At 44.4% G+C, this 119,857-nt stretch overlaps 1 protein-coding gene across 1 annotated transcript; it reads right to left on the bottom strand.

Moving 5' to 3' along the window:
• Window positions 1–323: 323 nt before the first annotated feature.
• On the bottom strand, window positions 324–88,311 carry MAP6 (microtubule associated protein 6). Its single transcript, XM_007194069.2, has 4 exons — window positions 86,712–88,311; window positions 28,966–29,179; window positions 26,675–26,871; window positions 324–1,443 (listed from the first exon to the last, which is right to left on the bottom strand). The coding sequence occupies exons 1-4, from the start codon at window positions 87,614–87,616 to the stop codon at window positions 462–464; spliced, it is 2,298 nt and encodes a 765-aa protein (XP_007194131.2). The 5' UTR covers window positions 87,617–88,311; the 3' UTR covers window positions 324–461.
• Between the last annotated feature and the right edge of the window lie 31,546 nt (window positions 88,312–119,857).

A 119,857-nucleotide genomic window follows, 5' to 3' on the forward strand; every position in this document is an offset into this window, starting at 1 on the left:
TGCGGGACCTCCTCCACCCCCGCCCCGCCACCACCACCTCGGGTGTCAGAAGTGAAATGTGGTCACAGTGTGAGAGTAAAAGGGAAACACACGGTGTCCCGCCCACACCCTCACGATGGGGTCCTGTCGTTAATCTCCAAGCAACTGCCACCCACTCCCATCTCATGCTGACAACTCACAGGAGCTGGGAATTTCTCAGATGGCCCGGAAGGATGAATGCAGAGCCCTGCATGCCCACCCTCAAATGTGCATGGCGCGCACACACACACACACACGCACACACACTCAAATGAAGCCAGACAGGGAGAGAGAGACACTGCTGAGACAGAGGGACAAGTTTTATTAGATTCCAGCAAGACTATACAATACGTGTTTCATGCAGATTAAATAAGTGTCTTCGCTGCCCCGAGAGGGAGCACTTTCATTGCCAGCTCCTTCTTTGGCATGTCAAGGGGTGAGTGTCAAGGAGAACTCTCAACATATTCTGCATAGGGGACAGTTGGGATCATGACTGGGGGTGGAGGTGATACAGTGGGCAGCTGAGGGCTCCTGAGACCTTGAATCTTCAGAGGCTCAGGGACCACAGGACCTTGGTCCTTTGCTGGTGGTGGCACCAGAGGACCTTGATCTTTCAGAGGCACTGGGGGTATAGGAACTTGATTCTTCACAGGCTCATGGACCACAGGACCTTGATTCTTAGGAGGCTCTGGGACCACGGGGCCTTGATCCTTGACTAGTTCTGGACCTTGATTCTTTACAGGTGCTGCAATTACAGAATCGTGATCCTTTAGAAGCTCTGGGGCCCCTCCACCTTGATCTTTGACTGGCTCTGGGACCACTAAACCTTGATTCTTTACAGACTCAGAGAGCACAGAACTTTCACTCTTCACAGGTGCTATGACCATGGCACTTTGATCCTGCGGTTGCTCTGGGACCATAGGACCTTGATCCTTGACAAGTGCTGGGACCATGGGGCCTTTATCCACAGGTTCAGGGACCATGGGGCCTTGATCCTTGACAGGTGCTGGGGCCATGGGGCCTTGATCCTTCAGAAGCTCTGGTACCACGGGACCTTGATCTTTAACTCTTGCTGGAACCATAGGACTTTGATTCTCTAGAGGCACTGGGGCCAAGCAATCTTGGTCCTTGACTGGTGCTGAGATCACAGAACCTTCATTCTTTAAAGGCTCAGGGACCACGTGATCTTGATCCTTAACTGATGCAGGGACTATGGGATCTAGATCCTTCAGAGACCCTGGGACCACAGAAGCTTGATCCTTCAGAGGCTCTGGGACTGTGGGGTCTTCACCCTTTGAAGGCTTTTGGATCACAGGACCTTGATCTTTCAGAGGCCCAGGGCCCACGGGACCTTGATCTTTGTCTGGCTCTGTGGTTACAGGACATTGACTCTTACGTGAATCACTGGTGGGTTCGACCTGGTTCCTGCAGAGGAGAGAGAGGTGGTCACTGTGAGGGCCAGCGCTCAGGCCAGGGACAGGGCAGAGCACAGATTGCCTGATAAGTCTTGGCCTAGTGGGGCCTGGGCAGGGCAGCTCTTGCTGGAGAGTCAGGAGGAGAACCTGATCTCCACGTCCTTAGTACAGAATGTGGGGTGGGGTGAGGAGCGGGCTTGGGAACTGGTCATTCAATGTGCTTGCCAATTGATTATAACCTGCGCGTGGCACGGAGGGCAGCCCCCAGGTGGCAGGACTGTAGCGGGACTCAGAGTCCTCCAGTGAGCGTCCGAGCAGCCTGTCCACCCCACACTCCACCCAGGCCACGCTGCCTTCCTCCAGAATATCTGGGCCCATTCTGGGGGCCCATCTTAGCTATCCTCTCAGAGGACCCTACAGGCTAGGGTGCTCCTGTTCTCAGGGCCTTCCCAGGCTCCTTCCCTCCCCAACCCCCTAGTTAGGTGCTGAGTGGGGAGGGGCAAAGGGTCCAAGGCATGCATGAAAGAAAGAGGGAATTTTCCTCTTCCCCACCTCCCTTAAAAGGGAAAACGTAAAAACGTATTTTATCACTGACATTGTTTACAACAGCCAGCTGGCCGGGGTGACGATAAAAAGCAGAACAGCTTTTAATTGGTTTTATTATTGCTTTTAAATTCTCTATAAACAATGCTCCCCATTGTTGCCTGTATCACATTTGGTAGGTGACTGGCTGGGACTCCCCATTCAGGCAGTGAAGAGGCCCTGCTCCCCTCGCTCCGTCCCCACTCTGGCTCTCTCTACTCTCCCTGGGCCCTTGCCCTCACTTACTCTGAGGCTCTGGGGCTGATTTCCCGGCAACCAAGAGTCCAGGCCTCTCATCAGAACCCTCACAGTTTTCTCCACCTGCCTCACCGTGGACACCCGCCCCACCTCTCGGCCCACCCACATCGTGGAGAGCAAGTGACATCACTGACACCAAGGGCAAACGTTGCCACACTCAGACCACCCCAGTCAAGATGAGAGTGCACCCTCCTGCCCTGCAGGCTGGGCTCAGCCAGTGTCACAAGCCTACGCACACTTAACAGCACATTCTACTTTCCAAATCACTTCTTTCCAAAGCTCATTTCAGCAACCCAGCAATCCTGTGAAGCTCGACGGGAGGATTTATTACCCTTACTTGTATGATATACAGATGAAGAAACTGAGGTCGAGTGGGCAAGTGACATGGGAAGTGAGGGGACCTGCATGGACTGTAAAGTCTGGGTCTTTCCACTGCTGGGGCCTGTGCTCCTTCCCTTATAGCACCTGCCACATAGTAGGTGCTCAATATTGGTTGCTATTATTACCCTTTTACACATTGCAATCAAGTCTTTGTGCTTAAAATCACTTCAGGATTTTAACAGTTCCTATAATTTAAAGCTGGTCCAGTAAGACTTCTACTTGGTAACACTTTCTTAGCTCATTATGGTTTCGTCTCTCTGGGCCCCAAGTGTGTCATCTATTTCATTGGGTAAAATGATACTTACTCAGAAATTTATGATGATTAGAAATTATGTACATAGAGCACCTTGTACCATATTACTATGTAATATTATAATTATTTTTCTATTTACTTAGAATTAAGTTACACACATCTGGACTATTTTTATTCTGACATGTCATCCTGATCCAGAAGCTTTTTACTATATTTAGCATCTTGAGCCCCGAGGAACTGGCATCTCTCAGCAGAGCACACGGTGCCACAGGCAGCCTGTCCGTCCAGTCCCTCTTGATGTCTCTGAGCATCACAGTGGACAGAGAGGGGCCAGGGTGGCTCCCTGGTTCAGCACAACACAGAGCACAGCTGCCCTGGCCACAGGAACCCAGCTGGCTGCCATCAGTAGGACCTTAGTGTTTGTGGAGGGAGCCAGGCAAGGCCACGAAAAACATGCAGAATCCAAGGATGGCATTAAAATACCTCTAATACCTGGTGGTTGGCCAGAAAGGAAAAATAAAAACCTAATTCAGAATAGAATCCAGCAGGACACTGATTAGATGAATCCTATCTGGGAGTGAACAACTTGGGTAGAGTCATCCTGAAAGGGGTGATGAAGCTGAGACAGGAGACAAAAGAGATGACCAGGGCTTAACTCGATCTCAGGAGCTTGGGTTGCAAAACCTATCCCATTGGCAGAACATGGACTCAGTGTCCCATTGGCAGGACAGGGACTCAGTGTCCCATTGGCAGGACAGGGACTCAGTGTCCCCTGCTGGCATGGAGATATAAAAGAGGGCCAGACCCACAGCATGGGGTGCAAAGTATATTTTCCCGGGTGTTTGTGGCACTGGCTCCCATGCCCTGCCTCATTTTTCTGCTTAATGAACATTCTCAGCCAGCTGTGAACTAACCTTAAATTTGCTCAGATATACACCCCTATGTTGCTCTGGTTAGTAAACTTGCTTCCTTAGTTAGTAAGTGTCTTTAATCATGCAAAGTTTTAGAAAAAAGATTAGAAATGATAAATTAAATCAAATCTATATATTACCTTTTTTGGGTATTAAATTTAGGAAAAATCTGTGTAGATTTAGTTTGAAAGTATTTGTAATGTTTAAAATAATTTGGCATATTATATCTAACAGATTAGCTTTGTGATTCCAATATAAAAGGTGTAATTTAATAATTAATTTAGACTTGATTTTAAGTTGAAAGATATAAGTTAACTGTCCTGAAGCTCTCATACTGTAAAGAAGCCAGTCTGGACTTTTGGAAAAGCCACTTGGAAAGGCCATGTGGAGAGAGCAAGAGGTACCCAGCCAGCTCCCAGCTGCTCTAACCCCCAGCCGTTCAACTCACCCCAGTTGATACACTGGAAATTTTAGGCAAGGCCGTGTGGCTGACAGGGTCTTGGTGCTCCAGCCGGGTGTCAGGCCTGTGCCTCTGAGGTGGGGGAGCTGAGTTCAGGACATTGGTCCACCAGAGACCTCCCAGCTCCATGTAACATCAAATGGCAAAAGCTCTCCCAGAGATTTCCATCTCAACGCTGAGACCCAGCTCCACTCAATGACCAGCAAGCTACAGTGCTGGACACCCTATGCCAAACAACTAGCAAGACAGGAACACAACCCCACCCATTAGCAGAGAGGCTGCCTAAAATCAGAATAAGGTCACAGACACCCCAAAACACACCACCGGACATAGTCCTGCTCACCAGAAAGATCCAGCCTCAGCCACCAGAACACAGGCACCAGTCCCCTCCACCAGGAAGCCTACACAACCCACTGAACAAACCTTAGCCGCTGGGGGCAGACACCAAAAATAAACGGGAACTATGAACCTGAAGCCTGCGAAAAGACCCCAAACACACTAAGTTACGCAAAATGAGAAGACAGAGAAACACACAGCAGAGGAAGGAGCAAGGTAAAAACCCAACAGACCAAACAAATGAAGAGGAAATAGGCAGTCTACCTGAAAAAGAATTCAGAGTAATGATAGTAAAGATGATCCAAAATCTTGGAAATAGAATGGAGAAAATATAAGAAACATTTAACAAGGACCTAGAAGAACTAAAGAGCAAACAAACAATGATGAACACACAATAAATGAAATTAAAAATTCTCTAGAAGGAATCAATAGCAGAATAACTGAGGCAGAAGAACGGATAAGTGACCTGGAAGATAAAACAGTGGAAATAACTACTGCAGAGCAGAATAAAAAAGAATGAAAAGAATTGAGGAGAGTCTCAGAGATTTCTGGGACAACATTAAACTCACTGACATTTGAATTATAGGGGTCCCAGAAGAAGAGAATAGAAAAGGACTGAGAAAATATTTGAAGAGATTATAGTTGAAAACTTCCATAATATGGGAAAGGAAATAGTTAATCAAGTCCAGGAAGTGCAGAGAGTCCCATACAGGATAAATCCAAGGGGAAACACGCCAAGACACAAATTAATCACAACAACTAAATACAAAGAAAAAATATTAAAAGCAGCAAGGGAAAAACAACAAATAACATACAAGGGAATCCCCATAAGGTTAACAGCTGATCTTTTAGCAGAAACTCTGTAAGCCAGAAGGGATTGGCAGGACATATTTAAACTGATGAAAGGGAAAAACCTACAACAAATATTACTCTACCCAGCAAAGATCTCATTCAGATTCAACAGAGAAATTAAAACTTTACAGACAAGCAAAAGCTAAGAGAATTCAGCACCACCAAACCAGCTTTACAACAAATGCTAAAGGAACTTCTCTAGGCAGGAAACACAAGAAAAGGAAAAGACCTACAATAACAAACCCAAAACAATTAAGAAAATGGTAATAGGAACATACATATAGATAATTACCTTAAATGTAAATGGATTAAATGCTCCCATCAAAAGACATAGACTGGCTGAATGGATACAAAAACAAGACCTATATATACGCTGTCTACAAGAGACCCACGTCAGACCTAGGGACACATACAGACTGAAAGTGGGGGGAAAAAGGTATTCCATGTAAATGGAAATCCAAAGAAAGCTGGCATAGCAAGTCTTATATCAGACAAAGTAGACTTTAAAATAAAGACTAGGGGCTTCCCTGGTGGTGCAGTGGTTGAGAGTCTGCCTGTCAATGCAGGGGACGCGGGTTCGAGCCCTGGTCTGGGAAGATCCCACATGCCGCGGAGCAACTAGGCCCGTGAGCCACAATTGCTGAGCCTGCGCGTCTGGAGCCTGTGCTCCGCAACAAGAGAGGCCGCAATAGTGAGAGGCCCGCGCACCGCGATGAAGAGTGGCCCCCACTTGCCGCAACTAGAGAAAGCCCTCGCACAGAAGCAAAGACCCAACACAGCCAGAAATAAATAAATAAATAAATAAAATTTAAAAAAAATAAATAAATAAAGACTATTACAAGAGACAAAGAAGGACACTACATAATGATCAAGGGATCAATCGAAGAAGAAGATATAACAATTGTAAATATTTATTCACCCAACATAGGAGCACCTCAATACATAAGGCAAATGCTAAGAGCTGTAAAAGGAGAAATCGACAGTAACACAATCATAGTAGGGGACTTTAACACCCCACTTTCACCAATGGACAGATCATCTAAAATGAAAATAAATAAGGAAACACAAGCTTTAAATGATACATTAAACAAGATGGACTTAATTGATATTTATAGGACATTCCATCCAAAAACAGCAGAATACACTTTCTTAAATGCTCATGGAACATTCTCCAGGATAGATCATATCTTGGGTCACATATCAAGCCTTGGTAAATTTAAGAAAATTGAAATTGTATCAAGTATCTTTTCTGACCACAACGCTATGAGACTAGATATCAATTACAGGAAAAAAACTGTAAAAAAGACAAACACATGGAGGCTACACAGTACACTACTAAATAACCAAGAGATCACTGAAGAAATCAAAGTGGAAATCAAAAAATACCTAGAAACAAATGACAATGAAAACACGACCACCCAAACCTATGGGATGCAGCAAAAGCAGTTCTAAGAGGGAAGTTTATAGCAATACAATCCTACCTCAAGAAATAAGAAACATCTCAAATAAACAGCCTAACCTTACACTTAAAGCAATTAGAGAAAGAAGAACAAAAAAACTCCAAAGTTAGCAGAAGGAAAGAAATCATAAAGATCAGATCAGAAATGAATGAAAAAGAAACGAAGGAAACAATAGCAAAGGTCAATAAAACTAAAAGCTGGTTCTTTGAGAAGATAAACAAAATTGATACACCATTAGCCAGACTCATCAAGTAAAAAAGGGAGAAGACTCAAATCAATAGAATTAGAAATGAAAAAGGAGAAGTAACAACTGACACTGCAGAAATACAAAGGATCATGAGAGAAGACTACAAGCAATTCTATGCCAATAAAATGGACAACCTGGAAGAAATGGCCAAATTCTTAGAAAAGCACAACCTTCTGAGACTGAGCCAGGGAGAAATAGAAAATATAAACAGACCAATCACAAGCGTTGAAATTGAGACTGTGATTAAAAATCTTCCAACAAACAAAAGTCCAGGACCAGATGGCTTCACAGGCGAATTCTATCAAACATTTAGAGAAGAGCTAACAGCTATCCTTCTCAAACTCTTCCAAAATATAGCAGAGGGAGGAACACTCCCAAACTCATTCTACGAGGTCACCATCACCCTGATACCAAAACCAGACAAAGATGTCACAAAGAAAGAAAACTACAGGCCAATATCACTGATGAACATAGATGCAAAAATCCTCAACAAAATGCGAGCAAACAGAATCCAACAGCACATTAAAAGGATCATACACCATGATCAAGTGGGATTTATCCCAGGAATGCAATGATTCTTCAGTATACACAAATCAATCAACGTGATAAACCATAGTAACAAATTGAAGAATAAAAACCATATGATCATCTCAATAGATGCAGAAAAAGCTTTTGACAAAATTCAACACCCATTTATGAGAAAAAAAAGCTCTCCAGAAAATAAGCATAGAGGGAACTTACCTGAAAATAATAAAGGCCATATATGACAAACCCACAGCCAACATCATCCTCAGTGGTGAAAAACTGAAACCATTTCTACTAAGATCGGGAACAAGACAAGGTTGTCCACTCTCACCACTATTTTTTTTTAAAATTTATTTATTTATGGCTGTGTTGGGTCTTCGTTTCTGTGCAAGGGCTTTCTCTAGTTGTGGCAAGCGGGGGCCACTCTTCATCGCGGTGGGCAGGCCTCTCACTATTGTGGCCTCTCTTGTTGCGGAGCACAGGCTCCAGACGCGCAGGCTCAGTAATTGTGGCTCACGGGCCCAGTTGCTCCGCGGCATGTGGGATCTTCCCAGACCAGGGCTCAAACCCGTGTCCCCTGCATTGGCAGGCAGATTCTCAAACACTGCACCACCAGGGAAGCCCTCACCACTATTATTCAACATAGTTTTGGAAGCTTTAGCTTTAGCAATCAGAGAAGAAAAAGAAATAAAAGGAATCCAAATCGGAAAAGAAGAAGTAAAGCTGTCACTGTTTGCAGATGACATGATACTATACATAGAGAATCCTAAAGATGCTACCAGAAAACTACTAGAGCTAATCAATGAATTTGGAAAAGTAGCAGGATACAAAATCAATGCACAGAAATCTCTTGCATTCCTATACACTAATGATGAAAAATCTGAAAGAGAAATTAAGGAAACACTCCCATTTACCATTGCAACACAAAGAATAAAATACCTAGGAATAAACCTACTTAAGGAGATGAAAGACCTGTATGTAGAAAACTATAAGACCCTGATGAAAGAAATTAAAGATGATACAAACAGATGGAGAGATATACCATGTTCTTGGATTGGAAGAATCAACATTGTGAAAATGACTATACTACCAAAAGCAATCTACAGATTCAATGCAATCCCTATCAAACTACCACTGGCATTTTTCACAGAACTAGAACAAAAAATTTCACAATTTGTATGGAAACACAAAAGACCCCGAATTGCCAAAGCAATCTTGAGAAAGAAAAATGGAGATGGAGGAGTCAGGCTCCCTGACTTCAGACTATACTACAAAGCTACAGTAATCAAGACAGTATGGTACTGGCACAAAAACAGAAATATAGATCAATGGAACAGGATAGAAAGCCCAGAGATAAACCCACGCACATATGGTCACCTTATTTTTGATAAAGGAGGCAAGACTATACAATGGAGAAATGACAGCCTCTTCAATAAGTGGTGCTTGGGCAAAGTGGACAGCTACATGTAAAAGAATGAAATTAGAACACTCCCTAACACCATACACAAAAATAAACTCAAAATGGATCAAAGACCTAAATGTAAGGCCAGACACTATAAAATTCTAAGAGGAAAACATAGGCATTAACACTCTATGACATAAATCACAGCAAGATCCTTTTTGACCCACCTCCTAGAGAAATGGAAATAAAAACAAAAAATAAACAAATGGGACCTAATGAAACTTGAAAGCTTTTGCACAGCAAAGGAAACCATAAACAAGGCGAAAAGGCTACCCTCAGAATGGGAGAAAATATTTGCAAATGAAGCAACTGACAAAGGATTAATCTCCAAAATTTACAAGCCGCTCATGCAGCTCAATATCAAAAAAACAAACAACCCAATCCAAACATGGGCAGAAGACCTAAATAGACATTTCCCCAAAGAAGATATACAGATTGCCAACAAACACATGAAAGGATGCTCAACATCACTAATCATTAGAGAAATGCAAATCAAAACTACAATGAGGTATCACCTCCCACCAGTCAGAATGGCCATGTCAAAAAATTTACAAACAATAAATGCTGGAGAGGGTGTGGAGAAAAGGGAATCCTCTTGCACCGTTGGTGGGAATGTAAATTGATACAGCCACTACGGAGAACAGTATGGAGGTTCCTTTAAAAACTAAAAATAGAACTACCATACGACCCAGCAATCCCACTACTGGGCAAATACCCTGAGAAAACCATAATTCAAAAAGAGTCATGTACCACAATGTTCATTGCAGCTCTATTTACAATAGCCAGGACATGGAATCAACCTAAGTGTCCATCGACAGATGAATGGATAAAGAAGATGTGGCACATATATAGTCTGTAAAATGTCCCACCACTCACAGTGCCATCTGTGTGAATGAGACAGAGCCACTCCCCCAGGGTGGAAGCTGATGCGCGGTGGGTGAGTGGAGATGGGCTGGGTTCAGCCCCACTCAGCCCACAGCTTCCCAGGGGCCCAGCCCAACCTGCACAACTGAGTCTGAGTCTGGTGCCTTGAGCCAGCTGCAGATCTTCTCAAGACAGCGTACGAGACAGGCTCCTTTCACCTCCCAGCCTGTGTGCCCTCTCAGAAACTAGAACGACCTGCTGGCTTTATCTTGGTTTCTGTGCTAATTGCCTGCCAGGCCTTGGGCAATTACTCAACCACAATAGACCTCAGTTTCCTCGTCTGTAAAATGGGGATAGCAATACAAATGTCAGGGACAATTATGACAGAGGATCAGATGATCCTTTTGGGCAGGGATCTGAAATGATAATTTGTGACATTTGTAGAGTGCTTTTGTACCTTACGTGAATAAGTCCATAACCATAATAACTGTAAGAGTTTATCAGATGATCACGCGCTCATTACTTTAGCTCACTGGAGCCTCCTGGCAGCCCTGGAAGAAGGCAGGGAAGGTGGTGGACAGCCCTGCAGCCTCACCCTCCTGCACTGTCCTCTGGCCACCCCATGCTGCTGTTTTGTTTCTTTTTGTTTCTGCTGCCTGGATTGCCCTCTTTAACCCACTTTTCCTGTCTGTCCCTGATGGCTTGGCTCAGATCCCACCTTCTTACAAGATCTTCCTGGATGCACCTCTCCAAATTAGTTTTGTCTGTATCTCCCTTGCAGCACCATTCTACAGTCTCTCCCCACATTCATAGATACCCTAATCGCATGTCAGTTTCCCCCCCATTCGACTATGAACTCCCTGAAGGCAGGGGCCATCCACCTGGCCTGCAGCCCCAATGCTCAGCACAGTACCTGGCACAAAGAACGTCAAACAGAAAAATTTACAAATTATTGTTGCTGAAACCTGGTTCATCATCTATCCCACGGCCCCAGCCAGAAACTCAAGAGTCATGCTAGATACTTTCGACTCCCTCAAAGCCTTCACCCAATCCATCAGGAACCATCTGTTCCGGCTCCTAACACTTATTTCCAGAATAGTCACATTTCTTCCCCTCCCTCCCTTCCCCCACCAGCTGTGCCATCATCTCTGTGGACCACGGTCACAGTCCCCTAACTGGTATCCCTGGCCCCTCCTCCAGTCCATTCTTCACACAGAAATCAGGATGACCTTTCAAAAAAGCAAATCCTTCCCCTGCTGAGGACGCTTCAAGGTTTCTCCTTGCGCTGAGAATAAAGAGGTTTTACCCTGTTCCATGGCCTCACCTCGCTGACCAGCCTGCTCCCACTGTCTTCCAGCTCTCTATGCCCCAGCCTCCCATGCCCTGCTCCTTTCCATTTACAGCTTTTGCACATGCTTTTGTCTCCTCCTGGGACCTTCTCTTGCTCCGTCTTCTCCTGTTAATACTACTCATCCTCCATCTCTCAGCTCACCTTCCCAGGGAAGCAGATGTGACCAGGCCCCTGCTACAGGCTCTCCTAGTCCCTGACACTTTCTTTCATATCCCTTATCACAGCTAAATACTTGCATTCTTTTCCATTAATGTTTCTCCTACTAGACTGAAGCTTCAAAGGGCAGGACCATGTCAATTTTGTAAATCATTGTACCTAAAACAGTACCCGACCCAGGGAAAGCCCTGACTAAATACTTGTCGAATGAATGAATAAATGAGAGACTTCTCTGTGTCAGGCTCTGTCCTATTTGCAAAATGTAGCGTTCCAAGGTTACATGAGACAACCAAAGTCTTAGGAACTTAATTTTCTTCCCTCCTTCCTGTTTCCATGGTGACAGGCAATGCCTCCTGGGTACACACACGCTGACCCTGGATCCAAGCTTTATTAGAGTCTGTAAGCAGGATTACCAAGCACTGCCCGAGACTATCTGCAGAAAGGCTGATTCTTGCCATTGCACACAATTCTAATCCTATAATCCACCTGGTTTTTTTTCTTCTCAGACTCTCCTGATGCACCATCACAGCAGCCCGGAGCTGGGGCAGTGCTCCTGGTGTAGGGACCTGTTCAGAAATCGGGGACCTATAGACCCTGTCCTTGAACCCCCTGCTTCCACAGCTTAGAAAAGCCCTGAGAAAGAAAGAAACTCATATTTCCTGAGCAATAACCATGTGCCAGGCTCGGTGCTGGGAATTTTAACCTAGGTCATTTCTTGGACGGTAGAGAGCAGGCTGCTGGAGGAGAAAGTGCACTGACGGGGCTCGAGGCCAGAAGGACTGGGTTCGAAGGCTGACTCAACCCCATCCTAGCCATGGGTGCCATCATGGGCATCCAGGCTGCAACGGGTCAGCTTCCTTAATCTATAAAATGGGGATTACAGTGCCCACCTTCCAGGGAGGGTTCATTTATGGAGACACTCATGGCATGACCCCTGGAATACAGGTGATATTTAGTATTAACTAAATGTTAGTCCCAGAAAGGGACTCGGTGATCTGGTCCAGTGTCTCACTCTACAGATGGGAAACTAGGCCCAGAGTGGGCAAGCAGCTCTCCCAAAGCCACACAGCTAGAAATAGCAGGTCCAGGACTAAATAGAGGCCTCTCAAAATCTCACTGGGTGGGTAGAAGGGATGGAGCAAACTCACTTGAAACAAAGATGGGCAGGAGGGGCTGAGAGGGGCCAGGCCGCTTGTGCCTCAGGGGCCCTGCAGGAGGAGGGGGGACAGTGGGCCGGGCGATTTCACGGCTTTGTCTCCTCCTGTCTGCCTCCAAGGGTCCTGGATAGGCGCCCACGTTTCCTAGACACAGACAAAGCTCCCAACACATTATAAGAGATGCAGTTACCCGAGGGGGGGTGTCAAGGAAACCGTCTTTGAAAGGCTTGTTATTCTTATGAAGAATTGCAGGAGACAAGGCCTTCTCAAAACAAGAACTCTCGCCCCGCCCCTTTCCCACACGGGACTCTGTGGCCTCTATTTTAGCAATTATCACGGTGTTTGGTAATTACCTGCCTCTCCCCCTAGCTCGTGGGCTGTGTTTTGTTCATCTCTGCATCGTGAGTACCTAGTGTCTGGCTCATAGTACCTGGCAGCTATTTGTGGGAGTACTGGGTGGCTGGCATACAGCTTTTTCTCTTTATTCTATTTGATGTTTTTCTCCTTTATCCATTCATTGGACAAAGTCTGCTGAGCCTGCGCTCTGGGTTAGGCCCTCTGCTGGGGGAACAGGCGGGAATGAGCCCGGGGCCCTGACTTGCAGAGCCCCCCGTGTGGGGTGCACACCACGAACACTGTAAAGTTAACAGTGCACCAGGACCACCAGCCCTGGCCCCAAGCCCTCACCTGCCTGAGTTTCTCCAACCGGAGAGGCCTGAAAGTCCCTTCAGTGCTAAGACGTCACTTTGCTCGAGAAGTCCTTTCTCTCTGGTCCCTGAAAGCACAACTCCGCAGAGCCACTTCAAAGGCGCCCAGGCTGAAAGGACAGACCTGGGGGTCATCGGGTCTCCTGAACTTGTGCTGCTGTCTCCCGCTGGCTGGCCCCAGCCTCTGCCCGCGCTGCCCCGGCGGGGGGGTCAGGGCCACACAGCCGGGTGAGGCAGCCCACCCTCTGTAGCCCGGACCCTGAGCAGAGCCTGTATTTCTGTCAGCTCCACTCCCTGTATCCCTGCCCTGATCCGGAGTCTGTGCTCTGGGGCCACCCTTGTAGAGAATGCCATGCTGCCTGACCCAGGACTGATATCTGAAGATATTCCTGGCTTCTCTGGGCAACGCATGTCCCCCAACAGCTCAGAGCCCTCACCGTCCCGACTGCTCTCCTCACTGCACATCTCCGTTGGCTTCCATCTCTTGGAAAGTGTGCCCCCAGCACTGAAAGGGATGTCGCAGTTACAGTCTCCAAGAAGCAGCACCCGCCACCTCTGCCCTGGCACCTCTACTGATATGGCCCTCGGCTGCTCTCTCTAAGGCTGCTGCCCAGCACCACCGCCCGTCTGCCTAGTAACGCCCTCAGCAAGTAAAGGTTCAGGTCCGGGGTTACTCCCTCAGGGAGATCACCCTGACCCTCCACCCTCCAGGGGTCGAGCACTCCTTCTCCTGTGTCCCCGCAGCCCCCCTCTGTCCCCATCCCCTCACCCCATCACAGCAGCCTCCATCAGATGAGCTGCCAACCGTTCTGTAGCTGCCTCTCCAGACTGGGGCTCTTTAGGGCAGAGACCATGTCTGCTTCATTCTCTTTCCTCTCTCTTTCCCTCCCTCCCTCTCTCCTTCCCCACCCTGCGCCCTCCCCTCCTCTTTACTCCCTCCATCTTTCCACAAACATTTAATAAATGCCTACTCAGTGCCAGGCTACTGACGAGAGTGGGGAGCCAGAGCGCCCTGGCATAGGGCTGGCACATACAGGAGGCCTCCACCCCAAATGGGAAGCTTAAAAAAAAAAACTCACACAAGATCAAATTCTAACAACTGCATTTACAAGACACACAAATGCTTTCCTATTCTTAACTGCCTTAGCACCTTTTTTGTCCTCCCAAACTGGAACCTCTCTTTATGGTTTTCTAAGAGGACTTTACATTCAATGTGGCACATTGTATTCCCACAGCAACCCGTCACCCAGGCAGACAGGGGTCACTCGTGCCCCCATTTTCCAGAGGTGGAAGCGGGCCTCCGAAGGGTCACATAGTGAGTCGGTGGCAATGTCAAGACCTTAACTGAGGATGACAGACTTTTGGTCAAGCTCTTTCCTTTCTACAACTGTATCCCTCAGGGGTGTGACTTCAACCATAGAGATTCCAAATTTGTCTGCAGAGGTCTGAACTGGGTCTGGCTTGACATGACTCTGACTGGTTCTGCCTGGTCCAGGAGGCTGGAGCCGTTGACCTCTGCAGGTCCCCAGCTCCGAGCTCCGAACTGTTTCTCCTGAGAGTTGCCCCTCTGGGACTCCAACAACCAGTGCCCCTTTGCCTCAGCCCTTCCCGCATCTACTACACAACGACCTCCCTGGTTTACCTCCTGGTGTTCAGCAGACCCTGGCAAAGAAGACTGTCTCAGAAAACAGGGGCCTCCTGGTCTAAGAGTGCCCATCTGCACCCACACCTGTAAACCCTACCTGTATGGCTGCCAGTCAGTGTACCAGCCCGGGGCTACACAGGGAGTCCACCCAGATGTGGCTCATCCGCACAGGAAGAGCAGCTAGGACCATGGCTAGAAAAATGGCTGCCACCACAAGCCTTAAATCTGGGTGGGGTGGGTAGGAGGTAGTAACTGTGCTGATCAAACTCAGCATCTGTGACCTTCATCTGACTCACTTTCCAAAGATGATGAGAATACTTAGGGTCATTGAAGGTTTTGGAGCAAGGAAGAGAGAGGATGAAGAGACTGCCTTTTCAGGAATTCTTTACAGTAGGAATCCTAGAGATGGTCCCAAGTACTGGACGAGGAATGGGTTTCAGTCACCCAAACCAGGCTCCAAATCCTGGCTCACCACTTACAAGTTGTGTGACTTTGTTATTTAATCACCTAGGCTTGACTTCTTTATCTGTGAATGGGGATGATGCCTACAACAGACTCTCTAGCCCTATTGTGAGGATTAAATGGGAACAAGTGTGTAAAGGTCAAATAAATGCTCCCTCCCTTCCCCTAGGTTGTGCCACCTCTGCATTTTACAAAAGTGGCACCAGACAGCTGGGGCAGATTCCTAGTTTGGATTTTTCTCCACCACTCCAGGTTCCCTGTGGGAAGATGTGTTCTCCTAAGTACAGGGAGATGGTTGCAGTACGTAGCTAGATAGTTTTGTTTTCTGCCCTGTGTTGTTGTTGCCTTTTCTTTCTTTCTTTAAAAATTTTAAACTTTATTTATTTATTTTTTGGCCATGCCATGCGTGGCATGTGGGATCTTAGTTCCCTGACCAGGGATCGAACCCATGCCCCATGCAGTGGAAGCACGGAGTCTTAACAACTGGACCACCAGGGAAGTCCCTGCTTTTTCCTTTTTCATTTTTGCTGGTAAACACCTTTTCTAGATATAATCTGCTAAGAACTAAATAAATTCCCATTTGTATAATAAATATTTTAAAAGCTTCCTTGGTTGTTTTAATACCAAGAAGGCAAAGTCAGGGGCATAGTTGACTGTCTCGATGAGCTGCCATGAATCTGATAATCCTGCTAATGATGCTTTTAAAAATGTGAAGTGCTGCATTAAAAGGATCATACACCATGATCAAGTGGGGTTTATCCCAGGAATGCAAGGATTCTTCAATATACACAAACCAATCAATGTGATACACCATATTAACAAATTGAAGGAGAAAAACCATATGATCATCTCAATAGATGCAGAAAAAGCTTTCGACAAAATTCACCACCCATTTATGATGAAAAACCCTCCAGAAAGTAGGCATAGAGGGAACTTACCTCAACATAATAAAGGTCATATATGACAAATCCACAGCCAACATCATTTGCAATGGTGAAAAACTGAAATCATTTCCTCTAAGATCAGGAACAAGACAAGGTTGTCCACTCTCACCACTATTATTCAACATAGTTTTGGAAGCTTTAGCCACAGCAATCGGAGAAGAAAAAGAAATAAAAGGAATCCAAATCGGAAAAGAAGAAGTAAAGCTGTCACTGTTTGCAGATGACATGTTACTATACATAGACAATCCTAAAGATGCTACCAGAAAACTACTAGAGCTAATCAATGAATTTGGTAAAGTAGTAGGATACAAAATTAATGCACAGAAATCTCTTGCATTCCTATACACTAATGATGAAAAATCTGAAAGAGAAATTAAGGGAACACTCCCATTTACCACTGCAACAAAAAGAATAAAATACCTAGGAATAAACCTACTTAAGGAGACAAAAGACCTGTATGCAGAAAACTATAAGACACTGATGAAAGAAATTAAAGATGATGCAAACAGATGGAGAGATATACCATGCCCTTGGATTGGAAGAATCAACATTGTGAAAATGACTATACTACCCAAAGCAATCTACAGATTCAATGCAATCCCTATCAAACTACCACTGGCATTTTTCACAGAACTAGAACAAAAAATATCACAATTTGTATGGAAACACAAAAGACCCCAAATAGCCAAAGCAATCTTGAGAAAGAAAAATGGAGCTGGAGGAATCAGACTCCTGGACTTCAGACTATACTACAATGCTATAGTAATCAAGACAGTATGGTACTGACACAAAAACAGAAATATGATCAATGGAACAGGATAGAAAGCCCAGAGATAAACCCATGCACATATGGTCACCTTATTTTTGATAAAGGAGGCAAGAATATACAATGGAGAAATGACAGCCTCTTCAATAAGTGGTGCTTGGGAAAACTGGACAGCTACATGTAAAAGAATGAAATTAGAACACTCCCTAACACCATAGACAAAAATAAACTCAAAATGCATCAAAGACCTAAATGTAAGGCCAGACACTATAAAACTCTAAGAGGAAAACATAGGCATAACACTCTATGACATAAATCAAAGCAAGATGTTTTTTGACCCACCTCCTAGAGAAATGAAAATAAAAACAAAAATAAACAAATGGGACCTAATGAAACTTAAAAGCTTTTGCACAGCAAAGGAAACCATAAACAAGACGAAAAGACAACCCTTAGAATGGGAGAAAATATTTGCAAATGAAGCAACTGACAAAGGATTAATCTCCAAAATTTACAAGCAGCTCATGCAGCTCAATATCAAAAAAACAAATAACCCAATCCAAACATGGGCAGAAGACCTAAATAGACATTTCTCCAAAGAAGATATACAGATTGCCAACAAACACATAAAAGGATGCTCAACATCACTAATCATTAGAGAAATGCAAATCAAAACTACAATGAGGTATCACCTCACACCAGTCAGAATGGCCATCGTCAAAAAATCTAGAAACAATAAATGCAGGAGAGGGTGTGGAGAAAAGGGAACCCTCTTGCACTGTTGGTGGGAATGTAAATTGATACAGCCACTATGGCGAACAGTATGGAGGTTCCTTAAAAAACTAAAAATAGAACTACCATACGACCCAGCAATCCCACTACTGGGCATATACCCTGAGAAAACCATAATTCAAAGAGTCATGTACCACAATGTTCATTGCAGCTCTATTTACAATAGCCAGGACATGGAAGCAACCTAAGTGTCCATCGACAGATGAATGGATAAAGAAGATGTGGCACATATATACAATGGAATATTACTCAGCCATAAAAAGAAACGAAATTGAGTTATTCATAGTGAGGTGGATGGACCTAGAGTTTGTCATACAGAGTGAAGTAAGTCAGAAAGAGAAAACAAATGCCATATGCTAACACATATATATGGAATATAAAAAAAAACAAAAATGGTCATGAAGAACCTAGGGGCAGGACGGGAATAAAGATGCAGACCTACTAGAGAATGGACTTGAGAACATGGGGAGGGGTAAGGGTAAGCTGGGACAAAGTCAGAGAGTGTCATGGACATATATACACTACCAAACGTAAAACCGATAGCTAGTGGGAAGCAGCCGCATAGCACAGGGAGATCAGCTCGGTGCTTTGTGACCACCTAGAGGGGTGGGATAGGGAGGGTGGGAGGGAGGGAGATGCAAGAGGGAGGAGAAATGGGGATATATATATATGTATAGCTGATTCACTTTGTTATAAAGCAGAAACATACCATTGTAAAGCAATTATACTCTAATAAAGATGTTAAAAAAAAAAAAGTGAAGTGCTGGACTAAGGCCGCCAGACAGTAATGGCTCAGTTCTTGTCTACCTGGGAACTTGCAAATCATTCTTTGTCCTTCCCCCCACCCCATCTAAAGCAAAGGATGGGATCTTGAGCCATTAATCAGAAATTGGTTTGTTGTGTCCAAAGGGGATCAATGAAAATGACCGTGTAACTGCAGAAATGGAATCTGCACCAGGAGGTTGATTGATAAGGTGCTCAGGGAGGAGGGACTGCGGAAGGGTTGGGAAGGCGAGGGGGCAGCAAGAGCCAGTACTAGAGGGGCATCATCTCAAGCTGTTGCGTGGCTGAGAGAGTGGCTTTGCCATGTGTAGCTCCAGCCACCACCACTCCGTTGGGACTAAGGGTAGTAAGTAACTGGGAAGTGGTGGTCAGCAAACTACCCATAAAATGAACTGTGACAAGGGCGTTCCACTTACAGTTCACAGAGGCCTTCGTATGCACCCTCACGGGGCCCTCATAATAGTCCTCTGAATCACAAACAGGATTTTCAGTGATCAGACCTCTTACCACCTGCTACCCACACGCTGGAACCAAACAGATTCAGGTCACACTATATTCCTTGCTGACCAAACTCCTACCTTCTGAATTTGGGAGTCATATAGATCTGGGTAGTGGTTGATACTTGTATTCTTGTTATTTCTTTGAGGCTCAAAGAAAGTAAAAAACTCAGCCAAGCTTACACAGCTAGTAACTAGTAGACCTTGGATTTAGAACCAGGCCTGCTGGCTCTAATTCCCAGCCCTTGTTGCTAAGACATGCCCCTGGAGTTGCCTCTGCCATCATGGAGTTAGCAGCTCTGCACTGGGCAGGGGCTGGGCTCAGCCAGCCTCTTAAGATTTCCCTCTAACCACGAGTCTATGATTTTATGAAGTCAGGACTGTTTAGAAAAAGTAGCCACATGACGTACAGAGGAGGCTGGCCATTATAAAAGCAGCAGTTGACTCCTCTGTGCTCAGCCGTTGCCATGACCTTTCTTGAAACCACCCCTGTCTTGTGAGCAGAGCCAGTTACTAGGCAGACTAAAGCCTTGCGGAGGCTCGGTGGTCTCTATGGAGGCAGATGATGAATATCATCATTCATTCATTCGCTCACTGTTCATTCAGCAAACACTTTAGAAGACATTATCTGTGGAAGACAATGGGCTGGAAGCTAGGGCTACAAAGATGAGCAGAAGGACAGGGTCCTCGCCCTGGGGGAGCATAGTCTAGTGGGGGACACACACACACACACATATGAGCAGATGACACAGTACGTGTGCTAAGTTCCACGATGAAGAACACACAGGGAGCATCTTACCCAGCCTGGGAGGTGCGGGAAAGGCTTCCTGGAGCTGTCCCCTGAGCGGAGTCTTGAAGGATGAGTTAGCCAGGTGGAGAAGCAGGAGAAGGGCAATCTGAGCAGGTGGGGCAGCGTGGGTAAAGCATGGAGGTGAGAAGCAGCATGGTGCGCTGAGCAGACATAAGCTTCTGCAGGCCGAGAGAGGAACCCATGGGTGGTTTAAAGCAGGGCGTGACATGGTTAGAGCTGCGTGTTCTAAAGATCCCTCTGGCAGCTTAAACCAGTACCAGTGGCAGTAATTTGTGTATCTCAGCATCTGAAGCTCCCTTGGCCCCAGGTAAGATGTCCGGGTTGAAATAGATATATACAATACCAAATTAACAAGCGACTGAGGGCCACTTATATGAGGACAAGGGACAGAGAGTTAAGCTCGGTTCCACTGTTTGAAATAAAATGCACAAGATGGCGGTCTCTGATCCAACACCTCCAGGGTCAGGTTTGGGCACCTGTTTTATCTTGGTATCTCTAGTACCAAGTATATTTCTTATGAATGAAAACAGTTGGATCATTCTGTGTTCAATAACCCAGTCAGTTAATTTAGCACCCAAAGGAGAAAACCTATATACTTGGCTGAGACAATCGGTCAATTCATTCAGGATGTTTGAGCCAGTTGCTTGTGAAAACCTGACCCAACTCTTACTTCCCCTCATTTGTATCTGGTTCCCAAGATTTAAAGGGGATCCTAGGTTAGCTTGCAGTTTGCCCAAGCAGACAGGGCACCTCCAGGTGAGGATATAGCTTAGGAGTCCAACTCGTCTGAAACCTGACTCCCTTCAGGCCGGCCCCCTCCTTTGGGTGAAGGGGAGAAGCAGCCCAGGTGGAGCTGGCAGACACCCTCCTCTCTGAGCTTCCCTCTCCTGTCTGTCACTTGGTGCAAACACCTGTTCCACTACATCAGGAGGGCTCAGTGGGACTGCACAGAAGGAAAGGCTTCATAAGCAATCGGTAGTTATAAATTCTTAGAATATTATTGCTTAGGTTTGTGGACTCAAGGTAATTCAGTAGCTGGGATTCTTTAAAAGTGTTCTTCTTGATCAGTGTTTGCCTCAGTCAGCTTCATATATTGTCAGAGTAACTATCAGAAAGACAGAGAACACAGACCTTTCAAGTACTGTACAGGGAAGGCAGAGGGGCCTGCAATGAGCTCTATTTAGTGTCCACTATGGGTTCCCTATAGCCATCAAGTCACTTCATCCTCACTCCTCTCATATGAGGTGGGTATTAGTGTCCCCATTTTCAGAGGAGGACAGTCTGTGTTTAGTGAAAGACACAGACTGGCATAGCTGCCACCGACTTCCATCCACGAACCTGGTAAAGGCCTAAGGGCACCACCACTGTTAACCCGTATTCACATGCTAAGGAAGAAAATATGTAAGGATGGCAGCTCTGTTATTAGAGCTATTCTAGGGTGGTCTAGGTGTCATGAGGGTCGATGCATCAGTGGCAGTGGGATGGAGAGCTTTGGATCACGTGCCGGGTTCTGCACGAGGGGAAGCCGAGGAGGGTTGTTTCTATTGGTTTGAAACAGCTGCCTCTCCTGTCTCGGCTCGGCTGTCCCTGCCCTGTTGGCCTCAGGTGGGGCTGCTGTAGGGTCTCCCCTTAACTGTAGATGGTCCACGGTCTACATCCTGAAAGAAACTTTTTATACCTGGGGTCCTGAAAATGTAAACTGCTCTAAGCATTTTAGCAGGGAGAGGGCCTTGAAACCATGACGACACCTAGAGGGAGTCCGCACACAGAGGGCGTGCACTTGACACTCCCTGAATCTATGGGAAGCAGGCCGTGCATTCTTAAACCCTAGTGGGAAAAAAAATGAGGGAAGAACTTCACTAAGAACACAAACTCTAAGGAAGGATTAAACTACGCTTATAACGAATGTAGCAGTGGGGACCTATCTTAAAACTAGAAGCTGGTTTTAACTTCGTTTGCTGTTTCAGGGACGTGATGATAGTAATGGGTGGATATTTGCCTCCTGGGCTTGGGCAGCATCAGGGAGCACAGCGGACACGAGGCTGAGGCTCCGGGTGAGCCTGACCACCGGGTGGTTCCCACCTTCCTGCTTCTCCGCTGCCCATTCTTGCCCTTCGATTCTGAGTGCGTCTCACCTTCTCCTGGGCTATTCTCAGTGTCTTCATACATGTGTGTTTTCTGTGTGTCTTCTCTCTTTGCCTCTCTTTCTACCTCTCCCGTCTTTTCATCTCTCTCAATCCCTAGTTTTGATCAAACAATTCTTAACTGATCAAAAGAGAGCTAAATAATATACTTTTATGTATGTTTTATTATTGGACAGTATTTTGCATTTTCTGCCTCATACAAAAGCAGGCAGGTGGGTGGAATGCTTTCTGTTCATCTGGAAAACAAATATATAGTGTTTTTTTCCACATACATGATCCTTGATTATTCCTACCATGGCTCCTACTCAAAGCCCAGATTTTGAGAACCAGCAACAGAATGAGTCCCAGCCTAGAGCTCCTAGCCTAGAGCGAGAGAGGACCTGTGGCTGGTGCCCGGCTTGAGGGTGAGGGTGAGAAGCACGATGGCAGGAGCATGCGCAGGTGGGGTACAGCTGGGGGTGTGAATGGAGACCCTGGTTAGTGACCCCCCCCACCGAAGGCACCAGGACGTCCACGGCACCCTGACCCTCCCAAGGACTGAGCTCACCCGGCATTGGGCTCCCACATCTCTGCTCCTGCAGCCCCTCTGCCTGGCATGACTGGCCGCTGCCCCCCGGCTCTGTTCACTTGGTCGCCACCTGCCCATCCACCGAGGTCCTCCCTGACCCACAGAATCTGCTAGAACAGACTCCTTCTTCATGTTTCACTGTGATTGGAGGTGGGGTCTCAGCCATCCTGGTTCTCTGCTCCAGGCACAATGCCTGGCACATGAGAGGTATTCAATCAACACGCACTGGCAAAAGGAAGCGGGATCCCAAAGTATAGAATCTTTTGTCTCCCATTCCAGCAGAAGGATATCAAAGTGGGCACCCTCGGCCCTGGCTCTGAGGTGCCCACCCTTCTGCTCTCCTGCCTGTAGGCCTGCCCCTGCATGCCCTGCATACCCACATGCCACCCATTCTCCAAGGTTCCCCCCATGAAGACTACAGATTCCCCACTCCTGGTGGGAAGAATCCTGTCCTCCATCTGAGCTCCCAGCTCCCTGGCCTGTCGTTACCTTGTTTGGACTCTCTTACGGCGGCTTCCACACCCCCGTGTTAGGCGCACGCCCGACTGTCACGCCATCACCCACACAGTGAGCCAGCCCCTGAGCGTGGAGCCTCCACAGTGACCAGATTAAATAAGTGAAGGCATCTCTGCCATCTCTTGGGAGGAGAAAAACCAGAACAGACAGTCCTGCGGGTTGACGGGAAGAGGGTGGAGGTCGGGGGCCGGCCTCCCGCTGAGGCGAGGTGGTGCTGGCCACTCACCCCCAGCAACATGGGATCAGATCGTTACACTACCTTGTTGGCCACTGGGTCTCCTGGTCCATCGTCGCCTTTCCCAACACTTAGCTCTGACTGCTTGCAATTAGTATCTGAGAGGCAAGTATCTAAAAGAGTCAAGCTGCGTTATGGAGAACCCCAGAGAAACTGCAGGGCGCAGCTCAGCTCGTGGAGAGCGGCTCAGATGGCAAAAGTTGGTTCCTTCACCTACTCAGCTGGGCCTTACCAAGGAAATAAGATCAAGAAAGTGGTGTTCGTCTTTAGCATTTATTTATAATTGGAAAAACTGTTTGTTTTTCTGAGCAAGCACAGACCACAAGCACGTCACAATCAATTGGCTATACATGAATATTTTTGTCATTTTCTTACTAACAGCAGGAATGAAATAGCACCAAGAGAGGTGTGCGCTAAACATACATAGACAATCTGTGGTACGCAACAAAACCCAGGCCACAAAATCGTAATTAGACGCTTCCGGTCTGCCTTGAGAGAGGCAAAGGCATAATGGGAGCACCAGCAGATAACAAAAAGCTTTAAGGACCCAACGCACAGCTTTAGGGATCATCTTTGCAGGTGAGTGAAGCAGAAGGTGAGAAAGCTTCAGTCCTAGCTCTTTTGTCAGGGGAGTTCAGGGAACCACAGGGAAGTGTACAAAAATGGGGCGAACAGGCATTTGAAGCTTGGCCACCTTCAGAAAGGCAACACTAAAACACTGCTTGTGAAACTGAAATCAGTTCCAGTCAGCGCGTTTGGGATGCAGAACGAGACCGGCTGAGTTTTATTTGTAAACAGTAGAAATCAAAGGAGGTTTCTTGCCAGTGAAGTGGCACATTCAAGAGTCAAAGCGAACTACCAGCAGGGTTTTCTCAGTTGGAGGCACTAAAAAGATGGGGAGACTAAAGGCCTGAAAAGACATCCTATAGGTCATCTAAAGCGTCAGGTGGGGCAGGGAAGAAACTCAGTGCCTGGGGCCACAAGGTGGGTGGGAAACTCTACAATTTGGGCAACACAAACTTGAATCAGACACAGGGGTGAAGTCCTACGTATCCTGGTTGTGCTGTGGTGGAGACATTTATACACACTACCCACCACGGCTGGCCCCGTGTCGGGCACACAGGCATCCGATAAGCGAATGTTGAGTGAATGGTCCCCTGTGCGTCGTAAAGTTTGATTTAGATGATCTGCAAAAAATAGATGACTATTCTACGGAGAAATCCAAATCGTGGCTAACATCAACATGTCTGACAAACGCCAGATCTCAAGAGAACGAACATACGTTGGCAGAGTCTCTGGACAAAGTTAAGGTCATGCTGACCGAGCTCTCAGCATGAGATTATTGTTAAGATCAGCTAGCAAATACCTGAATCAGTACCGAGATCTACTCTAGCCCTTTCCAGCTAGGCATCAAAATCTGTGATCCATAAACACTGAAACTCACTAACGTTTTCTACCTTCCTCGGTACTTCTTCCTCACAGTTCCTTCCCTGGGACAGAAAGGAAGATGGCAGAAAGGGCTGGCCAAGCACTTCATTTCTGCAGGTTCTGTCCTCTTAGGAAATAGGGCCTGCATAGCACAGGCTCAATTAATTTGCAAGAGACTTCTCAATCAGCCCAAAGGTGACAAAATAAAATGGTGTAAATGGGGATTTTGCTGCCTGAACGGTCAGAAGATGAGAGAGCTTGTGGAGGCTCTAGTTCCTCCAACCTGAAGGACCTAACGGGACTTTCGAGGTAGGGAACTGTGAGGACTTCACTCATTACCACTTTTATTACAAAAGAAAAGTACGCCTGAGCAGAGGCTGGTGTCACACAACAGCCCAGCGATTTCAGAATGCCGGCGACAGGAAGCACCCTGGGGACATGAGAAATAAAGAGTACTGAGCAACCTACACGCCACCACGGGGTTTGCAAACGTAATTTTTCTGGTAGGTACGTGGGGTCTTTCCACAACTCCCTGGCTAATGCCTACAACACAACTCTAGCACAACTAAGGTGGCACTGCTGCCACTGGCAGCTTTGGCCACACAGACACGAGACACACAATACAGGGAGAGCTGCTTTTATTCAGAAATGAGGTCAAAAATGCTTGCTAATCACACAGCAGGGAACTTTCCTCGTCTTAGGCTAAGTCATAGAAATTTCCCATAACCTGAAGTTCAGCATCTCCTGTCCTCTCCGAGGAACAGAGCAAGAAGAGTCCAGGCAGGAACAGTAAACATTGTCACAGTGGCCACTACATCTGCTCCCTGCTGTGTGTTTCTCAGAAGCCAGAAAGCCACATTCTAAATACACTATCCTTACACCTTGAACCTTCTTCCTGGTTCCTCTGTGACCAGTCACTTTGCAAAATCCGCAGCACTGGATAGGCGGAGAGTTAACAGGAAAACAATCTTCTCATTTTCGTCATCTTCCTACGATGTCTGGAGCGTACCTACAGCACCTGACCTTTTGCCCTGGCCTAGTTTTGGTCATCAGTGGCGCGTCGTTTACTCGGTATACAATCTAAAGCCCACTGATAGGAGACGAAATGCAGTCACGTGTTCCTAACAGAAGAGTCTATGAGAAAAATTACTTAAACTTAACAGACACAGCTCATTTTATTGACACGAAGGCCAGAATTTTTTTGTTTGCTTGTTAAGTATTTCCACAAATTTTGTCAATTGCCGAAGCCCAGGTCAAGCTTCTAGAGCGCGTGAATTTTGGAAAAGAACACTTTTACCTAAAGTTCAAAATTGATCACTGGCACAGACCCTGGGGAGGAACAGGAGGAGGACGCCCTACGTTCATGTCTAAGCACCGCCAGGACGGTTCCCCCGTCGTCCCCGGGCCTCCCTCGGCGGGTATATTCTCTCCCGCCAGGAGGCACCGCCCTGCACACAGGCTCTGGCTGGTCCAGGGGCCCGTGGTGCAGACCTGGTCTAGAACTGCACGGGAGGCAGGCCGCCCAGTCTCTGAAACAGGATCCGTCTGTTCAAAGAAACCAAAGAGCTCCTAGGACACTCAGGACCCAGGCAGATGGGAAGCCTCTAATCAATTTTGTGGCCTTTTTTGTTGGTTAGTGAAAAAGAAAAAAGAAAAAGGAGAGAAGAAGCAAGGGAAGTGCAGTGCATTACTCTTTAGCCTCAGCCAGCTTATTGTTCATCTCTGCGCTCTGCTCCTTGTCAGCAGGCAGGGCAGCGCTGGCGCCCTCCGCGCTCTTTTTCTTGGTGGCCCGGCCCAACACCACCTGCTTGTCTTTGGCCTTCCTCAGGGGCTTATGGCTCGCGGAGGTCTTTTTTGGTTTGGAACTCTGGAGACTAGGTTTCTCCACCTGCACGGAGAGACGGACGGACAGACGAACAGAAACACAGAAGGGGAGGGAGTAGGAGGGCGAATTTAGAGAGCAGACGTGATTAGTGAAAGGATAACAGTTAACAGCACAGGACTCTGAGGAGCATGGCATGTAAAGCCTCTTCAGTGACGCTAGGCCATCCGGCATCTCCCCTCTGAAGCCCCCGCTCAGCCGTTCCGGCCGCCCTCTCGCCGGCCACACTGGCCCCCACTGCCAGCCCTCGCCCCGGGCCACGCCAGGTGGGCTGTGTTTTGTGATGCGCTCCCTGCTGCCCCTCCCCGCAGGAGGGCTGTACCTCACCATCCTGCTCAACTCAGGCAGGCATGTGAGTGGCTTTAGGCAATGAAATGTGAGCAGAGGTGACGGGTCACCTCCAGACAGAAGATCAAGAGTCAGCCTGTGCTTCCCAATGTGCCCCTTTCCTCCGCCACAGAGAGGCTGCTCTTCACCCTGAGTTCCAGACGGAAGAGGTGCCAACGAAGAGCTGCAGCCCACCCATGGTGGACCCATACTGGTAAGAAATAAACCTCTGCTGAAGGAAGACACTGAGATTCTGGGCGGTTTACTACCACAGCAGGAGCCGGCCTTTCCTGCTTCTGAGCTCCTGTGGACAAACGTCCTCACTGAGAGGCTTGGGCGGGCAGTCTCGCCCAGTGAGGCCTTCAGCACTGTCCAGCCATCCCCTCCTCCCCTCTGGCTGGCTCCCCACACGGACTTCCCCAGAGCTGCCGTTCAAGCCCACTTCACTCTCCCCAAGCTACCTCCTGCTAGTTCTGCCCCCTCATTCCTGGAAGATGGTCTTTCCTTCTCTTTCTCAAGAACTCTGGGCCACTGGGTATGATCCCTCAATATGCCACCCTCCTCCCACCCACCTCTGGATTTACTTTCCCCAATCTTCCCTCCCTCCTCTACTTGAATCTTCTTTTGTCCAAAGTCAACCCCATGTCCTGGGTCCCACTTCATCTGTGGAAGGTGGGCAGAGATGATGTTGGGCCTCACAGGCTGGGTCATCCACTCAATGAAGTCTAGGGGTTTTCAGTCACCTCTGACCTGTAAATAAGGTAACCGATCGTCCTGGTTTGCCCAGGACTGAGGGCTTTCATGGAATATGGAATTTTCAATGCTTCATCTGGAGTAGTCCAGGCAAACTGGGTTGGGTAGTTGCCTTACCTGTAAACCAGTCCTGGGCCAAAGAGGAGACTCCACTTGACTGCAAGACTTTAAGGCAAAGCAGAGCAAAGGCTCTTAGGTTTTCAGACTTTTACTGCTATTATAGAGAGGAGAGCTGATATTTGCACAATTCCGTATGGCTTGACATCATAGAATAAGCTATGGCATGTATGATTCCTGCCCCAGCAGCGGAGTCTCCAACATGATTCTCCCTCTCATGAATGCATATTGCGATGCAAATAAGGCAAAGCTCTGTTGTCATTGGAAAATCCCTGAATCCATTGTAACTTACTTAGAAATGAAAATCATTCACAAACTGTTTATTATAGTACCAAATTACTTGGAACACATCTTGAAGCTGATGTGACAGGTGTATTGTGACAGACTGAGGATTGTTGCTGCCTGGAGGGAAAGGATAACAAAAGGCAGGTGATTTTTAGGGATTTGGGAGGTCAAGAAGTGTCCAGTGATTGGAGCTGAGGATGAGGCAGGGGCTGGGTGGGAAAGAAGTCAGGCAAGGAAACCTCCAAGGCTGGGTCAGCACTTCAGGGGCAAAAGCACAGTTATTTTAAGACAAGGGGATTTAGGGCTCATGTGAGATTTTCTGCCATTTTTGGGGGGGGGTTCTCAAAATCAGAAGCTAGCTCTCTGGAAACCTACCAGTCTTTAAGCTGTTTTCATTTTAGGTAATGTTCCTTTAAAAATTCACTTTGAATTTAGCAAAGGTCCCTGGTAAGAAGCCCCTCTGTCTCTGTGTGCTGTGAAGGAAAGGAGGGGCTTTAAAGAAGCCCTTGGGGGCGGGGCCAGAGTTGGCAGTACCCCCTTCCCCGCCCCCCAATCTCTGCTGCAGTTAACCCCTCCATGCCGGACAGTGCTGATGGGTCCCCAGAAGTTCAGTCTCACCTTTGGCGGTTCCTTGAAGGGCTCACTGTAGAGGCTGCGTATTCTTCTGCGATCAATGAACTTATTGTCAGCTGGGGTTGGCTTATTGGCCTCCCCTTTGAACTGGGAGCTGTAGCTGGTCTCATGAGCCATCTTATCATCTGGCGGCTTGTACTGGGGCTTGGCTTTTATGGGTTTCACAGGCTTGATGTCAGTCCATGCTCTGAATTCATTCCTGCAAATCAAAGAAAGCCTAAGTGATACAATACATCGTATATCCAGAAGCAGTGCTCTCGCACAGGGCGGCCAGCACAGCAGGTTCTCAGTTAGTGCTTGTCATGCTGACTGATGTGTGGCTGAAGAGTGAACTCACTCTCCTCCTGCGTAAGGGTAAGTGTTCCTTCCTGCCCGGTCAAGGCAGGTTGTGACAACAGCAGCAGTACTTCAGAGAAAGAGCGCGGGCTCCCAGCTCCTACTGTGTGACCATGGACAGGCAGTTCTCATCTTTAGGCCTCATTTTCACAATACCTAAAATGAGGCTGAAAAAACTCAACCCATTCAGTCATTTATGAGTTCAACACGTATGACCAAATGCTGCTGTGTGTGAAGTTAGAGAGCTGTGACTGTTAAATGAGACAATGTGTTGGACATTGTGCCTGGTACATTGTGGCCAAACGAAAAATGCCAGTTCTGACTGAGTTATTTGTAGTGAGGTGGATGGACCTAGAGACTGTCATACAGGGTGAAGTAAGTCAGAAAGAGAAAAACCAATACCGTACGCTAAAACATATATATGGAATCTAAAAAAAAAAAAAAAAAATGGTTCTGAAGAACCTAGGGGCAGGACAGGAATAAAGACACAGACTTAGAGAATGGACTTGAGGACACGGGGAGGGGGAAGGGTAAGCTGGGACGAAGTGAGAGAGTAGCACGGACATATATACACTACCAAATGTAAAATAGATAGCTAGTGGGAAGCAGCTGCATAGCACAGGGAGATCAACTCGGTGCTTTGTGACCACCTAGAGGGGTGGGATAGGGAGGGTGGGAGGGAGACGCAAGAGGGAGTAGATATGGGGATATATGTATATGTATAGCTGATTCACTTTGTTATACAGCAGAAACTAACACACCACTATAAAGCAAATATACTCCGATAAAGATGTTAAAAAAAAAAAAGAACTCTACAAAAATACACAACAACCATCAAAAAAAAAAAAAAATGCCAGTTCTGTTCCTTCCTTTGTCATGATGAAGATGCTTTGTAATCCTGAATCTTTAAAGTTAATACTTCTCTTCAATAGCAGAGGGCTTGCTTCTTGTGCTACCTGAACCTTAACAATCTCAATCACTTTAGATGAAAATCCTTATGAAATGTCTAAATGCCTGCAGATCATAAATAAGCAAAATGTACTGAACACAACCGGATGTCACCATGGGGACTTGTGTTGGGATACATGATGTGTAAGAGAGTCTTGGTGGGTTTGGTGTGAATGGCTATTGGTCCTTACCCTAAATGATCCCTATTTGGTGTTTTTTGAGTCAGTGTGTCAGTTTGCTTGTTCATAGCAATCTCTCTCCTGGTTTCTAATCAGCCATATCTGATCTGCTACAGGACTGGAGAGTAGATGGTGACAGTGTTCAAAACAGGGTAAAATAAATGTCGCTGCTGATGTAGGCCACAGGGTCCATCCTGTTTGTTGAGTGCAAGACATTCAATACATAAGCTTTGTGGCTCTGAGGTCTTTATCAGGTCTTCCCTCATTTGGGGCCATGAGAAGCTGTGTTGTGGGAAAGGAAGAGCCAGTGTACGAATATCTGTGGAGTTAGGCTCTCCAGCACTCTCTCTCATCCTCATGGTAACTCCCTCCTTCAGGGCTCAGACATGAGTACCACAAACAACAGGCCATAGGGGACGGTAGAGGAGCTCAGGCTGCCAAGGAGACACACGAATTCTAGCCCTAGCTCTGCCTCTAGGTAGATGCTGAACAGGTCTCTCCCCTCTCTGAGCCTTAGTTTCCTCATCTGTCAAAAAAAGAATTGACCAGACAATGTCCTTATAATGTCCTTCAGGCTCTGAGGGTCTCTGAGTTGATAAAGCTGGTTTGGTAACACTAAGCCATATCCTGGTCATTTGAGCTCCTGAGGGGCACTGGCTCACGTGTGAGCAGACTGACCACAGTTTCTTAAGAGATCCTCCCGAAGCTTTAGACTTGCCTTTCCAGTGCAGTTGGACCTCCTTCTAAATGCCCCACCAACTCAAACTCAGCATCCCTAGAACCAAATCATCTTGTCTCCCCTGCCAACTTGTCTTCTCTTCTTGGATTCCCTCACTGCTCCATTGCACTCATTCATTCATTCATTTATTCATTCGTTTATAAAACATTTACTGAGTGCTTAAGGTCTGCCTGGCAGGATGAACTCAAGGCGTGGGAGAGGGAGGGACTGGAGTTTACTCCAGGACAATAAGATAGGCTCCATGAAGGAGGAGGGAGTGGGGAGCACAGGGGAGGAGCTCCTGCACCAGCCCGGGAGTTGGGGGGTGGGTTCTGGAAGGAGTCACGGAGGTTGACAGGGAGCTGGCTGAATGTGGCAGGGCGGGTTTCCAGGCAGAATGGGGCCATACAAAGAGGCTCACGAGAGGCCCGGCCCCCCAGGAGGACTTGCGGGCAGCTCGGGCGGCTGGGTTGAAGCTTGGTGGGGAAGGACAGGAGAGGCTGGGCAGGTCATGCAGGTCCTGCCAGCCACGCCAAGGGGATGGTCTGGAGTGTAACAAGGAGTTGCCATGGATGCATGGGGCCAGATTCTTCCTGGGGAAGAGAACTTTGGTAGCAGTGTGAATGGGGACAGAGGGGGAGGGGTGGAGTGGGAGGCCAGAAGGGATGTGCAGTGAGCCGGGAGGAAAGCGGAGGCCTGAACCAGGATCGTGGCAGTGGGGACGGAACACGGCACTGAGTCGAGGGAAATGGGCGGGACTCGAACATGGCTGAGCTGAGGGAAGCCAGGCTTGGAGAGATATTTGGGTTTGTGGGTGGGGACACTACCCCCTGAACCGGGGAACCTGGGAAGAGAGGGGGTTTGGGAGGAGGGTTGAGACCCTCCTGATTCTGTTAATGGCAGCCACCCACTCGGCTTCAAGGCTGCTTTTTGATCCTCTCCTCCCCTCCTCACCCCCCACCCCTGCCCCCGGCTTCGCCTCTGTAGCCTCAACCAGTTACCATGACCCAACTTCTGAGCCATTTTTGCTCTACACACAGACCCAGTGCTGGCCTGGGTTGCCTCTGGGGCTCGGGCCCCATTACCTGCCTGAGGCGCCAGGACTCCCTTCCTTCCTCCCACCCTCGGGCCCTGATACTTGGCCTTCATCTCCCAGTAGCCAAAGCAGTAACAACCTGCCTCCCAAAATACGATGGCAGAAACCTGGATTCTCTGCTCCCACCCCTGCCTGCCTGCCTGCTTGCAGAATGAGGGCTGAGATAGGTATACACTGGCCCTAAGCACTGATTCTGGGTCATTTCTCCCAGGCCAGCTTCTGCAGCTTTCTCTCTCTCTCTGCAGCGGCCCCTGTGGGTTGGCAAGTGTCTCTCTGTGAGCATTATCCATGGGACGTGTCCTTGTGGGGACAGCTTGGTCACCCTGGTCTTGAACAACTTTGGTACATCATCTTCACGTGGGATGTGTTAACGAGTCCCATAATAAGTTCACTGTACTTATAACAGGCTGTTAGGTTTAAACCCAAATTCTATTACCTAGAACTTTCTTTGAACTCTCCACAAAACCTTCCCCAGCCACATGGAACAATTAATCATATGTCATAAAAAAATTATGTACCATTCATTAGTCACCTCTTATAAGCTGGAAGGTTGTTTTTGTTTTGTATATTCTCTATAATCCTTACAACAACTTTGAAAGGAAGCAGTATTATTTCCCTTTTATGAAAGAGGGTCACCAAGGCTCAGAGAGGTTAAGCGGCTTGCATAAGGCCACACAGCTGGCAAAGAGCAGAGCTGATTCTCAGCCCAGGTCAGTCGGGCTCCACAGCCCACATCCTTCCCACTGCACTCGGACAACGTGCTGGAGCTGCAGCGTGCTGGCGGCCCTCACCGGAGGTGCTTGTGCAAGCTCTGGCCTGCTGTCTGCAATGCTGTGGAGGGTTTATACGACACAGACTGGACAGAGAATACCTGAGCTCCCCAGCCCTGAGATGCTCCTCCCAGAGCAGTATGGACCACACTCTCAGGTCAGTCATGTCCAGTTCCTTTTGCCATGAGCTCATGGTCCCCTGTAACCATCAACTCCCCTTTCTATGCAATCAGATTTCAGCTTGATCATTCATTCATTCATTTGTTTGGCATTTGCCAAACTCCAGCCATGGCCATGGCATGTGGCCCACAGAGAGGAGGAAGCCAAGGTTGAGGTCTCTAAAGTTTAGTGAGTCAGGGTCTGTCCATGTGTGACCCTAAGAAAAGGCAGAATGAAGCAAATGGGACAGAGCTCAGAAGGATAGAGGGGAAAGGATGTTTTATTCTGAGGGGTGAAGTGGGGAAGGGGGCACTGAAGGATGCAGATAGAGAAGTGGGTGGGGGGAATCAGGCAGCGGTGAGGTATTTGGGGCAGGTTCACAGAGCAGCTGAACCGCTCAGGGAGCTGGAGGGTGGGGCTCTTGGAGGGATGGCAAGGTGACCGGGTGGGCAGGAGCTAGGAGCAGGCTGTACAGAGCCTGGAATGCCATGCCTGGATGCTAGTGGGAGGCCTGGGGAGCCGCTGAACACTTCTGAGCGAGGCAGCTCTATTCCTATTCCTCCACTGACGGTGTCCTCCTCCTCTCTGACTGTCCCAATTTTAGTTATTCTTCAAGGCCCAGCTCAGGGCTCTCCTCTTCCAGGAAGCCCTCCTGGATTACTCAGCCCAAAGTCTCCCAGTTCTTGGCTCCTGGACCCTCTACTGTACTGTCCAACTTTGTGGTTACCTAGCGGTTTCACATTCTTTAATTCTTTCATGAGTCCGTTTGTCTCTCTCGAGGGATAAGATATATAACAGAAAATTCATGACAGAACTCTCCTTCAAGTCCAATCTCATTTGCGTGGCTGCAGAGGGATATCCTTTAACTTACCCTGTGCCAGACTACAGGTTAGGGGCCTGGCTGGGCGAGGACCTCAGTCCCCACCTGCCCGCCAGGGCCCTTCCCTCCCCCTGGGCCATCATTCAGAGCCACACTCCATATCTTTCCTACATTCCTCTCAGGATTGAAGGGTTTGGCATTCAGTAGGCATTTACTAGAAACAGCTGTTATTTGATTTCCTTTCTGGTCAGCAACTGGCCCTCCTCCTGAGCCCTTCCTGCCTGCCCAGATGGGGCAGCGCTTGCTCCTTGGAGGCAAGAGAACATCTTATGCTTCTATCCGGTGCCCATCATGCTGAAATGATGATGGTCTCACAAACTTGTCTCCTGCCTTAGCCAGAGGCCCTTTTCACCAGGAACTGAGCTCTGTTTATCTGTGTTTCCCTGCTGCCCTGAATAGCATAGAGCAAAACATCCAAGAAACATTTGGAGAATCAAAGAAAATCAAGGGTTCTGTTCTACTACAGAGACTTGTGAAGGCTGCTCACACATGGAAGGTTGCTCACACGTGGAGCTTCTATTATTGCTTAAACCACCCCGCTAAAACCCATGAGCCGCAAGTCTGAAGTCCTTGTCGGGAAGAGTTACCCCTATGAAAGTAAACATGCCAAGTCACCCAAGCTTCCACAGAATCCATCCTCCCTAGATTGACAGGAGGCACCTAGCGCCCCTGCTGAGTGAAGCTGCCTCAGGTGGGAAAGGGGCTGGCTGGGGGCAGCGGGAGCACGGAGAATCAGGACAGGGAAGGAGAGGAAAACTTAACAAAAACTTGCCCAGCACCTACTTGTTAAAAGGCTGAGCCCTTTAAGAATCTAACCCTACTTTAGCCTTTGAACACCCTGTGTGGTCACTGTTATTCACCCCATGCTGTGTGTGAGGAACTGAGCACGGAGAAGTGAAGGGACACCAAGCCAAGCCAGTACAAGCCAGTACGTGGTGAGGCAGTTACTGGACCGCAGTCTGCCTGACTCAAAGGTCTTGTTCTGTCCGCTTCTCCACACTTGGGGGTGGGTGTGTAACCCACCTCAAGCTCATAGCGACTCTGGATCCTGGCAGCAAACACAAAAAAGCATCGCCCTTCAGCCTGTCTGGTCCACACCACAGTGAGGCTCTGGGCAAACTGGGAGGATCCACGTCTGCAGGCTGCTGCGCTGGCCTCCCAGAGATGTTCCTCATGCCAAGGCGTCTCCTGTATCGGGATGTAAGGAAGTCACGGGGATGGGATGATCCAACCACATTGCCAAGGCCCCACTGTCCCCTAGATGGACCCCATCACTTGAGGCTTAGGGCATCACTGATGTCCTAATAATCCCTGCAGGGGCAGAGGATGGGTTTGGGACTATGAGGTCCCTCTGTGGGTGAGTCAACTGCACAGAGAAGTGGCTCCGCTGCTGCGTTCAGGTCTGGGCATAAGGACTCCTTACAGGACTCCGCTGTCGGCCCCTGTGTGCTGGGGGAACCTATGCAGGGGAGCCTGGGCCGGCCCCCGGGCCCCAGCCGGGGATGGCGGAGCCAGGCCCGGTGTGAGCCGTCTCGGTGTGTGGGGACTTGGTGGACAAGATGTGCCTGGGCTGCTCCCTCGGGACCTTCAAATCACAGCATAGTCACGCTTAGAGCAGCTGCTGAAGTAGAGCTTTTGGATTGTGCTGACCAGGCAGAGTTTTTAAAGGAGTCAACAAATGCTCTACCTTCACCTCCTCCTGTCCAGCCCCTGTGCCCACCGCACCTGGGCCCTCAACACCTCCTCTCCCTGGACCATGGCATCAGGATCCTGGTCCCCATCTCCTCACTTGGACCCACCCAAGACATGCTGCAGGATAAATCTGCTCGGCTGTGAGCACACTCTCCCCTATGGGAACACCTTAGCAGTTCCCAGTGTCCTAAAGGACCAAGTCCCAGCGAAGGTCCCTTCTAGTTGCCACGTGTCACGATTCCTTAGGATGATAGGCAGAGCCCTGTGACTTGGCCCCAAGTGACCATTCCAGCCTCATTTCTCTGTCTTCATCAGTCATCCACATCATCACTGAGTGAGTGTTTTCTGCGTGCCAGGCTCTCTGACTGCGCTGTCTTATGCTGTCCTCACAACGACACTGTGCCACGGGTACCGTCACCGACTCTGCCCAGGAGGACTCCACGCTGCCCTTCCCCAGACACAGGCTGCACTTTCCTGCTGTGCTGTTCCCCTTCCTGGCACACTATTCCCTCCACGCCTCCAGTTGCTGAAGCATTACATGACCTTCCATGCCAGGATCCAGTGCTCTCCCCTCCAGCGAGTCCCCAGGCCCACTGCTGAATCAGGCCTTCCTCCTCTGACCTTCATCTCTTGGTAGCACTCACTGTCCTCCAGCTTGTCCTAGGCCACCTGTGTAGATACCTTGCTTCCCTCCCAGGCTGTGCCCTTGTCGAAGGTCAGGACTGGCTTTCTGCATCTGTGTACTCCTCACTGTGCCCTGGAGAGGGATTCAGAATGCAGCCTCCGCCTCACCCCTGTGAACAGCTAAACAGGAAGTCCCTGGGCTGCCCAGCCAGGGAGGGGGCATCAAGTTGCTACACGAGCATCTCATGGCATATATACCACTTCTCACAGTATGTCCACAAATTCCTTGACATTCTTCCCTTAGGTGGAGTTTAATTCCCCGCCCCTTGAATGTGATTGGACTCAGTGACTTGCTTCCAACAAACAGAATACGGTGGAAGTGATGGTATGTAGCTCCCGAGACTGCACCACAAAGCCATTGTAGCCTCCTCCTTGCTCTCCCTCTCTTAGATCACTCAGCCTGGGGACAGCATGCTGTCACGTCACGAGGACACTCAAATAGCCCCTATGGAGAGGTCCATGTGGCAAGGAACCGAGCCTCCTGCTAAAAGTCATATGAGTGAGCCGTCCTGGAAGTGGACCCTCAGCCCCAGGCAAGCGTTCAGGGGACCTCACGAGAGACCCTGAGCTAGAACTCCCCAGCTAAGCTGTTCCTGGATTTCTGACCCTCAGAAGCTGTCTGAGATCATTAACGTTTGTTGGCTTAAGCTGCTAAATTTTGGAGTAATCTGTTACATAGCAATAAATTCTAATACAGACCCCAATCAGAAATTATTCTTCCCATCAAAAGGAGTTTTAAAAACCCAGGGTTCAGGTCAGCAAGGCAGAGAGCACTGGTGTGAGCAGAGCCCAGGAGGTTCAAGTTCCCAGCAGAGCTGTGGCATCAAGTGAATGGAGACGGTCATCCTCGGGTTGTAAGGACCTGAGCGGGAACATTTTGCAGCCTTCGCTAGAGGTAGCAAAGCCTCCTATGCAGCAAAGCTGGTTAAGAAATACGTGCCTGGGGGCCTGGTCACAAGCAGAAACAAAGAAACTCAGGCCCTCACAGGAGAAAATGATGCCTCAGTGCACACAGCACATGCCAGGGCTCAGGGAAGCACAGGCCGAGGGCAGGGAGGTGGGAACAAGCATAGAACCTGGGCCAGAAGAGAGACAGTGGTTCCCTGGCAAGAACACAGGCTCTGGAATAAAATAAACCTGGGTGCCATCTTGTCTCTAACCCTCCAGTCAGTCCCTCACTTGCTCTGAACTTCAGTGAGCTCATTTGGAAAGGATTTGCTCAAGGCCTGTTTCACAGGATTGATGTGGGGCTAAATGAGAACGTATTAGTTGCAGAAGACCTGAACATCAGAATTACCAAGTCTATGGTGGATAACTGTATCATAATGTGTTTGGTTTTCATTACAGAGTCACGTGCTCAAGAAGAATGACTGAACGTCTTCTTCATTGCAGTCACGAAGCTGGAAATGCAGTGTGAAAGCCAGATGCTGCTCCAGCCTCACTGACCTTGCAGTTAGTGGGAAGGTCTAAACAATTACACAGACATCAAATATCTGTCCAGCTATTGTTTTTTCTGACCACTGCAGTCAACAGTTTGGTGCCCAATGTGGACAAAATTTGGACAGAAGCTTCCAGTGGCAGGTTCATTTCTGAATGCATTTCACGTTAGACTTGAACAAAGTAGTGTTCAATGAATGCCTGATTAATTGAATCCCCAATACTGAGGGCCCACTCTAAGCAGATGTTCACTCCTTAAGGCCTTGTCCCACTTAAGCACATTTTCTTGCAGTGACTCAAGGGGAGATATTGAAAGAGCAGTTACAGAGGGAGAGACTGAAGACAGGCGAGAGCTGGGTGATTGATGAAGCCAGGTCCCAGAAGAGGAAGGGGGGAGGCATCAGGAGAATGCAGAGAGGGTTTGGCCTTGGAGAGACGGTGTTGTAAAAGAAGAGAATAGAGGCTGGTCCTTCATTTCTCATTTGGAAAAGCCTGACATTTACAAGAAACAATGAAACAGAAGTATAGAAGGACAATTTTACTGCTGTGAAGAATATCTACATGTGTTAATTAGTACAAATCACCTCTTGACAGAAATGGAGTCTTAGAATAATAGATTATTGCCAACTACAATCATATGTAAATTCTACTTCTCTGCCCATAAGCCCCAGATATATTTATTATGTGTCTAAGTCCTTGGGAAAGATACTTCTTTCCCAATTCTCTTGACAACGAAATTTTCAACAACATTCCTCAACTGCTTTATGAAGGAAGAAAACCACACTTTTAAATCTTAATGGTTTAAAATCTTCCTGTAGATTTTCATCAGTAATTTATGTTGCCATGGAAACATTGTCTTTGTTCAAAAATCGTGTCCACACTTGTTATATTAAAGTGTTCTAGAAGAAGGGAAGCAGGCTCCTTCTTTAACTCAGGTGGAAGCAGTCAGGGAATGCTGTCGGTTGCCAAGCTATTGTCAGGAGTTGGTTAAAGGAAGTAGGATTTGTAGATTAAAAAGAAAAGAACATCCCTGAGCCTGGTGGGGTGCAGGGGGCTTAGAGAGGCTTCCCTCTCCTTCTAGGGGGAGTGGATGATTGCTTCTTCCCGCCAGAGATGACTGGGTCAAGAAAGGAGCTTTATGATCTATGCATGTGTATGTACTGCATGCATCTTTCAGCTTCTTTTGTGTGAAAGGGAATCTTATAGAGAATGCCAACATTCTAATCATTTAGGATTGCTCTTCTTATCCATTAAAACCCAATAAACACATGCACACCATGTGTGAGTTTTTTTTGAAATGAGGAAAGCACACAGTGGGCAAAAAAATTGTCAGTATATAAAGTTTGAAGCTTATCTAATGTGAACGGAGAATGAGAGGAAAAGAATCCTCCTTTCCCTTCCATGGAAAGATCTAGCATGGGCATCAGTTGGCAATGACAAGTGTCGGGACATGGGTTCCCCTCATTAGGTAAATGGCTCATTCTGCAGGTAACTGCTGTCTCAGTCTGTCACGGGCTGCATGGGGCTCACAGGCCCCCGTGCACCTGGGAAACAGTGCCTCACACAGAGAAAGCCATGTGCACGATATATATGAGTATGATATATATGAATTATGAGTACAGATAGTTAAAAATGAAAACTGCTCAAAGTAGGAGTCAGTTTGATTCTACACAAATTAATTTAGGTTTCAGTATCTAGCAGGCACTACGCTAGGAACTGTCGGGAAGAAAAAGGGTCCAAAATAAGAAACATACAGTTGGCAGAGGTGGAGGATAAGAGTGGGGGAACGTGGTAGTTAAAGTAAGTACACATACAAATACACCTCACGTAGAAACGAGTAAGAGCTAGATGAGAGGTTATAAGAAAATTACAGTTCCCCTTCCTTGCTTGCCAACCCCCACTTTCGCATTATTGTCTGTGTTTATTATTCGCAGGAATGCAGGGGTTGCTGCGCTACAAGGCCATAGTTATCTGGTTGAGGCTGATCTCTTCTGGATGGTTGGGTCCCCAAGGACCTGTGTCCATTACTTGCAGAAAGATGGTTCCTAAGACAGGAAATGGGAACCTTGAGAGTTGCCCTGAAAGGGGGGAAAGAGTGCTGCCTCCTTCTGGGTAAACCTAGAATTCTGGGAGGACACTCCTATGAGATGATCTATAAAAAGTGCCAAGGACATTGTATGATACATCCAGTGAAGTGCTCAATAAATCCAGGTTTCCTCATTCTTTGCTCTGTGTATAGGAGGGACTTGATAAATATTTTTTTAACAAATAAAGCTGGTGCTGAAGATAATATCATTTTATGACTTCTTGAGACCTATGCTAATTTACTCTTTAAAGTGTAGCTCCATTACAAGGAAATACTAGGAACAACTTCATGTCATTAAACTTGACAATATAGATGAAATGGACAAATTCTTAGAAAGATGCAAATCACAAAAGCTGACTCAAAAAAGAAATAGGAAATCTGAATAAATGTATATCAAGTAAAGAAACTGAATTAGTCATTTGAAATCTTTCCACAAAGAAAATCCAGTCCCTGGTGATCTTCTATCAAGCATTAGAATTAAAATTCACATTGTTGAATTCTATCAAACATTAAGGAAAAAATAAACACCCAGCCTAACAATCTCTTTTCAAAACAGAGGACGAGAGAACACTTCCTAACTCATTTTAAGATGGGTAAAATCACGTATTACCCTGATACCAAGCCAGTCAAACACATTTTAAGAAAACTACAGGCCAATATTATTCATGAATATAGATATTAAAACCCTTAACAAAAGATTAGCAAATCAAATCCAGCAACATATAAGAAGGTTTAACAAGTGATGTTTATCCTAGGAATGCAAGCTTGGTTTAAGATACAAAAAAAAAAAAAAAAAAATGAATGTAATATGCCATTTTCATAGAATAAAGTACAGAAACCATATGATCATCTTAATAGATACAGAAAAAATGTTGGACAAAATCTAACACCTTTTCATGATTAAAAAAACTCAGTAAACTACGAATAGAAGGGAACTTCCTCAACCTAATAGAGGACATCTACAAAAACCCTACAACTACTATCATACTCTATGGTGAAAGACTTAATGCTTTCCCCTTAAGATCAGGAATAAGGCAAGGATGTCCACTGTTATCACTTTTATTCAACATTGTAGTGGAGGCCATAGCCAGTATAATAAAGCAAGATAAATAAATTAAAGGCATACAGATTAGAAAAGGAGAGTAAAACTGTCATTATTTGCATATAACATGATCTTGCATTTAGAAAATCGTCAGGAATCTACAAAAAGTTCTAGAACAAATGAGTGAGTTTAGCAAGGTTACTGGATACACAATGAATATACAAAAATTAATTATATTTCTATAGACTAGTCTCAGACAACAAGAAAATAAAAAATTTAAAAATCCATTCACAACAGCATCAGAAAGAATAAAATGCTGTGGAATAAGTTTAACAAAAGAAGTGCAATGCCTGAACACTGAAAACTACATAATATTGCTGAGAGAAATTGAAGACCTAAACAAATGAAGTCATATACAATGTTCATAAATTGGAGGATTTAATATTGCTAAGATGGCAAATCTAGAAATTGATCTATAAATTTCAAAGCAAATATTATCAAGATCTCAGCAGGACTTTTTGTAGAAAATGACAAGCTGATTTTAAAATTTATATAGAAATACAGGAGATCTAGAATTGATACAAATTTTTTGAGAAAGAGAAACAAAGTCTGAGTATTTATATTTCCTTATTTCAAAACTTGTTATGAAGCTATAGTAATCAAGTATGTTACTGGCATAAAAGTAGACACATAGATCTATGAACAAAATAGAGAGTTCAGAAATTGATCTTTGTCTACAGTAGTGTGTTGAAGCTGGCCTATCCTGGCTTACAGAGCTGACTGTCAAATTTTCAGGAATTTGGTGAGCTGATTGTTAAACTATTGGTAGCTTGAAATGAGCCATGTAAGAGTATTCATACCAGGAAATTGGCCAACACTACAAATTAAGCCCCTTCTTTTTCCCAGAGAGTTAGTTGTTAAACATTTACCATCATACCATTGCTCACATATATGGTCAATTTATTTTTGACCAAGGTGCTAAGGTAATTCAATGGAGGAAAGGATAGTCTTTTCAACAAATGGTGCTGGGAAAACTGGATATCCATATGGAAGGAAAAGTAATCTCAACCATTACTTTACACTACACACAAAAATTAATTAGAAATGAACTATAGACCTAAACTAAATGTAAACCTGAAAATGATACAACTTCATAAAGAAGACATGGAAGAAAATCTTTGTGACCTTGGAGTAGGCCAAGATTTCTCAGATATGACACAGAAGGCAAAAACAATAAAATTTAAAAAATGATAAATTCAATTCATCAAAAATAACATTTTTAGTCTTCAAAAGATACCATTAAGGCAAGGAAAAGACAAATCATAGTCTAAAAGAAAATATTTGCAAAACATATATCTGATTAAAAATTTGTATCCAGAATATATAAAGATCTCTTAAAACTCAATAATAAAAGACAATCAACCCAATTTTAAAATGGGAAAACTACTGATAGACACTTTACTAAAGAAGATATACAAATGGCAAATAAGTACATGAAAAGATGGTCAACACCACATTTTAAAGGGAAATACAAATTAAAATCACAATGAAATACCACCAAACTCACTAAAATGGCTAAAATAAAGATCACTGACTACACTAAATGTTGGCAAGAACATGGAGCAACTGGATCTCTCATACATTGCTGATGGGAATGTAAAATGGTACAGCTACTTTGGAAAAAAAAATGTTTTTAAATTAACCATACACTTACAGCATGTCTCAGCAATTCTATTCCTAAGTACCAAGGAGAAATGAAAATATACATCTACAAACAATTGATACACAAATGTTAATAACAGTATTATTCATGGTAGCCAAAAAGCTAGAAACAACCCAAATATTCATCCACCAATAAATGAATAAAGAAAATGGTAAATCCACACAACGGAATAACACTCAGCAATAATAAGGAATGAACTAACATGGGTGAATCTCAAAAGTATCATGCTAAATGAAATAGCCAGACAGAAGATATGACATATATGATTTTGTTTATATGAAATTGATAGAAAAGGCAAATTATAGAAACAGAAAGATCAGTGGTTGCCTAGGCCTGGGAGTGGGAGGGAGGATTGATTGTAAATGAGCGGGACAGATGACAATATTCTAATACCATCTTTCAGGGATGGTTGCCCCGATGAATAAATGTACTAAATCTCATCAAACTGTACTTAAAAGGGGTTAATTTTATGTTATGTAAACTATACCTCAATAAAGCTGTTAAAACATCCAGCTGTCTTGTCTTCTTTCCTGACATCCGTCTCCTTGCAGGGAGCTGATCCCTGCCTCCTTTAGTGCCCTGGGACTTCCCTGTACCAGCTTCTTTGTCTGGTTGCTCACACTGCATTCTTGGTTGTTTCCAAGCCCACCTGGGAGGCCCGGGAGGACAGCCAGGGCTTCCAAGCCCTCTCTGTGTCCCAGGTGCCTGGTTTGGAGGCTGGAACGTTTGATCATTCGCCCAGTCAGTGTTGCTGAACGCGTAGATAAACACTCTTGTCTTTACTTTTTTAATTGTAAAAGTAACACGTAGCAGTTACAATTAGTTGTCTACTATTCTTTTTCCTATTAATTGGTATGAATCTCTATAAGTATTAGAGATACAAATAAGACATAATATTTCTTTGCCACTGTGTTTCCCAGCTTGTCTTTTGCCTACCTCTCTATGGCTCTATCTATGTCTATGCAAATCCCGGTTTACATAACAGTGACCTACCATGGCCCCTGTTTGGACTAGAGCCCTGCTGCTCGGGGCCTCAGGGTGTTTGGACAAGTGCATGATGAGAGACCCCAGTGTTCCACAGCAGTCTCCTGAGAATCACTGGAAAGCTGTGTACATAAGGCCTGAGGAGGGACAAGAGTCAGCGTGACTTCCTCACTTGTGGCTACGTCCATATATAAGCTTTAAATGTGCACATGGCCTATTCTAGCAATCTTTTCCTTTATCCTTTTACTCTTGAGGTTAAAAACCTTTAAAAACCCTTCTCTATGCCATAATCATATAAATATTTACCTATAGTTTCTTTATGTATTTATTTTTTACCTTTAAATCTTAAGCCATTGGGAATATATTACTATTTTCATGTAGACTGCCAAAACAGAGAAAGAATCACAGTACCCACTATTGTCAAGGATGTGGGGAAAGTGTAGCCTGGCCCAGTGCAGCGGGGCACTACAGGAACTGCAGGGCCCAGCAGAGGGTCTGGAACATCATAAGTATTTGTTGAATTTGTGAATTAGTGAATGAGGCCTTTAAAATTGCTATCCTTTGATCTAGCAATTCCATTTCTAGGAACTTGCCATAAAGAGACAACTGGACAAGAAAGTATTTTTTTCAAGTATCACAAACTCTGGATTATCATATGTGAAGGCTGCAAATCACTCCTCTGTTTGGAAATACGAAGGCATTCCAAGTCTGACAGTGCTGGAGCACAGCTAAATCTCAGAAATTATTAAATAATATTTAGCCTAACAATATTAAATAAGTGATCTCCATGATGTCATTTTTCGTGCATTTAATGTCAATGTGTTTCTTGTTGCTAATGATTCGTTGGAAGCGGTACCCCTTAAATTCTGCCTTTGACTGCCTACGCTCCATCTTGTCTGAGGTCAGGGGAACTCTGGGATGCATTAAGGAAAGAGCAGCCTGGCAGGAAAGGGGTGGGCAGTCGGGTGACTGAATTAAGGACTTCATTTACCCAGGCAGACTAAACTTTATGGCTTCAATATCATTCTTTCTTTTTACACGGTAAATTTACTTGCAGGAGTCTTTCAGCAACCTGCTAGGTCCGAGGAAGCAAGAGACATCTCAGAGGCATCAGAGTCTGAGAAAACGTGAGCCTGTTTCAGGCCACACAATCTGGAGGGGCTTCCTCAACACTGGGGTCGAGAATTGCTTCATGAAGCTGCAGCGTAGAACTCAAGTCTTGTTTGTCGCTTGCCTGGGTCAGGGACCAGCGTGACAGTGATTTGGTGTGGCAGGCGCCTTCAGAGGCTGGTTGCTAAGGGGCCAGAGAAGGGCTAGGGCTGCATTACATCCTTCTTCCTCTCTGTTCCAGGGGCAGGAGGAATTTACACGTTCGCTCTTCAACCATCAGTGCAGCCCTTAAGGCTGGAGGTTCCCTGAGTCTCAGGTTGGGGCAACAATTTACTTGGGGTGTGTGTGTCAGTCAGGGCCAGATTTGAGCCCAGGTCTGTTCAGCTCCACATTTCAACTCCATAAGCTGCCCCGTGAAACCTGAAACACTCCCATTACTCTGTGTGTTGCGCAGGCCTGTCCTTACCTGGAATATTTTTCTTCCCCCTTTTGACTGGGGAAACCGCTGTGTCAAGATGCAACTCAAATACAGGCCCCAAAAGAGGTCAGGAAAAGGTCTGCATTCCTGAGACGGGCACGTGTTGGGCTGGGACTAGATCCTGCCTGACCCCTGGCCACATCCCGGTCAGCAAACGTGATTGAACCCGGCACCTCGCACACAGCAGGCCCCAAAACAATATTTCAAGTCCTGTTTCATGCCTCTGAGCCTCTGCTAGCTCTCTGTTCAATAGGCACGTGTGAAGCATCCCTGAGTAAGGTGAAGTATGAACTTGCCTTTCAGGAACTTTCTGCCCCATGGGGCAGAAGCCCCACCAACACAAGAAAGCAAAGGTGAATGGCAGGGCCTGAGGAGGGCAAGTGCTCTGGAGCTGAAGGTCCCACAGAGGAATCTGAGGGGGTTCAGAAGGTGAGTAGGGGTTTTCAGAGAAGGGGAGGCACTGACATTCCTGGAAGAAGCATTGAAATTCCTGCAATCCTTTCCCCCTCTGAGCTTTCCAGGGCTGTTGATAGGAAGGAGATCCCGTCCATAAACTCATGAACATTGTCTATGCACAGAGCCGTCTTAGCAGCACCCTCCCCCAGCAGCCTGGAAGGGTAGGTTCTAGCTGGTAAGGTCACGAGCTTCCAGCTGGGCAAGCAAAGCCCTTCAGAACACCTAGTCTTTGGGGGAAGCAATTAATATTTCATAGGCAGCCTCCTTCAGATCAGTGCCCTGCCTTCTCTATCTGACACACTGAGCAGGCCGGCGACTGAGGGGGAGAGAAGAGAAGGGATGTGTCAGGCCCACAGTGAGCCACGTGCTTCACAAAAACACGCTCTCACCTAAATCCCCAGGCAGGCAGAGGACTCCCACCCCAGCCCCACAGCACATCCTCTCTGCTGCCTTCGTCTCTCTACAAGCCTGCATCCTCCTCTAACTGGAGGTTCTTGAGGGAAGGAGCTGCGTCCCCAGAGCTGAGGCCAGGGCCAGGCACAGAGCAGACACTCAGAAAAGGCTTGTTGGGTGAACACAACTGCATGAGAATCACAGAGCAGCAGAGCCAGACAGGCACCTAGAGACTCTCACCTTATTTTACAGCAGAGGATTACATGAGGGGCAGTGGAGGCAAAGAAGGGGGAGAGGTGAGGTGGGAACGCGCACTGGACTTGGACTTGACTCTGGAGGCAGCAGGAGTCACTAGAGACTTGGGAGCCAGGGAGTGATGTGATGATGTGGCCTGGGAGGTACTTTGGTGGGGTGACTCGGGCCACCTGGGGACAATGAGGGGTTGGGGATATGGAGGGACTGAAGCTGCAGATTCAGGTACGTTTTAGTTAACGATGGCAGCATTACAAACTTAGTGTCAACTCTGCTAACAAATTATTGAATTCCCCACTTAGTGCCTACAGCAGTTATAAGGTGGTTTTCCTCTGTTGAGGGCCTGCAGTGTGCCAGATGCCTTGCACTCATTTAATCCTCAGAACTACCTTTTCAGAAGGACGTGATTACCTTCCATTTTAAGGGTGAGGACAGGACGCTCAGAGAGGTGAAGTGAGTGTCTAAGGCCTCAGAGAGCCTGGGGGCCAGGCACCGTGTCAGCCCCTGGGGAGAGAGAATAAGGCGCTCCCCGTCGAGTGAGGGGAGGAGAAAGATAAGCAGCCTTGAGACCTGTGGTGTGAGAGGTGCTGTAACCAAGAGACACAGGGGCTGGGAGGCCACAGCAGGGCTCTAAACACTCTTAGGGGGTGACGGATGAAGTCTTATTGTGACGGGTGACAGGAGAAATGCATCACAAGTTGGAAACAGGCCATCATCCTATTAGTGCTTTTCTTTTTTTTGGAGCAAAACCAGGCTATGCAAAACCTAAAAAGAAATAACTAAAAGCAGAAGGAAAAGTATGCAGAGCATCACTGCATGAGGTTCAAAAATCATCTTCACGCTTATAATCATTTAACACAGAGGCTCCTGCGTGTGATTTCCCAGCAATGGGATGAGCCCTGTCTTTCTGCTGCAGGAAACTCCGGGGCCATTAGGGGAGTCCCAGGGATCGTGGGAGAGAGATGGCTGACAATCCAGCAGCGGATGGCCTCACACAGGCCCACCACTTAATTAGTGAGGGACAGTGTAAGAGAGACACAAGTCAGGGGTGGTGGGGGACACGGCACCTAGGGTGCTTCTGCAGGAAAGCCAGCATCAAAGGGGGTCAGGAACTGAGACACCGCAAACAGCCACTACTCTGCACATGTGGCCGTGCCTGCATGTCCCATTTGTGTTCCTATGTGTGTGTGTGTGTGTGTGTGTGTGTGTGTGTGTGTGTGTACGGTCCGGCCAAACAGCAAGAGGAGGGAGGGCTGGCCACAAAAGGACATGAAAATGAGGAATTTTCCCGCTCAGAGATTGATTTGCTTTGAGATTGATCATGATAATGGTGATGGCAGTGCAGGCAGCTCACATCACAGAGAACCTTCTCAGTGCCAGGGATTGTAGGAAGTTCATTGTGTGCGTTCTCTCATAGGTCACAGAGGACCTATGGGGCTAGCGCTCTTCTTATCGTTCTCGTTTCACAGATGAGGGAACAGGAGCTGAGGGTGGTTAAGTGTCACGACCTTGGCTAGCAATAAGTGGAGCTGCTGGAGGTCCTTTATCAAGGGACCTGCAGGCTGGCATCCGCGTGATGAGCGGGGGCCTCCAGAGAACCCCGCACGGCGCCCCCAGGAGAGAGTCCACCCCACACACCTGCCGGTCCAGACAGCAGCGGTCACCACGACTGCGTCAGTCCAGGCTAGAACCCTCCTGCTCCCCTCCCTGGGCTCTTGCTCCCTGAACACCAACCTGGGCAGGTGGAACGCTGGAGGAAGGGAGCCGGACAGGTGGGACATAAGTCCCACCACAGACTTCCGCGCTGGAGCAGGCAGAGCTGCAGGAGGGGAAAAGCCTCAACTTGAAATAGACTGACCCTTTTCCTACAACATGGGACTGGACTTTTTAATGACTGAAGGACTTTCATTCACTGAAATCTGATGTACAAGTGATGGGACTTGCCCAAAATTTCATGCCAGGGTACGGGAAGAACTTGTCCCAGAATAAATTTGAAGGGATAGTGGAGGCAAAAATAAAGTTGCCTTACTATTCTGTCCTACCCTATGAGTTACAATTAGTGAAAGCCTACTGTGTGCCAGAAGCTTTCATAGTTGATTCACACCCTTGATCTAATTTAATCTCAAACCAATCCTTCAAGATAGAAGTTACGGGCTTCCCTGGTGGCGCAGTGGTTGAGAGTCTGCCTGCTAATGCAGGGTACACGGGTTCGAGCCCTGGCCTGGGAAGATCCCACATGCCGCAGAGCGGCTGGGCCCGTGAGCCACAACTGCTGAGCCTGCGCGTCTGGAGCCTGTGCTCCGCAACGAGAGAGGCCGCGACGGTGAGAGGCCCGCGCATCGCGATGAAGAGTGGCCCCCGCTTGCCACAACTGGAGAAAGCCCTCGCACAGAAACGAAGACCCAACACAGCCAAAAATCAATCAATCAATCAATCAATCAAACATACGCATCTGATTCAAGATCCTCATTAAAAAAAAAAAAAAGATAGAAGTTACTATTCCTATTTTACACATTAGAACATGGAGGCTCAGAGAAGAAAAGTGCCCCATCTAAAGTCACAGAGCTGGCAGGTGGCAGTGCCGGGGCCCAGACTCACAGGGACTCCACCCCAGGATCTTTCTCCCATGTCTTTGCTCCGGACGCCGGCAGCTCAACCTGAGCCAAAGAAAGTTGGGATGGGAGCTTCTTTGACATTCTGAATCACAAGTACATTTATTCTGCATTAGTTCTGCTCTCACTCAATAAAGACTTCACTACAAAGGATAAAAGGCTTTGGTCTAAATACTAAGTGACTCAAATGTATTTTGAAATTTTGAGACCAAAGGGATTGGAAAGGAAACAGTTTATTCTGAAGATGCCATCACCTGACTGGCTGTCAAAGGATTATCATAAACGGCAGGAGTCATAACCAAGTAAAACAATGAGAGAGGCTGGATCTGCATCTGCATTCAAGTTGTGAAACAAGGCTGGAGCTATACTGGCAGGGGTGTGCTTGGGTTCTATGGAGCGAGCTCTTATTATAGGACAGGAGAGACTAGGAGGGAAACGACGGCTGAGGGGAGAGAAGAGAAGTCAGGGAGAGTAAATCTCGCTGACACAGGAGCAAGAGTCCCGATTCTTGCTCATAAGATAAATATTTAATTTTAATATCTTCTGTTAATACATTATAATTATCCACAGAAAGGAGCTATCTAGAGAAAGGCAAAGACCAGGATCTACCTTAGAGAAGATGCCTCACAAAAACACATGGCTGATTTTCGGTCTGTGTGTGTGAGTGTGCCCGCCCTGTTGTAATTATAATCACTACCACTATCTTGTCATTGTTTTCATCACAGCTGATCTTTCTGTCTCACCCGCTCCCTGAAATCTGCCTGCCAGAGTCAGAGAACGAGCAGGTGACTCGGGCTCACACCTCCCACCTTTGCAGGTGAATCTCATGCCTTTGTCTGGTTTTGGTAACAGGTAACACTGGCTTTATAGAATGAGTTGTGAAGCGCTCTTTCCTCTACTATTTTTTGGACGAGTTTGTGAAGGATTGGTATTAATTCTTTTTGAACATTTGGTAGAATTCACCAGCTTATGTATTTAGTTATTTTTGGTAACCCATTGCACCTGGCACAGAATTGATGTTCATTAAAGGATATTGAAAAACAAAGAAAAAACTAGTGGAGAGACAGAAGAGGGAGGGGCAAAATAGGGACAAGGGATTAAGAGGTACAAACTACTATGTATAAAATAAACAAGCTACAAGGGTATATTGTACAGCACAAGGAATACAGCCAATATTTCATAATAACTATGAATGGAGTACAGTCTTTAAAAATTGAGAATAACTATGTTGTACACTTGAAACATATAATATTGTACATCAACTATACCTCTATAAAAACTTTTTAACTTAAAAAAGGGATATTGAAGAAATAAATCTGTTTCTATAATTTTGCATCTTATAAAATTTATAAGATTTTACTTAAATATGTAAGAGGTTACTTGATACATCATAGAATATTACACAAGTCCAGAATGGAGGCCATTTTCCAAACTATTTATGCCAGGACTTGAATTTTATAGTTGTGACCTACAATCAGTCCTAAAAATAAACTCCCTCAAATTCCTCTGACTGCCCAGAAATATTCACTTGCCTCAGCCTGTAATGAGTTCCAGCTTCCTCCTTTCTCTTTCCTAAACTCACTCACTGTTCACTAGAAGAACCTATAACTGCACTTCAAATACAAAATGCTTAGCTCAGAAAGCCTTCAAAAAAAGTAGTGATTTTCAGTGTTGCATTAATCACAAGAATTTATTACCTTTTAAAAACAACTGTCCTCCAACTTTGAGTGGCAAACATTACCAGAGAATTTGTTAATAGTGAAAATTCCACTGTTCGCACCCCTGGGATAAAGTCCTGGAATCTGTATTTTAACAGGCTCCTTGGGTGATTCTAATAGAGCTGGTCAGAGGAACTCATTTTGGGAAACATCACTTTAAAGTTACCATGACCGTGTGGATGGAAGGTGATGAATAAAGAAACCGTGTCTGGAAAGGGCCAGGCACAGCCCCAGGCTCAAGGCACATGCTGAGGGGCCAGTGTGACTAGTTTAAGTGCCAGCTGAATTACCTCCAAGAGGGTTGCACCTGGGTAAAAAGTTAATTGTTGGCAGGCTTGTAGGCCATATCCAAGTATTTGGGGTCACTCTTTCACAATCTCCATTCATTCTCAGCAAAGCCTGGCCTATCAGAAAGAGCTTGGGTTTGAATCCCAAACATGCCATTGACCAGCTGTGTAACCGAGAAAGTCACCTGCCCTTTCTAAGCCTCAGTTTCCTCATCTGTAAAATGGTGGTAATGTCATCTACCTTGCTCTGATAGTGTGATGATTTAATGAAATACAGTAAAAGTATTTTCTTACCTGACATTTTCCCTTTGCTAACCCCCTTCCCTGTCCCTCCTCCAGATGAGACCATTTAACACAGAGCCAGCAGGACACGGCACAGATGCACTTTCACAACTCTGACTATGGATGACTCTCAGGTGGCTGGCTCCCTGAGCTAACAAAACTCAAACATGAAAAGGGGGAAAAAGAGGCAGACTCAAAGGCTGGTGACCAGAAGATCACAGGCTTGCTTCTGAACACAAACCTCAGCATGAGAGCAGTGAAACTCAGCTGAAGGAGAAAACGCTTATATCCTTGGTGCTTTGATATATTTAGGGGGAGACAGGAAGGAATACCAAGGTCAGATCTGAAAGCAGATCAATGTAAAGTGATCATTTCTGCTGTCCCAGGAGATAGGCACTGAGTATCCGATTATGTTACTTAGATGGGATCATACAATTCCATCCAGCAAATACCACCTGCCAAGGCATTTCTGGCATATTTTGCTGCAATGGACACCAAGTGTGTGAGTGAGTAAATCTCTAGCGATGGTGAAATTACCTCGGTGGGCACCATATAGATATTTCTTACTTTAAATCTGTTAATCAACAGATAGTCTAAAACTACGAGTCTCTTTTGATTCCTTTTATATCCACTTCCTACGAGAGCTCTGGGGTCCAAATGATTAGCTCTGTGACCTTGGAGGCATGTTACTTTACTTCACTGAGCCTTTTTATTGAATTCTCACTTCAACCCTATTAACTCTATTCTATTTCCAAGAAAATGAGGTGTAGGGGGTGCCTTACCCAAGGTCACCTAGAAAGTGAGTGGCGGACTGAAACTGGGCAGGCTCCTCTGTGTTCTCATCCACTCCAATTGTGGGCATTTGCCCAAGGACACCAAGTTAGGTGGGCAAGATCTCCTTCACATGTTCTTCTGGGTCTTTCCATATCCAGCTATCTGGGATTATAATTTGCCAGAGGGAAGAGTCAATGTGTAATTCTTGTGCAAAAGTGTGTAAAGAAATGACTCTCAAAAACAGTAACAAGTAAAGCAGGCCCCATGAACTTTATCTTCTCCCCCAATTCTTGGAAGTAAGTCAGTATATTTATCCCTCTTCTTCCTTCCTTTCTCACAGAATAAATATGCTTCAGTTACCATCACTTCTGCTTTTTACTATTCTATAATCTACTGTTTTCTAACTGTCTACTAGTCAAAAAAGACATAAGGACCTCAGGGGTATACATAAAAAATTTTCAGGTAAAGAATAGGGATCTTCTGGACTAGGAAAGAGTAGAAAGAAGAAACTAGAACCAACCAGGAGAGTTAATACTGGGGAAATGTGGTGGAATTTTAGAGCTGGTAGATTCTGGAGATGATTTAATCCAGTATATTAATCTTACAAATTGGGAAAATGCAGTGGAGAGAGGGAAAGTAACTCCATGGAGTCACATAAAAACTAGTGGCAGAGAGGGAACCAGCGCTCAAGTCTCTCAAGTCCTAGTCCGTTTTTTTTTTTTTCCCCACCAGAATAGACTGATTGTTTTAAAGTTGCTAATATATGTTGTCATTAAAAACAACAAGAGATACCATCTGCGCAAAACCTAACAGTTTGCAACGTACCTTTATGTAAGTATTTCACTTGAGTTACCATTTAGAGGGCATTAGAAATCATCCCATTGTGTTCTTCAAGTTCCTTGGTGTTTGCTCATAAATCCCTATCCCGCAGGACTTGTGAAGGCAAATGATCTTTCCAACAGGTCCACCTGCCTATTGTTCTTTAGGTTAATCCTCATATGACTTGAAATTAAATCTCCCTCCTTGGGCAGATAACCTGAGCACACAGGATTTTCCATCAGTAACTACTGAGGGATCGCTGAGTGATGCTCAGTAATTCACTCATTCATTTATTCAATATATATTAACCTAGATTCTGTGGACAGGAGATTGGGATACAACAGAGGCCACAAGAGACCAAGTCCCTGCTGCCTTGGAGAGAGTGACATACATTCCGGTGAGGGGAGATGGGCAATAAACCAATAAGCAGTTATATAATAAGTCAGGTGGTGGTACGTTCTAACAAGGCTAATAAAGGTGAACAGAGAGTCACATGTGCCTGTGTCAGTTTGTGCTGTGTTACCTAGGGTCACGGACAACCTCTCTGATGAAGGGACATTTGGCAGAGACCTGATGAGGTGAGCCTTGTGCATGTGTGGGGAAGAGTGCTCCAGCAGGATGCTAAGATGCTGAGGCAAGAGGTGTGTGAGGGACCAAGGTCAAGGGAGACGGGAGCAGAAAAGGACAGGCAGATGGGTAGGCCTTGCACATCCGAGCGAGGGGTATGATTTTATCCTGTGTGAGTCAGGAGTCACCGCAGGATGTGAGGAGACCCCATCCAGTGCTGAGCACCACGATTCACTGGTCATTTTAGGAGGTTAAGAACAGCCACTACTTATGCAAGGAGGAAGCAGGGAGGCCAGGGAGAGGCTACTTCAACAGTCCCCGTGAGAGATTACAGGTGAGTGGGCTGCACTAGCTGTGTCCCCATCTCCAGGCCAGGCAGATGACACTCTGAGTAGAGACAGGTGCTGAATGAATGAGTAATCTCATACAGGAAGTATGTAAAAAGTGCTAAGGGCAAATAAATGAGAAGATTTATTCCACTTTATGGGAGAGGGGGCAGAAATGTCAAAGAAGTCACAGTGGAAGCTTGATGATTAAGAATTCACCAAAGATGCAGAACATAGGGCTTTTCAAGGTCAAAATGGTGAAAGCAAATTCACAAAGACCCCTGTGGTCAGAGTCCTGAGGGCAGGGAGCACGGGGGCGCGTGGCAGTCAATGACCACACGGTGGGGAGCCACTGTGCCAAGAGCCCACTCACATCCCTCCACTCCTCAGGCCGAAAGCCACGCCGGGTAGGCCCAGGTAGGACAAAGGCTTGGCCTCCAGGGGCTTCCGACCTGGTTTCAGCAGAATGGACTTTGAGGGGCTGGCGCCGGAGACCAATGGCCAGGATACTAGTCCCCTTGTCGGGTGTGTCTCTGTCAGCTTTACGAGGGGCAGTGGGGCACAGGAGGCTGATCATCATTGTTGCTGCTGCTCTTCTTTTCTAGAACTTTCAGAGGGGCTTCACTCACTCAGGAATGGGCTCTTCGGAGCACAAGGGAAACTTAGAGAAACATGTATTGAGTTAGAGTCTGTCATACAGAGTGAAGTAAGTCAGAAGGAGAAAAACAAATACAGTATGCTAACACATATATATGGACTCTAAGGAAAACAAACAAACAAAAAGGTCATGAAGAACCTAGTGGCAAGACGGGAATAAAGACACAGACCTACTAGAGAATGGACTTGAGGACATGGGGAGGGGGAAGGGTAAGCTGGGACGAAGTGAGAGAGTGGCATGGACATATATACACTACCAAACGTAAAATAGCTAGTGGGAAGCAGCTGCATAGCACAGGGAGATCAGTTCGGTGCTTTGTGACCACCTAGAGGGTGAGAGGGAGATGCAAGAGGGAGGGGATATGGGGATATCTGTATACGTATAGCTGATTCACTTTGATATACAGCAGAAACTAACACACCATTGTACAGCAATTATACTCCAATAAAGATGTTAAAAAAAAATAAAAAAAGAGATATGCTGACACTTTTCAAAACACTGTGCAGGAAAAATTCTCCCTTTTCTTTTAGTAAGCGTTTAAGGGCTATGAAAACTGCAATTGTCATTTGTAATCTTTTCGCTATAAAGAGACGCCCCTTTTATTATTCTTTCCCAGAGCTTTCTCACACCAAATTACTAATGAGGTAATTACCAACACGATAATTACTGCATGATTACTAGGGGAGTGGAAGGAAAACACAGAACAAAAGCAGCAGCCAGGGTTTGGGTTGTTCTGTCAGAGACCCGATAAGCATGGTTTCTGTGAAAGGCAGTAACTGAAAGTTTTTCAGTTCATAAAGTGAGAGCTACATCACCAGGGTTTTATAAAGTAATTAGTTAGAAGCATGCCTTTAAACCCCAGCCCCCGGGGTTCCAGTATCTTCTTGAGGCAGCCTGGCTGGGAAAGCAAGGGGCGTCTGTAATCAAACAGCTGCCTGGAATCCCCTCCCCCCCTTCCTTCCATGAATCCTGCACAAGCACCTGAATCCGCCCGAGCCTCGCTGTACTAGAGACACAGGGGGAAATGCACCTTGGAGGTATTCTGGGAGGATTAACACAGCGACCCCAAGGCCAAACTAGCGCGGCTTACTACGCCTTCCTCTCAACCTTCCCAGTCACCACCGGTTGCCACAGCACCATCTGCCGAGACCCCAGTTAGGCAAGGCCAGAGGACTCAGCATTATTCATTATTCTTACCCACGTATTTTCCCTTGAAAGTGCCCCCATCACTTTCAGTTAGTCTGTCAGTTCATTTTTTTTTTTTTTAAATCTGAGCTAAAAATAGAAATACCGGGGATAAACATGGAATTCGAAAGATCACACAGCTGCACTGGAGGCCAAGCTGGGCGTGGAGCCTGCTGGCCTTCTGAGGGGACTTGGTTCCCTGGCTGTGTTCCCTCCTGAGGCCATCAGAGCATCTGTAGCATCAGCCTTCCCCAGCAGCCAGTCTCAGACAGCCAGCGCAGAGGAGGCAGGGCCAGGGCTCTATCTCTGTCGTCCTGTGTTTTTTAACACCTAGCTCAGCAGATGCTACATGAGGCAGGCAACCCAAACATAATTCTTGTTTAAGAGCTGACGTGTAGAAGATACTGAAGCACAGCGAAGGTCGTGGTTGGAATAAGTACCTAAGATTTCTTTACATATGTATAGTATTTTACTCTTTAGATTCTAGAATGCACCTAGCTTGTTTTCCCTAGGCTGGTCTCCAACTTCAGTGTTCCTGAGGATCAGCTAGGGTGGGAATGAGGGGCTTTTTAACATGCAGACTCCTGGGCGCCATCCTCATAGTCTGATTCTGAGTCCCAGGAAGCTGCATTTTAAACAGACCTTCCATGCAGTTCTTTCTTTTTTTAATTTTTTTTTTTTTTTGGCTGTGTTGGGTCTTCGCTGCTGCGCGTGGGCTTTCTCTAGTTGCAGTGAGCGGGGGGGCTACTCTTTGTTGCCGTGCGCGGTCTTCTCATCGCGGTGGCTTCTCTTGTTGCAGAGCACGGGCTCTAGGTGCACGGGCTTCAGTAGTTGTGGCTCGCGGGCTCTAGAGCGCAGGCTCAGTAGTTGTGGCGCACGGGCTTAGTTGCTCCGCGGCACGTGGGATCTTCTTGGACCAGGGCTCAAACCCGTGTCCCCTGCATTGGCAGGCGGATTCTTAACCACTGCGCCACCAGGGAAGCCCACCATGCAGTTCTGATGCAGGTCACAGGGAGAGAAACAACTGAGGTATTCACTTGTTCTGCACAACTTTGATATAAACAGAATATACACAGATATACACAAGATATAAACAGAATAAACTTCGGTCAGAGGGTTTAAGTGATTTGCCCAGGGTGGGCAACTGGCCAATGAATGCAGAGCTGGGATTCCCTCCCCTCACCCTGCCCTGCTGAAAACCAATTTCTTCCATTAGCCTTTGTCAGAACAAGTATTCTTGAAATAATCTTTTCCTCTTAACACCGCAAGTGTGCTTCTTTTTTTTTTTACTACTTATAGCTTTCCTCCTTGTACAATACAATGCTAGAATAGGCACCTGCCCTGTCTCTGCGTTAAGCATGTCTTTTTATTCTGGTGTTTTGGTATCTGGGGACTTGCTGACCCTGGGGAGACTGCTCCCACCTCCACCCCAGGGCTAGCTGTTCCTAGAGAGCAGACAGGCCTTTCACATGCAAACCACCCAAATCCAGTGCTCACCTCCACCACCTCCGTTACTGGGCTCTCATTCCTGGGCCACTACCCTCCTGCCCTAACTACCCCAGGACCAAGGCACCAGATAACCATAGACCACCTCTATGCCCCAGAGCCACTGGAATTATTGAAACTCTCCAATCCTGACCCTGCTCAGCCTGTTTACTCTGCCTCACCCATTCCTTCTTGTGAAACCCACAACAAAGGCTCCTGCCCAAGCTTTCCCTCACTCCTGCCTCCTGACCAACCCTCGTGCCTCCCCACGTGGCCCTGCAGTGCATGTGTGGTCTGCCCCTCCTCTGAGAACAAACTGTCTTTTCAATGGCAGTCCTCTCCCGGTGTGTTGGCTTATCACACCTGAATAACAATAAAGCCTACATTTTCTAGCAGTGTCCCATAGTAAACTAGAAGCAACTTGAGGATAAATTCTGTCTCTCTCCAAACAGCTATTAGATTAACTCAGTGTCTTGTTCACTATGGGTGTTCAAAATATACTTGTTGAATTGATTCTAAAATTTAATCGAGAAGCTTAAATGAAGCTTCAGTGACTTTGTTCATTTTGTGGGTTAGAATTTGAAGTAAAATTTGAAGCTGCTCCCAAACTTACATTGTTTCTCTCAAGCAGGAGCGTACAAGTGAACAACATATGGTCATATGATGGCTGGGTTATTGAAACTGTGGGTCAAATCCATTTCATCTGCCTTCACTAATCAAGGTCATTTTATTTATTATTTATTTATTTATGGCTGCGTGGGTCTTGTTGCTGCGCACGGGCTTTCTCTAGTTGTGGCGAGCAGGGGCTACGGTTCGTTGCGGTGCACGGGCTTCTCATTGCGGTGGCTTCTCTGTTGCAGAGCACGGGCTCTAGGCACACGGGCTTCAGTAGTTGTGGCACTCGGGCTCAGTAGTTGTGGCGCATAGGCTTAGTTGCTCCGCAGCATGTGGGATCTTCCCGGACCAGGGCTCGAACCTGTGTCCCCCGCATTGGCAGGTGGATTCTTAACCAGTGCACCACCAGGGAAGTCCTCCAAGCAGCACTTAGCCTAAACAATAAGATGTTTGCCTGAGTTGTTTTCCAGGAACTTGGAGTCAGCTGTGTCTTCTCTGAGCTGAGTTGATTAAGGCTGGATTGGACCACTGACCATTCAGCTGAGCATGCGTGAATGTCCACTCTCCCCTAGGTAACCTTTTGAATGTGCAGAGGGCTGAAGCTTAGTTTCACCTGCACAGAAGACAGTTGTCGCACCTTTTCCCAATCACCTTTCCCCTGCTCCCCAAGCCTCAGACCACCCTGCTTCATTATTCTTTACCCCGTAAATACCCTGAGCCCTTTGCCTTTGGGGAGGCAGATCTGAGACTTTTCTCCCATCTCTTCGTTTCGCTGTCTTGTGAATACACCCTCTCTTTGCAGCAAATCTTGATGTCGCAGTGTTTTGGCTTGCTGAGCATAGGGGAAAATGAACCTAGTTTGGTAACATTATCACAGGCTCCCTTCAATCATGCAAGGACAGTATTTACTGACACTGAGTTGAAAAAGACACATTTCCTGCTTTCTAGTCTGCCATGAAAACAGACAGTTTTGACTCATTAATAAACATGTAAAAGGACAGAAATATTTAAAAGGGCAGAAACATATCCAATAAAATAAACTCAGCTATTTTATAGAGTCTCCAGTGGGCTAAATTGGGAGTACTTCTGTGCAATGGGATGAGAAATATGCAAGCAAGCAAAATAAAAAGATGGAGCTGCAGGTTGCTTGGTGAGAGAAAAGAAAGCACTGGACCAGGAGTCCAAAAAGACTTAGATTTGATTCCCTACTCTGAACCCATCTGTGTGTGTCACTGGGCGAATCACAAACCCAGATGTCAGCCTCAGCTGCCACATCTGTAAAATGGGAGTTCAGACAAATTACTTTTAAAACTACTTCCAGTCACCAAGCTGCCAGTGGATAAAAATTAAGGCCTTGAAATGTAGTTCTTCTGAAAGAAAGAAGAAAAGAAGGAAGGAAAGTAGGAACGAAGGGAGGTAGGGAGGGACAGAAGAGGTGCAGCAGGGAAAACGACGTCCATCATGATGTTTTGAATTAACAGCGGTAAAAAAGTGAAAGCAGGTGAAATGTGCAGTAATAGAAGAATGGTTAAATAAAAGGTACTATGCCCACGTGATGGAATAGTGTGCAATCATTTAAATGATGTAAATAAGGAGTTTAATGCTTCAGGAAAATTTGAGGATACTAAGGTAGCCCTTATTAGCCCTTATTTGATCACACTCTCCTCACTCATCCCCGATAGCCCTTATTACAGCTCTCGCGGTGGCTGCTATCACCCCTGTGGAGTGTCTTGCTCACGGTCACACAGAACTGAGTGAACCCATGAGAAAAGAGCTGGTGTCAACAACGAACCAATCTGAGAAACACTCTGTTTCAAATGGCATCTTGGTCTCACCAGCAGTTTGCATATTTCAGTTGGTGATGCCACTTTCCCTCAAATATGACCGGTCACTTGAGGACGCAGCACCCGCCATGCGGTGTAAGTGCTCTTGGGGTAACAGGAATGATTGGGCTTGGTTGTATCAGGAAATTCAGGAGAAATGATCCAGATACACAGTTCTTACCCACTATGCCACATTCTACGTGCCATACAGCATTTAAATCTCAATGCTCTTTTCAAAAATATCTCAGCAAAACAGTCTCCATTCTCTTCTCCCTTTGGAAGTTGCTTTTCTTTATGCACAGGCTTTATCAAAGTTGCTTAAACACACAAGAAATACCCAATTCAAAAACTGGTGAAACGACTAAAATGGGCACCACTGGCTCAGATGGCACAAGAACCATCACTTAGGAATATCCATTTTGCATCAATTTGTCCTTTTGGCCTCAGCCATTCATTTTCAACCAGGTAGATCTGCGATGCGAATGCAGGGGGGCGTCTCACTACACATCCCATGTTTTTGTTTTTGTTTTTTTCTCGAAGCTAAATGCCTGACTCAAAAGAACCTTTAAGAAAGCAGAATACAGAACTGAAAATGCATGATTTCAACCTTACAAAAATATGCATAGAGAAAAAGGCAAACTAACACCAAAATTAAAGCACCCGATTATGAGTGGTGGGATTTGAGGCAATTAAAAATTTCATGTTTTACTTTTCTACTAAGTTGTACTTTTTTTTAAAAAAAAAACTAAATTTCCTATTAAAGGAGGGAGGGAGAGAAGGAAGGAGAGAGGGAGGAAGAGAGAGGGAGAGAAATGCTAACATTCAAATTGCCTCAAGAGATCCTCCTGGGCGCAGCTGTGCAAGTCACAGTGCTGTCTGGAGGTTTCCTTCCGGGGCCAGATGCTGGGTTGGCTACGCTCATGCCTCACCCTTGCTCTCACAGCTGACGGCCTCCCACTCCATTGAACACACATGAGTCTGTCGCTTTCAGTTCCACTTGATTTCCACTCTCCCCTCTGGCTGGTGGCCCTGAAGCCCTCCTGGCAACCTCCATACTGGTTCCCATGGATACTCTCAGCTCCCAGACAGGCGGCTGCTCAGAGCAGATGGTCGCCGGCTCTGGGTGGGGCACAGACTGGGGGACATGGGAGTTATCCAGCACCCTGCATCCTTCTGTTCCCCACCTCCCAACGCACTGGACACGGACACGGACACGGACACACACACACACACACACACACACACACACACGTCTTTCTCTAGATCCTGCTTGGTTCTGGCCTTGACAAGGAACTCATGATGTTTCAAGTATCACAAGCACTACAACAACAATGCTAACATTTACTGAGCACCAACCATCTGCCAGTCATTGACCTACGAAGTGCTTTGCATACGAAGCAAAAGAAATAATTTACCAAAAACAGCTTAAGCAGCTCAGTTTTTCTGACCCAATTCAAACATGACTGTTTGGACCAAGTCTTTTGGGGATTAATGTGACTGTTGACGTGCCTAGGAATAATCTCAGAAGCAAACTGAAATTTCAGGTTCCTGGGCCCAAACTTAGAAATTCAGATTCAGAAGGTCAGGCGTAGGACCCAGGAGTCTGGGAGGGGGCCCAAGTGATTCCAGTGCAGGTGGTCTGGACCACTTGAGAGAAAGCCTGCCCTAGCTCAGGGATGCTCAGACTTTAGAGTACCCGTGGGGTCTATTAAAATGCAGTCTGACTCAGGATGTCCAAGGTGGTCCCTGAATTTCTGCATTTCTGATTAGCTTCCAGGTGAGGCTGATGCTGCAAGTCATTGGAACACACTTTGAGTAACAAGAAACTAAACGGTCAGTCTTCCAGAGGCTGGTGCATGCAGCACTTACCTGCCAACAGCCCAATTAGGTAAACCATTGGACTTAGCAATTATTCAGTAGTATGGTTCAGAGAGAGTGCAGAACACTGACCCCACTTCCTGCCAGTGCAGACCAAGAGCAGGACTATATCCAACACATCCACTGGCACGAGAGTCCTCGGCACTGTGCCAACAGTGCCCAGGTTTCCAGTCACGTCCCTGCTCTTCCCCAGCAGGAAGTCTATGCCCAGGCCTCCCATACTATCCCATTTCCTGTGCTTGGTTTCTCACGCCTCAAGCCTTTGCACATGCTGTTTGGGGTGCACTTCCCTTACTACGTGACCTCCATTACCTGGCATCTTGCTGACTGCCCCACAGCATCATGGCACGCCCTGCATCCAGCCTTGGTCCTCTCCCAAACCTCTCACCACACAGCTCCCAGACAGGTCTCCTGAGAATGCAAATCCAATCACTCACTCTCTTGTTTAATATTCTTCAATGGTTCCCTAGAATTCTGGGGATAAGGGGTCCACAAGACCCTTCATGAATTACCTCTGCCCTTCTTCTCTGGTCTTCTCCTACTTCCCACCCTGTTCCTCAGAAGACTGGGAATGAGCTTCCCTCATTCTGTTCCCTCTGCCTGAGATGCCTCCCTCTACCCAGCAGACTTCTATTCAACCCTCAGAACCCTGCTCAAACATCAGTCCTTCAGAAGCGTTCTCTGATTTCCATGTCTATTTCAGATGTCAGTGATGTGCTGCAGCCAGCTCATACTATCAGGAGAGAGCCAACTGCTAGATTTTCTGAGCTAGCTGTTAAGCACAGCCATTATAGAAATGTAATTATATAAACATATGATTAAATAAATTATATTAAAAATAAAGGTAACAAATGCTCAAAACGCACAACTTTCTAGTTATTTTACCACATTTTACTGTTATCTATGCTCTGGGGATGATTTAGATCTACTGTATGCATTGGATGGGAAGGCTACACACCGGTGTGCTCCTGCCCACCCTGTAGCAGGTGATGTCAGGTGGGCAGCCTGAAATTAGCCGTGGTGGGATGTGGAGGGATGTTGACACCATGGAAATCAGCAAATGCTCCAAATCAGCACTAGCTTTCTTGTTTTGCTGATTGTCCAGACTTAAGGAAGTGATAGGGTAAATGTTAATAAAGCAGATTAAACTTAAAAGTGTGCTATACCTGTGGCTGTTCCATTGTGAACAGCACAAAAAATTGAGGAAATATGTTTCCAGTATTCAAAACTATTATCTGAGCAAAGACGCTCACAGCACTGACTAACGAGTGAAGTTCTGACATGTCTTTGCATCTTCATTGCTTCCCTTTCACCTCCTCCTTAATATAAACAAGAGTAGCAACCGACGTTTGTCAGACCTACACTCGTGTGTCAGTAACATCAGTGCCTTCTTTGTAAAGTCAGATAGTGATGAAGCACATAGTCAGTCTGGTCTGTGACCTATTTGTTGGTGGTGGAATTGTAAAAACTGATGGTGGAATTTTGCTAAGAAATATACAGTCATACTGAAGTTACAGGTGTTTGGAGTTTTCAATAAGAATATTGTGTATTTTATTATTATTTGTCAAGTGTGTTCACATCCTTTATGTCAATAGTATAGAATGTATGTTCTTCCTTGGGGACCTGGTTGTTAACCATTTTCCAGCACAACATTGCAGATGCCCCTGCTCTGTTTTCTTACAGCAGCCCAATCTTGCCTTTTTTTTAATACTTATGAGCCCACAGTCTATAAAATCCCTGATTTACATATTTGTTTCTTCACCCAGTATGAAGACTCCTTGACAGCAGGGACCTCGAACTTTCTATCTTCACAAACCCGCTGATTAATAAGGTTCTTGGCACAAAGGAGGACATTGGTAGGTGCTGAAGGCAAATCTGACTTCATCTATCAAGTCTTTCTTGAAACCCACACTTGACAGAACCAGCCAATTCTGTGCACCTACAGCAATGTCCACACGTCTCACACGTCCCTCCTGGCAGTCCTAGAGATGGAGCTCAGAGTAGGCCTTTGACTGTATGCAGAACCAAGTAATAATAATAAAACCTGACATTTCCTGCAGATGTTATGTGCCAAGTGCTTCTCTAAGTGCTTTACATGCATTAACTCATTGAATTCCCACCCCATGAGGTAGGTGCTGTTATGATTATTCTCATTTTATAGATGAAGAATGTGAGGTCTAGTGAAGTCAAAAAGCATGTCCAAGGTTAAGGAGCAGAGCCAAGATTAGAACCCAGGTCATCTGGCTTTAGGCATCCAGAAATGAGTGGATGGATGGATGGATGGATGGACGGACGGATGATTTGCAAAGCAACTCCTCTCCTAGGTAGCTTCTGATTCTATATATTATAGTTTACGTTTTCAACACACTGAAAACAGGAATTCTTATTCTTAGAGGCACATGGCTATAAGTTCATTTCTTTCTTTGAGGTTCCTCTCAAGAATCCTGCCTGACCCTGAGCTTTTCTCCCTGTTTGCTCTGGAAGTGCTGAGCAAGGTACCAGGACCCTTGTCAGCCAGTTTCCCACAGATGGCCTGGCAAGTACTCTGCCCAGGGCCTGATTCTGCAACTGTACAAACCACTACTCCAATGGGGGCAGGATGACCTAGGGAGGGGAATATACAGCTTCAGAAGACCTGTTCTGGGGTGTAAATTATGCTTCCCATTATTAGCTATGAGACACTGGGGAAGGTATTCAACCTCTCTGAGTCTCAGATAACAAACCTCTACAACAGATTTGGGAAGACTAGCTATAATGTATACTAAACTTTTACTATTATTTCTACTACTACAACTACTACCGCTGATAGTTAATATTTATGATACTTGTATTATGTCAGGTACTAATCCAAGTGGTTTACATATAGTAACTAGTTTAATTCTAAAAATAATTCTTCAAGGTAAATACCATTATTATCCCATTTTATAAATGAGAAAACTAGGTTTAAATAAGTTAGCAACCCGCACAAAACCAGAGGTATTAAGTCACAGAGCTTGAATTCAATCTAGACTTGCTAGATACAAAAATTAACCACTATATTATACTTCCTCCGCCTCTATACTAGTCTATGGAGAAGCTTTGCAATGGTGTACTGGTGTTCCTAGACAGTGATATAAGATAAAACTGAATATATAAGAGGGAGAAAGATTGTGAAGACAGAGAAAATACTGTCATTAATTGAAGATAAAATGATCATCCAAGAATGGAAATTTGGTTGAGTAAGCTAAGTTCTCCTCCCCCCCTTAAAACACATAGAAATGCTGGATAAATTATAATAAAATATAATAAAAATCTTTTTTACATTCATAGATGAGCTCAAAAGAAATAAATGGGAAACCTCAGATGCCAAAAACAAAGGCATCCCCACATCAGAGCAGTAAGCCTGAGAAGTGACACCACTATGGCCGAGGGGAACCCTTGGACCCCAGTATCAGCTCTAATGGTAAGGCAGTGGGAGGAGACCAGGCCTCTGGAGTCTGGGGAGTGGAAACTGAAACTCCAGAATGAAGCAGGGCCACAGAGGCACTCCTGCTGTGTAAGGGAGTTGCTGGCCTAGAGAAGTAGCAAGGAAGCCCCTTTCTGCTAAGGGTCTAGGTGGGGGTGATGGCAGGGGTGGGGAAGTCTGTCACAACCAATCAATCTGCTCAGCATGGGTGTGGAGTCCCTAATTGTGCATAATTGCTCTAGGAGGCCACTTTTACAACCCACAATAAAAACTTTAAAAGCATATGAGGAAATGGTTTGCCATGATGATTAGTGTCCTAAGAACTTGAAATAACATCATGACCTGAAAGAGACTATTTAATAAATGTTTAATGACACAAAGAAAAAGAAATCATAATGAGACAATAGGGCACTATGAAAAAAAGAATAGCATATTTGAAAAAATCAAATAGAACTTCTAGAATGAAATACCATAGAAATGAAAAACTCAGTGGATGAGGTAAAATCATATATGTGAAAATTAGTGACAAATTGAGAAAATTATCCAGAATTAAGCACAAAGAGATAAGACATATGAAAAGAAGAAGGACTTTCAAAGACAAGGAGGATATATGAGAAGAAACAGCATATGTAAGTTCTAGGCGAGAGAACAGAGAAAAAGGAGAGAGGCATTATTCCGAGATACAGCCTGAGAAATTCATGGAACTGAAGAAGTAATGCATCTTCAAACTCAGGAAAACAGTGAGTCTTAAGCATAAAAATAAATCCATGCCTAGATGCATTATAGTAAAGGGTAGAACAGCAAAGACAAAGAGAACGTTTAAATAAAAACAAGGAAGAAAGATCACACAGAAACGAATGACCATTAGAGTTATGGCAGACTACTCACAGGTAATGACAGAGCCCAGCAGACAGTGGAATGAAGTTTTCAAAGAGCTAGAGAAAACTCTTGTCTACCTAGATTCTTCACTCAGCTATCACTAAAGCATGAAGTGCGATAAAGATATTTCAGACAAAGGACATACTCCAGAAGGCAAGAGCGATAGCCAAAAAGCAATGGTGAGCAAGATATTGCTGAATATTAAGGCAAGTCTAAATAAGAATTGAACATAAAAATGTGTGATTAGGGCTTCCCTGGTGGCGCAGTGGTTAAGAATCCGCCTGCCAACGCAGGGGACACGGGTTCGAGCCCTGGTCCAGGAAGATCCCACATGCCATGGAGCAACTAAGCCCGTGCGCCACAACTACCGAACCTGCGCTCTAGAGCCCGCGAGCCACAACTACTGAAGCCCATGCACTTAGAGCCTGTGCTCTGCAACAAGAGAAGCCACTGCAATGAGAAGCCCGCACACCACAATGAAGAGTAGCCCCCACTCGCTGCAACTAGAGAAAGCCCGTGCACAGCAACGAAGACCCAACACAGCCAAAAATAAATAAATAAAATAAATAAATTTTAAAAAATGTATTATTGATTATTTCTATATGAAATGTCTTATAAAGCAAAGATGAGCTAAAATATAAGACAACAAGAACATGCAGGTTGGGAGGGGTGATCAGAGGTAAAGTTTGACTAACTGGAAACCGAGATATACAGATTGAAAAAATAAGGATAGCCACCAAAAAACTACCCAACAACAATAAAAAACAGAAATAGAATGTATAACTTCTACACAGAAGGAAATACAGAAAAGTTTAATCAATTCAATAAAAGGCAGGAATGGATCAAAGCAGGAGCAAAGGAAATCATGGCAAATATAAAATCTAAGACAATCAGAAGAGAAAATATTAGAATTAATGGGAGAATACAGCAAGTTTATAGGCACAAGGTAAGTATACAGCAATCAAATTGTTCCTATGCATCACCAACAACCAATTAGAAAAGATAATGGGAAAAAAATCTCATTCACTACAGTAACAAAATCTAGAAAACATCTAGGAAAAACGAAGAGAAAAGGACATTTTTGAATTATATAAAAGAAAACCTGTGTAGATGTAATGACATACAGTCATCCCTCGGTATCCGCAGGGGATTGGTTCCAGGACCTCCACGAATACCAAAATCTGAGGACGCTCAAGTCCTTTAGATAAAATGGTGCAGTCCAGTCTGCCCTCCGTATGCCTAGGTTCTGCATCTGCAGAATCTTGTTTACACATAGAAGTATTCAGTATTATTCAAGATCAATTTTCAGATTAATCTATAACTTTAACCCAAGTCCAATCAAAATCTCAACAGTAACGTTTGTGGTGGCTGAAAACTGAGTCCAAAATAATTATGAAAGGGTAAATGCCTAAGAAAGATGAAGACAATTCTGAAAAAAACAAAAAACAACCAGAGGGAGACTTCCCTGTTAAAAATCAAAACACAGGGGCTTCCCTGGTGGCGCAGTGGTTCAGAGTCTGCCTGTCAATGCAGGGGACACGGGTTCGAGACCTGGTCTGGGAAGATCCCACATGCCGCGGAGCAACTGGGCCCGTGAGCCACAATTACTGAGCCTGCGCGTCTGGAGCCTGTGCTCCGCAACAAGAGAGGCCTTGTGAAAGGCCCGCACACCGTGATGAAGAGTGGCCCCCGCTTGCCACAACTAGAAGAAAGCCCTCGCACAGAAACGAAGACCCAACACAGCCATAAATAAATAAAATAAATTTTAAAAAAAACACACACAAAAAAAACTCCTCATCAAATCCTCCCGGGTTGGGACACACAGTTTTCAAGGGCAGGAGGCCTCTGTGTCCCCTTTTGCCTGGCAAAGCAATAAAGCTATTCTTTAAAAAAAAAAAAAAAAATCAAAACACATTGCAAGGCTATAATAGTAAGTGTGGTGTTTGTGAGGAACAGAGAAGTAGGTCATTGAACAAAATAAAGAGCCCATAGCAGATCCACACCAATGAGGGAACTTGCTATGAGACAGAGGGAACTTTTTTTTTTTAAACATCTTTATTGGAGTATAATTGCTTTACAATGGTGTGTTAGTTTCTGCTTTATAACAAAGTGAATCAGTTATACATATACATATGTTCCCATATCTCTTCCCTCAGGCATCTCCCTCCCTCCCACCCTCCCTATCCCACCCCTCTAGGTGGTCACAAAGCACTGATCTGATCTCCCTGTGCTATGCGGCTGCTTCCCACTAGCTATCTATTTTACATTTGGTAGTGTATATATGTCCATGCCACTCTCTCACCCTGTCACATCTTACCCCTCCCCCTCCCCATATCCTCAAGTCCATTCTCTAGTAGGTCTGTGTCTTTATTCCCGTCTTGCCACTAGGTTCTTCATGAGTTTTTTTTTTTTTTCCCTTAGATTCTTTTTAAATCGGGAGGAAAATGACCCTTTAAACAAGTGGATTTGGATCACTGGCCTTCTACACAGAAGAATGTGAAACATATCCCTATCTCACACTATACAGAAAAACTAATTCCAGATGTATTACAACCCTCAATGTGCGAAAATAAATCTTGAAATTATCAGGAGAAAATATAAAATAATGCGTCTCTCTATTTGGGATAGTGAAGTATTTCTTCAATTAGGAATAAAAACATAAACCATAAAGGCAAGGACTAAATACACTGAATACATTAAAATGAAAAATTTCTGTGTGACAAAAGACTCTGTAAATAAAGGTAAAAGACAAGACACAGGAAAAAAGGATTAATAATCAGAATCAATGTAGATCAATTAAAAAAAAAGATAACCTCCTAATAGGACAACAGCCATAAGGTATGAATATTCAGTCCACAGAAGAGGAATGCACATGGTCAATAAACACATGAAAAGCTTCTTAATTTCACTGAAAATTAGGGAAATATGAAATAAACAATATACCATTTCCACACTATGAAATTGGCAAAAATTTTAAATTCTGACATTAAAAGAAAAAGGGGTATCTTTATACACTATTCATTGAAGTATAAATGAACCCAGTAATTTTCCAATATCTAGTAAAATGTGTACAACCCAAGATCCAACAGTTTCATGTTTAACTCATAAATATATTCACAGAGAGACATAAGAAAATTCATTGCAATATTATTTGTGATAGTTAAAAATTAGGAAAAAAAATTAGGAAAACCTAAATATAAATAAAGATAAGTAATAATATGTAAATATATTCATATGCTGGTAGATTATACAGCCATTAAAAAGAAGGAACTATATGAGTGGATGTTTACATATGCATGTTTGTATTTTTTCAAGATATATAATGTTGAGTGAAAAAACAAAGTCACAAAATGATACATAGCGTTGGAGGTCATTTAAGTAAACACACACACACATACAGCAATGCCTTACATAGTTTATGGATAAAGAGGTGTGTACACCAAAAGTGGTGACCTCCTGGGGAGCAGGGGGAGGAACAGAAGGGGTCTTTTGGCCAGGTGGGCAAAAAGACCTTTATTATGAAGGAAAAAATGTTTTAACACAAAAAAGACTGGAAGTAAATATAATAATTTTTAAAATTCTGGGTAGTAGCAATATGGGTGTTATACTATTCTTTGTAGAGTATTTTTTAAAGTTCTAAAAAAGAAAGAAAAGAGAAAGTGCTTTGAAGATTTCTCGGACAAGATAGCATCAGCTATTTAGCAGGGAATAAGAGCAGTATCAAATGCATGAAACCAAATCCTTAGCCACAAGCTCCCTCTTCAATGTCATTGGATTTTCCAGTCACGGTCGTGCTCCCTCCTCTACCCTGTGTTGTCTACTGCAAGCCAATGACAAGGGCTCTCTGGTACCATGCATTGGGGTCTTTGAGTCTGGTCCTTTAGCACTGGGAAGGACTTGAGAGGGGACTGGGCCAGACTTCTAGTGACAGGCGAGGAAAATGAAGCCAGAGGAGAGGCTTGTTCAGGGTCACACGGGAAGGCAGACGTCAAGGCTCATCTTCATCCTTCAGGGCTCGGCTCAAATGTTACTTCCTCAGATGACAGCTCCAACTCCTGGTCTAGGTTAGGCCTGTCAGCTCTCATTAAGTGCTCTGTTAGCACCCTGTACTTTCTTTGCCTAAAATTCCTCACAGTTGTGTTTAATATTAGTTATCAGAATGCATGCTTAACACCGTATCTATTGTTGTACTGCTCACCCATGATGAACCGCGTCTGTCTTGCTCATAGCAGTAATCCAGGAACTTAAGTGCAGGGCCTGATCCCCGAAGTGACTGCTCTCCTGGCCTCTAAAGTGCTGTGCATTTAGATTCCATGCTCATTTCTGAGTATAAATATTTAAAACTGCAGGACCTAATGGTTTACAAAACATGTTCACATCCACACAGCCTATGACATATAATACTGCCCATTTTCTGGAGGAGGAAATTGAAGCTCAGAGACTTGAAATAACTTCACCGAGTTTACATAAATAGTAAATGGAAAGGCTGGGATTTGAACTGAGGTTTATCTGAAGCCAAGACATTTGGTTGATCCACTGCACCATGGCTACCAGATCAGTATCAGTGATTATTATTATTTTTTTTAACATCTTTATTGGAGTATAATTGCTTTACAATGTTCTGTTAGTTTCTGCTGTATAACAAGGTGAATCAGCTATATGTATGCATATATCCCCATATCCCCTCCCTCTTGCGTCTCCCTCTCCCCCTCCCTATCCCACCCCTCTAGGTGGTCACAAAGCACCGAGCTGATCTCCCTGTGCTATGTGGCTGCTTCCCACTAGCTAGCTATTTTACATTTGGTAGTGTATATATGTCAATGCCACTCTCTCACTTCGTCCCAGCTTACCCTCCCCACTCCCTGTGTCCTCAAGTCCATTCTCTATGTCTGTGTCTTTATTCCTGTCCTGCCCCTAGGTTCTTCAGAACCATATTTTTTTCTTTTAGATTCCGTATATATGTGTTAGCATACAGTGTTTGTTTTTCTCTTTCTGACTTACTTCACCCTGTATGACAGACTCTAGGTCCATCCACCTCACTACAAATAACTCAATTTCGTTTCTTTTTATGGCTGAGTAATATTCCATTGTATATATGTGCCACATCTTCTTTATCCATTCATCTATCAGTGATTATTAATCTCCCTTACGTTCCTCACAATTTCTTCAGAACTCTTCCCTCTTCTATTGCCCCCAGCCCTAAACACCCTTCTGGTTAAAAGCACTCATGCTTCTGCCAGTGCAAGATCTTCTGCCTTTTCCTCCTTTTCCATCATCATCATCACCATCTTTCTCCTCCTCATGTATCTCCCTGCTACTGAAGTAGGAACAGACACAGAGTAAATCAGGATGTCTCAAACTGTGGACCTCACAGTCATATCCCCAGAGCTGAGCTCAGTGTCTTATACATAGGAAGTACTCAACAAATAGGAATTGAATTAAACTGAACGAATGAATTGAATATGAATTGAATTGAATCCATTCATTCACAAAGTAATACTCTCTACCAAAATTCCTCCGTCTAGGTAGAGATTAAGGTAACACTTATAAAGTGTCACCTTCTCACAAATGTTGTTTGAATTAGGACTATCAGGATGTGCTAAAAAGGCTCCCCAGAGAATGGTGTTAGATTAGATTCTTAGCAGCTAGAATCACCAAACCTCTCTCCAATTCATAGCCAGCCTTTGGCTGACTCTGGAGGCATGCTGGATCAGGGGCTTCTTTGAGGAGTCAGAACAAAACTCTCATGGTAGAGCTCTCTTCCATACTTTTCTTGGATGCTGAGTCCTAGGCAAGTGGATTATGTCCCTCCACAACTTTTAATACCACTATTTCCTTGTCTATTTCTTTTAAAGTCTGTTCCAGCACCTGGGGAAACCCTAAATGGATGGTCATAGCAGCCAGAGACTAATAATATTTCACAATGGAGACTCCTGTACCTTGTATCCTTGGTTGCTATGAGAGATGGGTTGGTTACCCATTATATATAAAGACAAAGAGACTCTCACTCGTACATCAGTGCCCTGTTGCTTTTCAGTCGTAAGGAAACAAGAGAGTGACTATGTCACTTGGGAAGAATAAATGATGTGCTTAATAAGGCATGGTCAAACCAAGTATTCTCAGGCACTCTGTTCAGGAGGTGATTTGCTACTTAAATACAGAGTCTGAACCTTGGTAGCACAGTATTCCGTCCTCAGTGATATAGATCAGAGATTGGCAAACTATGGTCCACGGACCAAATTTGGCCCTCAACCTGCTTTTGTTCAGCCAGGAGCTAAGAATGTTTTTTGTAGATAAATGTTTGCAATCAATATGATGAAAAAGATCACTAATTTTGAACCCGATTTCAGCAAATGTTATTCCCCTAAAAAATCCATTCTTCTCATTAGTAGACCCATATTGCCAAAGATTATATTCTATTATTATTATTATTATTATTATATTTTGAATTTCATCAATAAAACTTTTTTGGAAATTTGTTCTTTCTGGTTATATAAGGGCCAGCAAAGCCTAAGATATTTACTATCTATCCCTTTACAGAAAATTTTCCGGTCACTGGTCTAGACCTTTTCAGACTTGCCTCCTGCTGTATCATTCCTCACACTGGGAACATTTGCCATATCTGAATAGCTGTGGTCTCCAAATGCACATCTAGCTCCACATGCTTCAGCTATCCCTTCTGCCTGCAGTGTGTCACCTCCCTGCCCACTGATCGTTTTGTCTACTGTAATCGGCTGATCCTTCAAAGTTCAGCTCGGATGATACCCTCCTCTCTGAGGTCTTCCCTGATCCTTCAAGTCAGACTAAAAACACTCACAGAAAATCTTTTTTCTGAGCAGTTCATGGTTCTGTTCCCAGAAATACAGAATGTGTGCACACAGAAGGGCAAAATTACCTCTTCATATTAGCCAAGTGGTACTTGAACCCACTGGGGAGATGGATGATGAGGATAGTTGTTGTTTACTGAGCACTCACTATGGGCTAAGCATTATGCTAAGTACTGCACATACATCATTCATTCATTTGTTCAATTAAAATCTATTAAGCATCTCCTAAAGACCATGCACTAAGCTTGATGCTCGGGGTGCAGTGGTAAATATGACAGGTAAGAGAGTCACAGACTTAATGAAATGTTAAGTCTTTCAACAACCTTGCAATGTAGGTGTCATTGTCAACCAGGAAACAAAATCAGAGAAGAGAGGTTAAGCAACTTGACCAAAGGCATACAGTTAATAAATGGTAAGCAGGATTTGAACGCAAAGCTCCAAATAAAGCTAGATATCTGGGAGGGGCTGGAATTACTATTAAGTATTGTATTCTTAAAAGGCCTTCTTCATTCTTATCTCATTGGTAAAGACCTCTAGGAAGGAATGTACAGTTCCTAATCTTTGCCTTCCCAGTGGAACTAACTCCACGCTTTTGACACACTGCACAGGTCAACACCTCCTCAGGAAGTGGTCCCTGATTCAGAATGAATCAGACCCCCCTTTCCTCTATATCCCCTCAATACCTTGTGCATATTTCCATTATTGTACTTGCTACCATTACTATAATTTTCTTAATATGTTTCTCTCACTAGACCAAGAACTCTTTTAGGACAGGTACTATGTAATTCATTTCTAAATCCCCAGGTTCTAGCATAGTGCCTGATACAAGATGTGGCAGATGTTAAGTGAATGAATCACTGAAAGACTTTTATTGGTAACCCACTCTGTTCTGTTCTCTCAGTGATAACAAAAGTGGGCAGCACTTACTGATGGGCATGCACTCATAAAAGCATTATCTCCCTCCACCTCCATCATGACTCTGTGAATTCACTACTGTAATTATCTCCTTTTATTGATGAGAAATATAAAGGCTTTCTAAGGTCACACAGATTTTTAGTTAGAGAGAGATGATTCAAACCCAGTTTTAGTGGTTACCAAATCCTTTACTGGACACCAGGACACCGCCCAGGACTCATACAACCATCTCTTCCATGAATCTTGCAACAGAATTAACCAGCCCTTGCTGTGGCCCTTGAGAACTCTGGCCCTGATTAAACCTCACCAGGCCCTGCCTGGTACTTATGATACTTGCATCCATGTTACCTCCCCCACCAGACGGCAAGCTACTGTATGGGGGAGCGTGTGCTCTGCTCCTTGAATCCTCATAGCCCATAGCCCCAGCCATTGCATGCTCTTAAGATGATGCATTGAACTTGAAATAAAAATGATATTAAGCCCACTACATTATTATTATGATATTATGATCAAATAAATCCAACCTAATTCCCTGCTTTTATAGTATAAGCCTCTTTCACAATGGACCAAAAGCCCTGAAGGATAGGAAGGATTTAGAAAGAAGATGGAAGGCGGGCAGGAGGGGAAATTGTGAGCAAAATCCAGCAATGGTTACGTGTGGAGCTTGTCAAGGCTCAGCTCAGCCTGTGATTTGGCTAGATCACCCGCTGGGGACCCTGAGATTTTAAGGTACAACCAGAACTGAGAATCTGCAGGAAAAAGCATCAGGTGTTGTGAAGGGAGCAGTGGGCAAAAATGCTGGATGCACCAGATAGGTCAGATCCTGGAAAGCCTTGACCGCAGGCTGAGCTGCCAAGGCCTTGCCCTGGAAGGGAAGGGGATCCATGGAGAGTTCAGGACAAGGAATAGTGAAACCATCCATCCCTCTCCCCCTGCAGAACCAGGTGGTGAAGGAGGACGGCGTGGGCTTAGGAGAGTGGGAGTTGGGGGGCAGGTAGCAGCCCTCCCAGGAATGGCATGTTGAACTGCGGGGACATGGCAGGGGTCTGCCTGAGCCCACGAGTAAGACACAGCTGGAGGCCGGAATGAGGAGAACCAGGCTCCTGAGCCAGACCAGTCACTGACTGGTTGTGTGACCTCAGTCCCCAGACCTCCCTGACTCTATTCTTCATCTTTAAAGAGAGAGACGTTTACCTTAAAAGGTCATGATAAAGTCTAAATAAAAAAATACTTTAAAGCAATTGGCATTGTGCACTCAGCAAATGAGGTTGAAACTCAATTACGTCTCTGTTCTAACATTCTGCTCTTTTGCTTTCTGCCATTGTCTATCTTTCACCCATTATTACGGTTTAATAGAGAACGATTCTTAGGGGCCAAGAAGATTGCAAAAAGGCACTCTAGGATATGCCACAATGTGGGCCAGCTTTTTGAAGTCATTGCACAAAGTAGACAGTGACCACAAGCAACAGCACAGTGGAGGCACTTACGGTGGCTTTTGTGGTTTGGGGCTTGGGTCCTATTTTCCTACCGAAAGAGGTTCTATCAGGCTTGTTCCTGCAAAGCCTCTTCATTCAATTTGAAAAGGAACACACACTGACAATAGACTATGCTGGGATAGGGAGGACGGAGAAGACTACTATTAGGTTATACATGTGTGGGTAGCTTTTGTGGGACGATGGTGGGCCTATGCTCTCGCTCTCGGATGGGAACAGCACAGACACACGTGCTCCTTCCTTGCCTGACTCTTCTTCTGCTCATCCCTGATATGTCGGGGAGGCTGGGCTCTGGCCGCAGCATGTTTTTCTTCTCACTCTCTTTCTTCCCACCCTCCCTGACCCCTACGGGTTAGATCCTCACTGACAGCTCGATATCCAGATATTTCTTTTCCGTTCTGCCTTTTCTCCTGAGCATCAAACTTATATCTCCGTTTACTTAGTTTGTAATTTGTTTCTTACTTTTTGTTGAGTTATAACAAACAGAATAAAGCCCATAAATCTTAATGGTTCATATGTATAGACCCACATGACCACCATCCAGATCAAGATATAGAACATTTCCAACATCTTGGTCAATTACCCACCCCACCCCCAGAGATTATCACTATTCTGACATCCATCACCATCACTTACCTTTGCCTGTTTTTGAAATTTCATATAAATGGAATCATTCAGTAAGTACACTTATATCTGGTTTCATTCACTCATCATTATGTCTGTAAGATCTATCCATATTAGTGAGTATTGCAGTAACTTTCTTTTTCTGCTATGTAACAGGGGATCTCAACCAGTGGCAATTTTGGCACACCCAGAGGGCTTTTGGCAATGTCTGGAAAGATTTTTGATTGTCACAACTTGGAGGGGGATAATGTGGGGAACGCTACTGGCAAGGCGTGGAAAGAGGCCAGGGATGATGCCTAACATCCTACAGTACACAAGACAGCTCCGCACAACAAAGAATTATCTGGTCCAAAATGTCAGTAGTGCCGAGATTGAGAAACCCTGTGTATTCGTCTGCTACAGCTGCTCTAACAAATTACCACAAACTGGCTGGCTCAAAACCACATGAATGTATTCCCTTATAGTTCTGTAGTTAAGAGTCAGAAATGGGTCTCACTGGCTAGAATCATGGTGTCAGCAGAAGCAAAGTGTTCCTTCTGAAGGCTCTAGGAAGAGTCCATTTCCTTGCCTTTTCCAGCTTCTGAGAAGCTGGTGCATTCCTTGGTGCATGTCCCACTTCCGTCTTCAAAGCCAACAATGGCTGGCCAAGTCTTTATTACACTGCATCACTGTGACACTGCCTCTTTCACTTATAAGGGTCCCTGTGATTACAATGGGCCCATCTGGATAATCCAGGATACTCATCCCACCTCAAGAGCCTTAACTTAATGACATCTGCAAAGTCCCTTTTGCTTTGTAACATAACATATTCACAGGTTCCAGGAATTAGGATGTGGACATTCTGGGGTGGGGGAAGGGGACCATGATTCTTTCCACCACACCCTACCAGGTGCTGGTCCACTGTATGAATATACCACAGTGTATTTTTCCTATTGTGGATGGACATTTGGGTTGATTTTACTTTTTAGCTATTATTAATAAAGCTGCTAAACATTCTTGTACAAGGCTTCTGCACTCATTTTTGCTAGGTATATACTCAAGAGTGCAATTGCTGGGTCATAGAGTAAACATATGTTTAACTTGAATAGATAATGCTGTAGAGTTTTATAAGGTGATTGTAGCAATTTACACCCTTTACCAGCAGTGTGGGTTTCTATTTTCATTTTCTATTGAACACCTCCATGTAGTCTTTCTAAAGACACCTCAAATTCAACTTATCCAAAACTATGCTATCTAGCTCAGTGAATGATTGTTTCCCCAGACATCCAAAGCATCCAAAGGAAACATCCTAGCCTCTTCCCTCTCCCTTTCTGCAGACTTTCAATTAGCCTTATGTTATTCTGTACCATCAGTGCTTGTTTACATCCTTTCCTGGCTGGAGGTCTTCATCATCTCTCACCTAGACCACAGCTTCCTTTCTGGATTCCATGCTCTCAGTCTAATCCCCTCCAATCCATCCTTCCCACTGCTGCCAAAGTCACCTTTGCTAAAATCCAAAACCTAATCCTCCTTCTTCATTTGCTCATAGGATAAAGGAGCTGGCCCAGCCTACCTACCTGGTACACCTCTCACCATTCTATCCTCATCCAATGAGACCTCTAAGTTCTACCTGCTCAGAACTGCTGACAATTTCTCTTCTGTACTTTTACTCAGACTGATCCCTTCCCCATTTAATGCCCATTCATCTTTGAAGATTCAGCCTAGCAGTCCCTTCTCTACTGAACCCTTTCCCTGATAACCCTCAAATCAAGTAGACTTAACCTCTCTCTCCTCTGTGCCCCACCAAACCCTGCATAGACTTTTTGTTAGGGCACCTATAACTTTTCAGCTCACCTGTCTCTGCCTAATAAACATAAGTCTTCCAAGAGCAAGGACTACTTTGTCCTCCTAGGAATTAGCCAGATATAGAGCAGACACTAATCAATATTCAGTGGATTGAAAATGGTTTGAGACAATACATGTTAATATGACGTGGAGGAAGTGCCCTGTGGAGAGAAAGATTAGTGTTAGACAGAGTCTGTGCCTTCAACAGTTTTAAAACCTAAAGACAGACAAGAGGCCTTGTGGGTCCTCAGCTCTAACAGGGAAGTAACAGTACCACTTCTGCAGAGCTACTATAAAGATTACAGGCAAAAATGCGTCTAAAGTTTCTAGCAGCCTGCCAGGCACATAGGAGGCACTTGATTAACTACTACTATTGTTTCTAATGGTGAAAACTAGCACCTTTAGTGAACATCGAGAGAATTTTTAGTTTACTGGTCGCAATCCATTTGCAGTTTTCTTCATTTGGCGGAGAATTAGAAGCTCACCTGTTTACATGTCTACAACTGACCTAATTTGAAAAGCCAAAGCTGCATTGATTACAGAGATGGCTCTTTAATCCTAGTGGACATTGCTGGATTATTTTAGTTTTATATCCTGGACACAGTGATTCTTTGTGATTATAGATTTAGAACTATCACTGGCTTGACTTTTTTTGAAAGTTCATAGATGCATTAGATGCCATTTTTTTCTAGGACAGCAACCAAGGATTAATTGTGCGTATCTTATCTCCTCTCCTCTTTGTGGGTTAGTTTCAGTAACATTATATCTAACTGCGCAAGGTCAACCAATGATCTAGAAAAATGCTTTGCACACAGTAATTCCTCAGTAAAAATTTCCAGGGCAGCATAAGGCTTTGCTGAGTTAGGTGCCCAATGTGGTTTCCATGATTAGTCTCTCTCCTGCTTTTCTTCCCTCCCTTCTGATCACTCTTTTGTCTTTTTCACGGTTATCCCTTCTGCTGTCAGTGCCCCAAATACATGTATCCCTCAGGGCTCCATTCTCTGATGGCTAATTTTCTCTACTTCCTCTCTAGGGATGATTTCACCTCCTCCCATGGCTTTAATAATATCCACAGGATGTTTCAAATCACAGCCCGATCTCTCTCTACACTTCAGATCCATTTATTCAGCTGCCCCTTGAAACTTCTTGTCAGATATCTCATAGACAACTCAAATTCTAGATACTAAAAATAAGCTCAACTTCCACTCCTGACTTTTTTCTCCTCTACATTCATCATAGAATTCTAAATAAAAGTCTGTTCCTTTTTTTAAAAAATATCTTTATTGGAGTATAATTGCTTTACAACATTGTGTTAGTTTCTGCTGTACAACAAAGTGAATCGGCTATATGTATACATATATCCCCATATCCCCTCCCTCTTGAGCCTCCCTCCCACCCTCCCTATCCCACCCCTCTGTTCCAATGACTAGGACCACTACCAGTTACCCAAGCCAGAAAAAAGTTATCCTGGATTTACCCTCTTCCTTGCATCTCAATTGGTCATTAAGATCTGTTTTTCAGTAACTGTATGTACTATGTTATAAATCTCCAGTCCCACAGCCTCAGTTCCGGCTTTATCATTGTCCCTGGATTATTCCAATAGGCTCGTTATTGAAAGGTCACCCTTTCTCTAACCTCCCCTGGTCACCGGTCAGTGGGACATTAATAAAATTTAAATCACATTAAACTATCATGTAGTTCCTCTACCTAAATTCCTTCAGTGACTCATTTCTTTAAAAAAAAAAAAATCCAAACTCCTCAGCCAGGGATATAAAACTGTTCCTAACATGACCTATGCCTACCTCTCAGAGCATAAAAGGTAAAGGAATAGTAAAAATAAGAGCAAAACTTACTGAAAAGGGAGATGATCAACAAAACCAAAATTTGATTCTTTGAAAAGACCAAGCAAATCTCAATAAGACAATTATGAAAAAAAAGAGAGGGCTTCCCTGGTGGCGCAGTGGTTGAGAATCTGCCTGCTAATGCAGGGGACACGGGTTCGAGCCCTGGTCTGGGAAGATCCCACATGCCACGGAGCGACTGGGCCCGTGAGCCACAACTACTGAGCCTGCGCGTCTGGAGCCTGTGCCCCGCAATGGGAGGGGCTGCGATAGTGAAAGGCCCGCGCACCGCGATGAAGAGCGGTCCCCGCACCGCGATGAAGAGTGGCCCCCGCTCGCCGCAACTAGAGAAAGCCCTCGCACGAACCGAAGACCCAACACAGCCAAAAATGAATAAATAAATAAAGTAGCTATAAAAAAAAAAAAATTAAAAAAAAAAAAAAAAAAAAAGAGAGAAGGCACCAATTAATATTAAGTATGAAAGGGGATGTAACTGCAGATAAGTAGAGATGATTTTAAAATCCACAAGATAGTGCTATGGTGACTCTTATGTCAATAAATTTAAAAATTAAAAAAAATTATAACATTTCCTAGAAAAATATAAATTACTAAAATTGGTTCAAGAAGAAATACAAAAGCTGAATAAATGAATAACTATTAAAGATATCAAACTGGTAGTAAAAAAATAGTCTATTCATGAAAAAGACACCAGGTACAGAGAGCTTTACAGGAGACTCTTATCAGATATTTGAGGAGGAGTACTTGTTATAAGAATTGTTCCAAATAACTGAAAAGGAGAAAAATCTAACTATCTAACTTTATAGACATAATCATGATTCCAATACTGTACCAGACTGATATAAACAAGGAAAAGATTTTAGACTAATTTCACTTATGAATATATATGCAAACATTTCAAATAAAAAGTAGCAAAAGAATTCAGCATCACAAACTATATTTTTATTTAAGTAAGATTTACCCCAGGAATGGAAAGATGGTTCAGTATCAGAAAAATCTATTAGCAGATTAAAAATAAAAACCATAAGACCTTCTCAGTTGATGCCAAAAAAATCATTTAATAAAATTCAATACCAACTAATAAGAACCTGCTGTATAAAAAAAAAAATAAAATGGAATTCAAAAATTCAAAAAAAAATTCAATACCAATCCACATTTTTAGAAACCCCTAGTAAACTAGTATAAAGACAAGTTTCTTAACCTGATATGACGCAATATTATAATGGCACAGAGCAATCCTCATACTTAATGATGAAACTTAAGAAGCATTCCCATGTCTCAAGACAAAAGCCTATTATCAAAACTATATGGGGCTTCCCTGGTGGCGCAGTGGTTGAGAATCTGCCTGCTAATGCAGGAGACACGGGTTCGAGCCCTGGTCTGGGAAGATCCCACATGCCACGGAGCAGCTGGGCCCGTGAGCCACAGCTGCTGAGCCTGCGCGTCTGGAGCCTGTGCTCCGCAACGGGAGAGGCCGCGATGGTGAGAGGCCCGCGCACCGCGATGAAGAGCGGTCCCCGCACCGCGATGAAGAGTGGCCCCCACTTGCCGCAACTAGAGAAAGCCCTCGCACGAACCGAAGACCCAGCACAGCCAAAAATAAATAAATAAATAAATAAATAAAATAAAATAAAAACTATATGGAGGGACTTCCCTGGTGGTGCAGTGGTTAAGAATCTGCCTGCCAATGCAGGGGACACGGGTTCGAGCCCTGGTCCGGGAAGATCCCACATGCCACGGAGCAACAAAGGCCGTGCAGGAAATGCAAATCAACACTACAAAGAGGTAGTGAGCCTGTGCTCTAGAGCCCACGAGCCACAACTGCTGAGCCCGCATGCCACAACTACTGAACTAGAGCCCGTGTTCTCTAACAAGAGAAGCCACCACAATGAGAAGCCCACGCACCCCAATGAAGAGTAGCCCCCGCTCTCAGCAACTAGAGAAAGCCCGTGCAGCAACGAAGACCCAACGCAGCCAAAAAGAAAGAAAGAAAGAAAGAAAGAAAAAGCATTAAAAAAAAAACTATATGGATATCCTCACCAGTGTAGCAATATACATACACACAAAAATATATGAATATCAGAATGAAGACAATAAACTGGTATTTGCTAAAAGTATACATTATCTCCATAGACAGTCCAAGAGAATCTACAAACAAAATTAGAGAGTGTGGTAAAGTTGTTGAATACAATAAAAACATATAAAAATTAATACATATGAGCAATAACAAATTAGAAAATGTAATAAGATATATGCTTGAAAATAGGAAAACTAATTTTAAATAGCTCAGAAAAAAAAGATGATAGTATGGCATTAGCTCAGATTAATGGAATACAACAGAGATCTCAGAAATATATTCAAGCATACGCAACCCTTATGTGATAGAAGAGATATCAGTGGGGATATTAATGGGGAAAAGTTGAACTGTTAAAAAGGTTATTGGGATAAATGACTTTCCATATGGGAAAAAGGAAAATCAGATCCCTGTCTCATTCCATACATAAAGCTAAATCCAATTATATTATTAGAGGCTTAAATATAGAAAAATAAAACTTAAAAACTATTGTGTGTGTGTGTGTGTGTGTGTATGTGACTTTTGTGGAGAAAATTACAAAATGTAAGTGAAGGACAAAAAGACAAATAAATGGCAAGCAATACCACGTTTGTATATGGGAAAACTCAATACCTTAAAGATAGCAAACCTTCCCAAGCGGTGTTTTCGCCAGTAAGTCTGAAGTTCACCTGCATAAAAATTACCTAGAGTGCTTCTTACAATATAGATTCTTAGGCTCCATTTTAAAAGTACTGAATCAGCATGTCTGAGGATGAGGCCCGGGAATCTGCATTTTAGAAAGCTCTCCAGATGATTTTTTTGTGTACTAAATTTTGAGAACCTCTGTCTTAAGGGAAGAGGTCATAACCTGAATTGCACATGAGAATTATCTGGGGCAGTTTGAAAAGATTCACATGCGCAGGCTATACCCCAGACCAATTAAATCAGAATCTCTGGGCAAGGCAGCTATGTAACAGCATTTTTAAAGTTCTCCAGTGATTCCATTATACAGCCAAGGTTGGGGACCACTGCCCTGGGTGAAGGTGCACCTAGAGTGAGGTCTGTAAGGTTTGCTGCCCTTCCCCATTTGAACATTTACTTCTAGTGCTAACCAAGTAGGAATCCCCCTTTATTTTGATTAAGGAAAACACAATTTCTTTACATAGGGTTATCACTTTTTGGTATCTCCAGTACCCTGTCTGATACATTGCAGGGGCTTGGTGGTCATTTTCCAAAATTAATTCAGCTAAATGAAACTGAATGAAATGAATCAATATGTAGGCGAATAAATTTTTCATCTAACTTTAAAAATTTCACTGGATTCAACAAACCTATATGATAGTTAGGCACAATGTTACACTGTGAGAGATAGAGATGAACAAAATACAGCCTTTCCCTTCAAGTGTTCCTATCTGGTAGGGGAGGCAGATAGAGACAAAAGTATCTTACAATCAAGCAGACAATGAGAAGTGTACAGAATACGAAAAGGGAATAAGAGAAAAATTAGTCCTGCGTGGCAGGACCTGGAAGGCGTTGTTGAAGACTAGTATCTGAGATTGGCCTTGAAGTATTGCTGGGATTTAGTCAGGAAGATCCTAGGGAAACGGGCAGTTGCCCTGTAGGCACAGGGCAGTTCTGTATAGCATAAACCAAGTCAGATGGGCCTTTCTCTAACCTTTATGGAAGACTGCAGGGTCGATAGGAAAGGCTCTTTTTCTTTCTGATTTCCTTGTTACCGCTCTCATTTTTCAAGTACTATTTTGCCTCTGGTTTATTAATTCTACCTCCTGGTGCCCCAGCTGATTTCTTCCAGGAAAAGTTGCTCATTAGCATTGCTATGGGGAGCACCTGCTACCCCATCTATCACTCTTAACCGATGGCTGGGGCAATGGGGTTGGCTGAGAGAGGAATTTTAATCCCCTCCTATGACTCATCTATTTCCTAACTGAGAATGCTAGGTCTAAAGTCACAAATAGCTGTGCAATAAAATCCATCCTTACCATTAAAAATAACGAAGACATGTTTCTCAATTTTATAATATCATTTATGTAATATGAATGTATTGAAAATCAACTTCATGATTGAGAATAATTCTAAAGATACCTCAGATACCACTTGAATGCAAAAAGTCTCAGGCTAGTGTGGATAGATTATGAATTAAATGAACTGTTGAACAGGGAAGGTTTCTCAAAACCATAGTGTCAAAGGACATTTGATGTTATCTACTGATTGTACATTGCAGGAGAAAACCAAATAGCATGTATATGACTCTGGATGCTGAATATATATTTTACATTATGTACCAATATATCAAGCTGATGGATTGTATATCCTTTCTCTATTTAAGCAAACTGCACACACTGATGTTACGTGACAGATGTCATTTGTAAAGCCCATGGGATGAACCAGTCACCATGGTGTAAACCACCATGATTTATGTAGAGTGGCAGAAGAAAAGGATTTGCCAATCAAATTATCAGTGAAATGTAGCCCAGCTTGGCTTCTAAGGTGATGTAAGGCTCATCTACAGAAGACATGGAACATACTTAAATTCAGGAGATATTTAGAATCCTAGCAAGGAAAAGGATGTGAGAGAATAGGGGGGGAAAAATCAATGTTCCAGATAAGCCTATAATTTCCAGGCATTTTTTTCTTTATAGTATACTTAATTAATTGATTATCTTATTTCTTCATATCTACTTTCACCCAAAGTGCATTTCCCTATTATTAGTTAATTTTTCTTCTGGAAGAAAAAATAATGTTAAATTTCACATCAAATTTGTCAAGTACTTAAATTGTCCATTAAAGAAATTGATGTTTCTTAGCAATACTTATTCTCTTAATGCTTCAAAACCCTTCTGATGATACAGCAAAATGGAACTGCTGATCCCAAAGTCATATGCATAATTAAATTTTACAGATGACTCAAATTAGAAAAAAATGCTTTTTGAGGTACACAGAGATTTTTCTTGACAGGTTGGTGAAATTCTGATAGCTATGAAAAATAATCATTCTTACCAGCTGCAAGAGCATAGCCTGCCCCTATTCAATCAAATCACTTGCAGGATGTGTGTAATTCTAACTGTAAAGCATGACATGCTTACTGCACAGTTAAGGTGTTGTTTGGGAGGAAAGAGGCTACACAGAACAAAGGTACAACCCAAAATATTTGGAGTGAGCTGTGTCTGAAGGGTGGTTTACGCCCTGACTGTCTGAACCATCATTTATGAACAAAGCAAGTCCTACCAGCCTGGAAACATAAACTGAGTAGGATCGTCAAATGAGATTTGAGAATCTGGATCTCTCTTGATTGGCATTGACTATATTGAGGTGAGGAGAGGTAGATTCTGTCTGGTAGGTGGTAAGGTTCCACCTGCCGTAGGGTGGTAGACTGGGAGTAGGATGATGAAGAGGCCAGTCCAGAAATCTGTGATGTTAGGCCAACCTTAGGGTTCTTAGGGAACAAAGGTAGGGCCTTGTAAACAACAAAGCCATGACAGAGTCATAAAATTGTATTTTGGCTTTGTTTTTTTATTCCCCTTGCTTATTTGTTTCCTTTCTTTTCTTTTTGATCCTCCTTGGGAACAGCACAAAGATTTTGTGAAAATTCCACCTTCTCATAGCTAGAACCAAGGAAAGGATCCATGTCCTTGCCTGACCCAGAGCTTTAAAAGGAAGTGGTGTATTCCTGGGGGACCAGTGTGGTCATGATAACAAGACACCAAGAGACAAATGCCAGGTGGGAGGTGGAATTCGGGAAGAAGGAATAGGGGCCAATTGATTAACTGCCCCTTTTCATTGGGAAATGCTCTCCAGAGGTAATACCTGAGTGGGGGGCAGATTTTGTCTTAACAAGAGAGGATGTCTATCACAGCTATTCTTCCTCAGCATAAGAGGGAGTGTTTGTCGTATTTAATGGAGAAGGACATCAGTCTGATGAGGCTACGTATAAGGTCATGGCAAAAGACACTAACTCTGCAGTCCTCCTGTCCACGCCCTCCCGCAGGAAGGAGGCAACTGGCTGTGGCATTGATGAAGGACCCCATAAGCCACAGTTTGAGCACCTCTAGCTCAATTACTCATCGTGTACATCCGCTTCCCCAGAGACCCCAAACCCAATGCCACATATTCAGAGTCAACAGTGATCTGTTAGCTAATTGATTCCATTTGAAACATAAGGGCAGGACTGAAAGCTAAGCATTCAGAAATACATATTAAATGAATGAAGGGTGAGAAAGCAGACTGGAAGGACTGAGGCTGCAGCAGAGGGAGAATTCTAGAAAAAGAGAGAGAGAATGAATGAATGAAGAAATATGCTCTTGTTTGAAGGCATTCATTTAAAGGGAATTTAAATGTGCTGAAGAGGGGGTTCTTGGTGGTAACAGAATGAGAACCACATTTGGCAAACATGAAAGGAAAGGAGATGCATCAATAGGGGAGAAGGCTGGAAGTGTCTGGGAAGTGGAAATCAAAATAATGAGGCATCATGCAGAAGGCTGGAATGGAACCAAGATGTACTAATTACCTACCATGTGCCAGGCATAATTCTCCTCCTGAATCATCTCATTTAATCTTCAAAATGCCTAGCACAGTGCTTAGCATATAGTAGGTGCTCAAAAATATGCTGAGTATTTAATATTAAATCAATACATGAGCAAACAATCTAAGAGAAGAATCTATTATCCATCACGTCTTACAGATAAGAAACCTAGGCCAAGAAATGTTAAGAAACTTGCCCAGCGAGTCACAGCTAGAGGTGTAAGGAATCTGCCTTCAGCGTTAAGTGGCTGAAAGAGGAAGGTGCTCTATCTATAAGGGACTGGCAGGGACTCTAGAAAAGGGTGTGGTGCTTGGTCGTCTCCCAGGGATTGAGATAGAGGGGGTAAGAATGAAGGGCCAAGTGAACCGGGCTAGGGAGGAGAGGAAGGGGGAGAGATCACTCTTCTTTGGGGAGGACTGGCCCTGCAGGAAGGCGCCGAGGCCCTTGGGCGGCAGCTGAGCCAGCAAGGGGCAGCATCCAGGCTAATGCAGCTGGTGAGTTGGGTGGGGCAGAATGGAAGCACAGCCAGTGAAGAAACTGCAAAGGTCTCTGTTGGGCAGGCAGGGACTCGGGGTGGGGCAGAGATGGGGAAAAGATGGCTGAAGTGGTTAAGTGAAAGACTTTGGCAAGATGGGATGGATAATACTAACAGCTTTCACCAAAGAAAGAGCCAAAGAGCAGTCGGCCAGGGCTGGGGAGGGGGAGGGGGTGTGCTCTGGGCTGGAGGGGGAGGCTGACAGGGAGGCCTGCGATGCAGAGAATCTGTGGGAGAGGGTAAGGATGACCAGCCCCGTGGCCTGAGCTGCGGGCCGCGTCTCACCTGTAAGAGCTGCTCACCGCGCTCGCCACCTCCTCGCGGATTTGCCTGTTGAGGGCGTCGGCCGCCGCACGCCCCTTGCCCCCTTCGGGGGCCGTGGCCTGGGCTGCGGGCAGCAGCGTCTGCTCGTGCCCCTGGCCCTCGGCGCGACGCAACATCCAGGCGGGCCCAGGCTTCTTGCGTGTGTCGCGGTCTTCCTCACTGGTCGCCCTTCCAGCCGCAAGGCCACCTGCTCCTCCAGGGGCCGCCTCCTGCTCCTGGGCCTCGGCGGCGGCCTGCACCGGCCAGCGCTCCTGGCTCTGCGGCCGGCGCTGGGGCGCCCCGAGCACAGGCGCCGCCGCCTGGGAGGACGTGGGGATATGCACTGGCTTGGGAATCCACGGGTGGTCCCCGCGTCGCGGCAGCGGCCAGGCGCGGAAGTCCTTCTGGTACTGGGTCTCGCGCTCAAAGGGCGCGTCCGAAAGCTGGTACTCGCTGCGCGGCCGGCAGCTCGGCTCCGGCCGCTGCACCTTCCAGGCGCGGTAGTCCTGCCGCATCACCGAGTCCGCGGGGCCCGCGCTGGAGGTGGAGCCGGAGCCAGAGCCCGAGCCCGGGCCCGGGCCGCTCCGGCCAGAGGTGGCCCCAGCCTCGCGTTCGCCGCTAGGCCCCGGCGCCGGCCCTGTTGCCCGGGCAACCGCATCCCCTTCGCCTTGGGCCGGCTGCGTTTCTATGGCGACCGCGCGCGCCGAGGGGGGCGCGGGCGCCGGCTGCGCAGGCTGCGCCGGCTGCTGGGGCGGCGGCTGGGCGCCCGGGTGCTCGGTGGCCTCCGAGTACTTGGTGAAAACCAGCGGCACGGCGATGTCTGCCTTGTCCAGCTGGTTCCAGAAGCGGGCGATGCAGCAGGCGCGCGTGATGCACGGCCACGCCATGGTGCTCGCCGCAGAGCTAGTCCTCCCTCTTCTTGCTCGATTCTAAAGCAAGTCCCTAATCTTCCTCCGTCCCCTGGCCCTCGTCCGGCCAATCTGGTTCTCACCGTGTTTTCCTTGGTGGCCTGAGCTACCGCGCCCTCCTACCTCAGAGAGCACCCGGGAAGGTTGGGTGGGCAGAGCTATCACTGAGAAAGTCCGTAAAGTCCCTCGATGCCCGGCTGTAAACGCCTCCGGGAGCCGCCGCCGAGGTCTCCAGAGCGCGGTCTGCTGTGGGCACCGCAGCGTGAGACACCGCGTCCCGGGTCCCCGGGCGAGGGCGTCTGGGACGCGCCCCTCCCTGCGGCTGCTGCGGCGCTCAGACCCCTGCCAAGCAAGGCAACGCGAGGCAAGGTGGTTGCAGGCTTAAGCCATAGCGCAGAGGGACGGCCGGGCAGTGTGGCCGCAGGGGCCGCGGACAAAGCTCTATCTTCTCCTTCCCGCCGGCGTCCAGTCGCAGCCGGCCACCTAGCAGGGCTCAGAGGATATCACGTCTCGAGGAGACCGAGCATTGCTGCCGCCACCGCTGCTCCCAATGATGCTGCAGCCGCCGCCGCCGCTGCCGCCGCTGCTGTCTCTGCTGCGGGGAAGCGGCCCCACCCTTTTCTGCCGGTCAGCAGAGGGGTGGTGGTGGAGGTGGGGGGGGGGATCCAGGAAAGATGCTGAGAGAAAGCGCGATGCAGAAAAAAAATCACCTGCTGTCGTCAGCGCGCGCTGCTGGGAACTCGCCCTCTCTCTTTTCCCTCCCCCCTCTGATCTGGCAGCTCCTCCCTCTTCAGTTCCTAGGCAACAACAGGATCTGGGGCCTAGGTAGGTTCAAGTACCAGGCTCCTTATGACTTGCAGTCCTTACACGGGTTGCTTCCCAACTGGGAGCCTCAGGCTCCTCTTCTGTGAAATAGGGTCAAACATGTGGGAAGGGTGGGGGGGATTCAATTTAAAAATACGGAGGAAACCCCTAGTGAAATGTCTGTCCCAGAATATAGGTTTTTTAAAAAGGAAGCTCCTGTTATTGGCCAAAGTCTCTGGCCTGGATTTGAACCCCTTTGGCTGGCTTCTGATCCAAGCACTTGTCAGTCTTATCCACAGACCTTGCTCAGATGTGGAAACAGGAACCTGCAGACTGATGGTACCTTAGCTGTTCCCTTCCTAGGGGACCCTTGGGGGAAGGAATGTCTTAGAGCTTCCCAAGAACCATTCAATCCCTGTTCAGCCCAGGGGCCACAGTGGAGGGGAGACAGTGAGAAGTAAATTCTTGAAAGGGGCCTAAGTGGGGAGGTCGGGGAGGGTGGGAAACAGCGAGATCGTGTCCTGGGAAAGGGTAGGCCTGACATGCAGTGGCTTTCTGCCATATTCCTGACCCCTAGCCTTTGCTTTTCTTCTACCTGGGAGGCAGAAAAATTTTGGAGTCAGATGTTCCTGCTTTGGCTCTGATACTTCCTACCTGTGTCACTTGGACAAGTTGGGTCATCCCTGAACTTCAGTCTCCTCACCTATAGAATGGAGGAAATAATAGCTACCTCAAAGTGGTTTTGTGAAGATAGCTAAGGACTCAGAGCAGAAGCTGTGAGTCAAATCAGATCCCAGAGGATTCAAATCCTGGCTTTTGCATGACTTAGCTCATGGCCATGGGCACATCACTGCAACTTCCTGACATTTAGTTTCATCTTTGAATGGGGGTGCCAGCTCTCAACTCACAAGGTTGTTCCGAGAATTAAAATGAGATAATCACTAAAAGTGCTTACCACAATATCTGGAATATACCAATGGCTCAATAAATGGTAGCTATTAGTATTCACAGGACCCACCCTGGGAAACCCATAGGTGGAGCTTCCCAAGCAGGCCAGGCACTTGGACACCTTCTCCAGGAAGACCTCTTGTTCTTCTGAGTATCTCCTTTTGGTATCTCCTTGCACTGTTTCCCACTCCCTACCCCTAGCTACATTCACTGGCCTACAGCTCTGTTTCTCTCCAATACAGACAGTTTTCAGCCTCAGTTAAGCTGGGGGCATTGGTATCTATGAGGGAAAAAGTCATTTATGTGTTTAGATTGGGAATTGATTGCAAAATACAGCTTTTTTTTTAAACCTTAGAATCAAACGGGATGAGAAGACAGCTCTAATTAGTCAATTGTCTGCTGAACTTCCTCCTACTTGGGTCTTGGCCTCTTGGTGATTTGATTTGAGTTCCACAAATAAAATGATGCCTGGCACTGTTTTCAGTCATAAGGAGATATATTTCTATAAACAAAATAATCTGGTCTCACCCTTCCTCTCCCCAGTTCTGCAGAACTCCCTGGGATTTGGCTTCTGCCTTTCCAATAATTATTTCCAAAGGTAAAAAGATGGACTAGCAATTGGAGTTGGAGGTCATTAAGAGTCATTGAGACTTTACCCTTCCTTAATTTAGATGCCCACTCTGTGCCTTGGGCACTGTGGAACACAGATGAATTCTAGCTCTGGGGGAGCCCTCAATTACAGGGGTGCATTATGAAAGGACTGGGAGATAGATACATAAATAAATAATTAGCAAATAGTATGGTCAGCATAAGAGAGGTTCATTCACAAGGTGCTGAATGAATGACTAATGACAGATGAGTAGGAACTCTCCTAGCAGAAGTGTAAGTAAGAGTGCTCCAGGCAACTTCATCATCAATATCACCTCCCACATTCATTCATTTGGATTTTCTAAACATGTTCAATCATACAACTTTCCTGAACCATACAATGGCTCAGTGGGATAGTCAAGTCTAATGGTTGTCTGTTACGTGGCTTGCTTAGCATCAATTCTGAAGATAATAACACCTCCTTATTTGATTTTGGAGACTGCTCCTTTTCTAATTTCAGTCCATATGATTTGGGTGGGGTTAACCCTACTCAGTCCACTTCCAGATGTGACTATGTGACCCACACCTGTTTGCCAGTCACTGCATCATGCTGGCCAAAGTGATAGTTTACTGATTGACATGTGATCCACATTGGACCAATTGGAGGAAATCCTAGACTTTAGCTGAAACTATCTGTAAAGAGCCACTCTCTTTTTTACTGAATTGCTACATGGGAGACCATGAGGCTACTGTTGTTAGTGACCATCTTTGCCATCACTGGGGGAGGCTGCCTGCCTAAGGCTGGTGATGTCAATGTTCTGGATTATGGCCTTTCTAATAGGTGTGCAGTGGTATTTCATTGTCCTAATTTGCATTCCCCTAATGAGATATGATGTGGAACATCTTTCTATATGCTTATTTGCCATCTATACATCTGCTCTGGGGAGGTGTTTGCTCAGATCTTCTGCCTATTTTTTAATCAGGTCGTTCATTTTCTTATTGTTGAGTGTTAAGAGTTCTTTGTACATTTTGGATAACAGTCCTTTTTCAGATATGCCTTTTGTAAATATTTTCTCCAGGTCTATGCCTTATCTTCTCATTCTCTTGACAGTGTCATTTGAAAAGCAGAAGTATTTAATTTAATGAAGTCCATCGTATCAATTCTTTATTTCATGTCCTCCTATGCTATTTTCAAGGAGTTTTATGGTTTTGCATTTTACATGTAGGTCTATGATCCATTTTGAGTTAATTTTTGCGAAGGGTGTAAAGTTTGTGTCTATATTCATTTTTTTGTGTGTAGATGTCCAGTTGTTCCAGCACCATTTGTTGAAAAGACGATCTTTTCTCCATTGTATTGCCTTTGTTCCTTTGTCAAAGATCAGTTAACTATACCTACATGGGCTATATTGGGGATCTCTATTGTGTTCCATTGATCTATTTGTCTCTTATTTTGCCAATACTACGCTGTCTTGATTACTGTAGCTTTACAATAAGTCTTGTAGTCAGGTAGTGTCAATCCTCCATCTTTGTTCTTCCTTTTTCAATATTGTGGCAGCTGTTCTGGGTCTTTGTCTTGCCATACAAACTTTAGAATCAGTTTATTGATATCCACAAAATAGTTTGCTGGGATTTTGACTGGGACTGTGTTGAAGTTTTAGCGTAATTTTTTATGCAGCAATACAACTAACCCACCCAGGAGAAATAGAAAGTTTTCTTAGGAAAAAAATATATCTTACTAAAACTGATTTTAGAAGGAATAGAAAACTTGAATAGTTCAATAAGTTGAATCAGTAGTTAAAAATCTACCCACAAAGGAAAACAAAACAAGACAAGATAAAATACCTGATACACTGACCTTACAGGTGATTCTCACAAAACTTTCATAAAACAATCCTTATGCTATGTAAATTATTCCATAAAACAGAAAAACAAGGGAGAACTTCCCATCCCAGTTTAGAAAGCCAATATAATCATTGTACCAAACTAGACAAGGATAATATGAGGAAGAAAAAATTATAGGCCAATCATAGCTGTAAAAATCCTAACTGAAACGACAGCAAACAATTCAAAATTCTACATAAAATTACTAAAATTTCAATATTAGTGTTTAATCCCAAGAATGAACACTGTTTTAATAACAGAAAATCTGTAGATATAATGCTAAACGCTTCTAGATTAAAGAGAAACATCACACAACCATCTCAAATAGATGTAGTATTTTGAAAAACATGATAAAAGTTGACACCCACTAATTAATTTTTTAAAACACTTAGCAAGCTAGAACGTTCTAATATGTCAAAGGATATCTACCAATAACCTACCAGAAATAGTACACGTTACAGTGAAATATTGGAAGCCTTCCCTCCGTCTTCAGGAACACAACCAGGGAGAGCTGATCCCAGTCGTTAGGGTTGGCTGAGAGAGTCTGGTGGTTTTGGATTTCCAGTTCTGACGCTAGGTAAGGACTGGAGTCAAATACCTCAGTGCTTTTGCTATGGCTGGTATGACCTCAGAAACAGGAATTACACCAAAATTGTGAAATCTTTGAATCCTGGAATCAGAATAAAAGAAGGATAGAATCTTAGAATCATAAAATATTTATTTAGAGTCCTAAATCTCATAATAATAGAATGATACAGTCCTAGAATCCTAGAAAAATGAATGTTAAATTCCTAGAATCTGGGAATAATTGAATATTCTTCTAAACTATTTATTTATTTATTTACTTGTTGCAGGCTAAGAAATTCTTCCTTTATTGAGCCAAAATAGGAATTCTTGCAATTTCTTTCTTTCCTTGAGACCACCCATGGCAGCATTTTAAAGTCATATTCAAAAACAACTGTTATATCCCCTAATCTTCTCTTCTCAGGGTAAATATTCCTAATTCTTTCACTTATTATCATATCCAAATATTATACTAAAAGCCGGATACTTTGATACTCTATAGATCTCCTGTTACTCATCAAACTTTCATCCACTGTTTTAACAACTATTGATGGCTCTTGCCTGAAATAACTATTATTATGTTGTTTACCAAATAGCGATTTTCTAACTCCATTATTCCTTATACGTTTATTAGTTGACATCATTGTTTATACATGTATGGATTCGTGAACTCTTTTTTTTTTCCAGTGGGTTTAGTTTATTACTATCACTTTTTATTTTGATCCTCAAACTACTCCAGATTTTCACAGCAGGAGCCCCTTGGTATGACTCTGCAGCTCGATTTGAATAAATGATACAGACACATCTTAAGTTCCATAGTGAACACACTCCCTGCCTTCCTTTCTCCAAAGTTACCTCCAAAAGAAGATGGTATAGATGCATGTTTTTGTACATGGATTACATAACATGTACCTACAATAAATGTGGTATTTTTTCCTGAGTGGTATCACACTTAATGAAGCCTTTTCAATGTGCCTTTTCCCTAATCAATAGGAATTTGAGAGTCATCCATGCTGATACAGCTAGATTTAGTTAGGCCATTTCAACTGCTCTCTAGTAGTCTGTTGCATGATAAACAACTTAAAAAATTCTACATCTCCATTGATGAATAGTTAGGATGTTTCCATTTTTTAGTTGTTACAATTGGTACAGGGTATTTTTCCTTATGTCTGTCTCCATTGACGGTATGAGAGCATTTCTCCAGGGCTGACAATCCAGAAATAAAATTTCTTGGTCATACTATATGCTTCTTTTAATATAGAAGGAACAGCTTGCTCTCCAAAGTGGTTTTACCAATTTACACTCCCACCTGTGACATGTGAGAGTTCCTGTTTCTCAGTATCCTCACCAATATTTGGTATTACAAGACTTTTAAACTTTTGCCAGTGTGAAGGCTGTGAAATGTTATATTAGGGGTGTTTAAATTTGAATACTAGGGAGGTTAAGCATACTTTCATGTGCTTATTTCCTGTTGCAGTTTCTGTGCATTACCTGTTTGTCTATTAGGTTAACTTTAAAGAATTATTTTATGAGTTCTTTATACATCCTGCATATTAATTACTATGGCTTGTATGTATTGCAAATATCTTCTCCCAGTGTGTAGCTTATCTTTTAACCTTGTTTATAGTGTATTTTGGCATACAGAGGTTTAAATTTTTAACATAGTCAAATGTATCAGTGAAATCAAAGTTTATCCAACTTTGTGGGTTGTAATTTTTGCATCTTTAAGAACTCTTAGCTACTCTGATGTTAAAGATAATCTCTTATATTGTCTTTAAAAGGTTTTGTCTTTATATTTTTAATCTATCCTCTGTGTGTGATATGAGGGTGTGTGGCAGACACGCATTCTTCCTTGTTTACCATACCACAACTTATTTCAGTTCCCAATAACAGTGTACTTCCTTCCCTTTCTGACTTCCTTACAGCCAGAAGTGGTTATGCGACCTGATTCTGCCCAATGAGGTATAAGCAGAAGACTGCTTACAAGAAGTTGCAAAAATACTGCACAGAGGACCCTGTACCCATCACCTATCATCACCTAACATCTCAAATAACTATAGTACATTACCAGAAGGAAATTGACATTAACACCATACAATTATTATTTTTTAACATCTTTATTGGAGAATAATTGCTTTACAATGGTGTGTTAGTTTCTGCTTTATAACAAAGTGAATCAGCTATACATATACATATATCCCCATATCTCTTCCCTCTTGCGTCTCTCTCCCTCCCACCCTCCCTATCCCACCCCTCTAGGTGGTCACAAAGCACCGGGCTGATCTCCCTGTGCTATGCGGCTGCTTCCCACTAGCTATCGATTTTACATTTGGTAGTGTATATATGTCCATGCCACTCTCTCACTTTGTCCCAGCTTACCCTTCCCCCTCTCTGTATCCTCAAGTCCATTCTCTAGTAGGTCTGCGTCTTTATTCCCGTCCTGCCCCTAGGTTCTTCATAACCACTTTTTTTATATTCCATATATATGTGTTAGCATATGGTATTTGTTTACTCTTTCTGACTTACTTCACTTTGTATGACAGACTCTAGGTCCATCCACCTCACTACAAATAACTCAATTTCGTTTCTTTTTATGGCTGAGTAATATTCCATTGTATATGTGTGCCACATCTTCTTTATCCATTCATCTGTCGATGGACACTTGGGTTGCTTCCATGTCCTGGCTATTGTAAATAGAGCTCCAATGAACAGTGTGGTACATGACTCTTTTTGAATTATGGTTTTCTCAGGGTATATGCCCAGTAGTGGGATTGCTGGGTTGTATGGTAGCTCTATTTTTAGTTTTTTAAGGAACCTCCATACTGTTCTCCATAGTGGCTGTATCAATTTACATTCCCACCAACAGTGCAAGAGGGTTCCCTTTTCTCCACACCCTCTCCAGCATTTATTGTTTCTAGATTTTTTGATGATGGCCATTCTGACTGGTGGGAGGTGATACCTCATTGTAGTTTTGATTTGCATTTCTCTAATGATTAGTGATGTTGAGCAATCTTTCATGTGTTTGTTAGCAATCTGTATATCTTCTTTGGAGAAATGTCTATTTAGGTCTTCTGCCCATTTTTGGATTGGGTTGTTTGTTTTTATAATATTGAGCTGCATGAGCTGCTTGTAAATTTTGGAAATTAATCCTTTGTCAGTTGCTTCATTTGCAAATATTTTCTCCCATTCTGAGGGTTGTCTTTTCGTCTTGTTTATGGTTTCCTTTGCTGTGCAAAAGCTTTTAAGTTTCATTAGGTCCCATTTGTTTATTTTTGTTTTTATTTCCATTTCTCTAGGAGGTGGGTAAAAAAGCATCTTGCTGTGGTTCATGTCATATAGTGTTATGCCTATGTTTTCCTCCTAGAGTTTTATAGTGTCTGGCCTTACATTTAGGTCTTTATCCATTTTGAGTTTATTTTTGTGTATGGTGTTAGGGAGTGTTCTAATTTCATTCTTTTACATGTAGCTGTCCAGTTTTCCCAGCACCACTTATTGAAGAGGCTGTCATTTCTCCATTGTATATTCTTGCCTCCTTTATCAAAAATAAGGTGACCATATGTGCATGGGTTTATCTCTGGGCTTTCTATCCTGTTCCATTGATCTATATTTCTGTTTTTGTGCCAGTACCATACTGTCTTGATTACTGTAGCTTTGTAGTATAGTCTGCAGTCAGGGAGCCTGATTCCTCCAGCTCCATTTTTCTTTCTCAAGATTGCTTTGGCTATTTGGGGTCTTTTGTGTTTTCACACAAATTGTGAAATTTTTTGTTCTAGTTCTGTGAAAAATGTCAGTAGTAGTTTGATAGGGATTGCACTGAATCTGTAGATTGCTTTGGGTAGTATAGTCATTTTCACAATGTTGATTCTTCCAATCCAAGGACATGGTATGTCTCTCCATCTGTTGGTATCATCTTTAATTTCTTTCATCAGTGTCTTATAGTTTTCTGCATAGAGGTCTTTTGTCTCCCTAGGTAGGTTTATTCCTAGGTATTTTATTCTTTTTGTTGCAATGGTAAATGGGAGTGTTTCCTTAATTTCGCTTTCAGATTTTTCATCATTAGCGTATAGGAAGGCAAAAGATTTCTGTGCATTAATTTTGTATCCTGCTACTTTACCAAATTCATTGATTAGCTCTAGTAGTTTTCTGGTAGCATCTTTAGGATTCTCTATGTATAGTATCGTGTCATCAACAAACAGTGACAGATTTACTTCTTCTTTTCCGATTTGGATTCCTTTTATTTCTTTTTTTTCTCTGATTGCTGTGGCTAAAACTTCCAAAACAATGTTGAATAATAGTGGTGAGAGTGGGCAACCTTGTCTTGCTCCTGATCTTAGTGGAAATGGTTTCAGTTTTTCACCATTGAGGACGATGTTGGCTGTGGGTTTGTCATATATGGCCTTTATTATGTTGAGGTAAGTTCCCTCTATGCTTACTTTCTGGAGGGTTTTATCATAAATGGGTGTTGAATTTTGTTGAAAGCTTTTTCTGCATCTATTGAGATGATCATATGGTTTTTCTCCTTCAGTTTGTTAATATGGTGTATTACATTGATTGATTTGTGTATATTGAAGAATCCTTGCATTCCTGGGATAAACCCCACTTGATCGTTGTGTATGATCCTTTTCATGTGCTCTTGGATTCTGTTTGCTAGTATTTTGTTGAGGATTTTTGCAGCTATGTTTATCAGTGATATTGGCCTGTAGTTTTCTTTCTTTGTGACATCTTTGTCTGGTTTTGGTATCAGGGTGATGGTGGCCTCGTAGAATGAGTTGGGGAGTGTTCCTCCCTCTCCTATATTTTGGAAGAGTTTGAGAAGGATAGGTGTTAGCTCTTCTCTAAATGTTTGATAGAATTCGCCTGTGAAGCCATCTGGTCCTGGGCTTTTGTTTGTTGGAAGATTTTTAATCACAGTTTCAATTTCAGTGCTTGTGATTGGTCTGTTTATATTTCCTATTTCTTCCTGGTTCAGTCTTGGAAGGTTGTGCTTTTCTAAGAATTTGTCCATTTCTTCCAGGTTGTCCATTTTATTGGCATATAGTTGCTTGTAGTAATCTCTCATGATCCTTTGTATTTCTGCAGTGCCAGTTGTTACTTCTCCTTTTTCATTTCTAATTCTATTGATTTGAGTCTTCTCCCTTTTTTACTTGATGAGTCTGAATAATGGTGTATCAATTTTGTTTATCTTCTCAAAGAACCAGCTTTTAGTTTTATTGATCTTTGCTATTGTTTCCTTCATTTCTTTTTCACTCATTTCTGATCTGATCTTTATGATTTCTTTCCTTCTGCTAACTTTGGGGTTTTTTAATTATTCTTCTCTAATTGCTTTAGGTGTAAGGTTAGGTTGTTTATTTGAGATGTTTCTTGTTTCTTAAGGTAGGATTGCATTGCTATAAACTTCCCTCTTAGAACTGCTTTTCCTGCATCCCATAGGTTTTGGGTTGTCGTGTTTTCATTGTCATTTGTTTCTAGGTATTTTTTGATTTCCACTTTGATTTCTTCAGTGATCTCTTGGTTATTAAGTAGTATATTGTTTAGCCTCCATGTATTTGTATTTTTTACAGTTTTTTTTCCTGTAATTGATATCTAGTCTCATAGCGTTGTGGTCAGAAAAGATACTTGATACAATTTTAATTTTCTTAAATTTACCAAGGCTTGATTTGTGACCCAAGATACGATCTATCCTGGAGAATGTTCCATGAGCATTTGAGAAGAAAGTGTATTCTGTTGCTTTTGGATGGAATGTCCTATAAATATGAATTTAGTCCATCTTGTTTAATGTGTCATTTAAAGCTTGTGTTTCCTTATTTATTTCATTTTGGATGATCTGTCCGTTGGTGAAAGTGGGGTGTTAAAGTCCCCTACTATGATTGTATTACTGTCGACAGCTCTTAGCATTTGCCTTATGTATTGAGGTGCTATGTTGGGTGCATAAATATTTACAATTGTTATATCTTCTTCTTGGATTGATCCCTTGATCATTATGTAGCGTCCTTCTTTGTCTCTTGTAATAGTCTTTATTTTAAAGTCTATTTTGTCTGATATGAGAATTGCTACTCCAGCTTTCTTTTGATTTCCATTTGCATGGAATATCTTTTTCCAACCCCCCACTTTCAGTCTGTATGTGTCCCTAGGTCTGAAGTGGATCTCTTGTAGACTGCATATATATAGGTCTTGTTTTTGTATCCATTCAGCCATTCTATGTCTTTTGGTGGGAGTATTTAATCCATTTACATTTAAGGTAATTATTGATATGTATGTTCCTATTACCATTTTCTTAATTGTTTTGGGTTTGTTATTGTAGGTCTTTTCCTTCTCTTGTGTTTCCTGCCTAGAGAAGTTCCTTTAGCATTTGTTGTAAAGCTCGTTTGGTAGTGCTGAATTCTCTTAGCTTTTGCTTATCTGTAAAGGTTTTAATTTCTCCGTTGAATCTGAATGAGATCCTTGCTGGGTAGAGTAATATTGGTTATAGGTTTTTCCCTTTCATCACTTTAAATATGTCCTGCCAGTCCCTTCTGGCTTGCAGAGTTTCTGCTGAAAGATCAGCTGTTAACCTTATGGGGATTCCCTTGTATGTTATTTGTTGTTTTTCCCTTGCTGCTTTTAATATTTTTTCTTTGTATTTAGTTGTTGTGATTAATATGCGTCTTGGTGTGTTTCTCCTTGGATTTATCCTGTATGGGACTCTCTGCACTTCCTGGACTTGATTAACTATTTCCTTTCCCATATTATGGAAGTTTTCAACTATAATCTCTTCAAATATTTTCTCAGTCCTTTTCTTTTTCTCTTCTTCTTCTGGAACCCCTATAATTCGGATGTTGGTGCGTTTAATGTTGTCCCAGAGGTCTCTGAGACTCTCCTCAATTCATTCTTTTTTCTTTATTCTGCTCTGCAGTAGTTATTTCCACTATTTTATCTTCCAGGTCACTTATCTGTTCTTCTGCCTCAGTTATTCTATTGATTCCTTCTAGAGAATTTTTAATTTCATTTATTGTGTGTTCATCGTTTGTTTGCTCTTTAGTTCTTCTAGGTGCTTGTTAAACGTTTCTTGTATTTTCTCCATTCTATTTCCAAGATTTTGGATCATCTTTACTATCATTACCCTGAGTTCTTTTTCAGGTAGACTGCCTATTTCCTCTTCATTTGTTTGGTGTGGTGGGTTTTTACCTTGCTCCTTCATCTGCTGTGTGTTTCTCTGTCTTCTCATTTTGCTTAACTTACTGTGTTTGGAGTCTCCTTTTCGCAGGCTGCAGGTTCGTAGTTCCCATTGTTTTTGGTGTCCTCCCCCAGTGGCTAAGGTTGGTTCAGTGGGTTGTGTAGGCTTCCTGGTGGAGCAGACTGGTGCCTGTGTTCTGGTGGATGAGGCTGGATCTTGTCTTTCTGGTGGGCAGGACCATGTCTGGTGTAACACCATACAATTAAATAGGCTACATATAGACCTCACTTGGATTTTAGCAGTTTTTGCATGTACTCATTTTTTTTTAATTAATTAATTAATTATTTATTTATTTTTGGCGCATTGGGTCTTCACTGCTGCGTGCGGGCTTTCTCTAGTTGTGGCAAGCGGGGGTTTCTCTTCATTGTGGTGCACGGGCTTCTCATTGCAGTGGCTTCTCTTGTTGCGGAGCACAGGCTCTCGGCACGCGAGCTTCAGTAGTTGTGGCACATGTAGTTGTGGCTCGCAGGCTGTAGAGCGTAGGCTCAGTAGTTGTGGCGCATGAGCTTAGTTGCTCCGCGGCATGTGGGATATTCCTGGACCAGGGCTCAAACCCATGTCCCCTGCAGTGGCATGTGGATTCTTAACCACTGTGCCACCAGGGAAGCCCCTGCATGCACTCATTTTAAAAAAATATCTCTTTGTGTATAGTCTATGACATTTTATCACATGTATAGATTTGTATAAACACAACCACAGTCAAGATACAGGACTGTTCTATCACCACAAAGCATCTCTCTCTCCTGCTACCTCTTCATAGTCACACCTTTCCCTGATTTTCCTGGTGGAAAATGCCCAGAGAGGAGGGGTGGCAACCACTGGTCTGTTCTCCATCTCTAAATTTTTGGTGCTTGAGAATGTTATCTAGATGTAATATGTAGCATATAATATTTTGAGACTGCTTTTTTCATTCAGCAGAGTTCCATGAAGATCCACCCAAGTTGTATATGTCATTAGTTTGTTCCTTTTTATTGCTGAGTATTATTCCTTTTGTTTAACCATTCACTCATGGAAGGACACTTGGGTTGTTTCCAGTTTGAGGAGATTACAAACAAAGCTGCTATGAACATGCTTGTACAAGTTTTTCTGTGAACATGTTTTCATTTCTTTAGGATAAGTGCTCAAGAGTGCATTTACAGGTTGTATGGTAAGTGTATGTTTAATTTTTTAAGAAACTACCATCTGTTTCCAGAGTGGCTGCACCATTTTTCATTCGCATCAGTGGTGGATGAGAGATTCAGTTTTGTCACTGTTTGGTGCTATCAGTGTTTTTCATTTTAGCCGTGGGTGTGTAGTGGTATCTCATCATTTTAATTTGCATTTCCCTAGAGGCTAGTGATGTTGAACATATTTTCATGTGCTTCTTTGAAATGACATATTTAAAATTACATCTTTCACTGTACTTATAAAAAAGATTACTGAATTTTGGCATATACTGATCTCTACTCAGCAGCCACACTAAATTCTTTAATCAGTTTTAATAGTTTCTAGATGATATTGAACTTATTGTTCACAAAAATGACTATTTTGCCTCCTTCCTTCTTACTTATACTTCTCTTCTTTCTCTTATCCAGTTGTCCCTAATGTACCCCTAGAATTATTATTCTCATCTTTAATGCAAATGTTTCCACTACCTCACCATTAAGCATGATGTTGATTTTTGGCACAAGATATTTAGAATCCATTCATCTACTCCAATTTTACTAAGAATTTTTTTAAAACATCAAGAATATATGGTGAATTTATCAAATGTCTTCACAGTCTCTTCAGAGAGGATCACATCTTTTCCACCTTTATCTTTCAACATATTTAATTATAATTTAGATTACTAATATTGCTGTATGGTGAGGCAAAAAAAAAAGAGAGAGAGAGAGAGAGAAAAGAAAAAGGAAGCAGTCCAAGCTTGTTTATAAGTTCTTTTTTTTTTTTTGGCTGCACCACGTGGCACGCAGGATCTTCGTTCCCTGACCAGGGATCGAACCCAGGCCCCCTGCTATGGAAGTGCAGAGTTCTAACCACTGGACCGCCAGGGAAGTCCCTGGACTGTTTTCTTTTTGCTGCACTTTTTTTGTTACAGTGGACAACAGTGTTATGATAACTTTACAAAAAGCATTTGGATACTTTCCTTTTCTGTGCTCTCTAACAGTTTAAACGGAACTGGAGTTATCCCTTTCCTAAGGACTTGAGATAACTTACCTGTGAAGCATCTGCATCTGGGGCTTTTGGGGGGCAGCTCCTTGCCACCTGCCAGAGGGATCATGTCATTCCCTTATTTGAGACTCTTCAATGGCTTCCCAGTGCCCTTAGAATAAAATCTGACTCCTAGCCACGGCCTTCCAGCCTTGCAGGACTGGCCCAGATCTGTTAACAACCTCCTTTCATACAGTCTCCTGCTTGCTGTTCACTGCACTCCAGCTCCACTGGTCCCTTTTCTGATCCTGAAACACACCAGGCTCTTTCCAGCCCCGGAGGCTTTGCATTTGCTGGTTCCTCTGCCTAGAATGTTCTCCTTTTAGCACTTATATTGCATGGCTTATTCTCATCCTTCAGGTCTCGCTTAATATCACATCTCAGACAAGCCCTCCCTCACCATCTTATCTGCTGTGAGGTCCTTTACTTCTCTCTCATCATTCTGTTTATTTCCTTAATGTATCACTCATCATGCTCTGTTATTATCTTGCTCACTTTTTACTTGCTTATTGTTTGCTACAACACCGTCTATCCCACTGTCGACTATGAACCCCTTTGAGTTCCCTGGAAACTTGCCTGTCTTAGGTACTCTGTTTCCATTCTCTAGAACTCTGTTTGGCACATAGCAGACAGCCAAACAAACAAATGAATAAAAAATATTGTTGACTGAATGAATTAATCAGAGGACCAGTGAAGGGACCACCGTTGTCAGAAAACAGGTAAGAAGGAATCACCTAGGGTGGAGCTCAGGTTTGTACAGGTTTATGTGACAGCAAAAGAGCCAGGTGGAAAGTTCTGATAGGCATTTGGAGATGTAAGAATGTAGTGAATTGAAATGTCGATTTGAGAGTTATCCTTAACCATCTGTTAATGCACTTAATTACCTGCCTACTCATCCATTAATCCATCTGTCTCTTCATTCATCTGTCCATGCATTGATATATTCATTCATGGATTCAGGCCACAAACTTTTGAATAAACCGTGAGTAAACCATGAGCCAAGCCCTGGGCACCAGGGTTACATTGACCAATAGATAGTCTCTGCCCTCAAGGAGTATAAGTCTGAAAGGGATGGGAGAATAGGGGACATAAGTAATAACAGACTCTAGTAAGCACTGCTATGAGGTGGCTACAAGTGCATAATACAGAGAATAGTTGAAAATATACAGATAAAATAAAGAATTTAATCTTGAGGGTATGCCAGAAATTAGCGAGCAGTGGAGAGGAGGAGCTTATGAGAGCTGACAATTAAAGGAAGAGGTGGTTCATGGTGATAAAAGGAGACATGGGAGAGAAATTATATCACAGTAGAAAAAACTTGGGCTTTAGAGTCAGAATGACCACACTTTGAATCCTAGCCCTGCTTCTTACCAGTGGGTAAATTTGGAGAAGTGATTTATTCTCTCTGAGCCTCAGTTTTCTCCCTGGAAAATAGAGGTAATAGTGCTACCCTCATAGCAATGTTGTAGGGTATATCCTGCCTGATACATAGTAGATGCTCATGGTGGTGGTTGGATGATGATGATAATAGTGGTGATGGTGACGATAGCAATAATGGCGGTGATGATGACGGTGATGGTGGTGATGATGGTAGTGATGGTGGTGGTGATAGTGTTGAAGATGGTGATGATGGTAACTGGAAGACAATTTCGATCAGGGGTCCCCAACCCCCGGAGCCTCAGACTGATAGCGCTCCACCGCCTGTTGGGAACTGGGCCGCATAGCAGGAGGTGAGCGGTGGGCAGGCGAGCGGAGCTTCCTCTGCCGCTTCCCATCGCTTGCATTACCGCCTGAACCATCCTCCCCCCTTCCCCCAACCCCGTCCGTGGAAAAAATTGTCTTCCACAAAGCCGGCCCCTGGTGCCATAAAGGTTGGGGACGGCTGAGCTAGAGACCTTACTTCTTGCTTGTTGAGCAGTATTTGACTTGGATTTCTTGAGGCGTTGCCCCTTGTTAGGAGAAAGCTGCATGAAGTTTTGGTGGACAGTAGAAGGGTGGGCCAAGTTTGTGCTGCCATCTTTTGCAGGATGACTATACTTTTGGTGGAAGCTGGACACAGGCCATCCGCTTTCTGCAAGGAAAATGCATTAGCTACAATCCATTAAGCTGCTTTGCTGACTCAAAATTTTTTATGATGAGTGCTGAAATTAAGTGATTATATTTTTTTCTATTTTAAAAGATATGCCTTCCTGCTGGGCTGAGATAGTAGGGTCAAGTACGATGGTCAGGGGAACTGGTTTTTAGTTAGAATCAATCTTCTCTTGATGAATATGGGGGACTGTGGCTTGTAACTTTGCCAAGAGGACCCGCATTTTGCCTTCTGCAGCTCTCCAGAGTGGAGAAGCACCAGGGATACTGAGGGTGGGAAGGGGGAGCAGAGCCTGTTGGAAAAAGATAACTATTTCTGTCAGGCAGGCCTTAAAGGGTGATTGATAGTGTCACCTGCTTAAAGCACCCACCACTGTGCCCAGCACCCATCAGCTATGTGGCAAATAGACGTCTCAGGGACTTCCCTGGCGGTCCAGCGGTTAAGACTCCACGCTTCCACTGCAGGAGGAGTGGGTTCGATCCCTGGTCGGGGAACTAAGATCCCACATGCCACGCAGTGTGGCCAAAAATAACACAAAAACCAAATAGACCTCTCATCCCCTCCCTCACATAGGCTTGGCATCCTGGTGCCCTATTGGCAAGGACCACCTAAAAAGGGCAGGAAGCCAGGACATGAGAGGCAAACTCAGTGACTGGTGAGACTGTGGGTTCCGAAATGGCTGGAGGGAAGGAGACTGCTCTTTAGCAAGTGCCTTCAGACTGCCCAGCATTGTGCTAGGGGCTTCATGTTTGATCCTTACCATAGCCAGGAGTTAGTATTATCAACTCATTTTGCAAATGAGGAAATCAGGTCTCAGAGAAGGGAAGTGACTTGCTCCAAATCATCAAACTAATTCAAGGTTGAGCCAGCATGTGAGTCCAGGCCTTTCTGACCCCAAAGTCTCCACTCTTTCCATTATATACCCCTGTGAGGTTGGAATGCTGGGGACATGGGGTATTAAAAATGGAGTATCGGAAAGGAGTCTGAGGTGTGGGACAGCCAACAGCTCTGATCTCTCCCCACTTATCTCAGGACGTTAAGTTCTTGGAGAAGCCAAACTTCAAGAGAGCTAGGTCTGAGCTGGCAGCACATGGGGGGAGGGAGCATGGGAAGCAGGAAGGTACGAGGGGAAGGTGGGAGGGGGTGCTCAGAATTTCCAGGATCTCCTCCTGCCCAAAGCCTCTCTCCACCACTTCTCATCCCCAGATCCTCCAGGGCACAGTGCAGGCCGGGAGCCACCCTGCTCTGGTGTGAGTTCAGCCCTAAGCTCTTTGGGGAGCCAGGCCTCTGCAGAGACCCAGGGACCTCTTAACAGTCTCGTGGCCTCATGGCTTGGGGCCCATGAGCTTTCCAGGATCTTACACAAATATTTAAGCCCTGAGAAGAAAACTATACTGGCTCTAAAACATGAGCAGATAAACAGCAACATCAAAATTAATAAATGTTTAACTAAATGACTACACATGCAGTATTATGCCAACTAGTCACAGGCATCCCAAACTAATTCTTAGTTAGAATAAAGTTAAGTACAAGTTACAAAGCAAAATGAATAATTCACTCTTCACAAAACTCAAAATTATAAAAATCCATTGCAAAACTTTTACTGAAGTAAATGGTATTTGATGCAGGATCCGTTTATAATGCTTGTCACAGCAAGTTTATTATGCTTGCCAGCCTACGAAGGCCTTAGAAGGCCTCTGCTGGTCTTGCAGGGTGGGGTCCCTTTGGTTCACAGCAGTGGCCACAGAGGAAGGAAACTGCAGCTGGTTTCCTTGTAGAACTGGGTATCACAATTCAGTGGACAGGGACGTAGCTGGAGGCCATCTGCCATCAGCAGTTGTGGTCTCCTAGGAAACACTGGAGGAGGACAAGGAGCGAGGAAGCTGATTGGCTACACATAGGAGACCAAAACACCCATCTGTCATCTGCTCTGCCTGGGCCAGGAGAGCAACATGCTCAGATGTGGGTTTTAGCAGCTCCCTCTGGCTGCTGCTGTGTGGAGAAGGGGCTGGTCGGAGCAGAAAAACCAGGGAGGAGAGTGTAGCAGGGTCCAGTGAAGAGGTGATGGTGGTGTGGCCTGCAGGAGGGGCAGTGGAGACGGAGGAAAGAAGATGGGTTTGAGAGATGTGCATAAGATAGAAACAGCAGGACTTTCTAAATAACTGAATGTGGAGAGTGAGAGGAGGAAGAGGCCTGGATTGGAGGAGGGGATGCATGGTGGTGCTGACAGCAGCAGGGGATGCAGGAGAGCAGTGTTTGGTACATGCCGATGTCAGTTGGCATCATGCAAACCTAGTAGGCTTGAGGGGCTTATGGGATGTCCAAAGGAAACTGTCCAGGATGCAAACTGATGTACTGGCTTCACAAGGTGGGCCCAAGGTGCGGACACAGACGAGGGTCTGTGTCAGGCAGAGCATGTTGATTTCACTGAAGGACCATAGGGCAGAGCCCTCTTCCACCCTGGGCTTTCACCTCATACACCATTCATTCGCTCCATCCACGAAACCTCTTCCGATGTTCACAGTCTGGTGGGGAATGAGACGTGAATGAGGGCAGCTGTGCTGCGGGGTGGACAGGGCCCCCCCACTGTGAATGCTGTGGTCTCCGCTTTATCCGTTGGGTGTGGCGGGGTCATAGCAGGCCTCGTGGAGGAGGAGGTATTGAACTGGTTCTGGGAGGTTGGGTTGGGTACATACGAGAGAAAGTTACTCTGGGCAGAGAGAAGAGCAGGCTAGCTCATGGAGCACAGATTACTGGCTAAGGGTTTTGCCATGGCTGTTTGGGATTGGAAGAGAAAAGAAAAAGTTCTGAATTAAGACTTACTGAACCTCTACAAGGTGCTGTATTAGTTTCCTATCGCTACTGTAACAAATTACCACAAATTTAAAACAACACAAAGCTATTCCCTTACACTTCTAGAAGTCGGAAGTCTGAAATCAGTCTCACTGGGCTAAAGTCAGGGTATCAGCAAGGCCGATTCTTCCTGGAGGCTCTGAGGGGAGCATCTGTTCCTTTGTCTTTTTCAGCTTCTGTATTCCTTGGCTTGTGGCCCCTTCCTCCGTGTTCCAAGTTCGTCACTCCAGCCTCTGCTTCCATCATCACATCGCCTTCTCCTGTGGCTCTCACCCACCTGCATCTCTTTTATAAGGACTGTTGTGATTATATCAGGCCCACCTGGATAATACAGATTAATCCAGGATAATGGCAAACTCCTTACTTTAATCACGTTGGCAACGTCCCTTTTGCTATGTAAGGTAGCATTCACAGTTTCTGGGGGTTAGGATGTGGTCATCTTTGGGGGCCATTACTCAGCCTACCATAGGTGCCCAGCACATTCATCATCCCCAGGGTATGGAGAGCACACTCAGGCCCTGAGGAGCCTGTCTGGTCCAAGGCCCAGCCTTTCAGTTTCTACTCCAGGCTGACTGCAGAAATTCTGTGTGGAATCTGGCCACTGCCCCTGAGCTCAGAGAGTGCCTAGTTTCTAATTAAGTTGTACTGCAATATTTAGGTAAACGAGGTAGGTGGGGAACAGAGAAATGGAACAGGGCTAAACAGGCTCTTTACAACAGGACTTCAGCATACTGTGTACTTTGACTCTCAAAACTTAACTCATCATGAAACCTTTTTGAGATAGCAGCGCTCCACTGAACACAGTCTAGGCAATGCTGCATAGACCAGGCTACTGCGTTGACTCTTTAGCCTGAAGGGGAAAAAACCTCAGGGGAGAAGGTGTTTCCTTTAGCTCTGCGAAAGAGGAGAGTGGGAAGGGGAAAGCCTTAGTCCCACATTTCTTTACTCAATAAATGCACCTTCTAGGTGCTGGGTATATATTGGTGAGTTGTATAATCGTGTTTCTTGCCCTAAAGGAGCTTACAAACTATGTAATGGATAAAAGTAAAAATGATTGATTTCAACACTACCCCTTGAGATAAGGGCTGTGGAGGAAATGTCCAGGATGGAAGGAGAGGGAATAACAGGGTGTTCAAAGGTGTCATTTAAACCAGAACCTAAAGGAGAAGGAGACAGAAATCCAAAGGCTGGAGCAAGAACACTCCAGGCAGAGAGGACAGCATGAGCAAAGGCCCTGAGGTGGGAGGGTGTGTACATATTTACGGAACTGAAAGGATGAAAGGAGGGCAGTGTGGCTACAGCACATGAACATGGGTGAAGAAGAGCAGAAGGTTGGCAGGAGAAACTACCAGAGAGGCCAGATCACATGGGCACTTGTGGGCCAAGGTGAAGAGTTTGGACATCGTCGTGTAATTGTTAAGCAGGGAAGTTGCATAATTAAAAAACAAAACAAAACAATAACAACACAATGGCAACATTGTTTGGAGAATAGACTGTAAGAAGCCAGAGGGTAAGTCTTGCTCCTACTGTGTTCCCAGTGTCCAGAGCGGTGCCTGGCAAATAGGACGTGCTCATTTAACAACTATTGGTTGAGTGAATAAGTCAGTAAGAGAAGTAGGACCCTTAAAACAGAGGCTGTTGTGGTAGTCCCTGCAGGTGAAGGACAATGGATACGGGAAGATGTGGGGACATTCAAGATGTATTTTGGAACTAGAAGTGACAGGTGTTGCTGACGGGTTGAGGGTAAAGGGAGTGGTAAGGGAGGACTCTAGACCGTCTCCTGGGTTTCTGTCGCAAACTCCTGGGTAGATGATGGTGCCATTTTCTGTGAAGGGGAAGATTGGCAGAGGTTAAGGAACACTGGGAGTGGGAGTGAAAAAGAAAACCAAGAGTCCACTCTTGCACGTGTTAGCCCTGAGATGCCTTTGAGATATCCAAGTGCAGATATCAAGATGGCAGTCTGGAGGAGAGGTAAAGTGTGGATTTATAAACGTGGAAGTCATCATACACAGATGGGTATTAAAACCATGTCATTTTTTTTTTCTTTTAGATTCCATATATATGTGTTAGCATATGGTATTTGTTTTTCTCTTTCTGACTTACTTCACTCTGTATGACAGTCTCTAGGTCCATCTACCTCAATACAAATAACTCAACTTCGTTCCTTTTTATGGCTGAGTAATATTCCATTGTATATAGGTGCCACATCTTCTTTATCCAGTCATCTGTCAGTGGACACTTAGGTTGCTTCCATGTCCTGGCTATTGTAAATAGAGCTGCAATGAACATTTTGGTACATGACTCTTTTTGAATGATGGTTTTCTCAGGGTATAGGCCCAGTAGTGGGATTGCTGGGGCAGGACAGGAATAAAGACGCAGACGTAGAGAATGGACTTGAGGACACGGGGAGGGGGAAGGGGAAGCTGGGACAAAGTGAGAGAGTGGCATGGACATATATACACTACCAAACGTAAAATAGATAGCTAGCGGGAAGCAGCTGCATAGCACAGGGAGATCAGCTCGATGCTTTGTGACCACCTAGAGTGGTGGGATAGGGAGGGTGGGAGGGAGGGAGATGCAAGAGTGAAGAGATATGGGGACATATGTATGTGTATAACTGATTCACTTTGTTATAAAGCAGAAACTGACACACCATTGTAAAGCAATTATACTCTAATAAAGATGTTTAAAAAAAAAAAAAAAACATGTCATGATCAAGATTGCCCAGGTTGAGAGTGGGACTGAAGGGAGAAGATGGCCAGGACTTAGGTGGATTCAAAATGGTGGTCTTAAGTTCAGACAACACTATAAAGCTACAGTAATCAAAACAGTGTGGTATTGGCACAAAAACAGATATATGGATCAATGGAACAGATTAGAGAGCCCAGAAATGAACCCACACACCTACGGTCAATCAATCTTCAACAAAGGAGCCAAGAATATACAATGGAGAGAAGACAGTCTTTTCAGCAAGTGGTGTTGGGAAAGACAGACAGCTGCATGTAAATCAATGAAGTTAGAACACTCCCTTACACCATACACAGAAAGAAACTCAAAATGGCTTAAAGACTTAAATATAAGATATGACACCATAAAACTCCTAAAGGAGAACATAGGCAAAACATTCTCCAACATAAATCGTAGCCATGTTTCCTTAGGTCGGTCTCCCAAGGCAATCGAAACAAAAGCAAAAATAAACAAATGGGACCTAATCAAACTTATAAGCTTTTGCACAGCAAAGGAAACCATAATCAAAATGAAAAGACAACCTACTGAATGGGGGAAAATATTTGCAAATGATGTGACCAACAACGGCTTAATTTCCAAAATATACAAACAGCTCATGCAGTTCTATCTCAAAAAAAAAAACCCAACAACAACAACCCAATCAAAAAATGGGCAGAAGACCTAAACAGACATTTCTCCAAGGAAGACATACAGATGGCCAACAGGCACATGAAAAGATGCTCAACATCTCTAATTATTAGAGAAATGCAAATCAAAACAACAATGAGGTATCACCTCACACTAGTCAGAATGGCCATCATCAAAAAGTCGGCAAATAATAAATGCTGGAGAGGGTGTGGAGAAAAGGGAACCCTCTTGCACTGTTGGTGGGAATGTAAATTGATGCAGCCACTATGGAGAACAGTATGGAGGTTCCTTAAAAAACTAAAAATAGAGTTACCATATGATCCAGCAATCCCACTCCTGGGCATATATACAAAAAAGATGAAAGCTCTAATTCAAAAAGATACATGCACCCCAATGTTCATAGCAGCATTTTTTACAATAGCCAAGACACGGAGGAAACCTAAGTGTCCATCAACAAATGAATGGATAAAGAAGATGTGGTACATATATACAATGGAATATTACTCAGCCATAAAAAGAATGAAATAATGCTATTTGCAGCAACATGAATGGACCTAGAGATTATCATACTAAGTGTAGTAAGTCAGACAGAGAAAGGCAAATATCATATGATATCACTTACATGTGGGATCTAAATAAAAGATACAAATGAACTTATTTGTAAAACAGAAACAGACTCACAGACATAGAAAACAAACTTATGGTTACCAAAGGGGAAGGGGGGGAGGGATAAATTAGGAGTTTGGGATTAACAGATACACACTACTATATATAAAATAAACAACAAGGTCTTACTGTATAGCACAGGGAACTATATTCAATGTCTTGTAATAACTTATAATGGAAAGGAATCTGAAAAACAATATATATATGTATAACTGAATCACTTTGCTGTACACCTGAAATTAACACATTGTAAATCAACTCTATTTCAATAAAAACAAACAAAAAGGTAGTCTTAAAAACAAACAAAACAAAAAACAAGTAAACAAAAAGGTCATATTAGTGTGATGATCTGGAGAAATCTGTTTAACCCCTGTGAGTTTGCTTCTTCCTCTGTAAAATGAGAAGAATTCCTCCTCCTAGGACCATACTTCGAAGCACCAGACACACAAGTAGGGGCTCAAGAGGGGAGACAGCCCTAAGAGGGCTTAGAATTCCCCATCCTGACAAAGCTGGAAAAGGGACAGACTTAGCTCTTCTGCAGCCAAACGCAGCAGAAATAGACCACTTAGCCATCTCTGTGAGCAAGTTCCCCTCACAGCTTTGCCTGTTATCCAGGCTCCTCCCCGCTTGCCAGCCCTGCCCTACAAAGGCAGTCCATCCTGCTTGCAGATTCTCAGAATGGCCACCAGAGGGAGCGCCTCCTCACAGCTGGCACAGGCTGGCTCTCTCCTCTTTCCCTCCACCCTAAAACTCTCCCACCTCCTTGCCCTCCCTTTCCCTTTACTCGCTTTCCCCCTTTCGGCTTTGTTGTTGTTGTTGTTTTGTTTTTTGTTTTAATTTCAGAAGTATCTGCGAGTTTTAATAAACACAAGAGTCCAAATAGAATTTGGACAGCTCCCAAATCTTCTGTATTGTAACTGCCTTTTTTTTTTTTTTTGTTGTTACTGCCTTTTATAGTCTAGTTGTAATTACTAATAATCCTGTTTGAAGACTTGTTAGAGCCTTGAGAAATTTTGACCATTTAGTCTGGGTCTTAAAGCATCATTTCTTTGTCTTTAAGGAGAAGATGACTCCACTGAAGACTCCGTTCTAATCCAGAAATTTTAGGAATACAGGCTAAGTGGACAGACAGAGGGGCTGAGGCTGGAGCCCGCAGGGCTGCTTTCGCAAACCGCTCTGAGCGAAGGTGGGATGTGAGAGGCGGGTGAGCCACAGGTACTAGAAAGGGGTGGACGCGCCACGAGACTCGGCGTGGCGTATGCAACCTGCGGGCAGGCCCAGCAGCACCGAAGGCTGGACAGGAGCACAGCGCCCAGACCCTGGCCGGCAACCAGGCTGTTGGCCTAGAGACAGGGGTGGGGGCAGGGGTTGGGGGCAAAGGTTGAGGGGCGGCAGAAATGGGCATCGGGTCAAGGGCCAGGGGCTCGAGGTCAGGGTCAGGGTGGAGGGCAGGGGGGTCGGAGGCAGGGGTCCGGCGGGGCGGGCGCGGGCCCCACACTCACCAATTTGCCCGAGGAACTCGACCCTGATGCCCTGGTGTTCCAGCCGCTTCTTGGGGTTCTTGAGCGCCAGGCTCACCTTCGGGACACCGTCTTCCAGTCGCAGAAGAGGAAGTACTTGTCCTTCTTCCCATCTTCCGTCTTGTGCTCGGCCCGCTTCCTGCTGTTCGCATCTTTCAGGAGGAAGTCCACCTCCACGCTCTGCGTGGAGCCGCAGAAGCTCACGTCTCCGCCGAGCGCCCACCAGTGGAAGGGCGGGAGGGCTGCACGCGGCGCCGACGCCCGCGCTAACCCGGCAGCGCAGAGCCGGCGCGAGGCCCCACCCGCGGGTTCGTGCGGCGGGGACCCGCCAGCCAGCCGCCCGGCCAGGAGCAGCGCCCGCCGCTTTGGCCGCTCTGCCGGACGCGCCGGCCTCCCTCTTTTCTGTATTTTTTTAATCAAAACTTTTCTCTCATCTTCTCTGGGCTAGACTCTGTCTCTCATACTGGGGACATAGGATTCCTGAGCTTGGAGATTTCATGCACTGTTCAAGAAAGGAAACCAGTCATAATCATGGAATGGAGAGTGTGATGTAGCGGAAAGAAGGCTCTGGAGCCAGAAAGACCCAAACGGAACCTCACTTCTGCCTCCTGTGAACTGAGAGCTCTCAGGTAGGTCACTGTGCCTCTCAGAGCTGTGATGGGACCAACAGCTACGTTGGAGAGTTGTTGTGAGGATTATGTGAGATGACAGTTTTCATGTGTGTAAATTAGTGACCTCAAGGTCACCTAGAGAATGAGAAGCAGAGCAGGGACCAGTCAATACCTTTCTTTTGTGCCCAGCATAAAGCCAGCAGCAAAGACAGAAATCCTGGGCTCTTAGGGTCAAACTGTCAAAGAGGGTTCCCTCCTTCTTTTGCTAAAGGCAGGAGGCCACCTGGATGGCAGAGCAGACAGGACCTTGCCCACATGCCTGGGGGCTCAGCACCCAGCAGCTGATGGAGTCCTCTGCACAGCACCCACCTGCTGCACTTGGCTTTGGACTCAGGTCCATTTGGTTATTTCTAGTGGGACAGTTCAGCCTGCTTGCTGGGAGCTCAAAGAAGTCAAGGCCTTTTACCAATTAGATATAATTGAGTTCTTAATTCCATGCTTGTCTCCCTCCATTCTCCCAACACTTTATGCTCCAGATACTTTCATTCATTCATCCAATAAATATTTGAGTGTCTATTATGTGCCAGATCAGGGAGGTCTTGCCCGTTACAGGCTTGAAAGGACAAGGGGAGAAGCTATCACTGGAGCCTGGGAGGAATGGCGAGACGGAGAAGGTCACCTGACAGGATCTATGCAGCCAACCCTTGAGACCCAGAAGGGAGGTAGTGGTTGATGAGGAGCATAGGAGAACACAGGACCAAGGAAGTGCATGTCTCAAAGATAGGCAGCCTGCTGTGCTGAGAACCTAGTGTTAAAATTAGCAGAGAGCTGGAAATAATAAGAAAGAGTCCAATGGAAATACTAAAATTTTAAAAAACCAATGAAGAACTTCTCAGGGCTCACCAGTAGGCTCAACACATCCAAAGAAAGGATCACTGAACTTGAAGATAGGTCAATAAAAATTACCTACATTGAAACACAAAGAGAAAAAGGAAGGAAAACAAATAAACAGAATAGAGCCCTAAAGTGTTGTGGTACAATATTGAACAGTCTAACATCCATGTAACTGAAATACTAGAAGGAGAAGAGATAACAGAGCAGAAGAAATATTTAAAGAGATAGGCTGAACATGTTCCAAAAATAATGAAAGAGATGAAACCATAGATCCAAGAACACAGAGACTCTCAACAGGATAGTTGACTTTTTTGTTTTGTTTTTTAAATCTAGACACATTATATTAAAACTGCTGAAAACCAGATGTAAAGTGAAAATCTTGAAGGCAGCCAGAGAAAAAGATACAATATATTCAGAGGAACAAAAAATTGCATCTTTAAAGAGCTGAAAGAAAAAATATTGTCAACTCAAAAGTCTTTACTCAGTGAAAATATCTTTTAAACATTAAGGCAAAAATACAGATGTTTTTAGACAAACAAAAGCCAACAGAATTAATTCCCAGTAGGCTTGTGCTATAAGAAACAGTAAGGGAAGTTTTTCAGGCAGAAGGTATACGATACAAGATACAAACCTGGGTTTACACCAAGAAATGAACAACTCCAGAAATGGTAATAATGGAGACAAATCCAAAATACTTTTAGGGCTTTCCAGGTACACAATCATATCACCTGCAAGGGATAGATTTACTCCTTTTCTCCCCAATGCTTATGCCTCTTATTGATTTGTCTTCTCTCACTGCTTTGCCTAATGTGTCCAGTACAATGTTGAATAGTAGAGGGCCTCTTTGGTTTATTGCTGATCTTATGGAAATGCCCTTAGTATTTCCCCATTAATTTGGATTCTAGCTTTAGGAACAAAGTATATATATTTTACAATATAAGGAAATCACTCATCAATTTCACTCTGTGGTGAGTTTGGTCAAGAGCTTTTTCAGCATCTATTGAAATAACCATGTGATTCTCTTCTTAAATCTATTAATCTGATGTACTATAGTAATGGTTTCCCTAATCCTACCTGTTCATGGTATATGATGTGATGTTGGACTGTTTCCTGAAATTTTCTACTATAATATTTCTAATATTTTATTTAGATGTTTTGCTTTAATATTCATAAGTAATAATCAGTCTATAGTTCTCTTTTTTGTGCTGCTTTCTGAAAAATTGAGTTTAAATATCAATGTAATACATGCTACCTAAGAAAGAAATTGCAAGTTTTTCTTCATTTTAAAAGATTTGAAACAATTTATGGAGCATTGGGGCTCTTTAGTCTTTACAGATTCGGCAAAATTCTCCTGTGGAACTGTCTGGGACTGGTGCTTTTTTGTGGGGAAATTCCTTGGTAATATTCTCTGTTTCTTCTATGGAAATTCATCTGCTTAGGTTTTCTATCATTAATTGGCTCAGTTTGGTAAATCGTGTTTCCCTTGGAAACAGTCAGTTGTGTCTAAACATGCAAATGTTTTTGCATTAAAGTTTACAAAGTAGTTTATTTTGATTTTTATTTATTTATTTTATTTTATTATTTTATTTTGTCCACTCCACACAGCTTCTGGGATCTCAGTTCCAGGGATCGAACCCTGGCCATGGCAGTGACAGCACCGAATCCTAATCACTAGGCCCCAGGGAACTCCCTCGTTTGATTTTTTAAATTTCTTCTATATCAATTATATCTCCACTATCCTTTCTTCCTTTGTGTATGTGTGGTTTGTCCCTTTTATTCTTGATTACATTAGCTAGTACTATGTTTTTTTCATTAGTTCTTTTTAGAAAACTAAAAATTTATTCATTAGAGCTATTCTTTTTCTAACCTCTCATTAATTTCTGCTTTTATTATTTTCTTCCTGTGGTTTCTTTGTTGCTCTTTTGATAGATATTATGATGTAGGGATTTAATTCATTTATTCTTTCTTTCATTTTTATTCACATGTGTGTTTCTTCAAGATGAACTGTGATTCAACATTTTATGAATTCCAACATTCCAAGAGAGAATTTTGGGAATTGTTGAGATGATTCTAAAATGTATATGGAAGAGTAAGGGTGAATTATAGCCTGGACAATTGTAAGACAGAAGAGCAAGGAGGCTTGCCCTCCTAGATATTAGAGCTAAGTAAATAATTAAGATGGTGTGGCACTGGCAGAGATAGATAAACAGACAATAAAAGAGAATAAAAGCCTGACACAGGCCACAAATGTGTAGAAATCTATTGTATGACAGAGGTGGCACATTACCTCATTGGGGAAGGGAGCGGGGGGGCGGTGAACAAATGGGACTGCACAGAATGGTTCTCATATGTTAAAGATACAGTTGGAACCTAACTCATACTGTATAAACATCCAGATGCAGTAAGGACTTACATATGAAAAACAAACAACAAACTTAAAATTTTTTTTTGATTAATTAATTTATTTTTTGGCTGCTTTGGGTCTTCATTGCTGTGCATGGGCTTTCTCTGGTTGCGGAGAGTGGGAGCTACTCTTCATCACGGTGCAAGGGCTTCTCATTGTGGTGGCTTCTCTTGTTGTGGAGCATGGGCTCTAGAGTGCGCGGGCTTCAGTAGTTGCATCACGTGGGCTCAGTAGTTGTGGCTTGCGGGCTGTAGAGCACAGGTTCAGTAGTTGTGGCGCACAGGCTTAGTTACTCCGTGGCATGTGGGATCTTCCCGGACCAGGGTTTGAACCCGTGTCCCCTGCATTGGCAGGAGGATTCTTAAGAACTGTGCCACCAGGGAAGTCCCAAATTTTAAATTCTTAATGGTAAATATAAGTAGGAAAAGATTTCCTGAATCAGACCAGGCAATGACTATTTAACAAGAGGCTGATGAATATTAATATATTAAAATGTAAAATGTTTGTTCATCCAGTGACACCTTAAAACACAAGCTAAAAATTGGGAGAAGAGATTCGCAATATGTGCAACCTCAAAGGTTAGTAACATGAGTGCATAAAAAACTTCAAATTTAGACAAAAACCACAAAAAAACACTGTAGGGGAATGGAAGAAAATTAAGAATGAGCTTTTCACAGAAGAGGAAACTCCTATGAATAAAGCCACGTGCAACATTCGTGTTCAGGAAGTGCAAGATCCCAACCAGATATCACTCTACACACTAGCAAATAATAATAAGTCTGACCACACCGAGGGCCAGGGAGGTTACACATCTATGGGATCTCGCATATATTTCTGGTAAAGGTATAAACTGGTGCTGCTGTTTTGGGAAAAGTCTGGCACTACTACTGCCAAGCTCCTGCAGTCACATACTCTGACCCAGCAGTCCCTCCGGCTGTTGAGATTCTGGGAGGGAGAAAGGGCACAGTGACAGAGACCAGTGAGAACGCTGATGTCAGAGTCGATCAAAGAGGCTGGCTGTGGGTGTGGAAAGCAGCTTTCCAACGCGAGAGATATTTAAATCGACAATAGACTAGAGCATGAACTTGACATAAAATCATATCCAAATGGCCAATAAACATACGAAAATGTGCTCAACCTCTTAGGCATTAAGAAATCACTATAAGCACAATGAAGTATCCCTGCATACTCACTACAATGGCTAAAATGTTGAGAAGGATGTGGAGCAACTGGAATTCTCATGCGGGCCTTGTGGGTGTAAATTTGTACAACCACGTTGGAAAGTATGTGGCTTTATACCAGGAGACCCAGCCAGTCTATTCCCAGGCACACACACAACAGAAACGTATAGAAATGTGCACCACAAGCCATGTACAGAATGCCTGTACTGCTCTGTGATACATAGGAGAGTTGGGAAGAGAGTAGATCAGAGTTCTCATGAAAAGGAGATTTTTTTTTCCTTTCTTTTTATTGTACTGTGTGAGACAATGGATGTTAACTAAATCTATTGTAATCATTCACAATATATGTGAATCAAACCATCACGCTGTATACCTGAAACTTATACAATGATATTTGTCAATTTTTTCTCCAAAAAATTGGAAAAAAAAAGAAAAGAGAAAAGAATGCCCATAGCAGCACAATTCACAATAGCCAGAAACAGACAACAGCCCAAATACCTCTCAACAGTGAAATGGATGAATTCTGGCATATTCACAGAGTGAAGTCGTATATGGCAACGAGAACAAACGTACTACAAATACACACAATTTGGATGACTCTCAAAATATAATCTTGAGCCAAAAGAGACCGTCCCAGAAGGTATATTGTGTAAGGCTCACTTATTATAAAGTTCGAAGCAGAGACGAGGTTGGTGTGAGGGTCGGAGAGGAGAGGAGTGACGGGCAAGGACACGGGTGCTGGTCAGGTTCTATTTGTCCATCAGAGCAGAGGTCACACCAGTATGTCCACTCTGTGACAAAGTATCACTCCTACACTTAGGATTTGTGCCTTTTACTGTATGCTTGATATATTTCAGTTCAAAGTGTACATTTAAATGGAGAGATTTAGGAGAACCGACAGACAGTTGGATGGAGAGGGACGGAAGAAGTCTAGTGTGACTCTGAGGTTTTGGCCTGAGGAACCAGGTCACTGGAGTCCCCTTTCCTGAGATGGCAAACAGCAGAGGAAAGGCCAGACTGGGCAGGTGAGGGGAGGTCAAGTTCAGTTTGAGACAGGCTGTGATGGACGTGCTGAGCGGGCTGTCAGGGAAGATGTCAAGTAGCCACCTAGCTAGTCAAGTCTGGAGCCTGGGGGGAAGTCAGGGCTGCAGATGCAGTTTGGAAGTGTTTGTCCTGCAGATAGACTCCAAGGCCATGAGCCTGGAGGAAGTCTCTGCAGGAGAGAGGGTGGAGAGAAGAGGGAGGTTCCAAGTGAAACCATGTAACTCAGACTGGGGCTTGAACCTATGGGCTGGGACTCGAACCCAGCCAAAACCCAGACTGAGGCTTGAACCCACAGTCTTTTAACTGAGATCACACACCTGGTCTCAGGACTTAATGAAGCTCAGATTCTTGGTGTCTCATCGCAGAAAGAATTCAGTGAGAGACAAAGAGATAGGTAAGAAGTGGATTTATTTAGAGAGAAACACACTGCACAGACAGAGTGTGGGCCATCTCAGAAGGTGAGAAAGGCACCAGGGTATGGGGTTGTCAGTTTTTATAGAGGTGGGTAATTTCATAGGCTAATGAGTGGGAGGGGTATTCCAGCTATTTTGGGGAAGGGGTGGGGATTTCCAGAAATTGGGCCACTGCCTACTTTTTGACCTTTATGGTTGGCCTTGAACTGTCATGGCGCCTGTGGGTGTGACATTTAGCTTGCTGATATGTTACAATGAGTGTATACTGAGGCTCAAGGTCCACTAGAGGGACTTCCCTGGTGGTCCAGTGGTTAGGACTCTGCGCTTCCACTGCAGGGAGCACGGGTTCGATCCCTGGTTAGGGAACTAAGATTCCACATGCTTCATGGTGTGGCCAAAATTAAACACACACACACAAGTCTAGTGAAGGTCGACTCGTCCACCATCTTGGACTTATTTGGTTCTAATCAGTTTATGTTGTGTCCTCGGGCTATGTCATTCTTTTAAAGGTTGTGCCCTGCCCTCTTCCCTCTTGTTTCACAAGGACTGAGTGGGCAAAAGGGCACTCCAACACAGCCTGGTGAAGGCTAAGAGCCACAATTAGACCCAGGGGCAGCCAGAGGGGCAGGAAAGAAACCAGGAGAGTGTGGAGTCTACAGGCCAAGTGGTTTCAAGGAGCAGGGAGTGACCAACTCTGTCTAAGGCTGCTGAGAGGTCAAGATGAGAGCTGAGAATGGACCACTGGATTCGGCAGCATGGAAGCATTGGTGAACTTGTCAAGGGCAGTTCCATGGAACAATGGCATCTGAAGTCTGGAGGAGGGAGGACAGAATGGGAGGGAAGGATGTGGAATGCAGACGGGGCTCTTCCATGAATAGGGCAGGAGGTGGAGGAGATGGTGGGGCCAAAGGATTTGTAGACAGGAGTTGCTACTGCATGTTTGTGGAGGGGAACAGTGGCAGAAGAGAGGAGACAGTTATTG

The sequence above is a fragment of the Balaenoptera acutorostrata genome, chromosome 9 (genome assembly GCF_949987535.1).
Source record: "Balaenoptera acutorostrata chromosome 9, mBalAcu1.1, whole genome shotgun sequence".
In the NCBI taxonomy this organism is placed as follows: Eukaryota; Metazoa; Chordata; class Mammalia; order Artiodactyla; family Balaenopteridae; genus Balaenoptera; species Balaenoptera acutorostrata.

Bases quoted from the DNA above. Each gene is read 5' to 3' on its own strand.
- MAP6 (XM_007194069.2), bottom strand. From the start codon at position 87,616: ATGGCGTGGCCGTGCATCACGCGCGCCTGCTGCATCGCCCGCTTCTGG. The intron at 29,180-86,711 runs GTGAGACGCGGC...TTTGATTTGCAG, and splicing joins GCGGTGAGCAGCTCTTACAG to GAATGAATTCAGAGCATGGA. The intron at 26,872-28,965 runs GTGAGACTGAAC...CTCTCCGTGCAG, and splicing joins CCTTCAAGGAACCGCCAAAG to GTGGAGAAACCTAGTCTCCA.